Here is a 144,179-nt window from a genome sequence, read left to right on the forward strand (position 1 = left end):
TTTTTGCTCCTGACTCCACTACTGTATCCTATTTTGACTTGTGCCCAGGTTCCTGTATAAAGTACCACTATTGCCCTTAACAGCTTTCTTGGAATTCCCCATTTGTCCAGTTTTGACCCTAGGCGACCTTGATGGACTCGATCAAAGGCAGATTTGAGGTCTACGAAACACGCACACAGCTGTGATTTTTTGAGTTTAGCCTTCTCTACTAGGAGACTGAAAGCTGTTAGGTACGTTAGTGTGTCCATGCCTGCTCTAAACCCTGTTTGTATTCAGGAAATCACGCTATTTTCTTCTGCCTACGTTTATAAGCGCTGAAGTAGACACGACGCATAAATCTTAGCTTCTAAGTCGATTAATGCAATAAGCCTGTAATTTGTTGGTATCTGCTGGGTTTCCACTCTTGCAGATTGTTTGAAAGATGTTGCCCTTCCATGACTCAGGAATGCAGTTAGTATGGAGAAGATCATCCAAAAGCTCTGCAAAGTAATAGGCCCAATAACTTACATGTACTTTAAAAAGGGCATTTGGGAGACCGTTAGGGCCTGCAGCCCCTTGTGGCTTCAGTTTCTTTAATAGTTTTATTAGTTGTTCTGGGTCCATAACTAATACTTCATTGCTTTTGCTGGTGCATAGCGGGCATCTTTTTTTGTCCTGCTTCAACTGATCACCATTCCATCCTATAACTAAAAGTGTCCAGTGGTGCTCCAACAATTTTACTTTTGTGGGCTGGCTTTCGCCCTCATCCTTAATTTCTGGAGCTCCATACATCTCCTGGATATGGGATTCCCATATGTCTATGTCATAAACTATATCTGCCAATGTACAGAATGTAGTATGCTCTTTATTACCATTGTTTAGAGAGGAGAGGAACATAATGAGAGTCATGACTCAGTTGAAGTTTCTTCTTGTGTGAGTCATCAATATTCCCACACTCCAGAGTGGTAGTAAATAGTATATTAAACTTCACATATATAGGCCCTCATTCTGATCTCGGTGGGGAAACCCGACGAGATCAGCGCTGGCAGTCAACAGAAGAACGCCAGCATGACGGACCCCCGCCGGCCATGTAATGTTTTTCCCACTGGGCCGGCGGGCGGAAACAGTGTTTGCGCCCGCCGGCCCAGCGAGAAACAGGGCCTTTAACATTGACTGCAGCTCTGCACAAAGGCAGTGAACTGCGCGATGGGGCTGTACATGGGGGCCCCTGCACTGCTCATGCCAAGTGCATGGGCAGTGCTGGGACCCCCAGGTCACCCATTCCGCCAGCCTTTCACTGGCAATATAAAACGCCAGGAAAAAGCTGCCAGAATGGGTGTCATTATCTGGAGGGCAGCGCTGCTTGCAGCAGCCCCCTGTTAGACTCGATACGCCACCACCACCAGGCCACAGTCAGAATATGGCAGCCTGAACCACCATGCCGTCGGCAGTAATTACCGCTACCGCCGGCATGGCGGTCCAGACAGTCATATACAAAATGAGGATCATATTGTTTTTTTTGCAAATGATCAATAGCTCCTTGGTAGCCTGTCATGGTAAGACCACAGGAATTACTGTTCTTGATTTCAGGAATAAAATTTGAGCCTTTTGGTAGTTATTGATTTTATTTTATTTATTTATTTAACAGGAAATGTTTGTACCAGCAATGCTGTACACAACAGTGAGATACAGTACATTGATTTACCTAGACTGGGTGAGTAACTTTAAAGCTATTTTGTGTAACAGATATAGCACGTAATAAACATATGGACACAAAGTAAAGTAGAATTTTATACAAAGTGACATAAGTATACATTGACTAAATGAAACCTTTTGTGTTGTCCTTTCTAAGGGGTCATGCCCCAGCTCCCTAAAAATATACTCCTGATTACAAGATTGACTTTAGCAAAAGGTGAGGGGTAAAGGCACAATAGAAAAGATTATCACACAGCATTTTGATCAAAGGAAAATTTAGATTTTCCATATGCAATTTCGATTTCAAAATGTTACCAGCTGACAATTATGTTTATTGATAGAATAAATGTTGGTCTTTGTAAAACTGATAAAAGGAAACAAATGTATAACTGGCATCCATTCGAGATGGTGCAGTCAGTATCCAGATAATTTCCTAATTAAAAAAACCAGATAACAATAGATTTTTATCCCTGTTTTAAGATCTCCCTGATACTGAACTGGAACAGGGAGGGATTCAAACAACAGGGCACCTGATAGGCCGTAATCGAGGAGAGATTCACATTTCAGGGGTCTGAGGTGGGGTGGGGGTTCAGCAGGAAGCCATATCCTGCGCTTACTGGCGAGTGCTCCGCAAAACTCAAATACAAAGGGGATAGACCAGCTCTGCACCTCACTGCTTCTGAAAACAACCCTTCACTCCTCGTCAGTTTAGTGGAGGACTGAAAAGCAAACAGAGGCGCATATTGAAACTATACTGCTGTTCTAATGTGAATTTCTAGCAGCTTAAACAATGCATAGAAACAAATGGCTGCATGTAGTGAGGGCACTGGATACAAGTGTGCTGACTGCAGGCTATGAGCAGTAGTGAGCGCCGCTATGCATTATACCAGGCCCTGCTGAGAGCTGCCGTCACTCTTGTGTCACCGGCAGGATCCGCAGCGCCCCCGCATTCTTCCCTTCCCAGTTAAACTCTGGACTGAAGAAGGGCCGCAGGGTGGGGGGGAAGGAGGCCCCGGAGAAGGTGAAGAGCAGAGACCGGTCATCCACATTGTACAGCGAGAGCCTGCCCGCCTCATAGTCCAGGAAGAGACCCACAGCCCTGGGGGGCACCCGGGGGGTCAGGAGGGTGGGAGGGGAGGTGTTAGCTTCATATTTACCATCTCTGAGCCACACTGCCCAGTACCCATTCTCAGGTGATGGTATGAGCTCCCCCATCCTGCTCACAGCCTCGTCACACACCCCCAGGGTCATGCTCATCTTGTACCCCAGCTCCACCGCCACCTCCCAGTAATGCCTCCCCGAGGTCATCCTCTGTGTCCCCAGGACATCAGTAAATCCAGTAAATCTCTGGGGCGTGTTGGGCAGATCCTGTTCTCTGTGTCTGTGTCTGACGCTCCTTCCGTCCTCGGACAGGATGAGGCTCCGATGAGCAGTGTCAGGATCCAGGGTCACCGCAGCTGCAAGACACAGAGAAGCAGAGATGAGACCTCAGAAAATACCCGTCCCCAATAAACACATCATTGATACTCAGCCGGTCACAGCAGCAGCAATAGTGCTTTATTTAATCTTCGGCTGACATCATCCCCATGTCAGCAGCACCCCTCTTTAATCACAGTAATCATAAGAGTGTATAATAATCATCAAAGCATTTTTTTCAAAACGCACTTTGTAGTGCAGTACTGTAGTCTGTAAGTGTTGTAAGTAACATATTATGTAATAACTCAACTGAATCAAGAGGGGAGTGGGGAGCTGTCCCCTGAGCGGAGGGGTTTGGGAACAGGAGCACTGAGTTACTTGCTTTCACCAAATATTTAACACTTTAATTCGAAAACCATCTCACAGATAATATTCTGCCACGGAGATCCATACAGGGCAGAGTACTCCTCATTCTAACCTAACATTTTTAGGGTCAAGCCTGCGAGTGCATGTGCTAGCGCATGCATCTCGCTTGCGAGACTGTTGTGTACAGTAAAGGTCTTGGAGCCCGCCTGTCGCTCCTTGCGTGGCACTCTTATTTGCAGCCTCTTAATTCATCACTGCAGGTCTGGCAGTGCCAGACTGGTAACCCAAAGCAGCCCTGGAGGGATGGGTGGAAGTGCGAAGCACTGATGCATTTGTTACTGGGGGCCGAGTTCACTGTTGCAAAACCGGCCTCCAGTATCAAAACCATCCCCCACCACTGCAAAACCGGCCCCATCCTTCCAATCACCTGATTCCTGCTACACCCAGTAGCACTGAGGCCTGAGATCATTTCCATTCCTCTCTGTGGAGCAGGGACCAAGCACTGATTGATTCAACTTAATCACTGCCAGCCTGCTGCTCCCTACTTAATCGAGGTACTATTTTGTTCTTTTTAACTTCTAACACCCTGCAAACAGAAGGTTTGTGACTGGCAAAACCGTGGCCAGCTAGACAAACAAAATTGCAAAGTTTATTTTTTATAGCTCACTTTCTTTTATTTTGCCAAGTCATCTTTTCTCACTTTCCACTTATGTTTTCTTGTTTTTTCATTTGTGGGTGCTCTTCTCAAAAGATGACGAATATCTTGTTTGAAATATTGCAAAGCAACATTGTTTCTTTATTATGTGTAATTTATGAAATTATGCTTTAACACATAATCGTGCAGTACACCCCAATCCACCCACTACAATCCACCCCACCTTAACCCACACCAATCCACTCCACTCCAATACAAACCACTCACCCAAATCTAATCCAACCCAACCCACCCCACTCCAATCCTGTCAATCCACTCCAATCTAATCTGCCCCCTCCAATTTCCCTCACTCTAATCCAAAACAATCTGTACCACTCCAAAATAATCTGCCCCACTCCAATTAAAAAAAATCTGCCCCACTCCAATCTGCCACAATCCAAAACAATCTGCCCCACTGCAATCTGCTGCACTCCAATCCAAAGTAATTTACCTCACTCCAATCTGCCTCACTGCAACCCAAAACAATTTGCCCCACTCCAATCTTCCCCACTTTAATCCAAAACAATCTGCCCACTCCAATCCAAAACAACCTGGCCCGTCCAATCCAAAACAATCTGTCCCACTCCAATCCGCCCCACTCCAATCCGCCCCACTCCAATCCGCCCCCCTCCAATCCGCCCCACTCCAATCTGCCCCACTCCAATCCACCTCGCCCCACACCAACCCAACCCAATCCACCCCACTCAAATCCTATCCACTCCAATCCACCCCACTCCACTCTATACAAATACAATCTGCCTCACTCCAATCTGCCCATCCCAATCTGCCCCACCCCAATCTAATCACTTCCCACTCACATTCGCCCAAATCTGATCCAAAAAATCTGCACTACTCCAAAATAATCTGCCCCACTCCAATTTAAAAAGATCTGCCCCACTCCAAGCCAAAACAATATTTCACACTCCCAACTACCCCACCCCAATCTTCCTCAATCCACAACAATCTGCCCCACTGCAATCTGCTGCACTCCAATACAAAACAATCTGCCTCACTGCAATCCAAAACAATCTGCCTCACTGCAATCCAAAACAATCTGACCCACTGCAGTCTACCTCACACCAATCTGACCCACTTTAATTCAAAACAATCCTCCTGACTCCAATCCGTCCCAATCTCATCTGCCCCACTCCGATCCAAAACAATCTGACCCACTCCTGTCTGCCCCACTCCAACCAAAACAATCTGTCCCACTCCAATCAAAACAATACGCCCCACTCCAATCCAATCCATCTCATCCCAATTCAACCCATCCCAAACAATCAATCCCACACCAACCCAATCCATCCCACACCAACCCAATCCACCCTACTCCAATCCACCCTAATACAATCTGCCTCACTCCAATCTGCTTCAAACCAAATCCAAAACAATCTGCTCCACTCCAGCCTGCCCCACTCCAATCAAAAGCAACCTGCCCACTCCAATCTGCCCACCCCAATTTGTCCCATTTCAATCCAAAACAATCTGCCCCACTCCAATCCAAAAAAATACGCCCCACTCCAATCCAAAACAATCTGCTCCACTCCAAATCAATCTGCCCCACTCCAAATCCAAAACAATCTGCCCCACTCCAATCCAATTCATCTCATTCCAATCCAATCCACTCCAATCCACCCTAATACAATCTGCCCCAATCTGCCCCAAACCAATCCAAAACAATCTGCTCCACTCCAGCCTGCCCCACTCCAATCCAAAGCAACATGTCCAACTCCAATCCGCCCACCTCAGTCTGTCCCATTCTAATTCAAGACAATGTGCCCCACTCCAAATGCAAAACAATCTGCCCCACTCCAATCCATTTCAATCTGCCCCACTCCAACCTGCCCCACTCCACCCTGCCCTACTCCAATCCAAACCACCTCACCCCAATCCATATTCACCCCACTCTAGTCCACCACAATCCACCCCCACTACAACCCAGTCCACCCCACATCAATCCAATCCACCGCACCAATCCAATCCACCCAAATCCTGTCCAGTCCAATCTACCCCACCCTAGTCCAATACACCTCACCCCAATCCACTCCACGGCAAGCCACTATAGTCCAATCCACCCCACTTCAGTCTGATCCACCCCTCACCAGTCCGGTCTATCCCACTCCAATCCACCCACTACACCCCAACCCAATACACCCCGCTCAGTCCAATCCACCCTACCCTAATCCACCCCACTCAATCCAATCCAACCCACTCAAACGAATTAACCTCACTCCAGTCGACTCCATCCCACTCCACTGTGGTCCACCCCAATTCACCCCACGCCAATTCAATCCACCTCACCTCAATGCAATCCACTCCACTCAAATCTACCCCACCCCACTCCAATCCACCCCAGTTTGACCCACCCCAATCCACTCCACTCCAATACACCCCACCCCATCCCAGTCCATTCAACAACACTCAAATCCAATCCATCCATTCTACCCCACTACAATCCAGCCCACTCCAATATGATCAACTCCAATCCAATCCAACACACCCCACCCCAATCCAATCCACTGTATCCCACCCCACTCTGACCCAATCCATCCCACTGCGGCCCATCACACCCCAATCCACCCCACCCCATTTCAATACACCCCACTCAAACCACCCTACCCCATTCCACTCCATCCCAATCACTCCAATCCACCACACTCTACTACAATCCACCCCACTCCACTCCAATCCAAACCATCCAGGCCACCCCACTCCACACCAACCCACCCAACTCCAAACCACTCCAATCCACCGCACTCTAGTCCAATCCACCCCACTCCAGTGAATCCAATCCACCTCAGCCCTTTCACTCCAATCCAAATTAGCCACCACAATCCAATCTAATCCACCCCAATCCCATCCACCTCATCCCATTTTGATCCGTTCCACCCCACTCCAGTCAATCAACCCCTCTCCAGTGAATCCTATCCACCCCACCCCAATCCCATGCACCCCACCCCAATCACTCCAATCCAAACCACCCACCCCAATCCCATCCACCTCACCCCAATGTAATCCACCTCACTCCAATGCAATCCAATCCACTTCACTCCACTCAATCCTCCGACTCTACCCCAATTCAATCGACTCTACTCCAATCCACCACGCTACCTCAATCCACTCCAACCCACTCCACCCTATTCCTCCCCACTCTACTACACTCTGTGTCACTGAGCCACTGAATGCTACTTCCCTCTACTCAACTCTACGACACTCTACTCCTCCACTCCATGACATTCCAACAAATCCACTCTACGGGACTTTACTCCCCCACTCAACTCTGACTCTCCATGCCACTAACTTTTAGCCACACTGAACAGCAGCCACACTGGTGTACAACATGGCAAAACACATTGACAAAGCTAATAACAATAGGTGAGACCTGTTGGCTTTGCCAATGCTTGTTTTTTCTGGTGCTCTACTACTGAGCAGCTCATCTCCTGATAATAAATGACTGGCTCTTCGGCAACTGAGTTGACCCAGTGCATCAGCTAGAATTCGAGGAATTTAGGGAGAAGGGGGCACATCACCACTTATACACTGCCAGGGTGACACATGACCTGCCCGAAGAGACGATCAGGGTGTAGCGAGATGCGATGCAACATATTAGATGGTATATCACACCACTCCCCAGTAGATGCCACTATGGGTGGGAGACTGGTTGGGGGTTCCTGAGCAGGTCCTGCGATTTCAGGAAATAGGATATTATAGGGATATCCAAGCTGGGGAATGTATGGGCGGGACCCCTCATACAATCTTAGGGGAGAACAGGAGTTTCACAATTCCTAGTTTTATAGGTTTTTGCAGCTGCGTTGCATGTTAGTCCCTCAGTGGCCACACAGAGACCCTCCCTTAATTTAACCTGCTCAGGGCCTAACATGTGTTAGAGCCTATCGGAGCACATGAGGCCTCAGGCCTCTCTCTCCTTGTTGGTTAACACCCCTGATCCGGTTTCCAGCCTTGAGGGAAAAATGGCAAGCAGACCTGGGTGTCTTTGAAGACAATGGGTGAAGGTAGGCGTTTTTCCGTCTTATACAGCTGCATTATCCGCACAGGGCTTATTACACCCCAGAGCGGCCATGGAAGATGAGTGGTCGGTCGGGCCCAGGGTGCCCCGGCTACCTTTCGGACACGGGAATCTTCTGCCATTTGATCTGGAAAAGTCCCTAGGGTCACATAATATTATAATAATAATAATAATAAAAATTGGCAGGCAATGAGGACTGGCCTTGGGCAGGCAGGTGCCCCCTACCCCCTAAACTGGCACTGCTGGGACTGGTCAAACAGGGCGGTCCTTGGAGAGAACGACTGCTGTTGGGAATTGGATGTATGGTGGCGAACCACAACACAGCCAACCGGCAGAGCTCTAGGGAGACCCCAACCATTCAATACCATTCAAGACTGGGCAAGGGGAATGGACCACAGTCCTTTCAAGGAACAAGAGGGATAGCAAGCGAGAAGCTGTTCACGCAAACATCACAAACGGGAAGTGTGACAGGCATATTGGCAAGTCTGAGGTAATTCAGGCAGGAGTTTTCCAGGTAGACTCACTAGGGACAGGGACCTAGGATTACTGGGGCAAAACTTCAGTTCACACAACTCAACTGTGAGGGATATGGGTGGGACACATAGTGGAAGGCTAGAAATGTGGGAGACATCGCGCTTGGCTAATGACCCTTTGTAGAGGAGAAGGTTACATTGTAACTGAATAATGTGTATGTACTTGCTACCAAAACCAATAAAAATTCTTTGGAGAACAAAAAAACATTTTTTTTCTGTTGTCAACACAATATATGTGCATTTAGAAAGACCTCTCACTGACCTCAGTGATTACAGACCAGCCACCTTACATGGTGCCAACATGTGTCACAAGGTATCAGCATCTTTCACACAGCGAAGAGACTTTCATATACAAGGAGCACAACAATGTGTCAGTCACCTTTGTTTGGCTAGTAGAACGAGTAGGTGTGGCCTTATGTAGTGTGTGATAGCGCCAGTCTTTGTTAGATCAATCCTTCTGACTACATGTCCATCAGCAGTGCCTCTGCTAAAAGGGTTTTCCCAGCACAGGAGGTAGTGGCTCTGCCATCATGAAAACAAGCATCCCCTGGCCTAGAAGTGATGCAGGGAATGTGAAAGGTGGGAGGGGAGAATATCCAAAAGTTTTTAGTAGCTGTTCCATTATCACCCACCTATCAAGATGATAACCTTTTATCAGAAATTAGCATACATGTGATGATTTGGCATTTAAAGTTCAAGGTGGAGAGGCAGTTGGAAAGAGTAGACAAGTAAGTATACATTTGTTATGCAGAGGAACGAGGAGCTTAACGTATAATTCTGTGTCATTGGCACATTAGTGGTATGATATTCCTGCAGGATAATGCCAAAAATAAAACCTTGAGGAACATTTGTGAGAGAAACGGCCCAAGAAAGAGGCTAACGTTTAGGTTCTGTTATAGATTCATCCAAGAAGAGGAGAAAAAACTGAAGATGGTACTACATAAACATATAAAATCTATTAGTGTTCAAGTAGAGGCTTATGATTGACCATAACAAAGCTGCAGCATATCTAAGAAGAACAATAAACATGAGCCACCGCTCAAATATATAGAAGGCATCATGAACTAGTTACTTTACTGTAACCTGGTCATATGTCAGACAAACACTCGTACACAGGTTATTTTCAAATATGATTCAAATTAGTTGAGTGGCTATGAAACTCTCCCAGGCTTCAGCAAGCCCTGGCACCGTATAACACTTTTTAGATACTCTGGTTTTCAGAATTACTGTTAATAGAGATTCAATTAACCTGCTTTATAACAGTCGGGAATGTGTCTAGAAAGGGTCCAGATAATTACTTATGCCTTTGACGACTATATCTGGAAAGGGATCAGCTGATGGTTTGACAGTTTGAGATGATTATGGTATTCCATTTAAAGGCCACCAGTTGGACAAGGATGTTCTGTGAAGCTGCATAAGAAGGTGTTTGTGACAGGGGATATGGAGTGACAATTTTCTGCTGGAAAAATTTAACAATTTCTTTGCATTTCACCTCTGGTTTATATGAAGAATGGTGGGTTTTAATCAGTTCTAGACTTGACAAAACAGCATATATTCTTCATATGTTAAGACATAATTTTTGGAGGACAAACTCTGATGCAGTTTTGTTTCTATGGAAACTATGACCTTCACTCTTTTTTCTTCAGAGGGAATAAAACATTTTCTTGTTGGAGTGCAAATTTCATGAATTTATATCTTCTTTTTCAAACTATATGATTTCCAAAAACAATGCCATAAAAATATTCCAGTACATAATTTACACCATAATGCAAGACCTTAAAAAGAATAAACATAGGTCTAAATTGATTATTCGTATGTATCATATCTAGTTGGGCAACCTTCAGTGGGGTCACATGGGATCGGTGTTGCGATCTGAGTTGCTCTTTAGAAGTGCCTTACAAACTAAGTAATCAGCAATACAATAAGCTTCTTCAACTTCTTTCAGGTAGGTCACGTCTTTCAAGCAGTCGGAGAACTCAAGCATAGGGGCCCGAAGCCAGACCATAGATGTACGCCCTTTAGCATTATTCGCAGCACAGCATAAAAATCATCTTAGGAGGGAAGTTTGCACCTTAAACAACCCCACAAGCCGCACCTCCAGAATCATGGTATAATGCTCCTTAACATTCTCAGATAGGCCCTGATGGATATTACTGATTGATCACAGGACACAGCCAAGATATATCTGGGAAAGAAGTCTCCCTTATGATGCTTTTAAAAAGTTATTAGCCACACAATATGAAAATCTGTCTAATAACTGATAAGGGGTCCTTTTTCAGCCAGGTCCAAATTCATGGATAGTTATAAATGAGTATAAAATCCTTAAACCTCAGCCATACCTGAAGAACGGATGGACAAGGAAGGAAAAGGGCTTATTTATTAGACATCGTTTTGGTCTCCTACCAGGTCAGGCTCATGAGGTTCCTTGGCTATGGGACTCGAACAACATTTTGTGTAGGCTGTGTAGAATTGGAAAAGAAACTATTACCCATATGAGTTGTCTTTGTAAAGGTCTGCTAAGTGAGAGGAGGCCCTTTCATTAGAAAACAGGTGGTACCAGGCGGTCTGTTTATTGCCAATCTGTTCCTTAAGGCTGAGGTTGGCAGACGAGAAAGTCTACTGAATTCGAATTAGAGAGAACGCAGGAGCGATGTCACATCTTGTGCAGATGGATGATAAAAAATGCATCTTACTGTTACTAGAGATGGACATGAAAGAAAGAATCGAACACCACGAGGGGAATGGAGAACACTCTGACCTTCTGCAATACCCGGCGTGTATTTTGTTTAAAAGGGCTGGGACACGACTCAGTTTTGTATATCCACCTGGAGGAAACACAGTGGTCCCCATAAATAATGAACCCTTGAATGATTGTTTGGAGGTTCACACCTGATGTAAGCAGAGATGTTCCTTGAACTGTAATGGAATACTTATACCAATTAGGCAGAAGTGTACCAATGATATACAGTATTATTGACCACTGTATTATCAGTTGATTCCATAAGAGATTGTATTGGGGAGGAGATATCCATAAATTGTCTTGAAGAAGGTGGTTTTAATAAATTGTTTACAATGAAACGTGCCAATGAGAATCGAAGGCACAATCTACAGTGCACTGGTGGTCCTTATAATCAATTGATGCAATTTATGGAAACCTAGTGACAAGAATAATAGAAGCACTTTTTTATTTAAAGACTGATTTTATTGTCTCATAAATATCTCATTATTTTATTTATATGTGGTCGTTTATGTTTATAGGTCTTTTCAGTGTGTGTGTGTGTGTGTATATATATATATATATATATATGGAAAATGTCACTTACCCAGTGTACATCTGTTCGTGGCATGAGACGCTGCAGATTCACATGCTTTGCACATCCCGCCATCTAGTGTTGGGCTCGGAGTGTTACAAGTTGTTTTTCTTGGAAGAAGTCTTTTCGAGTCACGAGATCGAGGGACTCCTCCCCTTTCGGCTCCATTGCGCATGGGCGTCGACTCCATCTTAGATTGTTTTCCCCTCAGAGGGTGAGGTAGGAGTTGTGTATTATAGTAATAGTGCCCATGCAATGGAGTAAATATGTATGTACATAATGTGGTTTAAAGTGATATATTTGCAAATTTACAAATGTTCAAGATCAACTTCGAAACGGCTACAGGCTCCCGGGGAGGCGGGGGGCGCATGTGAATCTGCAGCGTCTCATGCCACGAAAAGATGTACACTGGGTAAGTGACATTTTCCATTCGATGGCATGTGTAGCTGCAGATACACATGCTTTGCATAGACTAGTAAGCAGTTATCTCCCCAAAAGCGGTGGCTCAGCCTGTAGGAGTTGAAGTTGTTTGAAATAAATTTCGTAGTACTGCTTGTCCTACTGTGTTGTTAACACATCCACGCAGTGATGTTTGGTAAACGTATGAGGCGTAGACCATGTGGCTGGCTTGCATATTTCAGTCATTGGAATGTTTCCTAGAAAGGCCATAGTAGCACCTTTCTTCCTAGTTGAATGTGCCTTTGGTGTTATAGGCAGTTCTCTTTTTGCTTTGAGATAACAGGTTTGAATACATTTAACTATCCATCTGGCAATGCCTTGTTTGGATATTGGATTCCCTGTATGAGGTTTTTGAAAAGCAACGAACAGTTGTTTTGTTCTCCATATTTGTTTTGTTCTATCAATGTAGTACATTAAAGCTCTTTTGATGTCTAATGTATGTAGTGCTCTTTCAGCTACAGAATCTGGTTCTGGAAAGAACACTGGTAGTTTTACTGTTTGATTTAAGTGAAACGGTGAAATAACTTTTGGTAAGAACTTTGGATTAGTTCGTAAAACTACTTTATACTTGTGTATCTGAATAAAGGGTTCTTGTATGGTAAATGACTGTATTTCACTTACTCTTCTTAGAGATGTGATGGCAATGAGAAACGCTACTTTCCATGTTAAGTATTGTATCTCACATGAGTGCATGGGTTCAAACGGTGGACCCATGAGCTGTGTTAAGACAATGTTGAGGTTCCACAAAGGAACTGGTGGTGTTCTTGGTGGGATAATTCTTTTTAGGCCCTCCATAAAAGCCTTTATGACTGGGATCCTAAAGAGTGAAGTTGAGTGCGTAATTTGCAGATAAGCTGAAATTGCTGTGAGATGTATTTTAATGGATGAAAAAGCTAGCTTTGACTTTTGTAAATGCAGTAAGTAGCTTACGATGTCTTTAGCAGACGCGTGTAAGGGTTGAATTTGATTACTATGGCAGTAATAAACAAATCGTTTCCATTTATTTGCATAGCAATGTCTTGTTGTAGGTTTTCTAGCTTGTTTTATGACCTCCATACATTCATGTGAAAGGTCTAGACGTCTGAATTCTAAGATTTCAGGAGCCAAATTGCTAGATTCAGTGATGCTGGATTTGGGTGTCTGATCTGTTGTTTGTGTTGAGTTAACAGATCTGGTCTGTTTGGCAGTTTGACATGAGGCACTACTGAAAGGTCTAGTAGTGTTGTATACCAGGGTTGTATTGCCCAAATTGGTGCTATTAGTATGAGTTTGAGTTTGTTTTGACTCAATTTGTTTACTAGATATGGAAGGAGTGGGAGAGGGGGAAAAGCGTATGCAAATATCCCTGACCAACTCATCCATAACGCATTGCCCTGAGACTGATCCTGTACGTACCTGGATGCGAAGTTTTGGCATTTTGCGTTTTCTTTTGTTGCAAATAGATCTATTTGTGGTGTTCCCCATCTTTGGAAGTAAGTGTTTAGTATTTGGGGTTGAATCTCCCATTCGTGGATCTGTTGGTGATCCCGAAAGAGATTGTCTGCTAACTGGTTCTGAATTCCTGGAATGAACTGCGCTATTAGGCGAATGTGGTTGTGAATCACCCAATGCCAAATTTTCTGTGCCAGGAGACACAACTGTGTTGAGTGTGTTCCTCCCTGATTGTTCAGATAATACATTGTTGTCATGTTGTCTGTTTTTACAAGAATGTGTTTGTGTGTTATTATAGGTTGAAAAGCTTTCAACGCTAGAAATACTGCCAGTAATTCTAAGTGATTTATGTGAAACTGTCTCTGTTGAGTGTCTCATTGTCCTCGGATGCTGTGTTGGTTGAGGTGTGCTCCCCACCCCATCATGGAGGCATCCGTTGTTATTACGTATTGAGGCACTGGGTCTTGGAAAGGCCACCCTTTGTTTAAATTTATAGTGTTCCACCATTGAAGCGAGGTGTATGTTTGGCGGTCTATCAACACTAGATCTTGAAGTTGACCCTGTGCCTGTGACCATTGTGATGCTAGGCACTGTTGTAAGGGCCGCATGTGCAATCTTGCATTTGGGACAATGGCTATGCATGAGGACATCATGCCTAATAGTTTCATCACTATCTTGACCTGTACCTTTTGTTTTGGGTGCATGGCCTGTATTACATTGTGAAATGCTTGTACCCTTTGTGGACTTGGAGTGGCAATCCCCTTTGTTGTGTTGATTGTTGCTCCTAAGTATTGTTGTACTTGACACAGCTGAAGGTGTGACTTGTTGTAGTTGAGTGAGAAACCTAGTTTGTGAAGGGTTTCTATGACATACTTTGGGTGTTGTGAGCACCGTTCCTGCGTGTTGGTTTTTATTAACCAATCGTCTAGGTACGGGAACACATGTATTTGCTGTCTTCTGATATGAGCAGCCACTACTGCCAGGCATTTTGTAAAAACTCTTGGCGCAGTTGTTATCCCGAATGGCAACACTTTGAATTGGTAATGTACCCCTTGGAATACAAACCTTAAGTACTTTCTGTGTGAAGGATGTATCGGTATATGGAAGTACGCATCCTTTAGGTCTAGTGTTGTCATGTAGTCTTGCTGTTTGAGCAATGGGATTACGTCCTGCAGTGTCACCATGTGAAAGTGATCTGATTTGATGTAGATATTTAATGTTCTGAGATCTAATATAGGTCTTAGAGTTTTGTCTTTTTTGGGTATGAGAAAGTACAGTGAGTAGACTCCTCTTCCTCTCTGATGAATTGGTACTAACTCTATTGCATCTTTTTGCAACAACGCTTGAACTTCTAGTTGTAGAAGATCTGTGTTGTTTTGACATGTTGTGTGTTTTCGGTGGGACATTTGGAGGGAATTCTAGAAATTCTATGCAATAACCATGCTGGATAATGGCTAGGACCCACGTGTAAGTTGTTATTTCCTCCCAGTTTTTGTAGAACTTGGTTAGTCTCCCCCCCCACTGGTGTTGTGTGTTGGGAATTTGTGACATGTAAGTCACTGTTTGTTTTGTGGAGTTTTGGGACTTTGGAACTTCCCTCTACTCTTTGGGAATTGTCCCCCTCTATATTGTCCCCGAAAAGTTCCCCGCTGGTATTGGCTCTGATAAGTAGGCCTTGTTTGTGGGGTTGTGGGGTTAGTGCTTTGTCCTCGAAACCCCCCTCGAAATTGTGATCTTCGAAATGTGCCTCTGCTCTGTGGGTAGTAGAGTGCGCCCATGGCTTTGGCCGTATCAGTGTCTTTTTTAAGTTTTTCGATAGCAGTGTCCACCTCCGGCCCAAACAACTGCTGTACGTTAAATGTCATATTCAGCACGGCTTGTTGTATTTCCGGCTTGAATCCAGATGTACTCAGCCATGCATGTCTCCTTATTGTTACTGCTGTATTGACAGTCCTAGCAGCTGTGTCTGATGTATCCATTGCTGACCGTATCTGATTGTTCGAGATACTCTGTCCTTCCTCTACCACTTGTTGCGCTCTTTTTTGGAACTCCTTGGGCAAATGTTCTATAAAATGTTGCATTTCGTCCCAATGAGCCCTGTCATATCTCGCCAACAAGGCTTGTGAATTGGCAATGCGCCATTGTTTGGCTGCTTGTGCCGCCACTCTTTTCCCAGCCGCATCGAACTTACGACTCTCTTTGTCTAGATGTGGTGCATTTCCTGAGGTGTGCAAGTTCGCCCTCTTGCGTGCTGCACCTACTACCACAGAGTCTGGTGTTAACTGTTGTGTGATGTACAGAGGGTCTGTTGGTGGCGGTTTATATTTTTTCTCCACCATTGGAGTTATTGCCCTTCCTTTGACGGGCTCTTCAAACACTTGTTTGGAGTGTTTTAGCATTCCAGGTAGCATGGGGAGGCTCTGGTACTGGCTATGTGTGGACGACAGTGTGTTAAATAGAAAGTCGTCTTCAATTGGCTCTGTATCCAGGCTAACATAATGAAACACCGCTTACCTTGACACCACCTGTGTGTAGGCGGTAGAGTCCTGAGGTGGTGACGGTCTGGCTGGATAACAGTCGGGACTGTTATCTGACGCTGGCGCATCATAAAGATCCCACGCGTCTGGATCATCCTGACTCATCCCTGTATGAGTTGGGGATTGCATCATTGGTGGAGTGGCTACCGATGATGGCTGTGGAGAGCATTGTGGAGATGGTGGCGGAGTTACTTGTTTAGCCACCTTTGCCTGTGGCTGCTTGTCTTTCTCTTGGAAGGCAAGTTTTCGTTTCAGCCGAATCGGAGGGAGAGTACTGATCTTCCCTGTTTCTTTTTAGATGTGGAGCCTTCTTTGGGTGTAATCTGGCTCCATTGACTCTAGTTCCTGTCCAAATCTATGTGTTTGCATTTGTGAGGACAGGCCTTGTTCCTCTGTGTAGGAACTTGTTTTCGGTTCTGAGGCCGGATGTTTCGGTACCAAAACCTTTTCAGCTGCTTTTTTCGGCTCTGACGCCACTTTTTTGCTCTTTGGCTCGGTCACCTATTTTTCGGGTTAAGCCATGGCCTGCCGGCGGTGGCGTCCCCTGGGCTTTTGTGGTCTATGCGTGAGTTTTGTGTATCGACGTCTTACTCACGGTTTTCGGCGTCTGTTCAGGATCGACCTCTTCCGAGTCCGAATCCTCGATGGAGAAGGCTTCCTCCTCTTCTTCCATCTGTTTTTTTGTCCTGTCGGCACCGACGCCATCTGTAGTCTTCTTGCTCTCCGGTCCCTTAAGGTCTTTCTGGACCGAAACGCTCGACAGGCCTCACAAGTATCCTCCTTGTGTTCTGGAGACAAACACAAATTACAGACCAGATGCTGATCTGTATAAGGATACTTGTTGTGACATTCGGGGCAGAAGCGGAATGGGGTCCGTTCCATTAGCCTTGAAGACGCACGTGGTCGGGCCGACCAGGCCCCGCCGGGGAATCGAAAACCCCGAAGGGCCACCGGAGCTCTTCCAAATTCGGTGTCGATCTGTTATAACTAACTCGGTACCGAACGCAAACAATACCATCGAATTTTCCGAGATTTTCACTAACTTTCCGAACCGAAACGCAGAGCGAAAAGGAACACGTCCGAACACGAAGGCGGAAAGAAAACAATCTAAGATGGACTCGACGCCCATGCGCAATGGAGCTGAAAGGGGACGAGTCCCTCGATCTCGTGACTCGAAAAGACTTCTTCGAAGAAAAACAACTTGTAACACTCCGAGCCCAACACTAGATGGCGGGATGTGCAAAGCATGTGTATCTGCAGCTACACATGCCATCGAACATATATATATATAGGTATTTATGAGTGTTGTATGTTAGTATCTATGTGAGGGTATAGACTGTGGCAAGAGTGATACCTTGTGGTTCTAATACCTTGTGGTTTTAATTCTGAGCTAGGGGAATATTTTGTTTTCTGTGCAATCTAGTGATGTCACTTCCTGTGTAGATGGTTGATGGGAAATGCAGTGGTGCCACTTCCTGTGCAAATGGATGACAAGAAACTTCCCAACCACTTGAGAGAGGTCTTATCGCTATCATGGATCAGCCCAGAAACAACATTGTGGCAGCCCCTCTAATAAGAGTGGGTCACTGCATCCTTCCGTCACCTGGTAACTGAGATGATCTCTGCTAAAAAGTCAGACCAATGTAGCCACTGACATGTTCGTTATCAACTGAGGTGACAGCAAAAATGTCTGAATCAGGTTGAAACGATGAAAATACAGCCCAGGAGCAGTTACCAGTCCCTTAACTTCAACTGCTCTGCAAAGGCGTGGGAATTAGCCACATGAGTAAAAAACGTGATCCGATTGCCTCTATTTTATTAAGATTTGCTGTTTGCGGCATGCCATATGAGGTGGTTTTGGCTCCTACTACCACTTTAACATATCCAAAGTGCCTGTGCGCAGTCTGCACAGCAATCATGAAATAATTATACTTTAAGACTGACGTAGACCAAGCCTCCAAACTCTCAAGCAGACCTCAGAATCTATCCACAGTCTCTATAGTGCCAAATCTTTGCAATGATGGGTACGAGAGTGTCTCTAGACATTGTCTTGGGACCCAGTGACCTGAGGGTTTATTCAACAGGAATATATCGGACAAAGTTCGCATCAGGTCCAAATCACCTTTGCCACGTACTATAGATATTATTCCTATGAGTTTTCCTTTCTTGATATTCCATTCTGAAATGTGTAGCTTTAAGTTCTTGAGTGAATGTCTGAACCCTTCTATCCAAAGTATGCGGACCATCCTCAGTAGAGTTCACCTGTGCTCCATTTCAGTGACTCTGTCGTAGTTTGGACTCTTGCTCTGAGCAAGACTGCTGGTCTCAGGATGACAGTACTTTCGTCTGTAGGTGACTAAGGGGGTGATTTTAACCCTGGCGGTCGGTGATAAAGCGGCGGCCAACCCGCCAACAGGCTGGCGGTCAAAAAAATGGTATTCTGACCCTGGCGGGAACCGCCAACACAGCCCGCCAACTTAACACTCCGACCGCCACGGCGGTACAGACAAACAGCGCGGCGGTCACCGCCAACAGCCAGGCGGCAGACAATGTACCGCCCACACTATCATAACTCACCAATCCGCCATCTTTTCCGGGGCGGGAGCACCGCCGATAAAAACACGGCGGAAACAGACCACGAACGGGAAAACGCTCACCTCTACGCACTCCACGAGGAAGGAGGACAGCATGGAACCCGAATTAAACATCCTACCTGCTCTCGTCTACCTGCTCATCTACCACGAGTACGAACTCCGGCGCAGACGACAACGGTGAGTACTGCACCTACGACACACGGGAGGGGGAAGGAGGAAAGGTTACGCGCACACACATATGCGAGCCCCACCCCCCCAAACTATGTACACACCAATGCAGAGCAACAAGTCACAGTGATACCACCCAAACCCCCCGGAAAAATGCAAAGACATCATTAAAATTACCAAAATATTTATGTACAATAAAGGCTTTGAAAAGTATTGGTCAACTCGGCAAAAAACAATACCAAAATAATTATATATACAGTGCAATGGATAACCGAGGCAATGAGTCCTGCACATCAAAAGAAAATCGAAGTGTCCGTGGGCCAAAGTGTAACAACACAAGGGCAAAGCCCACACAGGAGACCTGAGTCCTTTGGAGAGAACACTGCAGGGGCATCTGATGACAAAACTACAGGCACCTCAGGGGGAAGGGAAGGGGGGGCACCACAGCCACATGAGTCCACGACGCCAGATCCACGAAGGGGCCACCATGCCTACTGTGCCATCCTGGGGAGTGCAAAGCCACACTCTCAAGTCTCTACAGTGGGTGGGTTGCCCACTGTGCCATCCTGGGGAGTGCAAAGCCACAGTCTCTCAAGTCTCTACAGTGGGTGGGTTGCCCACTGTCACATCCTGGGGAGTGCAAAGCCACAGTCTCTCAAGTCTCTACAGTGGGTGGCTTGCCCACTGTGCCATCCTGGGGAGTGCAAAGCCACAGTCTCTCAAGTCTCTACAGTGGGTGGCTTGCCCACTGTCACATCCTGGGGAGTGCAAAGCCACAGTCTCTCAAGTCTCTACAGTGGGTGGCTTGCCCACCGTGCCATCCTGGGGAGTGCAAAGCCACAGTCTCTCAAGTCTCTACAGTGGGTGGCTTGCCCACCGTGCCATCCTGGGGAGTGCAAAGCCACAGTCCATCAGGTGGATTACAGTCTCCACAGGTCAAGGAGGAGGCATGGTGGGCACAGTGAACCGTTAACAGTGCTTGACAAGAAGGGCCCAGCGGAGCGGTGCTTGAGACGGCGGGGCCCAGTGGAGCGGTGCTTGAGACGGCGGTGCCCAGCGGAGCGGTGCTTGACAGGAAGGGCTCAGCGGAGCGGTGCTTGAGACGGCGGTGCCCAGCGGAGCGGTGCCTGACAGGAAGGGCCCAGCGGAGCGGTGCTTGACAGGAAGGGCCCAGCGGAGCGGTGCTTGAGACGGCGGGGCCCAGCGGAGTGGTGCTTGAGACGGCAGTGCCCAGCGGAGTGGTGCTTGACAGAAAGGGCCCAGCGGAGCGGTGCTTGAGACGGCGGTGCCCAGCGGAGCGGTGCTTGACAGGAAGGGCCCAGCGGAGCGGTGCTTGAGACGGCGGTGCCCAGCGGAGCGGTGCTTGAGACGGCGGTGCCCAGCGGAGCAGTGCTTGACAGGAAGGGCCCAGCGGAGCGGTGCTTGAGACGGCGGTGCCCAGCGGAGCGGTGCCTGACAGGAAGGGCCCAGCGGAGCGGTGCTTGACAGGAAGGGCCCAGCGGAGCGGTGCTTGAGACGGCGGGGCCCAGCGGAGTGGTGCTTGAGACGGCGGTGCCCAGCGGAGTGGTGCTTGACAGGAAGGGCCCAGCGGAGCGGTGCTTGAGACGGCGGTGCCCAGAGGAGCGGTGCTTGACAGGAAGGGCCCAGCGGAGCGGTGCTTGAGACGGCGGGGCCCAGCGGAGTGGTGCTTGAGACGGCGGGGCCCAGCGGAGTGGTGCTTGAGACGGCAGTGCCCAGCGGAGTGGTGCTTGACAGAAAGGGCCCAGCGGAGCGGTGCTTGAGACGGCGGTGCCCAGCGGAGCGGTGCTTGACAGGAAGGGCCCAGCGGAGCGGTGCTTGAGACGGCGGTGCCCAGCGGAGCGGTGCTTGAGACGGCGGTGCCCAGCGGAGCAGTGCTTGACAGGAAGGGCCCAGCGGAGCGGTGCTTGAGACGGCGGTGCCCAGCGGAGCGGTGCCTGACAGGAAGGGCCCAGCGGAGCGGTGCTTGACAGGAAGGGCCCAGCGGAGCGGTGCTTGAGACGGCGGGGCCCAGCGGAGTGGTGCTTGAGACGGCGGTGCCCAGCGGAGTGGTGCTTGACAGGAAGGGCCCAGCGGAGCGGTGCTTGAGACGGCGGTGCCCAGAGGAGCGGTGCTTGACAGGAAGGGCCCAGCGGAGCGGTGCTTGAGACGGCGGGGCCCAGCGGAGTGGTGCTTGAGACGGCGGTGCCCAGCGGAGCGATGCTTGACAGGAAGGGCCCAGCGGAGCGGTGCTTGAGGCGGCGGGGCCCAGCGGAGTGGTGCTTGAGACGGCGGTGCCCAGCGGAGTGGTGCTTGAGACGGCGGTGCCCAGCGGAGCGGTGCTTGAGACGGCAGGGCCCAGCGGAGTGGTGCTTGGGACGGCGGTGCCCAGCGGAGTGGTGCTTGAGACGGCGGTGCCCAGCGGAGCGGTGCTTGAGACGGCGGGCCCTGTTCAGCGGTGCTCTTCTGCACGGCGGGGCCCTGTTCAGCGGTGCTCTTCTGCACGGCGGGGCCCTGTTCAGCGGTGCCTATCTTCACGGCGGGGCCCTGTTCAGCGGTGCTCTTCTGCACGGCGGGGCCCTGTTCAGCGGTGCCTATCTTCACGGCGGGGCCCTGTTCAGCAGTGCTCTTCTGCACGGCGGGGCCCTGTTCAGCAGTACTCTTCTGCACGGCGGGGCCCTGTTCAGCGGTGCCTATCTTCACGGCGGGGCCCTGTTCAGCGGTGCTCTTCTGCACGGCGGGGCCCTGTTCAGCGGTGCTCTTCTGCACGGCGGGGCCCTCTTCAGCGGTGCCTATCTTCACGGCGGGGCCCTGTTCAGCGGTGCCTATCTTCACGGCGGGGCCCTGTTCAGCGGTGCTCTTCTGCACGGCGGGGCCCTGTTCAGCGGTGCCTATCTTCACGGCGGGGCCCTGTTCAGCGGTGCTCTTCTGCACGGCGGGGCCCTGTTCAGCGGTACCTATCTTCACGGCGGGGCCCTGTTCAGCGGTGCTCATCCAGTAAGTCAAGGGAGCCATGACCTGGCCTGGACTCCCTGCTCAGTCGCCCTCCGACCGTGATGTTGCTGGACCCTTCGGTGACGGAGTCCTGGGCCCTTTGGTGTCCTCCCTAACACCCGGGATGGGGCTTGTGGGGCCCACCTGCTCCGCGCTCCTGCTGGCTGACTTCTCCGCCCTGCTGCCCTTTCGCTCCTTAGATGGGGCTCTCGGGCCCTTGCCCTCCCCTAGATGTTGTGGCTGGTGAAGTGGGCGAACTTTGCTCCTTGGGGGCAGCCATGTCAGTCCTCTCATGGCGGCCCTTTACTTTCCTGGTCCTCTTGCCTGGGGGGGGGCTGGATGTGTCCTTGCTGCTGATCGAAGTGTCACTGCTGGCAAAGGGTGGACTCCAGAACCCATGCACCACAGTGACACTCGAAGCTGGGCTGGTGGTGGCTGAGGTGCTCTTGGGACTCTTTGTAGATCGAGGGGGTGGAAAGAGGTTAAGATTAGCGAGGAAAACTTTTTTAGGACCAAGGTAAAGGGTAGGAGAAGTGGTGATGGGAGTGGAGGAAGAGGATGTGGTTGTAGGAGAGTCAGGTGTGCTGTCTTTGGGTGCAGGTGCTGGTGGGTGTGCTGGTGATGGAAGGTGTGGTGAGGGTGTGCTGGTGATGGAAGCACTGGCTGATGGTGGTGTGCATGCAGGTGTCAGTGTAGACGTCACAGGGAGGGAGGAGGGAGACGAGGAGGAGGGGGACACAGAGGTGGTAGTGACTGTTGGAATGTCTGCATCTGGGTGTTGCTTGGGTGAATGCTTGTGGGTTCTGTGGTGCTTGTGTCTGGATGAGCTGCCCTTGGGTGTTGAGGTGTGTGCAGGCTGGTCTGATGGTGTGGATGGGATAGGCTGCGGAACAGGAGACAGAGACAGGCTGGAGGCAGTAAGAAGAGGGAGGCTGGAAACAGGGACAATGGCTGCCGTCAGTGCTGAGGCCAGAGCATTAAACGATCGTTGATGGGCAGCCTGACCCGAATGAATGCCCTCCAGGTAGGCATTGCTCTGATGAACCTCCCTTTCTACCCCCTGGATGGCATTCAAAAGGGTAGTCTGCCCAACAATGAGCGTCCTCAGGATGTCAATGACCTCCGCACTGAGGGCAGCAGGGGTGACAGGGGCAGGGGCAGGGGCTGAGGTGCCTGGGGCGAAGGAGACGCCCGCCTTCCTGGGCGAGCGGGCACGGAGCGTAGGCTGAGGGGCTGCTGGGAGGGCGGGGCTGGTGCGCTGGGTGGCGGCTGTACCTGTAGAGGCGGGGGGCCAGGATGTTGCCGCCACCGCTAGGGAGCTCCCATCCGAGGACGTGTCGGTGTCGCTGGTCTCACCACCGGTCCCCGTTGTGGTGCTCCCCTCGCCCTCCGGATCACTGGTGCCCTCGGTGTCTGTTCCTGGGCCCACTGGGGCCTTGTGACTTGCAGCTCCCTCATGCTCCGATGCCAAATCTCCTCCGCCTGATGATGCTAATGCACACATGCACAAGAAGATGAAGAAGACGAGTGGGGGGGGAAAAACGAAGACCAGGTTGAGTGCATGCAATGTCAACACCGTTGGCGGAGAGGACAGACACAGGAGCCTCATGCACTAAGCCGCGCATTCGGGGTACACTACTCAGTACTTCTGACTAGGACAACAGGTCTAGAGACGACAAACGCGCACATGTGTGATGCTGGACCATCGATAGCTGTACTTGTCACCCTACAGAGGTGGGGTCCGGGAGCACAGGGCCATGCCTAAAGGAGAGGACTACACTACAGAAAGCGCCCTGGCCTAATGTCACCCACAACCCTCCTCCCCCACCCAGACGCCTCCACTGCGCAGAAAGATAGCAGAATGTGCTGATACTCACCCCCTTGTGTCTGCTGTGATGTCCTCAAGCTCCCATCCAAATCAGGGTAGGCCACCGCCAGGATCCGGAACATCAGGGGGGTCAGGGTACGACTGGCACCCCTCCTACGTTGGGAGGCCATCCCCAGCAGTGACTCAGCGGTCTTCCTGGTCCCGCGGCGGATGTCCTCCCACCTCTTGCGGCAGTGGGTGCCCCGTCTGACGTGGACCCCCAGGGCCCGGACTTCCTTGGCGATGGCACGCCAAATGTCCACTTTCTGATGGGCGCTGACCTATTTGACATGTACAGGGTGGGAAGGAAACATTCATCAATGTACTGCATGTTAGATGTGATTGGCCCCCCCTACCCAACCTTGCCATATGGCACATGCTCTCATCTGTCGTGCGTTGCACTCCTCATTCGCCCCCCACCCCACCAACTTACATCCACCCCACTCCACACAGGCATCGCCCATTCCATGTGCACCCGGTGTACTTACCTGTTGGTCTGGAGGACCGTAGAGTAACGCATACTGGGGGAGGACCCCATCCACGAGCTTCTCCAACTCTTCGGAACTGAAGGCAGGGGCCCTTTCCCCAGTCGCAGCAGCCATTGTCACTTCCAGACCGAGGTCACAGCAGCACTTGCAGTATAGGTCCTCTCCTGTGGATGATCAGGTCTCGAGTGATTAAGCAGATAGAAAATGGCGGTCACGCCCGCGGCGGTGCGTACCGCGGCGGTGCGTACCGCGACCGCCGGCGCACCTCGTCATTGGCTCCTGAAACCCATAGGCTTCAATGTTAACCGATGCGGCTTCGTATAGCGGTCTTCGACCGCCTACCGCCACGGTGTGCCCCGCCAGCGCATTGACCTCACATCCCATTGTCCCACTTCACAGGTCAGGCAGCCGCCATTTCAAGGGCCCACATGGCATAATTTGTACTGCGTCACACAGGCCTAGGCCTTGCATTGCCACACATACACGCCTTTCAATACATAGATAACCGTGTGCTATGCAAGCTGTGGTGAACGTACCAGTGATTTGCTTGACTCTGTGCTCCATGTTGTCCTTCCTAGGCACCGTCCGCTGGGACTTGCGAGGAGAAGGATGAATCCTTGCGTGTACCGACCGCTGGTGGACCTGTCGACAATGGAAGAACGCCACATCATACTACGATACCGACTTGACCGTGCCACTATCCATGAACTGTGTGCCCAGCTGGAGCCAGCCCTGATGTCCCCCATCCGCCAACCCACAGGAATCCCCCCTCTAGTGCAGGTTCTGTCAGTCCTCCATTTTTTGGCAAGTGGCTCATTCCAGACAACAGTGGCCATGTCATCTGGAATGTCTCAGCCTATGTTTTCTAAAGTTTTGTCTAGAGTGTTGTCTGCCCTGACGAAACACATGCGGAGTTACATTGTATTCCCTGAGGAGGTTGATTTGGCCACTGTGAAGGGTGATTTCTATGCCCTTGGACATGTCCCCAACATCATTGGTGCCATTGATGGGACCCATGTGGCCTTAGTACCCCCAAAAGACGATGAGCAGGTGTACAGAAACAGGAAAAGTTACCATTCTATGAACGTCCAGGTGGTCTGTTTGGCTGACCAGTACATCTCCCATGTGAATGCCATGTTCCCTGGGTCAGGGCATGACGCGTATGTGATGCGTAATAGCAGCATCCCTTAAGTGATGGAACAGCTACAGAGACAACGTGTGTGGCTAATAGGTGACTCTGGTTACCCCAACCTGCCTTGGCTATTGACCCCAGTGAGGAATCCCCGGACCAGGGCAGAGGAACGGTACAATGAGGCCCATGGGCGAACTAGGAGGATCATAGAAAGAACCTTTGGCCTCCTGAAGGCCAGGTTTAGGTGCCTGCATATGACAGGGGGATCCCTGATGTACTCACCAAAGAAGGTGTGCCAGATCATCGTGGTCTGCTGTATGCTTCACAATCTGGCATTGCGACGTCAGGTGCCTTTCCTGCAGGAGGATGGTCCAGATGGTGGTGTTGAAGCAGCTGTGGAGCCTGCGGAGAGTGAAGAGGAGGAAGACGAAGAAGACGACACAGACAACAGGGACAGAGTTATCCAACAGTATTTTCAGTAGCACACAGGTAAAATTCACCCAGGCCATTTAACATATACTGAAAGCCCCCTGCATCTTTACTTTGTGTATTTCCCCCCAGTTCTTTTAAACTGATGTTTGATTTTCCCTTCCCTTTTCAGTGCTGTATGACCCACTGCGTGACTTCTGCTTGGTTAGCCCATGGACTAAGGCTTATTGACATCGGTATGTTGTCATCACAAGAATAACAGAACATTTTTGCTCAGTAATGTGTTATACATTTGTAAATAATACAGGCTGACTCCTGAATGAATTCAGTGCAATGAGTGATTTATTTTTAGTGCTAGATATTGGTACATGATATTAAAACGGTGATGGGTGAGGGTGGAGTTATGTCCATGGCAGAGTCCAGTTCTCAGTTTCACAGGTGCATTGTCCATATGCCTGTGGAAGGATGGAGCAGGGGCAGTTCAAGGTTGGACAGGGTGACAATGTGGGACAGTGGGATGACATCAGGGGGTATATTATGCTGGCGGGGGTGTTGGCATCCTACTCTGTCTTCCTGTGAGATCTCAGGTTCCTCTTGCGGGGTGGTTGGTCTTCAGCAGGAGGTGGGGTTCTGGTGGCCTGTCGTTCTGTGGGGGCCTCCTGACCACTAGCGCCGGCGGAGGTGGTAGGCTGTTCCTGGCAAGTGACAGGGGCCCTTTGTGGTGCCACATGGTCCCGCAATGTGGTTTCTATCCGGTTGAGGGCCTGGACTATGGTCCCCATAGCGGTAGCGATGGTCCTGAGTTCATTGCTGAACCCCATGTAGCGTTCCTCCTGCTGTGCCTGGATCTCGGTGAACCTGGCCAGTACCGTCGCCATCGTCTCCTGGGAGTAATGGTATGCTCCCATGATGGTGGTGAGGGCCTCTTGGAGAGTGGGTTCCCTGGGCCTGTCCTCCCCCCCCCTGTCGCACAGCAGCCCTCCCAGTTGCCCTGTTTCCCCGGGCCTCTGTCCCCTGGACGGTGTGCCCACTACCACTGCCCCCAGGTCCCTGTTGTTGTTGGGGTGTTGGGTCAGCCTGGGTGCCCTGTAGTGGCGGACACACCGCTGATTGACGCGTCCTAGAGACAGAGGCATGGGCCCGCTGGGTGGGAGCTGTGCTGGTGTTCCCAGAGGGGGTTGGGTCTGCTGTGGCCTGTGGCTGACTGAGGGTAACCGACTGTCCAGAGGTCCCCGATGGTCCGGGCTGGTCATCAGGTTCTAGGTCGACAGAGCTGCTGTCCTCGCTGGGGGCCTGTTCTGGGGGTGGGATGGACAAATCTGGACCCTCCGTGGCGGTGTGTTGGCGTTCGGGCCCTGCAGGGGTAAAGGAGTATGATTATTGCTTTTGTGTGTGCCATGGCGTGCATTTTGAGTGCCCTTGTCCCCCAGTGCTGGCATTCCCTTGTGGGAGGTGTTGTGAGGGAGGTTGGGGGGGGGTGTATGGGTATGTGCAATGGTCATGCTTTGGTGGTGGCTGTCTATGGTTTGTGTTGGCATTCAGGGGTTGGTGTGGTTTAGGGTGGGTTGTGCTGGTGAGACATTGGCAGGGAGGTTGTGTGCTGGGGGTTGAGATTGGGGGTGGGGGGGGGGTTTGGCATGCTGGTGGTTGGGGGGGGGTGAAGTAGTTGAGATTCGACTTACCAGAGTCCATTCCTTCGTGTACTCCAGCGAGGCCTTCAGGATGCATGATGTTTACTACCTCTTGCTCCCATGCTGTGAATTGGGGTGGAGTGGGTGGGGGTCCGCCGCCAGTCTTCTGCACAGCGATGTTGTGTCGCGACACCATCGAGCGCACCTTCCCCCGTAGGTCGTTCCATCGCTTTCTGATATCTTCCCGATTTCTGGGATGCTGTCCCACAGCGTTGACCCTGTCTACGATCCTTTGCCATAGCTCAGCCTTCCTTGCTATAGTGGTGTGCTGCACCTGTGTGCCGAAGAGCTGGGGCTCAACCCTTATAATTTCCACCACCATGACCCTGAGTTCTTGGTCCGAGAACCTGGGGTGTCTTTGTGGTGCCATGGGGCGGTGTGGATGAGGTGTGGTGTTTGTGGTGATGTGCGTGGTGATGTGTGCGTGTATGTGGTGTGGTTGATGAGGTTGGGTTCCTGTGTGTGTTGGGGTTTTCTATTGCTGTGCTCGCTCTCTCTATCTCTCTCTCTCTCGCCTTCTCTCCGATTTCCAACTAGTGGGGGTTTGTGGGTGATGTGGGTGTGTGTTTTATAGTTGATTGGATGTGTGGGAGTGTTGTTGGTATGTGTGTCAGGTGTGTGTATTTCAAATTGTCCAATGTGGCTGTGTTTTGTAATGGTGTGTGTATTTTGACCGCGGCGGTGTGTACCGCCAATGGAATACCGCGGTTGAAAGACCGCCGCGTGGATTCGTGGGTCAGAATGGCATGGGCGTGTTTGTGTTGGTGTGGCGGTGGAGGTTTGGTCATCTCCAGTTTTCCGCGGCCCGCTGATGAGGCAGCCTTCCTTGGATGTCGGGTTTTTGGCGGATTCACAGTTGGTGGTCAGAATGACCGTGGCGGTTTACCGCGGCTGCGGCGGTAGAATGGCGGACTTCTGACCGGCGGTAAGGGCCTTTTACCGCCGAGGTCAGAATGACCCCCTAAGTCTTTTCCCACAACTAGTTGCGACTGTTGTCCAAACCTTACCGGCTGACTAGCAGTACCTCATTAGAAACACAATAGTAAAAGGTGATTTGTGGCAGTCGCTTACGCATGGACTCAAAGTAAGATATCTCAGGGTTGTCGTGGTTAAACGGAAATTACCCTTTTCTCACAGATATATTATGTCTCATACAAACAAAAGGCAATAACACAGATGCAGTGAAGTTATAATAGTTTTTATTTAACATAACTGCAATTTGCGATAAGTTGCATGAACTGCAATGATTAGGATAATGAATATACCAAGCAACAGTATTGTGAAGAAGAGAGTCATTGTTATGAAGATCCCCACCATTTTTCAATATATGAAAAGAATATATATATGTATATATAAGATGGAATATGCCCTAATACCCTAATGAGAATATGCCTAACCTCCTACCTAAAGGAGAGCTGGGTTTGTTAAACCTAATCTGCCAAAGCCGTGTCCATGAGAGGAGCCCCCAACCCTTGTTACCTTGGAATGAGGTCTCTATCTCAGACTCCGCAGGGACACGAAGACTGGGTCAGCGTCAAGATGACTGCAGCATCGGTATCAGCGATGGTGGCGATGCCCTCTGGTCGGAATCCCTCTGATTATCTGTTTAAAGTGTGATGTATTTATACAGATCTACAAGGTCTCCTGACGTAGGTGGATTCTAAAACAATAGATAACAGGCATGCTTGGGACGGCAATTAATATCAACAATCCCTCAAAAGTATAGAGAGGGAAAATCCCTAAGTGTGAACACCTACTGTTTGTTTGTCTTTCGCGCTTGATCTTGACGCCTTGGCGCAGTGACACTGATAATAAACCCATAACAAGTGGCTTAACTATAAACAAGGCAGCCATCTTAGAGGAACTAAATAATTAAAGGAGCTAAGACAGAGCAAGCTAAGTAGGTTAAAAGTCACTAGGTGACAGGGGCACGAGTTTACAAGCCTACGGCTAAGCTAACTCCTGCTATCCCATTAAAACAAACTAGGATTCACTACAACTCTGTCACCAAGTTCAAATGCTTCTGCATTAGTTCCAATTTAATGCCAACTGAGTCCACTCTGTGAGCTCTGGTGGTTTTCATGCCTGTCACTTGCCAAGTGAGAAACATATTTAGTGGGATGACTGGATCCAGGAGAGTGAAACAAGCAGAAGGTAACCTGTGAGTGGTCTAAACAGCCTACTGGTATGGAGTAATTCACTCATAAGAGACCCCTTTAATGATAAAGCGATTCAATAAAAGCAATTTAATGTGGAACCCTTCTCATGTGGGGGTTTGGTACAGTAACACATCAGATTACTCTTATAAATGTTAAATAGGATATAACTGAAACCTTGTCACCACCCCAATTTAAATTTTGATCCTCAAGGAAGACATTAGGTGGCAAAATTATTTAAGCAGGAATGTCATCAATGCATTGAAGCACAAAGGAGGAGTGTCTGCACAGAGGATGGAAAATGACATTCAATCCTGTGGCTGTAGAGAGATCAACACTAAAATATCGAACGTTGGAGAAAAATTCTGGTACTATGCGTTCACATTGTAGGGAGTGTTATAATCCCCTTCACCTGATTTTCCATTATGATCTAGATAAATATAATGGAATAATCATGTGGCAAGAGAGAATCTATCTTGGTTTGAGAGGAATCATTTATCCAAGTTTCAATCAATGAAGAGATCTATGCTATGATCATTGATTACACCAGCAATAATTATTTTGAGACATGGAAGAGAACAGTAGTTGTATTTTTAGTGTTGGTTTAGGAACAGGGAGAGAGTGATCCCTAGTAGGTTACAGTGATCAACCTATAGGACGCAAGGTCTGCAAAGTCTTTGCATTGAAAGTGTAGTGATAAAAATACTGCCATTGCATTCTAGTGTTGTTAGAAATGGGGTCTTTGATTGACAGTCAGTTTGCACTCTGTCCAAGTAGGGACCCTCATTCTAGTCAGGGTAATAGAGATACACACTTATGATAGCCCCTGCTGACCCCTTTGGTAGCTTGGCCTAACCACTCAGGCTTATCTCAAAGGCAATGTGTAAAGTATGTGTACCAAAACACACAGCAATATAGTGAAAACACTACAAAATAGAAACGACACCAGTTTACAGAAATAGTCAACATTTATCTAAATCAAACAAGACCAAAACAACAAAAATCCAACATACACAAGTAAAGTTATGAATTTTTAAATTAAAAAGAGTCTTATGCCATAGAAAACAATGGATGCATTGATGTTACACAAATTACCTGGTTTGAGTAGAAAATAAACCCACACGGGCGAGAGTGCGTTGGAAAAGTCAGCGATGCGTGGATTCCTTACTCACAAGTGAGGCCATGCGTAGTTTCCTCTCCAGTCGGGTAGGCGATGCGTTGTTTTTCTCTCCCGCAAGAGAGCAATGCGTCTATTCGCGTACGGGCACCTCGGATCTGGGCAGGTTCACATCGATTTTGATGCACAGCGAAGCTACATGCACAATTCGGCCGCACGGTGATGAGGAACCACGCTGCGTGGGGCTTGTGTCCATTTCAGCAGCCGCAAGTGAGTGTTGCGCCATTTCTCCAGCCATGATGCAGGTGATGCATCGATTTCCCACCTGCAATGCAGGTGGTGCGTCGATTTCTCAGCCACAATGCAGGTGGGACGTCGTTTTTACAGTCGTGTTGCAGGTGGCGTGCCAATTTATTCCTCCTGTCCATGGATTTCCACCTTGGTTCCCCAGGGTTCATCTTTCAAGGGCCCAGGGACTGGAGTGGGCACCACTTAGCAGGGTAGGAGTCTGAGCAGAGAGTCCAGGTGCTGGCAAAGGAAGTCTCTGATGGCCCTGAGACTTCAAAACAGTAGGGAAGCTCAGTCCAAGCCCTTGAAGACACTTCCCAAGTTGGAATATACCACAAAATCCAGTCTTTGTCCTCTTTCAGGCGGAAACAGCGCCTGCAGGCCAACCCAGCAAAGCACAGTCACGAGCAAAGGGGCAGTACTCCTCCTCCAGCTCTTCAGCTCTTCTCCTTGGCAGACCTTCCTCTTGGTTCCAGAAGTAATCTAAAAATCTGAGGTTTTGGGTCCACTACGTATACTCCTTTCTGCCTTTGAAGTAGGCAAATTTCAAAGGAAAGTCTCTGTTGTTCACAAGATCCTGCCTTGCCCAGGCCTCGCCCCAGACACACACCAGGGGAGTGGAAACTGCATTATGTGAGGGCAGGCTACACCCCAGCTCCCTTTGGGTCACTGTCTAGTGGAGATTCACAAACAGCCCAGCTGTCAGTCTGAGCCAGACAGGGAATACACAAGCAGGCAGAGTCACAGAATGGTTTAAGCAAGAAAATGTCTACATTCTAAAAGTGGCATTTTCAAACTGACAATCTAAAAACCAACTTTACCAAAAGTTGTATTCTTAAATTGTGAGTTTAGAGACCATACTTCATATATCTATCTGTTCCCAAAGGGACACTGCACTTAAGAGTTATTTAAAGGCAGCCCCCATGTTAACTTATGAGAGAGATAGGCCTTGCAACAGTGAAACCTGAATTTGGCAGTATTTCATTGTTAGGACATGAAAAAACACACAAGCACATGTCCTACCTTTAACATACACTGCACCCTGCCCATGGGGCTACCTAGGGCCTACCTTAGGAGTGCCTTACATCGATTAAAAGGGAAGGTTAGGGCCTGGCAAGTGGGTACACTTGCCAGGTCGAATTGGCAGTTTAAAACTGCACACACAGACACTGCAGAGGCAGGTCTGACCCATGTTTACAGGGATACTAATGCAGGTGGCACAACCAGTGCAGCAGGCCCACTAGTAGCATCTGATTTACAGGCCGTGGAAACATCTAGTGCACTTTACTAGGGACTTACTAGTAAATCAAATACGCCAATTATGGAAAAGCCAATTATACATACAATTCACACAGGGAGCACTTGCACTTTAGCACTAGTCAGCAGTGGTAAAGTGCTCAGAGTACCAAAACCAGCAAAAACAAAGTCCATCACACAGTCAAAACATAGAAAGCAGAGGCTAAAAAGACAGGGGCGATCACGCCATGGATGCCAGGTCTAACAAGTGTCTATGCATTTCATTTTGATCAGATTGCGAAGCAAATACAAAACGCATCTGAAGGGTGCCTCTAGCCTTGAGTAACTCCAGGAATAACATGTATGGTCAATGATAATCATTTGAATGAGAGCAAGTGTGTTTTTATACAAGTGTCATTCAAAGGTTTTTCTAATTAAACGTATGTCATTTGCATCCTGCTTCAATTCCTAGAAGAGAATATCAGTATTCTAAGACTGAAGACTGGACTCTGTTGAGTTTATTGTGTCACATAAAAGCACAGGCCACTTGGAAAGCTTGAAAAGTGTTGAAATAATTGTCAACCCTACTGATTTGGGACAATCAATCAATCAATCAAGGCATTTATATAGCGCGCTACTCACCCAGAGGGTCTCAAGCCTAACTCTTTTTTAGCAGCCTTACTGGTTTACATTGGCAATCCGACAGCTGCTCATGGGCCAGATGAGGCCTCGGCGCTGCAGTTCACCGCATTGTGCAGTGAAAAGATAATAACAATACCGACCACAGGAAGCCAGAGGTGTAATTCATGAAGTGTCACTTGAAAGTGAGCCTAGAAGTGTCTTCCTGAGTGAGGAGAAAACAGGGCAGTGAAGCAAGGGGCAGTTAAGTGAGAGGCATCTCTAGAATGACAGCTTACCCTAAAGATGCTGACTGAAGAACAGTAAAACGTGAAGCCACTAAAGGCCTGCCCCCCACATCTAAAGTGTCCTCAGCTTTGGGGCATCATTAAACTTTGATTTCAACAATCCTACTAAACCTGGTGGGTCTGCAAGACAGAGGGCCTGATTTAGATATTGGCGTATGAGTTACTGTGGTCCGCCAAAATCTAAATCCCACAGAACGTAATGGGATTTAGCTTTCGGTAGAGGGGATATCTGTCATTGTTGTGATGGAGTAACCTGTCAGCCAATATCTAAATGAGGCCCAGAGTTTGGTCCTCCGCATAGGAGGGTTGACAAAGGACAATAATGCACAGTTTCACACTATGCATTACTTATGTCCTAGAAATTCTCATTATCTGTGAAAAATCACATTTTGATGTGGGAAAAGTATGTATTCTTACCCCTAGACACATATATTATCTTTTCGGCATAAATAAAATGTTTACGTTTAAAAAATATTTTAAAACATTTTACTCTCCTGGGTTAACCGGGGTTGGTACGTAACACAACTGAGCTAACTCTGGTTTCAAGAAACAGAGTGGGAAGTGCATGAGTGAGAAGTGCATGCCTGACATCTGTCTGCCAAGTTCTTGCCACATGGGACAGTGTGGGGGCTGAATTTTGTATTTTCAATAGTGATTGCCATTGAAAGATCCATTTCCAGCAGCCACTACTTTATTCACTTTGCAGGCGGCATCACACCCACATTTCAAATGCAGGACAGAAATCCTAATTCAGGCAGATGCAGTGACTGACAGAGCACGCCAACAGAAGACCCATGCAGGGATTGCCCTCGGGGACAGGGGCGCACTGACTGTATGTCGCCTCTTTGTTGCAGAGAATCAGTGCACCTTCTTACAGCCTCAGTGCTTCTATTCAAGCATCCATAATCTGGTGCAGGTGCAGAGGCAAACTGTTTCCCTCATTTGAAAGAGGCCTCACCCCAATGCAAATGAGGGCATCCCCCCTTAAGATATCTCTGATTCTATATGTGTACTAACCTTATTCGTATTACAGAAGTGGCAGCACAAGTGTATATGGCCACCTCTGTAATCTCAAAATACCCTACGTGCACAGAAAGCAGACACACACACACATCTTTTGCACCCCTGCGCCACCTAAGGTAAACCTTCCCATATTAGTTAGGCCACCTCTCCAGGACAGTGTGGATTCAAACAAGACTTATATACTGTCATATGTCTGCACTGTCATTGCCCATCCCTTGGACTCTCAACTTCTGGAAGGTTCCATCCAGGGTTAAGAGTTTGCAACTGTCAATAAGAAAGATTTTTACTCACTTGCCCAGGATTTAATGTACGCCCATTCTGAAAGTTAGAAGAAAATTGAGGACAAGTAAAATCAAACCGTACAGTGATAATTAAGTTACACAAAAACATTTATTACTACTAATTAAACTTACCCCATGCTGTAGGAAAAGTGGCTTCATTAAAAAAAAAAATTGCTAAATTACATTCCAAATCATATCTGGTCATTCTTACCTTTCTTCCTGTTAACTGAAACACTCTTTCTACCGCCTCCTAATCCCAGCCTTCCCTCCACCTGGTACTCCTCCTATTATTCTTTCTACACTTCATTCCTACCTTCTCTCCCCCTAGCTGTCCAGTGAGCATCCAGGGGTGATGTTCCAGATTCCCAAGGAGAAGATGAACCCATGAAGTTAATGCAACTTCAAATCTCACAGTATAGGGTGAGGAGTAGGTACCACAGTTATCAGATACTGCATTCTGGAAATAAGCACTGCATCCTGGGGAAGGGTCAAGATTCAATCACAATATTTATTTATAAATGATGGAATTTCTTGGTGGTGACTAATCATAAAATCTCTCATTGCTGACGAGTAGAAATTCCATACTAAGCTATCAGTTTCACTCCTCTTGTTACTAATCAGGTAACATGATAGAAGTTTGCCTCATTAATAGATCAGAACCATGGCTACAATATCAGAAGACAAAATACCTCAAATCAAGGCCCTTTGTCCCACTGGCATCTCTTTTCTGGCCAGTTTGCTGGCCACATTTCCAGATACCTTATCCCCCCTCACATTGCTTTAGAGTTCAAGCTCCTCTTTGTCCACTGATTCCTCCACATATGTTACAATGGACCTCACTGCACTATTCCATATAACCTTCTTGGGTTGTGACAAGTGAAACTAAGATCTCAACCAAAAGCAGAACATCTTCAGCTAAGCAGATGCATCTATTTATTTAGCTGACAATAGTTATCTATGTGATGGTAGCTATGAAACTTGAGTTTATGCTATTATTGCTACATTTCTTTTTTTGTTTTTGTTTTTATAAAGGTGTATAATTTGTAGCATATAATTATGATATATGAACTTTTTAATAAATAGATCTCTCAGTTTTAAGATATATATTGACATTCCATCTGTATTCATCCATAATTATTTTTTATTGGATGTACTAACATTCATATATTTCTCCTATAAAAAAAGGATGCATCAACCACAATTTTCCACACTTGTAAAAGAAAAGGAACATTCATGTTTGATAACAATAGGATTCAGACGTTTATGAAATGGCCGTACACAATATAAGATAAAAGTCATTAAGGTTTAACTAAACACAAATTGTGATATTTACTAAATTTTTACTACTAAATAGCACTTAACAGTGAAGATATCAAAACGCTGTTCAGATATTAAAAGGTAGTGGAAGCGGAAATAGTGGAGTGACAGTGATTGCTTTCATTTAAAAGTCTTTGGGCCTCATTTCAACCCTGGCGGTCACCTAAAGTGTAGGAAGTACCGCCAACAGGCTGGCGGTACTTCCAACCATATCATGACCGTGGCGGAAGCGCCACGGCCATACCACTGGGACCGTCGGTTTACTGCCATGGTGGTCCCGGCGGTTGCAATCCGCCAGGGCAGTGCTGCAAGCAGCGCTGCCCTTTGGATTTCGACTCCCCTTACTGCCAGCCTGTCCGTGATGGTAAACACTGCCATGGAAAGGCTAACGGTAAGGGGACTCTGGGGGCCCCTTGGGCCCCCTGCACTGCCCATGCACTTGGCATGGGCAGTGCAGGGGCCCCCATGCACAGCCCCATTGCGATTTTCACTGTCTGCTGCACCCGCCTTCTTTAGGAGCCGGCTGCAATGTTACGGCCCTGATCCCCACTGGGCTGGTGGGCGGAATCTCTGTTTTCGAAATGCGGCCGGACGTTTTCAGGCTGCATAGGTGGCCTGGGTTGAAATGAGGCCCTTAGTAATCTAAGTACCTGCTCCAACTTCTCTACGTTTACAAACAAATGGAGAGAGGGTAACATTCATGTTTTTCTCTGCATGTGTATAAAAGGAAAGCAGGGAGTTTCCAGGGGACAGCGGTGGGGGTTATTTAGCATACAGAAGACCTTCCACCATGCAGTTAGGTTGGTGCCAGTACAACAACCACTGAATCAGTCACCGTACTGGGGAAAGGAAAGTGTTGTGGGTTTTATCCACACTATGGAAGCGTGAAGTGAAAGGTCAGCAGTGGCAAGTGGACACTCGTCCCCTCCACAGAATAATCCCAAAGAGGGGTCCTTCTTCATAAAAAATAACACTAAGGTACCCGATGAAATGAAAGGCATTATTCTTTTTTTGGGACCATCATGGTGCACCTGGGTGAACTGTAGAGTGGATATGGCTTTGAAAACCTGCCTTAAACCTGGTAAATTCCAGATGCCATGTCCACTAGCATGTGCTGATGAAGCAGGCTTTCCCAGCAATGGAGCCATTGGCGGCGCTGACCCCACGTCTAAAAGCTGCTGTTAGTAATTAAACAGCCTTGAGATATTGTTTCATTTCTTTCAATAAAACATTGGAAACTTTTTGCATACCTTATCTTGGGATGTGTCTTGTATCCATCACTACCACATCATTTGTCTTTGTCAAGGACTCTCATGGCCTCTGCGGACAACTGCCTGGTGAAGGCTGTGCAAGCACGGTCAAGCCATGGAGTGTGCAGGACATGGTGTGCTGTTATCAAATGGTGGAGGATTATACCAACCAAAAAATTCAAAGTGTTTTCTCTTAAGTTTGGCTGTGGCCATTCTTAAACCAATATTTATTTATAAGATGTTTTTTCTTTGCACTAGTGTCTGAGCTGCAGAACAAACATTAACAAAGGGCTGGAGACTGCTGGCTGAGCTGCCAATCTTAAAATCCCAAACCATATTCGTGTAATTAAATGATCCACAGGGCAGCTCTCTCTGATTATGTGAGAGACTGTAAATAATCTCTATTCTTTTTTCCTTTTTCGTATACCAATCTGCAGTCTGATTTATCCCATATTTAATGACAAAGACACACAAAGTTATCCACTTCTCGCACTGGTTTTAATTTATTTGACATTATTATAATTTTGTGGATTCCTTGAGAGGTCACATCAAAGGTTAGATTTAAAAACTAAAACAGCAGCATCGCCTTTGGTAGTTCATCGACAAAAATAGATCCAAATTTAAATACTATTGAAGAGACAACATCAAACCTTAGACCAGATAACTAAACAATTCTGCCAACAAGCGTGTGACTTTACTAACTCTAACAATTCTTGAAAACCACAAAAGAGACGTAGAGCACAAGGTATTAAGTGCCTAGTAATAACAGCACATAATTCATTTAAAACCCCACCCTGCACCTCTACATCCCTGTAACCCGTGGCTTCACAGGTGCTACAGCATCACCCAGTCCATGGATATTATTCACATTCAAAAGGTTTGATGTATATGCTCTTTAAATGTAAGAAAAGAAGAGAGAGTATGTGAAATTAGATAAAGAAAAAAGAATACATGAAAATATTTCGTATAGTTTATCAAACTTACCCAGTTTTGCCGGAAATGTTTCTGTATTAAAAAGAAAAAGGAGAAAGGTTAGATTAGATCCCAAATTATCTTTTGAGGTAAGGCTACTTTTAATTTACTCTTTTAGATGTTCAATTTATCATTCTCCCTAAAGAGGGCACAGTTAAGTGTTTAAGCAGTAGGTGATCTCATGAAGTCAATCAAAGGTGTCCCGCTAGAGTATAGCTAGTATGTGATTTGGAAAAATCTCCAGATTGCTACTTCTGTAAAAATTCATTTGATAATTACAAAGCCCACAGAAAAGTAAAAAAAAATTAAACTGCCATTTCTTTCATTAGCCCTGCGCTACTGCTCAGTCAATAATATGAGGGAGGAGCAGGAGGCGAACAAGGTGTTTAATTCCTCTACTGGTTATGGGATGCTGCCCACTTTAAAGTGCAAGTTGTACCAGTTTGGTTAGCTGTTTCCACACAATAGCACAACATTGCTATGTGTCTCGATATTTCATTGTTTCTTATATCAACCTACTGTTTATAGCTATTGCTGTGATCTAAATAGCTTAGTAATCCCCCTTGTAGGAAAATGCCACTGTTGACATGGTTACCCCTCCCCCACCACACACACTTTTTGCCTAGTTTGATTGCAAGTGTGCTGGGTCCCTGCTAACCAGGCCCCATCACCAGTGTTCTTTCCTTAAAACTGTACCTTTGTTCCACAATTGGCACACTCCTGGCACACAGATAAGACACTTGTAAAAGGTACCCCTAGTACCAAGGGCCCTCTAGCAAGGGAAGGTCTCTAAGGGCTGCAGCATGTATTATGCCACCCTAGGGGACCCCTCACTCAGCACATGCACACTGCCTTGCAGCCTGTGTGTGCTAGTGGGGAGAAAAGACAAAGTTGACATGGCACTCCCCTCAGGGTGCCATGCCCACAAACCACTGCCTGTGGCGTAGGTCAGTCACCCCTATAGTAGGCCTTACAGCCCTATGGCAGTGTCGCGTGGGCTCTCATTATCCTAAATGAGACTACTGGATTTCTAGGCAGCAGGATCGATAACGGTGAGGGGGACTGAGTCTGACCCACGTGTAAGGAACCCTGTCACCCTAAATCCGGTTTTTGCTCCGGCTAACTAGCAGTGCCTCATTTCTCCCACGGGGAAGAGATGATTGGGCAGCCGAGCGCATGACATCTTTGGAACTTCTCAGGGAAGTCGTGGTCACTCAGATCCAAACCAACTCTCTCATTTACAATATGATCTCATATACAAATGACAAAGACAGTGGTACTTACACCCTTTGCCAGGTCCAGTTATCTCTTATTAGTAGATTAGAAGTGTTCTAGCAGCTTAGGCTGATAGAGGTAGCTATAGCGGAGCAGACCAGCTTAGGTTGAACTAGGAGACATGCAAAGCTCCTACTATACCACTTATATCATATAGCACTTATATCATAAGAAACACACTACTCAGAGTTACTAAAAATAAAGGTACTTTATTTTAGTGACAATATGCCAAAAGTATCTCAGAGGATATACTCCCTTAGGAGCTAAGTAAAATACACAAAATATACACAAAGACCAAACACCAGGTAAGTAAACAGGAAAATAGTGCAAACACTATAGAACATACTAGTATGCAATAGGCCTAGGGGCAGCACAAACCATATACTCTAAAGTGGAATGCGAACTACGAAGAGTCCCCAGGCCTAGTGTAGTGTGTAGAGGGTCGCTGGGAGTGTAAGAAAACACTAAGGGTGGCCAAGATACCCCACCCCAAGACCCTGAAAAGTAGGAGTAAAGTTACCCTGCTACCCCAGAAAGACAGTAAAGTTCAGACAGGGGATTCTGCAAAGACAACAGCTGACTGCAAAGCACTGAAGACGGATTCCTGGACCTGAGTACCTGTAAAGGAAGGGGACCAAGTCCAAGAGTCACAAAAGTGTCCGGGGGGCAGGAGCCCACTAAACCCCAGATGAAGGTGCAGAAGGGTTGCCTCTGGGTGGAAGAAGCCGAAGATTCTGCCTTAGAGTAAGGTGCCAGGAACTTCTCCTTTGGTCAGAAGATGTCCCACGACGTGCTAGAGGATGCAGAGTTGTTTCCACGCAGAAAGACCGCAAACAAGCCTTGCTAGCTGCAAGAGTCGCGGTTGAAGATAAAGGGTGCTGCCCGGGCCCAGGAAGGACCAGGAGGTCGCCACTTGGATGAGGAGACAGAGGGGGTGCCCAGCAACACAGGGGGCCCCCGTAGAAGCAGGCAGCACCCGCAGAAGCACTTGAACAGGTGTTCAAGAAATCTGAGCATGGCGGTCAACTCAGCAACACAAAAGAGGGTCCCACGAAGCCGGAGGTCAACTCAGCAAGTTGAGCAATGCAGGACGGAGTGCTGGGGACCAGGGCTGTGCTGTGCACGAAGGAATCCTTGCAAGAGTGCACAGAAGCCCTAGCAGCTGCAGTTCACGCAGTACACAGGATTACTGTCTGGCGTGGGGAGGCAGGGACTTACCTCCACCAAATTTGGACAGATGGACCACTGGACTGTGGGGGTCACTTGGATCCTGCTCCGGTGTTTCAGGGACCACGCACGTCGAGATGTGAGGGGACCTAGAGGACCGGTGAAGCAGAAGTTTTGTGCCTGCGGTAGCAGGGGGAAGACTCCGTCAACCTACAGGAGATTTCTCTGGATTTCCAGTGCAGGGTGAAGGCAGACAGCCCTCAGAGCATGCACCACCAGGAAGCAGTCAAGAAAGCTGGCAGGATTAGGCGCTACAATGTCGCTGGTGGTCTTCTTGCTACTTTGTTGCAGTTTTGCAGGCGTCCTGGAGCAGTCAGCGGTCGATTCTTGGCAGAAGTCGAAGAAGGAGATGCAGAGGAACTCTGGTGAGCTCTTGCATTCGTTATCTGAAGAGAAACCCACAGGAGAGACCCTAAATAGCCCTCAGAGGAGGATTGGCTACAGAGAGAGGTAATCACCTATCAGGAGGGGTCTCTGATGTCACCTGCTGGCAATGGCCACTCAGAGGTCTCCATTGTGCCCTCACACCTCTGCATTCAAGATGGCAGAGGTCTGGGACACACTGGAGGAGCTCTGGGCACCTTCCCTGGGGAGGTGCTGGTCAGGGGAGTGGTAACTCCCTGTTCCTTTGTCCAGTTTCGCGCCAGAGCAGGACTGGGGGGGAATCCCTGAACCAGTGTAGACTGGCTTATGCAAGAAGGGCACCATCTGTGCCCTTCAAAGCATTTCCAGAGGCCAGAAGAGGCTACTCCTCTCAGGCCCTTAACACCTATTTCCAAAGGTAAAGGGTGTAACACCCTCTCTCAGAGGAAATCCTTTGTTCTGCCCTCCTGGGCCTGGGCTGTCTAAGAAACCTGTCTGAGGGTTAGCAGCAGCGTTAGCTGCAGAGAACACCCCAGAGAGCTGGTTTGGCAGTACCCGGGCTCTATGCTGGAGCCCCGGGGATGCAGGGGATTGCCCCCCCAATACCAGAATGGTATTGGGGGGACAATTCCATGACCCTAGACATGTTACATGGCCATGTTTGGAGTTACCATTGTGACGCTACACATAGGTATTGACCTATATGTAGTGCATACGTGTAATGGTGTCCCCGCACTCAGTAAGTTCGGGGAAATTGCCCTGAATGATGTGGGGGCATCTTGGCTAGTACCAGGGTGCCCTCACACTTAGTAACTTTGCACCTAACCTTCACCAAGTGAGGGTTAGACATATAGGTGACTTATAAGTAACTAAAGTGCAGTGTAAAATGGCTGTGAAATAACGTGGACATTATTTCACTCAGGCTGCAGTGGCAGTCATGTGTAAGATTTGTCTGAGCTCCCTATGGGTGGCAAAAGAAATGCTGCAGCCCATAGGGATCTCCTGGATCCCCAATACCCTGGTTACCTAGGTACCATATACCAGGGAATTAATAGGGTGTTCCAGTGTGCCAATCAGAAATGGTAAAATGAGTCACTAGCCTGCAGTGACAATTTTGAAAGCAGAGAGAGCATAAACACTGAGGTTCTGGTTAGCAGAGCCTCAGTGATACAGTTAGGCACCACACAGGGAACACATACAGGCCACAAACTTATGAGCACTAGGGTCCTGGCTAGCAGGATCCCAGTGACACATATCAAACACACTGACAACATAGGCTTTCCACTATGAGCACTGGGGTCCTGGCTAGCAGGATCCCAGTGAGGCAGTAAAAACACCCTGACATATACTCACAAACAGACAAAAAGTGGGGGTAACAAGGCTAGAAAGAGGCTACCTTCCCACAGTGGCCCACCGGGAGGGAGGACCGCATCACATTATATGCAGACGATGTACTCTTGTTCCTGGCCACCCCGGCCCGTAGTAGACCCAGGGTGCTGCAGCTGTTGGGACTGTTCGCGGAAGCATCAGGCTTGATAGTTAACTCGAGTAAATCCCTGTTTATTCCACTCTGCCACTCTAGGGACTGCTACGATTTGCAAAATGCCATTCCAATCCGATGTAATAGCTATCGGTACCTGGGAGTGAATATAGCATTGCTACCCGAGTTGGCATGGTCTCTTAATGTCGCGCCCCTTGCCCGACGCGTCTGAGAGGACCTCCAGAAATGGAGGTCTTTGCCCCTTAATATCCTGGGTTGGATAGTGCATAGTGCTTTACAAAATGATGGTGGTTCCTTTACCTACTCCAGAACTTCCCTTTCACATCCCTAGGGGTTGGTTGAAAGATTTGGAGGCTGTCGGGTGGCAGTTCCTATGGCATAACCCCTGCCCCCGACTGGCTTTTCGCGTTTGTCAGGGCGATGTGTATGAGGGTAGCCTGCGGATGTCCAACCTCCATCATTACCACCTTGCGATGCACCTGTTGGTGGTCAATGACTGGTTGGGGGGGTGGGTTGGTCGTATCCCGCCTACCAGCTAGAACTCTTGACCATGGGCTTTCCCAGTTTGTTTGGGATGTTGTATGGTGACCCCCTGCCGCGTAGAATCCCGTAGGTGACAAGGGTGGTGCTGATGGGGTGGAGAGCTGAGCAGCGGGCATCGGGGTGGTGGCGCCATCTCACTCAACAGACCCCACTGTGGCAGGGATCGTGGCTGGGAGAGGTTTCGGCACTTGAGGGGTTTCACAAATGGTACCTCATTGGTATATCGATGCTCAGTGACATCTGGGTGAGCGAGCGTTGCGGTCCTTCCAGGAACTCCAACAGCAGTTTTCGCTTGCCCGGACCCAGTTTCACAAATATCTGCCACTCTGCCATGCACTCCACGTACAGGTTCAAGCGGGGATGACCGAGGCCAAGACACTGATGGGACACCTGGGTGGGGGTGGGGGGAGTATCATGCATTGACTGCATGTTGGTTACTAACACAGCACAGAAAATTGATAGGCTCTGAGAGCGGTGGGAGCAGTGGGTGGGCCCTATGGAAGACGAGGACTGGAGGGATGCCCTGATGGTCCCAGGAATGCTGACCATGACCTCCCGTCTCTGTGTGGTGCAAACCTATTTTCTCCACACGTCATATCTCACCCCTGACAGATTACATAGAGCGGACCTTTGGTCTCAGGTGGACTGTCCCTGATGTGCAGGCCCTAGCGCAGACTTTTATCATATGGTTTGGACATGCCCCCACATCGCGACCTACTGGCTAGCATTGGTGACAGAAGTTTCTAGAGTCCTACAGGTGGAGATCGAACTCGCCCCGTTGCCAATCCTATTGGGAGTCCTTGACAGGGTGGGGTCCAGCAGAGAAGATCGAGCTTTTGTGGGAATGACTTGTTTGGCGGCCAAGAGGGACATCGCATTGAATTGGAAGGCAGAGACAGCTCCAGCGATGGCGAAGTGGCGTCGAGGGGTTGACTGGCGCACCCAGCAGGAGAAACTTGTTTATGAAGCAAGGGGCTTCCCCGCTAAACATGAGAGAGTGTGAGGGGGGTGGATGGAGTCCTGGGGGGATGGAGCCACAAGCAGGTCCTAGACAAGGGGATGTCGGGTGCCTTGCCCTTGAGTACCATGGCGATTGTTGACTGTATGCCTTTGTTATATGCTTTAAACCAGTACAGTGCTCAGTCCGTGGAGCGCAACTGTGACCTGTTGGGTACTATGTTGTTAAAAAAAAAAAAAAAAATGTTTATAAAAAAAAATACCATGTTTAATTTACAATTTCATTTGATATTTATTACTTCTTCATGATGGTGTTAGCACCATTGTTGTTTAATAACATTAATAGCTTCCCCAGGTCCCTCATCTAACCAGGGATTCCCTTTTTCTTTGAAACATTAAAAATATTATGAATGTCACCTCTACAAGTCTTCTATAATTTATTGCTTTAACAGGTCCAATACACTATGTGCTGGCCATCTGTTCTTTCTGGGAGGCTGACAACCATGTATTTTATCTGTTTGGTCACCACCATTGTGGGCACTTCTCTTGAAGTATCTGTTCTTGATCATGGTAGAGGGTGATTGGATTTCGCTGCTAATTTCACATTTTTGCAGCATTACATGAATCACTGTGACTGACATTTTGAGTGCAGCCACTGTCACTAGAATATCACAGCACACTTGATCTACCTCTACTCTTTAAGGAATAAGCCTATTCAACCACTAAAATTCTGGTAAATGACTTGTGCTTTAAGTAGAGCTAAAGGCCAAAAAGATGCACACTCTTTTCATTGGTTTGGGGAGTAGTCTTATGTCCTCTTCCACAGATTGTGAGCATCCTGCTCTTCAGTTAAAGATGGTAGCCATTTCAGTGCAAAGCTGTGAAAGAACATTTTGTAAAACTATGCTGGTGTCCTATCAGGACTCGGGAATTTGTGCAGATCTGTTTGTTTAAGGACCAAATTGATATCAGCAACCATGATAGAAGTCTCTAACACTTCGATGCAGTCCTTTATCTGTGTCTGCAATGCACTCGCGTGTTTTCAAGCGCCAATATCTTTCAGTTTTCCTGGCATTTCGTTTAAAGGAATTGAAAGAAGGATCTGAAATCCGATCTCTTCTCATGCTTCCATTGCCCTTCGTCGTCCTGGTACTTTAGGGATTCCAAAATGTTCTTTTGTCCACTGGTGCCCAACTTTCTGAGCAAACATGGGGCCAATTTATTTGTAACCTTTATAATAAACCATTTGTCCTAGCTTTATTAGTACTTTTGAGCTCTATTTGAGCCGATTAAAGAAATGAACTTCTGAAGACCAGCTGCCTCTTCTGTGCATGCAACAATGCCTGTTTATCTACCATGCATAACATCATTATTTCTGTTGTAAGCTTATCCATGGCTAACGTCTTCTACTTAGCAGCCTGGGCCAACATAACTTTGCCTTGCCCCTAAATGCAGCTTTGAGTGCATCCCAGCTAGATACCAGCAATGTGCCCTTATGATTATTTTCCTTAAAACAAATCTGGCCTCCACACAGCCTTGTACACCAGGTTTCTAAATAACCCTATATCAAATTTGCAATGCTCTCCCAGTCTGCGAGTATCCCTCCTATTAAACATGACATCTGAGTGTCTTCTGAAATGGTAATATGGGATATGTTTGCGTCTTCCAGCCCTCTGAATAAGCCATGGGACATGAACACAATATCTATATGCGAGCATGGTATGTGGACATGAGAGCAAAACAAATATTCCCTCTTTTCTCGGTGAAGCGTTTACCACATGTTCTCCAGTTCTACCTCTCTGAATCACCCTTATAACCCTTTGGACACTGCTTCAGCTATGCTTTGCCCCTGCTGTCTAAGTGTGGATTCAACACCATATATAAATCTCCATAATTACCTCAACTGACTGTGGGCCAACTAGGACATATAAGACATTTTCAGGAAGAGAGAAGAGATTTTGCCTTGCATTCAAAGCATGTGTGTTATTCAGTGTTAGGTTTTGATTTCCACATCATAAGTGGACTTGTATGAATCTGTCTTCAGGATTCCTTTTTAGGTCGCAACCCACCAGACAATGCAGCAGTCTGGTTTGCTAATGATATCTTGGAGAAATTCAAAAAGCTGACCTAGGAATGCATTTCACCTGTTTCTTTCCATTGGCTTTGTGGTGTGCAACTCACATTTTCTGGCTTTCCATTTGCTTATTTGCTTTACGCTGTCCAGCTCAAGGTCGTCCCTCTTGTTACCCACACCTTGTTTACTGTATTCTTCCAAGAACTCACTTTCTTTAAACAGGACTTTAAATCTTTTTTTATCTTGTCACATTTGCTGTGCATTCATGCTTGGTGCTTATTTTTTTTCTCTGACTTCAAAGTGAGAGGATGTCTGAAAATCGTTCTGGTTAATGGAGATCTGCTTAAGAAAGGCTGTATGATATTTTTTGTCCAGCACACAACAAAATTCAAATATCTGTACAAAAAACTGTGCTGACGATCAAATCAATAATTTGGGTGATGACACTTTCACACATTATCCTTTGTGGCTATATACGTTTATCAGCAAAACTATATGAGTGCAAATGTAATGGTAATTTCAATTGAATAAGTGTTGTCTGTAATGGCAATACGCTACCATACCATGTATACTCCACATTAGCCCAATCCACTCTATTCTGCACCACTCCATGTCTCTGCACTGTACCACAATACGCCACTCTACTTAACACTCAGTCACTGCACTCTTATCTGCACCACTCCACTCTACTCTATTCCAATGAACTCTAACCCAACTACTCTACTATGCACCTTTGCACTCTACGCCAATACACTCTACTCTGCACCACTCCACTGTACGTCGACGTACTCTATGGCAATCCCATTTATGCCCCTCTGATCTACTCAGCACCACTGCACTTTATTCTGAAACAGTCTGCCCTATAGCACTGCACTCTATGAAACTCTACTCTGCAGCACTGCACTCTCTGCCACTGACCTCTATGCCACTCTACTCTATGCCAGTCTAATCTGCACCACTTTACACTATGACACTCTACTCTGCACCACTCTAGTGCACTATACCCCAATGCACACTACGCCAATCTAATCTACTATGCACAACTGCACTCTATGCCACTTCACATCTCTCTACTCTGCACCACTCTACTTTATGCCAGAGCTCTATCCCCCTCTCTAACATGCGCCACTGCACTCTTCGACTCAGTTTATACCAAACCAGCGAAGGCCACTCCACAACACTGCACTCTACGCCAATGTATTCTATGCCACTACTCTATACCACTCCACTCTATCCTGCACCACTCCGCTCTATGCCACTTCAATCAATGGTGCACCACTCTACGCCACTGCGCTCTATGCTGCACCACTGTACTGTACCCTGCACCACTTCACTCTACTCTGAAACACTCTTCTCTACGCCAGTGCACTCTATGCCATTGCACTCTATGCCAATGCACCCTAGACCACTTTACTCGAAATAAGTGCACTCAATGCCACTGCACCTATGTCAACTACTTTGTACCTCTGCACTTTATGCCACTATACTCTACAACATTCTACTCAATGCCACTGCATGCTACGTCACTATACACCCTTGCACTCTACTTCACTGCACTATACATCACTGCACTCTATGCCACTCTATTCTAGTATGCACCACTGTTCTATATGTCACTGCTCTCTGCACCACTCTATGACACTACACGCTATGACCCTGCACTATGACACTGTGACTGACAATTTGAGTGCAGTCACTGTTAATAGGATATCATCTGAGATGAGGTAGACTTTCTATTGCTCTACCCAAAAAGATATTCCCACTATCCCAGGGTTTGTTTGTATTGGAATAGCACAAATAGCAAGAGTGACAATGAGCACACTTGATTCACCTCTACCTGTAAAGAATCAGCCCATTTAACCGCTAGAACTCTGGTAGATAACTCAAGCTTTAAGTAGAGCTATGGGGCAAATAGATGCACACTCTGAGGCTTTTGATTGGTTTTGGGATTAGTGTTATGTCCTCTTGTACTAATGTTGTGCCTTCTGCTATTCAGTAAAACAGTTAAAGAGGGTAACCATTTCAGTGCCTAGCTGTTAAAAGAACATTGTGTAATACTATGATGGTGCCCTATTCGGACTCAGGCATTTGTGAAGATCTGTTTGTTTAAGGACCACATTCATATCAGAAACCATGACCACTGCACTGCATGACTGCACTCGATGCTACTACGCTCCACTCTGCACCACTCAACTCCATGGCACTTTACTGCACTCTATGCACTGCACTCTGTGTGCCATTCTACTATACACCTCTGCACTCTAGCCTGCACTACTCCACTCTACCCTGCACCAATCCACTCTATGCCACTTCACTCCATGCAATTGCACTCTACGCCAATCTACCCTGCAACACTCTTCTTTACACCTCTTCGCTCTAAGCCACTCTACAACACTCCACTATATGATTCTCCATAACATTAAACTCTGCTCCAGACACTCTACTCCACTTTATGCCACTCCACTCTACAGCACTCTACTCCTCTTCCATTCTTCAGCACTGCTCCACTCTACAACGCTCTACACATCTCCCTCAACTCCCGCCACTCGATGGCACATTACTCACTCTATTCTATGACACACTACTCCACTCTGTGCCACCCACTCTATGAAAATCCAACCTACAACACTCTACTCCAAGCAACACCCTCTACACCATTCCACAACACTTTATGCCAATCCACTCTGACACTCACATCAAAACTGACACTGTACTCCACTCTATGCTACTAAACTCTATACCCTTCAACTCTAACATTCTACTTCCTCCACGACACTCCACAACACTGTATGCTACTGCATGACACTCCTTCTCTCCTCTCCATGGCACTCAACTCTACTGTATGCCACTCCCTAACACTCCACTTTATAACACTCCACTCTCTATGTAGGAAAGTACCATCTTGCCTGGCATGTTACCCCCATATTTCACTGTATATATGTTGTTTTAGTCTATGTGTCACTGGGACCCTACCAGGCAGGGCCCCAGTGCTCATAAGTATGTCACCTGTATGTGTTCCCTGTGTGATGCCTAACTGTCTCACTGAGGCTCTGCTAACCAGAACCTCAGTGGTTATGCTCTCTCTGCTTTCCAATTTGTCACTAACAGGCTAGTGACTAAATTTACCAATTCACATTGGCATACTGGTACACCCATATAATTCCCTAGTATATGGTACTGAGGTACCCACGGTATTGGGGTTCCGGGAGATCCCTATGGGCTGCAGCATTTCTTTTGCCACCCATAGAGAGCTCTGAAAATTCTTACACAGGCCTGCCAGTGCAGCCTAAGTGAAATAACGTCCACGTTATTTCACAGCCATTTACCACTGCACTTAAGTAACTTATAAGTGACCTATATGTCTAACCTTCACCTGGTGAAGGTTGGGTGCAAAGTTACTTAGTGTGTAGGCCCCCTGGCACAAGCCAAGGTGCACCCACATCGTTCAGGGCCAATTCCCCGGACTTTGTGAGTGCGGGGACACCATTACACGCGTGCACTACACATAGGTCACTATCTATGTGTAGCGTCACAATGGTAACTCCGAACATGGCCATGTAACTTGTCTAAGATCATGGAATTGTCACCCAATACCATTCTGGTATTGGGGGGACAATTCCATGATCCCCTGGTCTCTAGCACAGAACCCGGGTACTGCCAAACTGCCTTTCCGGGGTTTCCACTGTAGCTGCTGCCAAGCCCTCAGACCGGTTTCTGCCCTCCTGGGGTCCAGGCAGCCCTGGCCCCGGAAGGCAGAACAAAGGATTTCCTCTGAGAGAGGGTGTTACACCCACTCCCTTTGGAAATAGGTGTGAAGGGCTGGGGAGGAGTAGCCTCCCCCAGCCTCTGGAAATGCTTTGATGGGCACAGATGGTGCCCATCTCTGCATAAGCCAGTCTACACCGGTTCAGGGATCCCCCAGCCCTGCTCTGGCGTGCAACTGGACAAAGGAAAGGGGAGTGACCACTCCCCTGACCAGTACCTCCCAGGGGAGGTGCCCAGAGCTCCTCCAGTGTGTCCCAGACCTCTGCCATCTTGGAAACAGAGGTGTTGGGGTGACACTGGACTGCTCTGAGTGGCCAGTGCCAGCAGGTGACGTCAGAGGCTCCTTCTGATAGGCTCTTACCTCTCTTGGTAGCCAATCCTCCTAACCTGGTAGCCAAACCTCCTTTTCTGGCTATTTAGGGTCTCTGCTTTGGGGAATTCTTCAGATAACGAATGCAAGAGCTCACCAGAGTTCCTCTGCATATCCCTCTTCACCTTCTACCAAAGGATCGACCGCTGACTGCTCAGGACGCCTGCAAAACCACAACAAAGTAGCGAGACGACTACCAGCAACATTGTAGCGCCTAATCCTGCCGGCTTTCTCGACTGTTTCCTGGTGGTGCATGCTCTGGGGGCAGCCTGCCTTCACCATGCACCAGAAGCTCAGAAAAAATCTCCCGTGGGTCGAGGGAATCTTCCCCCTGCTAACGCAGGCACCAAAAGACTGCAACACTGGTCCTCTGGGTCCCCTCTCATCCTGACGAGCGTGGTCCCTAGAACTCAGCAACTCTGTCTAAGTGACTCCCACAGTCCAGTGACTCTTCAGTCCAAGTTTGGTGGAGGTAAGTCCTTGCCGCCCCATGCTAGACTGCATTGCTGGGTACTGCGTGATTTGCAGCTGCTCCGGCTCCTGGGCACTCTTCCAGGATTTCCTTCGCGCACAGCCAAGCCTGGGTTCCCGGCACTCCTTCCTGCAGTGCACAACCTTCTGAGTTGTCCTCCAGTGTCATGGGACTCCCTTTTGTGACTTTGCATGGACTCCGGTTCACTTTTCTTCCAAGTGCCTGCTAGGGTACTTTTGCGGGTGCTGCCTGCTTCTGTGAGGGCTCCCTGAGTTGCTGGGCGCCCCCTCTGTTTCCTCCTCCAATTGGCTACATCCTGGTCCCTCCTGGGCCACAGCAGCACCCAAAAACCTCTACCGCGACCCTTGCAGCTAGCAAGGCTTGTTTGCAGTCTTTCTGCGAGGGAACACCTCTGCAAACTTCATCGCAACGTGGGACATCAGTCTTCCAAAGGAGAAGTCCCTAGTCCTCTTCTTTCTTGCAGAACTCCAAGCTTCTTCCAACAGGTGGCAGCTTCCTTGCACCGTCAGCTGGCATTTCCTGGGCTCCTGCCCACTCTCAACACTGTTGCGACTATTGGACTTGGTCCCCTTGTCTTACAGGTACTCAGGTCCGGAAATCCACTGTTGTTGCATTGCTGGTGTTTGTTCTTCCTGCAGAATCCCCCTATCACGACTTCTGTGCTCTCCGGGGGTAGTAGGTGCACTTTACACCTACTTTTCAGGGTCTTTGGGTGGGCTATTTTTCTAACCCTCACTGTTTTCTTACAGTCCCAGCGACCCTCTACAAGCTCACATAGGTCTGGGGTCCATTTGTGGTTCGCATTCCACTTTTTGAGTATATGGTTTGTGTTGCCCCTATACCTATGCGCTCCTATTGCAATCTATTGTAATTCTACACGGTTTGCATTACTTTTCTTGCTATTACTTACCTATTTTTGGTTTGTGTACATATATCTTGTGTACATATCTTATCCTCATACTGAGGGTACTCACTGAAATACTTTTGGCATATTGTCATAAAAATAAAGTACCTTTATTTTTAGTAACTCTGTGTATTGTGTTTTCTTATGATATTGTGCATATGACACCAGTGGTATAGTAGGAGCTTTACATGTCTCCTAGTTCAGCCTAAGCTGCTTTGCCATAGCTACCTTCTATCAGCCTAAGCTGCTAGAAACACCTCTTCTACACTAATAAGGGATTACTGGACCTGGCACACGGTGTAAGTACCTCTGGTACCCACTACAAGCCAGGCCAGCCTCCTACACTCCTTTACCCCACTAATTTTTTAGCCATCCTGAACAGCTTCCACTCTGGTGTTCAACATTATTGAAAAATACTGGCACAGCCAATAGCTCTTGCATTGGTGAGAGCTATTGGGTTTGCCAATGCTCATTTCACCTGCGGCCTTCCCAACAGCACAGTGAAAATCAAAGGCCCCCGCAGCCCCTTCGGTGTGGGGGTGGGCCCGGAGGTTCAGGGGGTCCTTCCAGCACAGTACATTGTGCACAGGCTGCAGGCCCCTGACTGGGTCCAGGAGAGAGGTGGCTCCCCCAGGTACTTTCCAGGGAAGCCCCGTCAAGTTTTGTTATGCCAAGCCAATCAGCATTAAACAAAATGGCTGCTTCCACTGTTATTGAAGGAGCTGCAGACAAAAAGTTCACAAGTTATTGCTTGTGTTTTAAGAGATGTTAGTTTTCCTGCACCAAGAGTGTTTCTTATATGAATAGTCTGTCTGAGTCTTGTTTAAAATATAACCTTTGCACATGTAATCCATGTTCGTTGTGATAAACTACCAGTTCCTCACTCCGCAGAGTTCTATGGTTCAGCCTTTCTGTATAATCCAGCACTATCGGACTCTGCTATGGTTTCCTCTATGGATAGTAGGATGAAACATTACAGTTAGGCAGCGCTTCGCTACAGGCTCAGGAGTCGGGAAACCATCTGCACTATAGCAATAAGTCTGGTACAGGACTTCTACTCTCTTACCATTCTTCCCTAGGCAGATTAGGACAGCAAAAGATCAGCCGAGGCAGGGCTTAGTGCATGGACTGTTGGAAAAAGGGGCAGTTATCAGATGCCTGGCAATGGTCCACATTTCAATAAAGCGCTGAGGTGAATCTATGTGGAAGATCCAGATATGGTGAGCCAGATCTTTTATTTTACAACCGGAGAAGGCTTACTGCTAGGTTCCACTAAAAGGCACAATAGTCCACCTAGCGGCGAGGCTGGCGATGCCAACTATGAACATGAGGAAAGACATCAGCTGGAGATGAAAATTCCCTCCTTATAATTTCTCATTCCACTGTAGGTTCCTGATGCAGGGACAATTGTCTCGGAAAATAGGCGACATGTCTCTTCAGCAGGATTGAGAAATAACGGGCCAATAAAAAACTGAAGCTCTGATCAGAGCGTCGGAAAAATATTTTGATTGTACATCTGTCAAACTCTGTGAATAAAGAGATTAATTGAGAAAAGCCTTGATTCTTTGCTGTGCTCCTTCACGTAAATCCCATATCCTTTCCCTTTTATTCAGGGGAATTGAGGCCTCATACATTAAGTAATATGAGTTTTGAATGTGCATGGAAAAAAATGCCCATGGAGCACCTATCTACCAGGCTGCCCTTGTCACACTGCATTCCCCCACACACCCCACCCTATCCTTGAAGGGTAACATAACTAGAAAGTGGCCCAACTGGGCTCCCTCTAAACCCTTTCTTGCAGTCCAGTCTTATACCTACCAAGGTGAGGGAGAATATTCATCCTACCTGGAGTACCAAAGGTTGTGTTTCCCATAATGTCTGCAGTCCATAGTTATGCTTACCTCCTTATTACCAATTAATTCCCAAAATCATTGTGATGAGGGCTCCATACTCCATTCATCCCTTTAGGTTGTCCCATATTTTACCTACCCTGCCCATCACATTTTTGTAAAGTACTGCCGTACCACACATAGAAAGTCCTTGCGCAGTTACCACTGGGGTTGTAGACCAGCGGTCTTCTCTATTTCTCAGCCACTCTTTTGATGTCCTTCTGCACTGATGGATTCCTGTGATGGCAACTGCTACCTTCTTCCCTATGTATCTCTCCTCCATTCCCTTCAAGCTCTGTGCATGTAACCGCATCATGTGTGTGGCCACCTTCGTCCTCTAAATGCAACAGCTTTCTTCCCATGTCCTCTGATGTGATGACAGGTTCTTAGTCCCGTCATAAGGAATATAGCCCAAATGGGTGCAGCAACCTACAACTTGTCTATTAATGTGACAGTCCCTGTGTCACTGGTTTCATTTCGCATCTGCATGCTTTATTGCAGCCAGATCATGAAAGAGGAAAATTTGACTGTCTTTGCAGCTGAACCTTGGCTGCTGTCGAGCTACTTGGATAAGTTTTTCTTTGATGCACACCATTTTGGCTATTATGTCCGTAGGGCGCGTGTTACAGTCCTTGAATTTTCTGATAACCCTGTGTTATTATTCCCATTCAGGTTGCAAGGTCCACTTTCAGGATGGCTTCAACTATTTTGTCATGTATATATCTTGTTCTCCTATGCATCTTCTTTGAGATTTCTTGCCCTGACATTACACCTTTCAGGATATTTTTTTGTGTGTCTTTACATATATTGAGAAGGAACTTCAACTGAGTTTCTAGATCTGCCTCTATCTTGTATAGACTCACGGCAGCCGCTTCTTGTGAACTTATCGGATTTCCAGTTGTTGGCTGATTGCTTGCATGTCCGCCTTTACCATGTTGATCTCTCTGGTGATGTCTTCTGCCAACATGTTTAAGTTGGCTTAAGAGGGCCACTTCAGGTCTTGTATCAACTACAAGAGAATTGCCTTTAAGTCATCGTTTGGCAGGGGTTGGCTTACTTTCATTGCCATATCACTAGGCATTTGCAGAGGTTTCTGTTGATGAAAAAAATGGCCAGTCTTCAAGTCCTTTGTTTTTTCTGTGGTTGTGCCTTTACTATTGTTCCCTTGTCCACCCTGCTCATCATGTCCTTTCAGTTGGCCATGTCTCCCAGTTGCCCTAGAAGCCTGCATTATACAAATCTCTTTCTCCTGCCCATCCATCTACTCCTCAAAGTCTGGAACTCTGCACTGTTTTGTCTCCTTGCAAGGTCCTATTGTGGTTGGTATGTGTGCCTTGTCTAACTTTGCACCCCCTGATGTTTTCCTTTCTCCTACTTTCACTGCTGGTTCATTTCTTAAAAATACCCTCAACTACTTATTCCCCTCCGCCATTCCTCAGTCAAACATTATGGTATAAAGTCTTAATCAGGCTCTCATACTATACACACAGCTGATGTGCACTCACCAGTCACTCTTTCAGAATAGGCAAAAGCTTCATGGTTTCCTTATTGCACTATTTGTGTCCCTTTCTGGTTTAGCCGGTTCCTAACATGGTGGCAGTTCAGCATGTGGTGCTCCATTGGCCCCCAGTAAACCCCACTGTGGGCTGTCACTATCTTCTTAACTGTTGTATCCGTTCATGTGGTGGAAGAGGCTTTGCTCTGAGTTCGCTTCTCAAATGTTGCTCCAGCACTGTTCGCCTGCCCCCAACGCTAAAGTATATCTCACCTCTGTTTTCCAGCTGGTGGTAGAGATGGCAACCATGCCTGGACCAGCAACACTCACAAATTCCCACAATATAGCCTGAAGATGTAGGCTGGACTGTGTTTTCATATCTGAAAGTGCCTTTATCAAAATAAGATTTTATGTGGTAAATCCCAGATAGGGAAGCCTATTGAAATGATTATGAATTCACGTAAGAATAATTTCCTTCCTGGATCTCTCTAGAGGCCGACCTTAATTTGGAAATGCAGTCAATATTCCCAAGTGTCGTTGACCCATCGAGTTGAGCAACAGAAGTCTTTTACAAAGAAAGATATGCAGAATTGTATTACAGACGTCTCAGCAATGGTCTTCCTCATCTAGAGGATTCCCCATCTAGAGGATTCCCCAAATACAGTCTGGAGAACACATTTGTTGCCGCCCCTGCAGCCTACATAAATCTCAGCATATGGCAGCACATGACAGATCTTCATTTCGAGTGTGACCTCTGATGGGTCTCCTTCTCATTGCAAGCAGTGCAGTGTCACAATGTTGCCTTCCCCATCATACGTTCACTGCCACCACTGATTGTTCCCCCATTCCTGCTAATCTCATTCTCACAACTTTCTGTTCTCTCGCTCTGTATCATTTCTTAAAACAATCATAGATCTATATACACTACCTTCCTACCCAACTGTCACAGAACAAGGACAGCAACTGCCATCACATTTCCTTCAGTCTGTAGTCTTTGCAGGCTGAAGGAGTGCACATGTTTCTCCACCATGAACAATTCTCCCGTATCTGGCCTTTGTCTCACATTGATGTCTGTTTACCTCTTAACTCCAAGAGTTTATCCTGCAAGGACGCATGTTGCCCAATGCTCTTCAGAGTCTGCTCCACGACCACATCATCTGGAGTTTTCTGGGCCTTTGCATTATTACACCTGTGGATTAGAGAGCAATGCCATGAATGATCCTGAGCCTCCTTGAAATACTCGCCTTCACAGAATACTCACCCCACTGCATCTTTTCATGTACACCAAGGTATAGCAAAGTCTGCATGATCTCACTGCTACATTTTGTGTGGGGTTCTACTACCGATCTCACTGCACTCACAACACATTTTTCCCTGGGTACAGGAGCAATCAGTTGTTTCCAGACAATGGGGGTCATTCTGACCCTGGTGGCCGGTGGCCGCCAGGGCCACCGACCACGGGAGCACCGCCAACAGGCTGGCGGTGCTCCCACGAGCATTCTGACCGCGGCGGTTCAGCCGCGGTCAGAAGCGGCAAGTCGGCGGTCTCCCGCCGACTTACCACTGCTTGGGGGAATCCTCCATGGCGGCGGAGCGCGCTCCGCCACCATGAGGATTCTGACACCCCCTACCGCCATCCTGTTCATGGCGGGAAACCCGCCATGAACAGGATGGCGGTAGGGGGTGCCGCGGGGCCCCCGTAAGAGAGCCCCGCAAAGTATTTCAGTGTCTGCCTTGCAGACACTGAAATACGCGACGGGTGCAACAGCACCCGTCGCACCTTCCCACTCCGCCGGCTCGATTACGAGCCGGCATCCTCGTGGGAATGGAGTTTTTCCCTGGGCTGGCGGGCGGTCTTTTGGAGGCTGCCCGCCAGCCCAGGGAAAAACTCATAATACCCTCCGCGGTCTTCTGACCGCGGAGCGGTATAATGGAGGGCGGAATTCTGGCGGGCGGCCTCCGCCGCCCGCCAGAATCATAATGAGGGCCAATGTCTGAGATGGGGAATGTCATTTGCACTTCAACAGGATATGTGTTTTGTTCTCCAAAGGAGGTTATGTCAAACTTTCAAGACCTGCTGTTCAAGGTAGTAGTGAGTGTTCAGCTCAGATAAAGACTGCTACTGCAATACCAAACTCACGTTCCTGTCAGGACTACTTATGTTAAAAAATAGTAAATTCTGTACAGTCAGAGGTTGACCAACAAAACAACCCAAGTACCAGCACTTTCTGGGGCACTCCCTAAAAGAGGGGCTTCCAGTGGGCCAATTTCTGCACCTTAGACGAAATTGCACTGAGAAACTTAAACCACTCCATAAGGCTATGACGAACTCTCTGCAATGTTGGGTTTACCAAGCTCTGTACTCTGTACTATTTTAATCCTCAACCATTCCTGGGGCTTAAAACCTCTTATTATCGCTATCCTCTGCTGATCCCTAAGGCCTAACATTGTGTTACTACCCTTGCCACTCCTTTTACTTACCTATACTTACTAGGATCGTTATATTCATAATCCTTTTATTCAGCTTATAAAACATAAACCATGCAGGCACAATAAACATATATTGACACCAAGATTACAGTTCGTCAAAAGAAGCCCAAACTAATGATTTAAAGCATCTAATTAAAAACACAACTAATATTAAAACATGCTAAAATAATTAGCCAACGTGGTTACAAACACAAGGGGGGCCTGCAGGAACCTAGGGACCTGGGGTAAACTATTTTCTAATCAACAGTGGCCCCTGAGGAAAAGAAGCTTTTGTAATACAGTAACCATAGACTTACAATAAAATCTATGATAACATTTCAAATATCAATTTAGAAATTAGTACACATGTATTGAATCAAAAATAACAAAAGAGTGTAGTGGGAAACCAAGCATTTAAAGGACCATCGGAATCAGTGTCCTCATGCATATTCAATGTGACATGGAAGCAACATATAGATCAAGTCACAAATGTATTGTACTCATGCTCATATCGCACATAAAGTTAGTTACAACATGTACATTTCTCTGCCCTTTGTGTGACTTGACCCCTGTATTCAATAGTGAATATCTCTTTCACCCAACGGCAGATGCTCGAATAATTAAAGACTGTTGCACAACACAGCTGCTAGAAACCCTCCCTTAAACAGCTGAATGTGGTAAATGATCACCCGCTTTTGCATTTGCCCTTGATGCCTAAGCTCCTTTCAGAAGCAGTGGTCAGTCAAAACCTAGTTATAAAGTCAAATGACATCCTGATCCTCTTCAAGTTGTTTTACCTGTGAGTTGTCCATATATAAAACACCTGTCCACCATCCTCTGGTCCTTTTTCTTTCCTCGATGATCAGATCACTCCCAAATCACTTGAGGATTTGAGGCACTAGGCAACAAAAGTAACACAAACTACCAGCTGACTATTAGCCCTAGATGGATGGATGAGTTTGTTACAAAACCGTCCTGCCCCATCCAGGATTGCTGGGGGCGAACATTTGTGTTGCCCCACTTCCAGTTGAAAGGGCTTGCCTCCTGCAGATCAAAGGAACCTGACACGCCTTTGGTCACTTTAGACAGTTTGGAGACTTGACAGGGGAAAAACCCACACATACGCTGGCACAAGGTATAAAATCTGGACCCTCAGAACCACTCTTCAGTACACTCCTGGACCAGTGGAAGATTCAGAAGGACTGCCCAGCTGCCAGTCAGACCGCTTAGCTGCTGAAAGGACTGCCTTACTGTCTGAAGAAAGACCTGACCTGCTCCTTGAACCCAGGACTACCAGAGTGGCTCCAAGGGCCACTAGAGTGACTACAAGGGCCAGCTTGCTGGTCTCTTGTGTGAGCTACAGAGACTAAACAAGTTCATGATGCCTTGAACCCTGCTGCTGGTCTCTTCTTGGTCGAGTACGAACCCCCTAAGTGGTGCCTCTCCGGTCCTGGACCCTTGAAGTGCTGTTGGTGAAACTGCTCCTGCTTAACGCTAAAAGCTGGGACTATATAGAGAATTAACAAGAGACCGGGGTCTACCTGCAAGCCAATCTGACGAAGGTGTATCGCCAGTGGAATAAACTTCAGTGCAGCTCCCGCTATGTTCTTCTCAGCAGCAGCAAATCCCTTTCAGCTGGACCTGTTGGTGAAGGTATCTCCCAGACGAAGGCAAACCCTCCTTAGATAGAGACGGCTGCCTCGCCTTATTAAAGACTCCACCTTCTTGTAGAACTTTTGAATTTTTTTTTTCTTTTTCGAGACCAGGCCTAATCCAACCTTTTATCCGACCTACGCTCCATCGTGATTGGCTTTAACATTTGACTAACTCAGTCTCATGCCACCAGTACCCAAGATTGGTGCTTTGATCCTTTAGGCACTAGATTTCATAAAAAAAGATTACAAATTCATAACTCAAGTTTTACTGATTGGACTGAATTCGTATTAGTGACATTTTATTTATTGAAATTTGCTATTTTTCTAAATTGGTTTAGGATTTTTATTGTGATGTGTTTTCAATTTACTACTGTTTGTGCTGCAGAAATACTTTACACATTGCTTCCACGTTAAGCCTGGCAGCATTTGTACAAAGCTACCAGACAGTTAAGTGAAGGTTACTTTAGTGATTTTGTTTGTGGTTCACCCTGACAAGTACTGATGTTGTTGCCTGAGTGGGTGTTAGAACTGGGGTTTCCTGTTGTCAGAGTATGAACCCTGAACAGGCAGAACCCACCACTTCTAGTCAGGGTAAGCTAGATCACATTTAGAAATAACCTGTGCTCACTCTCTGGTAGCTTGGCACAGAGCAGTCAGGCTTATCTAAAGAGGCAATCTGTAGAGGATTTGTGCAACACACACACAGCAACACAATGAGAACACTACAAAACGAACTCCCCACAGTGTTATATTATACTTTATGAGTAAAATAAGACAAAGAACAACAACAGCAAAAAATAAGTAAAAGCGGAGTTATGAATGAAAAAAAAATAGCACTTAGAAGTAAAATGCGCTAGGTTCCTTGAGGTTGCACTAGATGGGGATAAATCCAAAGTTCAGGCCGACTGCTATGGAGTGCAGGCCGGCTAAAGGACCCACTGAGAGAGTTCCTTGAATGGTAGAAGCATTGACGTTGGGGACTTGATGCATGGAGCTGAGGAGATGCACCACATTGATTGAGGAGATCTATGCGAAGTGTTGGTTCCGAGCTGTGCAGCATCAGGAATGCATCAAAGATAAGGTACTGGTTGGGGCCGAGGTGATGCGTTGCACTCGAACCGCTGGGCTGGAGAGATGTATCAGGCCACGCAAGGTTGGAGATGCGTCGGAATCTGGGGATGATGCATCGCACAGTCGGCAATGCGATGTCCGCAGCTCAGGCAGTGGCACAGATGAGAATGAGACAGTTTCTGCTCTGGGCAACATCGTTGATGCATTGGTTTTCTTGAGTTGCAGCACAAATACTCACTTCCAAGGGCCCAGGACTGGAATGGTACCACTTAGCAGAGCAGGACTCACAGCCAAAAGAGGCCAGGTGCTGGATGCAGGTTGCAGATAATCTTTGATTTCCTTGAGCCAGCAGGAGAACAAGGGGCAAGCCAACAAGCCCTTGGAGTCACTCTGGGTTCAGATGAGAGGGACCCACTCCTTCCTTAGCAGGGCAGAGTTTGGCTGACAGCATGGTAACTCAAAGTAGAGAGCAGTCCTTCTTGGAAATCAGTCCAGCAGCGTGGCACTCCTTGAGGCAAAGCAGTCCTTACTCCAGACAGAGTTTTTCACAGGTCCCGTAGTGCACTGATTTGGTGGGGTCAGAGACCCAGTTCTTATACCCAAATGTGCCTTTGAAGTGGGGGTGACTTCAAAGAATGGCCTATAAAATGCACAGAGATCCTTTCTTCCTAGCCCTGGCTCCAGACTATCAGTAGGGGGTATTCAGCCACTTGTGTGGGAACAGGTACTCCCTATTCGAGTGTGTCAGCTCCCCCTCCACCCTTACTGCCCAGGAAGAGCCTTCAGAATGCAGATGAGTGCTCAGACACACCTAACCTTCTTGTGTTTGTGGATGTCTAGAAGGAATGCACAAATAGCAGCTGTCACCCACCCCAGACGTGTATTGGAGAGAGGCTGCAGGCACACAGAGCTATAAGGGCAGAGAAATGCCCACTTTCTAAAAGTGTCATTTCTAAAATAGTAATATTAAATCGGACTTTATCAGTAAAGAGGATTTATCATTATCATTCCAATGATATGAAACATGATGCAGCTACTCCTTCCTGATCAGGAATTACAGCTTAAAAGTATGTTAAGGAATTTCCAACACTGGCCTATGAGAGGAGTAGACCTCACAGCAGTGAAAAACGACTTTGGGAGTTTTTCACTTCCAGGACATGTAAAACTTAAAAGCACATGTCCTACCTTTTAGTTACATAGCACCCTGCCCTATAAGCTGCCTAGGACCTAATTTAGGGGTGACATATGTAATAAAAGGGGAGTTTAAGGCTTGGCATGGGGTTATAAAGGCCAAGTCAAAGTGACCATAAACTACACACACAAGCCCTGCAATGGCTGGCCATGTTTGAAAGGCTACTTGTGTGGGTGGCACAATCAGTGCTGCAAGACCACAAGTAGCATTTAATTTACAGGCCCTGGGTATATGGTAGACCACTTTACAAAGGATCTACAAGTAAGTTAAATGTGCCAATTGTGTATAAACCAAATTTACCATGTTTTAGGGAGAGAGCACATGCACTTTAGCACTGGTTAGCGGAGGTGAAGTCCTCAGAGTCCTACAGCCAACAAAAACGAGGTCAGAAAAAGAGGAGGAAGGGAAAAAGTTTGGGGTGACCCTTCAGGTACGTCAATTTTTTAACAGTGGGGCTTCCACCCCATTCAACCAATAACCCGATTTCGTACAGGATGTATCAAAGGCAACCACCTGGGAATCTGGTAACTTGATTACGCGGCACAAGTGACCACAAAATAAAGTACCAGTACTTAGACCAATGTGCTTGCTCCCTGTGGAGAAGCATATGACAAGTAACACTCTGTAGATCATTTACAGGTCTATCCATGGTTATGCCCACATTTTCATTTTCAAATGGTTTAGGTGCAACCACGCAAACATATGAAATTACCATGCCTGCTTACATGTGGAGTACTTCTATACTGTGAATTTCTTAAAGATCTGGAAACCTAACTTATAAGTAAACTTCAGTTGCAACTTCATATTATGAAAGAAAAGTGGCAAGAATCCATGTTTTGGTGAACATTATCCATTACAAAAACATAAACCGTTAGGTAGACGATTATTAAAATTAAGCAGGGACAAAGGAAAATCTCAAATCTAAAAGAGAGGAAGAGAACGTACCTTCTCAAGATGATCTGCACATCCTAGGGAGGACAAGAAATAAAGAAGATAAATATTCATCCTCTACGATTTCCTTTCCGAAGAGACAATGAAACGCTATTGTTTTTTTTTCCTGACTAATGGGAAGATACTTTCACCATATCGAGCCACCAGCCAACGATGTGGATTGTGACTGAATCAACAATTACAGCACATAACACTCTTTGAATTGTTAGGCTATTCTATTAATCACTTATAAAAGATCATCTTGGCACCACATTTACAAAAGAGAATTTAAGAAGATGCCGAGAGCAAGGTCTTAATCTGCTTCATGGAGCCTGAATAAAGAAGATACTTTTAATGGTTACATGACGCCTTTCAGAGCGAGAACCCATACATTCATGAAACCTTTAGTGATAACTTCATTAATACCATATGTCAAACAGTACCAAAATAAATACATTTATTAAGAAATAATGTTCTAATCATGAATATTGATTATTGTCAAGGGAGTGGAGGACAGCCTTTTCTCATTGTCTGTAACCCCGGATTTAAAGATCCCCGGAGTCTCAACCCAACTGCCCCTGCTGAGCCACTGAAAAAAATCCTCACAATGTCCATCTGAGCTGCCCAAGGATTAACAAGCATTGGCAAAGCTAATAGGTCTCGGCTATACAAGAACTATTGGAATTGACAATGTGTTTTGCCACGTTGTACACCAGTGTGGCTGCTATTCATCATGGCTAAACGTTGGTGGTGTGGAGTGTCATAGAGTGGATTGGGGGAGTAGTGTGTTGGAGAACAGATTTGTTGCAGTGGAGTGGAGTAAAGTGTCAAAGAGTTGAGTAGAGGGGAATAGAGTTCTGTGGTTTAGTGGCAGAGACTGTCTAAGAGTGTAGTGAATCCTAGTTTGTTTTAATGAGATAACAGGAGTTAGCTTAGCCTACGGCTTGCAGACTCGTGCCCCGTCACCTAGTGACTTTTAACCTACTTAGCTTGCTCTGTCTTAGCCCATTTAATTATTTAACTCTTCTAAGATGGCTGCCTTGTTTATAGTTAGGCCACTTGTTATGCTTTGCATTATCAATGCCACTGCGCTAATGCGTCAGTATCAAGCAAAAGAGACAAACAAACAGTAGGTGTTCACACTTAGGGATTTTCCCTTTCTATACTTTCGAGGGATTGTTTATATTAATTGCCGTCCCAAGCATGTCTGTTATCTATTGTTTGGGAACACACCTACGTCAGGGGCCTCGGTAGATCTGTATAAATACATCACACTTTTAGACAGATAATCAGAGGGATTCCGACCAGAGGGCATCGCCACCATCGCTGATATCGATGCTGCATGTCATCTTGACGCTGACCCAGTCTCCGTGTCCCTGCGGAGTCTGAGATAGAGACCTCATTCCAAGGTAAAGAGGGTTGGGGGCTCCTCTCATGGACATGGCATTGGCAGATTAGGTTTAGCAAACCCAGCTCTCCTTTAGGTAGGAGGTTAGGCCTATTACAGTAGGGTATTAGGGCATATTACATCTCGTATGTCTTTTATATGCATTGCAAGATGGTGGGGGGTCTTCGTAACAATGACTCTCGTCTTCACAATTCTGTTTCTTGCATTATTCATTACCCTAATCATTGCAGCCCATGCAACGTATCGCAAATTGCAGTTGTGTTAAATAAAAACTATTGAAACTTTACTGGATCTGTGTCATTGCCTGTGTAAGTATGAGACATGATATATCTGTGAGAAAGGGGTAATCTCCATTTAACCACGACACTCCCTGAGATGTCTTATTCTCGAGTCCATGCGTAAAGGATGCCACAAATCACCTTTTACTATCGTGTTTCTGGTGAGGTGCTGCTAGTGAGCCGGTAAGGGTGGGACAACAGTTGCGACTTGTTGTAGGATAGGCATATTAGCTTACAAACAAAAGTACTGTCATCCTTTAACCAGTAGTCTTGCCCAGAGCAGGAGTCCAAACTACGACAAGAGTGTAGTGTCATGGGGTGGAATAGGGTGGAGTGGTCTGGAGTGGATTGAGGTGGGTGGTGGATTGGATTGGAGTAGACTGGGAAGGACCGGATTAGGGTAGAGTGGGGTGGATTGAGAGGAGTGGGGTGGATTGGATGGTCTGGATGGAGTGGATTGAAGTGTTGTGGGGTGAAATGGGGTGAGGTGGATTGGAGTGTGGTACATCAGATTGGATTGGGGTGGGTGGACTGAACTGGAGTGACAGGACTGGAGTGGGATGGATTGTGTTGAGGTGTGTTAGGGTGGGTGGTTTGGAGTGGGTTGGTTTGATGTGGGGTGAATTGGAGTGGAGTGGTGTGGATTAGATTGGCATGGAGTGGGGTGGTTTGAATTTATTGGAGTGTGGTGGATGCCCTGGAGTGGGGTGAGCTGGATTTGAGTGGGGTGGGGTGGGCTAGACCAATTGGATTGGAGTGGGTTGACTGAACTTGGGTGGGATGGATTGGGATAGAGTCGGGTGGATTGAAGTACAGTGAATTAAAGTGGGGTGGATTGGCTTGGAGTGGGTGGACTGAAATGGGATGGGGTGAATTGGACTGGAGTGGGGTGGATTGGATTGGGATGGGTTGAATTGGATTGGGGTGAAGTAGGTTGGATTGGATTGGGGTGGGGTGGGGTGGGGTGGGGGCTGTAGTTGGGCAATAAGAGCAGGTCAGAATTGTTTTGGATTGGGGTGGGGTGGACTGTGGTGTATTGGAGCAAGGTGGACTGGGTTGCAGTGGATTGGAGTGGAGTGGATTGGACTGCAGTGTTCTGGGTTGGACTGGAATGGGATGGTGTAAATTGGACTGGACTGGGTTTGATTGGAATGGAGTGGGTTGGATTGGATTGGATTGGTGTGGCGTGGATTGGATTGGAGTGGATTGGGGTGAGGTGGATTGGAGTGTGGTAGATTGGATTGGGGTCGACTGGATTGGTGTGGGGTGAACTGGATTGGAGTTGGGCAGATTGTCGTGGATTGGCCTGGATAATTTAGATTGTGTTGTGACTTACCCTGACTAGGATTGTGGTCCCTACTTGGACAAGGGTGTATACCTCTGCCAACTAATATGCCTCTGAGCAAGCTTAGCCATAAGATTTTTAGAGCGTTGGGTGATGTGCGTTGCGCATGGGGCTGTCCATGGGGGGCCCCTGCACTGCCCATGTACTTGGCCTCTGCCGTCCACCAAACTCAAAATGAGGGCCTGGGTCTCTAGTTGTCAGAGGTATGCACCCTGTTCGAGTAGGTATCACAATCCTAGGGTAAGTCAGATACACAACCTAAATTAACCTGTGCTCACCATCTGGTAGCTTGGCATACAGCAGTCAGGCGAAACTTAAGAGGCAATGTGTAAATACTTTGTGCAACACTTAATTACAGTAACACAATGAAAGACACCACAAAAAGACTCCACACCAGTGTAGAACAATAGAGAATATTTTTTTGAGTGAAACAACACCAAAATGTCAACAATTTAATGAGTAGAAGTCGAAATATGAATTTTTAAAGATTAAGGGCCAGATGTATCATCACAGCCCTTTGCGAGTCGGAAATAGCGATTTTTAAGAAATCGCTATTTCCGACTCGCAAAGTGCCATGTATCACATTTGCGATTCGGTAATAGCGATTTCTTAAAAATCGCAAATGCTATTACCGAATCGCAAATTGTGATACCGGCCCCATTCGCAGCTATAGGCCTGTTGGCCCATATCTGTGAATTTTTTGTATTTCCAAAATTGCGATTTCTGAACCAGAAATCGCAATTTTGGAAATGCAAAAGCCCAGGGTGCTAGGGGCCTAAGGCCCCCTCTGCTGCACCCCAAAAAAAATTTGGGGGACATGTAAGGTGCACACATGCCAAAAGGGCATGTGTGCTTTACATGTTCAATTTAAAAATGCATTTTAAATACATTTTTAAATTTTGCACCAGGTTACCACCTGGTTTCTTTTCATGGTATTTTGCATGTGCAAAATGCCATTCTGCGAAAAATCGCAATTTGCGATTTTTTGCTGCATCTCCTTGCGATGTGGATTTTGCGAATCGCAAATTGCGACTCACAAAACCAGATCGCAATGCGAAAAATCGCAATTTTTGCGATTTCTTACTTTTGGTCTGCAAATGCCTTTCATGCATCGCAGACCACTTTTTTGCACTCGCAAACGGCCGAATTTTGCGATTCGGACCGTTTGCGAGTGCAAAAAAATGTCATACATCTGACCCTAAACGTAAAATAGTACTTAGAAGTCACTAGAGGTCAAAACATTACTTGGGGTCGAGAGGGACCGGTGCAAATCCAAAATCCATGCCTACCGATGGAGGGTAGGCGGGCTACAGAACCCACACAAGGACAGACAGTCTGAGAGGGACCTGAGACTACATCTGACCCAGCTGGCTGGAGAGGGGAGGAGAGCTGAGGATGATAGAGCTCTAGCTGAGGAGAGGATTGCAGAGGTAGGGAGGGCCTTCCCCAGGGAAAAACTTGCTCTTGAGGAACGGAAATTGGATCATGAGTGCAGCTTTGAAAGTTCTGGACTTATAAGCACAGCAAGTAGAGCCCAGTGGCAGCAGCAAAGGTATTGCGTCCAGCGTAAAGATACAATTCACATACGCAGAGACGTTGTGCCTAGCTTCAAGGAGGTGGATGACATACATCAGTCGTTTCAGGAGCATGAGGCAGCTCTAGAGGTGCACAAGATCCCTGAGGAGGATTGGGGAACTGTCATGTGGAATCATATTTTGGTGATGGGAGGGATGCCCTACTGTCCCGAGAAGGGAAGCAAAAGGAGTGACAGGCAGAGGTACACCCCCATGAAGGAAGCCCTGGTCAAGAGGTATTTTTACCTATGCCGAAGACACACAGCTCAGCCTCTCACTGTCGGACCATACCTCCACCACTAAAGCTAATTTCCATAGATGCATGATGGACGTCACGGACTGGATGAAGGACAATTGTCTCAAACTCAACATTGAAAAAACTAAAGTCCTCAGCTCTGGGAAAACACCTTACCATGGACCGACACATGGTGGCCCACACAGCTCGCACAACCCCCGCCCCAACAGACCACGCCTGCAACCTCAGATTCATCCTGGATAGCAAGCTACCCATGTAGAAGCAAGCCAACGCAGACTCATCCGCCTGCTTCCACTCCTGTCAAATGCTACGCAAGATCTTCAGGTGGCTCCCGGCAAACACCAGAAGGACCGTCACGCAGGCCCTGATCACCAGCAGACTGGACTACTGAAACACGCTCTACACAGTAATCAATTGGTTTGTTCAACATATAATGTCGCTTAGGATGGAATTAGTAATTTTATGAGCAATGCACATGGGTTTTATGTACTCAATGCCGAATAATGGGCTGTAATAAATGAGGACTCTTAGTCACAAATTGGCGAGTGAAGCTCTCAGGGTTGCACAAGTACCATGTTGATTGACTTGTGCACTAAGCTATCATCTTTAAACACAAGGAACGATAAAGATCTTCACTAAGTCTATTACCCATCAGAGTGAAAATGGCATAATAGTACATTCCCAATATAGGCATATCCACAATATTACAATAAGAATGCATTCCTGATTCTGTCAACTTTGAACATTATAAGATGGCCGCTGCAATTTCAGTACAGGATACTTTTAAAAAAGATGGATACCGCACCCGCCTCGAGTTCCCATGATGCTTTCTCCTTGCGGGATGGCCTCCGTCTGACACAATATAGAAGACCATCAGAGATACATGCCAAGTATACGGTGATTTGGTACATCAGGGCCCACACATTTGTTTCCCTGCTTATGAGCCAAGCTAGTATTTACAAGGCAGAGGGAGGCTGCCGCAAGATGAAGATGTTTCCCTCCCCCAGAGGCACACACTAAGTGAGTAAGTGGAATGGCTGTAGAGGGAGAAAATGTTCTTTGATTATAAGTTAGAAGGATTTACATGGGTGTCTTGTCTTATAGAACAAGCCAGACTTGGGCCCAGCACAAATAGTTCTGATCTTGCCGTGGCCTACTTCTCTGCGTAAGCCCGTGCCATGCAGGAGGTAAGACACGCTGGCCTTGAGTGGCCTTTATGATGTCTTGTTGACACTTCCTCTTTATAGCATGACTACACAAAGGTGGCTCTACCATGCATGCTTGTCAGGTTCCACAAGAATTGCAGCGCAAGAGGTGTTCTTTTTGTTGGGATTTCTTGAAGGTTCCTCTAACCCGCCTTCAGCATGGAGCACATTAAAGACCAACTGCACACTATATCGAGTGGTGCCAACCGACTTATTAGCACAAACAATCACTATATGAATTAGAACTTGTAGTAATCATTGTGCATTTATCATTGTAGTATAAAGGGAGGTACATTATCCTCGTCTTTGTCCTGAGAAGGCCATAAATGTAAGGCCGAAACACACTGACAGTTGATTACCAAGGAGCCCAAAAAAAGATAAAAGAGAAATGAAGACAAACAAAGGAGATACCAGATTGAAATATTATGACCAGATTAAGGATTGCCGATTTAACATCTGGTATTGTTTCTGGAGGACCCTGGGGTGGATGTAGATAATAAAAGAGGGACTAGAGTATCCAAAACAAAAGAAAAATACTTTGAGGAGTGTACACCCTATTATTATTTTGTTGTTGTTTTAAATTAGTCGAAAGGGTGACTTTGTTTTAGTTATTAAGTAGTTATGAGTATGTATGTATATATATGTTCCATGTAATGTAATCAACATACAATGAATCACAAACTGTGATAATGTACCAACTTGTTCTCATTATCTGTAAGATAGAATTGGAATATAATTTATCATAAATTACATAAGACAATAATAAAAAAAAAATCTTGCATCTAATGATAACTCAGGTATTATTGTTGAGGGATTGAGTCTATATATCTGTCCCTGACAGCCCACCCAGCAGTTATTGTTCTATTTGATGACCCTAGGCTTGGAGGATTATTAGGCAGACCCGCTATTGGTTTTATATATCTATGTAGGAATCATTGCACGCCTCCTGAAGAGACTTCAGACAATACAGAACTCAGCAGCAAATACTCAACCTCCCCAGAAGGACCCACATCACGCAGCATTTCAAGAAACTACACTGGCTCCCGATTCAGAAGAGATGGCAGTTCAAGATGCTCACCCACACCTACAACATTCTACACAAAGAAGGACCAGCATACATCAACAAACGCCTGACCCTCCACCAACGGACCAGACACCTTCAATCAGCTTCATTCTCCCTCGCAGACACCCCCCTGATCTGTCGAGCCAACAGTGGAGGACGCCTCTTCTTGCACCTGGCAGCCAAGGTTTGGAACAACCTGCCACTGCACTCAGGACCACACTGTTACTCCAGCAATTCAGGAGAGAATTAAAGACCTGGATATCTAAATGATCAAACCTCGAAGCAGCAGAAAACAGACCCAGCGCTTCGAGGCCCACAAGGGAGATTTGCTGCGCTCTATAAATATCTGATTGATTGACTGAAAGAGGTATGGATTCACCCCAGAAGAGTATTGGTTGAGGTTCAGGGGCAGCCAGAAACTGTCTCACCAGCTTTGGAGGATTTTGTGCAGGATTTTTGCAGAGATGGGTGAAGGGAAGCACAGTTAACACTTTTGAAGGGCTGTACAATATGATTGCCAGAGAGCACATGTTCCGTTGTTGTTTTCTAGGGCTACGCCACCAACTATTGGACTGTGAGCTCTTTCACACCAGAGAACTTGCAAATATGGCAGACTTCTGGGTGTACTAGAGGGTCTAGGAAGGCATTTGGGAGTGATCCTAAAGGGAATGGCTCAGGTTCCACCCAACTGAGGATGGGGGGGGGTTCACAATAGCCCAGACAGTTCCAAGTGCAGTGTGTGTGTGGGGGGAAGGGATGGGGGAAGGTTAAGGGTTCTATGTCCCTTCTCAGAGTAGGAGGAGTGATGGGGGCGGGCAGAGGCCCAGGGTGTCCTATACCCAGTCTCATAGCCTGGATAGTTCCTAGAGGGAACAACACAAGAGGAGTCTAGTCTGTACCAGCAGACCATCCACTGAGGGGGACCCAACAGTATCAGAACTTGGGGGGTCGATGTGGGCAGCTGACACAAGCGCCCAACCAGTTCTGGTTTCTGGCAGTACCACTCCTCAAAGGAGGGTGCAGAAGTCCAGATGGGGCATAAGAGGGGAAGACAGTCCCCAGTGGGTGAATCAGTGGGTCAGGTGTTGCCAGTTCTGGGATCAAAACACTCCAGACTGACCCTCGTGAGGCCAATTCTGGCCTGGAGGGGATCCATGCCCTGCCACGTAAACAGGAGCCTGGCAACCTGCACGAGACAGTCTCTTGCACAACACATGCACAATGTGCTTTCCTGGGGGTGGGAGAGGGTTTGGGGGGGGGGGTGTAGTGGTACTCTCCTGAAAGTCCTGGTTTGCCAGGCACCTGTTCAATCTCAGGATACAGTCCCTGGGTTGGAAGATCAGTTGCAGGATCAGTTGCGGGTGCTTCCTGCTTGTGTGTTGGCTCTCTACGTTGCAGAGGGCCCTCTTTGTCTCCTCTCCCAAGTGGCGACATCCTGGTCCTTCCTGGGCCCGCGCAGCACCTTTTTTCTACAACCGGGACTCTTGCAGCTAGCAAGGCTTGTTTGCAGTATTTTGCCAAAGAAACACTTCTGCATCCTCCAGCACACCGTGGGACATCTTCTGCACGAAGAAGAACTTCTTACCTTCTTTCGTTGTTGCAGAATCTTCAGCTTCTTCCAACCGGAGGCAGCAATTTTGCACCTTCACCCGGGGTTTGGTGGTCTCCTGCCCCCCTGGACACTTTCGCGACCATGGACTTGGTCCCCTTCCTTTGCAGGTCCTCAGGTCCACAAATCCGTCTTCAGTGCTTTGCAGTCTGCTGTGGTCTTTGCAAAATCCTTTATCACAACTTTAGTGTGTTTCTGGGGAAATAGTAGTACTTTTTTCCTACTTTCCAGGGTATTGGGGCGGGGTATCTTTGACACCCTTAGTGTTTTCTTACACTCTCAGCGACCCTCTACACACTACACTAGCCTAGGTGTCCATTTGTGGTTGGCATTCCACTTTCTTAGTATATGGTTTGTGTTGCCCCTAGGCCTATTGCATCCTATTGTATCCTACAGTGTTTGCACTACTTTCTGACTGTTTTACTTACCTGATTTGGTTTGTTGTGTACATTTTGTGTATTTTACTTACCTCCTAAGGGAGTATATCCTCTGAGATATTTTTGGCACATTGTCACTAAAATAAAGTACCTTTATTTTTAGTAACACTGAGTATTGTCTTTCTTATGATATAGTACCTATATGATACAAGTGGTATTGCATGAGCTTTGCATGTCTCCTAGTTCAGCCTTGGCTGCTCTGCTATAGCTACCTCTATCAGCCCAAGCTGCTAGAACACTACTAATCTACTAATAAGGGATAACGGGACCTGGCACAAGGTGTAAGTACCATTGGTACCCACTACAAGCCAGGCCAGCCTCCTACAGGCAACACAACATGAAAAAGCCCTTCTACTTTTCATATTAAATGTAAGTCAATCACAATTTTTGCTGACTGAAAATAGCCTGTCGAATGCAAGCTGACTCCCATTGTGATGGTGCTTTGGGCTCAGCTTTTAATGGGAGTATGCAGCTTTTTTTTAAACGACAAAGGGAACTCAAACAGTAATAGGGAATGGAAATAACAGCAACTTACGTTATTAAAAGTGAAATAAATCAATGGATCCGTTTATATAGATAATGGTTCTCCTTCAGCTGAAACAGATAATCTGTGCACTCTCCCAATCACGTTTATTACTTCTGTAAAAGTAAGAAGTGAACTATAAAAAACAGCAAAAGTTTTGTAAATGTTGTTCATAAATAATATGTAAATGATATAAACAGATATTTAATTTTATGGCAAGACCAGAGGCTCCTATTATGCTTTTAGTGTTTTCTTTATTTTAATAGCAGCTGCAGTCAAGAACAAAACTACTGATCTCATAAGGCCAACAAAAAACAGCCAATGAGGACCAAAGGGTAGTTCTAAAAATGCACCAATCACTAACAATCTATGCTGATAATACCTATCTTGACTGGGAACAGCCCTCTTTTCTTGCTGCTCGCAGTCAAGATAAGTACAGCTACTCCTTACATTCATTTGTTACAGTATGCTTATATATCTTTTTTACTTATATGCATTGTTGTAAAGTGATATGTTTCTCTATTACAGGTTTTTTGCTTTTATTTAGGTGCCTTAGTCGGCTTGTAGCTGCAGTATATGTTCCCTAAGGCGCGCCGCGTTCGCTAGAAATAATTGTTTTCTCTCAGTGCGCGCCGTTATCTCAGACGCTCGCTGAGGAGAAAGACTTTCCCAGCTTGAACGCTTCATTGAGCGCGTCAGCAGCATTTAACATTTCCTCCGCTGTGCTCCTTCTCTGACAGACGCTTTGGTGTTTATCCCTGTCACGCTTCAGGGATTTTATTGTTAAACATCATCAACGCGGTGTTAAGTATCTGTGGCGCTTCAGCTGTCAGCTGCTCCAGGGTAAACATTCCTGTCAGGGTTCACCGCCTGGGCTCATTTCGTTTCTATTTTTCTGCCTGCCAGCGCAGGTCTCGGAGTTGAGTGGAGGTTTCGGTTTTGATATTATTTTTAGCAACTGTCTGTTCCGCCCAGAATCAGGCTTTCTTCACTTTTTCACTTGGGAAAAAACTTTTTAACCATTTCTTGGGCAATTATTCTAGTTTCCTGCTCATTCATTTTTGTTAATTCCATGGACAGCTCTAGCCAACCAATGCTGTCTCAGGAGGAGGAGGAAAACGTCCTCAAAGAAAATCTGAATTACTTTATTCAGTCCTCAGTTGAACAGGCTATGGCCGTTTCATGGCAGAAGTTATCAAAAAATCTTGAAAATTCGGTAGTCTCTCTGGTGTCAAAAACCATGCTGGCCCAATCTGCGGGGGAAGGCAGAAAGCGTCACAATCCTTCTAAAAACATTGAAGCAACGCTAAAGACAAGTGACAAGAGTTCACATGTGGCAGAGGACGTGGTTCCTCAAAGGCCTCCAATAAATTGAATAAAACACCTAAAAAAATGCATGGTTAAAACTAAACATATTACTTCGCCAATTTGTATATCAAAAATTTTAGACACCGATGACGAAGTGCAAGACCCTGATTTGGATTCGGATACTTCCGACAAGGACGTTGGAGATGTTTTCTCCCCTCCTCCTCCCAAAAAAGCCAAAATTGGGTCACAAGATTTTGCGGGCTCTTGCACTATTCTAGATGCTGAAGGAGTGCCTATGTTCGATCCTTCTAACATACAACATCCTAACTCGATGGAATGGTTCCCTACGGACCATGTGGCAGAGTATGTTACGGCCAGCTTGCGTACTCCACTCGATCAACAGGTGCGGGCGAAACTCAGATCGGAATGTCCTCGTCCCGCCCTTTCTTAAAAAATTACCGCCACTCCATCTATTGGCAATTCTCTGATCACCTTTTTTACTAAATATGGCAAGGACCCCCGCAAGGGAGTTGATAAAGCGTGGTCTTCTTGCCAAGACAAGCTGTTAGATGTGGTGGGTCCACTAACACAGATTTTCGACTTGGCAGAAACTGCTCGATTAGAACAGGCTTCAGTCGACCCAGCGGAACTCTCCTTGTGGGCCCAACAGGCCGTTTGCTTACTTGGGAATGCCAACTCTTCCATCACTCACGATCGTAGGAAGGGCCTCCTTCTTAAACTTGATCCGAAGCTAGTCAACCTGGCAGGTACAGACCCCTGGGTCAAAGCAGAAGGCATACTTTTTGGTGACTCCTTCATCAAGGAGTTGAGTAAATATGTGGCAACTTTTTCGTCCCTTGATAAAGCGCAACGATCTTTAAAGAAGATGTTTTCGGCACGTGTTTTTGCCAGGGCCGGCAGAGGCAGGAACCGCTTTGCCGGCCGTACATATGCCAACCAAGGTTCCCGAGGCTACTACGACAACACAACATCTCAAGACTACAGGCCACAATTCTATCCCCAAAGGAATAGGGGTTTCAGGAAAAAAGGGAACCGAAACTCCAGGTTCTCCTCACAAGCCGGTAAGTCAAACAATTGTTTCTCAGGCTCTGGGGGATCGTATTTCAACATGCATGTCAAAATGGAAAGATCTCACATCAGATCCTTGGGTGTTAAATACCGTTCAGGGATATGTTATAGAACTATTTTCAGCGCCTTTTCAAACTGTTTTTCCTCCTCCCCCTCATTTTCTCTCCAAATGATAAACCTAATCGCCTTAGAAATTCAAGCTCTGCTTCAGAAACAGGCGATAATCCCTTGTTCCCTAGATATTTCAGGGTTTCTCAGTTCAGTTTTTCTGGTCCAGAAGAAGAACAAGAAGATGAGACCAGTTATCAACCTACGGCAATTCAATCAGTTTGTTCTTTATCGACATTTCAAAATGGAAGCCATCCTACATCTCAGGGATACCCTTCTCCAAGGAGATTGGATGGTAAGGCTAGATCTAAAAGATGCATATCAAACCGTGCCCATACACCCCGACTCCCAAAAATTCCTTCAATTCCAATGGGCCGGTCAGACTTTCCGTTTTACTTCTCTCCCTTTCGGTCTCTCTTCCGCTCCGTGGTGTTTCACAAAGCTAATGAGACCAGTAGCAGCCTTTCTCAGGGCTCGAGGCGTCAGATTAATTATCTACCTGGATGATATTCTCATCATGAATCAGAACCGTTCGTCCCTTCTTGCTCAGGTGGGTCTTTCTTGCACGCAACCTAGGTTTTATCACAAACTACGAGAAATCTTCCTTAGAGCCGATCCAAAAGATCGAATTTCTAGGTTTCCCCGTGGATTCCGTTTCGGCTTCTCTTCTTCTTCCCTCCTCAAAGATAAAATCTATCAAGTCAGAAATTCTTCAAATCCTTCGCAACTCTCGACTTTCTCTCCGATCCCTAGCAAGAGTTGTAGGACTTCTCTCTTCCTCAATTCAAGCTATTTTTTCAGGTTCTCTCCATTATTGAGCCTTACAAAGATTAAAAATATGCCACCTTCAAAGAGGGTTGACCTATTCAGATTCCATAGCACTAGATCAGGACTCTCGAGCGGAACTTCAATGGTGGATAGACCATTTAGACGCCTGGAACGGTAGGACTATCTTCGCATCAGCCCCAGATCTTGTATTAGAATCAGATGCAAGTCTTCTGGGCTGGGGAGCCCGTTGTGGTACGATCTCGACTGGAGGCTTATGGTCTCGAGAGGAGTCAAAACTGCACATAAATTGTTTAGAGATGCTTGCCGGCTCCTTTGCAATCAGAAGCCTTGCAAGAGACAAAGGGCCTGATTCTAACTTTGGAGGACGGTGTTAAACCGTCCCAAAAGTGGCGGATATACCACCTACCGTATTACGAGTCCATTATATCCTATGGAACTCGTAATACGTTCGGTGGTATATCCGCCACTTTTGGGACGGTTTAACACCGTCCTCCAAAGTTAGAATCAGGCCCAAAGTATCCTGTTCGGTTCTACTCAGGATGGACAAAATTTCCGTGGTCCGCTACATCAATCACTTGGGGGGCACAAAGTCTAAGCCTTTAGCGGAATTGGTGAAAGGGTTCTGGGAATTTTGTCTCCAAAACAGAATCTCAGTTCAAGCGGGGTACCTACCGGGCAACCTCAACATTGTAGCAGACTGTACTCTCGACATTTTCAGGATTCCAGCGACTGGATGCTGTGAGAAGGTAGCCTCTTTCTAGCCTTGTTACCCCCACTTTTGGCCTGTTTGTGAGTGTATGTCAGGGTGTTTGTCACTGTTTTCACTGTCTCACTGGGATCCTGATAGCCAGGCCTCAGTGCTCATAGTGAAAACACTATGTTTTCAGTATGTTTGTTATGTGTCACTGGGATCCTGCTGGTCAGGACCCCAGTGCTCATAGGTTTGTGGCCTATATGTATGTGTCACTGGGACCCTGTCACACAGGGCCCCAGTGCTCATAGGTGTGCATGTATATGTTCCCTGTGTGGTGCCTAACTGTCTCACTGAGGCTCTGCTAACCAGAACCTCAGTGGTTATGCTCTCTCATTACTTTCAAATTGTCACTGACAGGCTAGTGACCATTTTTACCAATTTACATTGGCTTACTGGAACACCCTTATAATTCCCTAGTATATGGTACTGAGGTACCCAGGGTATTGGGGTTCCAGGAGATCCCTATGGGCTGCAGCATTTCTTTTGCCACCCATAGGGAGCTCTGACAATTCTTACACAGGCCTGCCACTGCAGCCTGAGTGAAATAACGTCCACGTTATTTCACAGCCATTTTACACTGCACTTAAGTAACTTATAAGTCACCTATATGTCTAACCTTTACCTGGTAAAGGTTAGGTGCAAAGTTACTTAGTGTGAGGGCACCCTGGCACTAGCCAAGGTGCCCCCACATTGTTCAGAGCCAATTCACTGAACTTTGTGAGTGCGGGGACACCATTACACGCGTGCACTACATATAGGTCACTACCTATATGTAGCTTCACCATGGTAACTCCCAATATGGCCATGTAACATGTCTATGATCATGGAATTGCCCCCTCTATGCCATCCTGGCATTGTTCGTACAATTCCATGATCCCAGTGGTCTGTAGCACAGACCCTGGTACTGCCAGACTGCCCTTAATGGGGTTTCACTGCAGCTGCTGCTGCTGCCAACCCCTCAGACAGGCAGCTGCCCTCCTGGGGTCCAGCCAGGCCTGGCCCAGGATGGCAGAACAAAGAACTTCCTCTGAGAGAGGGTGTGACACCCTCTCCCTTTGGAAAATGGTGTGAAGGCAGGGGAGGAGTAGCCTCCCCCAGCCTCTGAAAAAGGTTTGTTGGGCACAGATGTGCCCAATTCTGCATAAGCCAGTCTACACCGGTTCAGGGACCCCTTAGCCCCTGCTCTGGCGCGAAACTGGACAAAGGAAAGGGGAGTGACCACTCCCCTGACCTGCACCTCCCCTGGGAGGTGTCCAGAGCTCCTCCAGTGTGCTCCAGACCTCTGCCATCTTGGAAACAGAGGTGCTGCTGGCACACTGGACTGCTCTGAGTGGCCAGTGCCACCAGGTGACGTCAGAGACTCCTGCTGATAGGCTCCTTCAGGTGTTAGTAGCCTTTCCTCTCTCCTAGGTAGCCAAACCCTCTTTTCTGGCTATTTAGGGTCTCTGTCTCTGGGGAAACTTTAGATAACGAATGCATGAGCTCAGCCGAGTTCCTCTGCATCTCCCTCTTCACCTTCTGATAAGGAATCGACCGCTGACCGCGCTGGAAGCCTGCAAACCTGCAACATAGTAGCAAAGACGACTACTGCAACTCTGTAACGCTGATCCTGCCGCCTTCTCGACTGTTTTCCTGCTTGTGCATGCTGTGGGGGTAGTCTGCCTCCTCTCTGCACCAGAAGCTCCGAAGAAATCTCCCGTGGGTCGACGGAATCTTCCCCCTGCAACCGCAGGCACCAAAAAGCTGCATTACCAGTCCCTTGGGTCTCCTCTCAGCACGACGAGCGAGGTCCCTCAAATCCAGCGACACCGTCCAAGTGACCCCCACAGTCCAGTGACTCTTCAGCCCAAGTTTGGTGGAGGTAAGTCCTTGCCTCACCTCGCTGGGCTGCATTGCTGGGAACCGCGACTTTGCAAGCTACTCCGGCCCCTGTGCACTTCCGGCGGAAATCCTTCGTGCACAGCCAAGCCTGGGTCCACGGCACTCTAACCTGCATTGCACGACTTTCTAAGTTGGTCTCCGGCGACGTGGGACTCCTTTGTGCAACTTCGGCGAGCACCGTTTCACGCATCCTCGTAGTGCCTGTTTCTGGCACTTCTCCGGGTGCTACCTGCTTCAGTGAGGGCTCTTTGTCTTGCTCGACGTCCCGTCTCTCTGCAGGTCCAATTTGCGACCTGCTGGTCCCTCCTGGGCCCCAGCAGCGTCCAAAAACGCCAAACGCACGATTTGCGTGTAGCAAGGCTTGTTGGCGTCCATCCGGCGGGAAAACACTTCTGCACGACTCTCCAAGGCGTGGGGGATCCATCCTCCAAAGGGGAAGTCTCTAGCCCTTGTCGTTCCTGCAGTATTCACAGTTCTTCAGCCTAGTAAGAGCTTCTTTGCACCAACCGCTGGCATTTCTTGGGCATCTGCCCATCTCCGAGTGGCTTGTGACTTTTGGACTTGGTCCCCTTGTTCCACAGGTACCCTCAGTCAGGAATCCATCGTTGTTGCATTGCTGATTTGTGTTTTCCTTGCATTTTCCCTCTAACACGACTATTTTGTCCTTAGGGGAACTTTGGTGCACTTTGCACTCACTTTTCAGGGTCTTGGGGAGGGTTATTTTTCTAACTCTCACTATTTTCTAATAGTCCCAGCGACCCTCTACAAGGTCACATAGGTTTGGGGTCCATTCGTGGTTCGCATTCCACTTCTAGAGTATATGGTTTGTGTTGCCCCTATCCCTATGTTTCCCCATTGCATCCTATTGTAACTATACATTGTTTGCACTGTTTTCTAAGACTATACTGCATATTTTTGCTATTGTGTATATATATCTTGTGTATATTTCCTATCCTCTCACTGAGGGTACACTCTAAGATACTTTGGCATATTGTCATAAAAATAAAGTACCTTTATTTTTAGTATAACTGTGTATTGTGTTTTCTTATGATATTGTGCATATGACACTAAGTGGTACTGTAGTAGCTTCACACGTCTCCTAGTTCAGCCTGAGCTGCCTTGCTAAGCTACCATTATCTATCAGCCTAAGCTGCTAGACACCCTATACACTAATAAGGGATAACTGGGCCTGGTGCAAGGTGCAAGTACCCCTTGGTACTCACTACAAGCCAGTCCAGCCTCCTACAGATGCTCAATGTGCAGGTCTTCAACAACATTCTCCAAAAATGGGGTCCTTTAGACATAGATCTCTTTGCTTCGCGTCTCAACGCGCAACTACCGAAGTTCTTCAGTTGGCATCCAGATCCACTAGCTCTAGAATTCGATGCTTTCTCTCAGGACTGGTCCTCTTCCCTCAATTACGCCTTTCCTCCCTTCATTTTGATTTCCAGGGTTCTAGCTCATGTCAGACGCCAACAGGCTTCAATAGTACTCATAGTCCCCTTTTGGCACTCCCAAGTGTGGTTTCCATCTCTCCTAGAACTAATCGATAGAACCTCCATTCTTGCTTCCTCCGATCCCGAACCTTCTAACCAATCCTCAAGGTCTATTTCACAACCTAATTCTTCAGAATGCTCTCTCTCTCTCAGCCTGGAAAATCTCAGGGAATCCCAGCCTAGCGCTTCTTTTTCGACAGAAGCTTCAAATTTCTTGGACCTGGCAAGAGCTCCAGGAACAAGGAAAGCATATAGATCAGCTTGGGATCTCTGGCATAGCTGGTGTGTGGGAAAACAGGCTGATCCCGTTACAGCAGATGTAACAATGATTATTAATTTTCTGGCAGCAGAAGCTTCCAAAGGTAAATCATTCCGTACCATTAACTTGTATAGGTCGGCTATTTCTTCTTCACACGTTTTTTTCCAGGGAAAACCGATTGGAGAGCACCCCTTAGTATGTCGCCTTTTAAAGGGAGTAAAATTTTCGAATCCTCCAAAACCAAAATATAGTTCATTATGGGATGTTAATACTGTACTAAAATTGTTTGTGTCATGGCCGGATAATACCTTTTTATCATTGAAGCAACTTTCAGCTAAATTAACCATGCTTTTATGTCTAGTGTCTTTCAAACGTTTATCTGATGTTAAAGCTTTAGAAATTACAGCTCGTCAATTCACTCCTTCTGGTGTTATTTTGAATGTGTTCAGACGTACAAAAAATAACCTTTCTTCAATTTTCTACCCCTTTTTTCCAGATCACACTAAACTTTGCGTAGGTCAACGTTTAAAAGTTTATGAACAACAGACAGCCGGTCTGAGGAATTCCTCTTCTACCCAGCTCCTGATATCTTTCAGGAAACCTTTCAAACCTGTGTCCTCTCCAACCTTAGCTCGTTGGGTCAGTTGGATTATGTCTTTAGCTGGCATTGATGTCTCCGCCTTTGGGGCCCATTCGGCTAGGGGGGCCATGGCGTCCAAAGCTTTTTGGGCCAGCTCCCGCTTGGAGGATATTCTCAGGTCGGCTGACTGGTCCAATGACAATGTTTTTAAGGTTTTCTATTGTGAACCGATTGAACATGCCTCTTTCAATGTAATTAATATACTTTAAAATAGCATAATAGGAGCCTACGGTCTTGCCATAAAATGTAGATTTTCCTAGTAATTTATGAAGGAAAGTCTTAATTTTATTAAAGACACAGAAGCGAATATTATCCCGCCGCTTCAAAATTACCTCTGTTATTTTGTCTCCCTCCCTTTCAGCTTCTACATCGGGACAACAGTCAGCTATATAAGGTTCCTGCCTTCGATTCTTCAGCTACTTCGTTCTTTGCCACTTCTGCCTCCACGATCTTCCAACCGTCCACTCAAAACACCCTTCCGGAGTTGGCACAAAGACTGATTTACTCTTTACAAGAACTTTTAGGACTAGGCTTAGCTATTTGTATTTGTAGTTTCATTGTTCCTTTGTTTTCTACGGTTTAAGCTTGCACATGAAAAGAGGGCTCTTCCCAGTCAAGATAGGTATTACCAGCATAGATTGTTAGTGATTGGTGCATTTTTAGAACTACCCTTTGATCCTCATTGGATGTTTTTTGTTGGCCTTATGGGATCAGTAGTTTTGTTCTTGACTGCAGCTGCTATTAAAATAAAGAAAAGACTAAAAGCATAATACTCGCCTTCGTGTCTTTAATAAAATTAAGACTTTCCTTCATAAATTACTAGTAAAATCTACATTAATGCATTGATACGATGATGTAAATAAGGAAACACAAAACTAATGCAGTAGGTTCCATTAAATAGTGCAACCTAAGGTAGAGAAACTCAAATGAACTCCACTTCTCACTTCATCTCTATGGAACTGTCCTACCTCTTCACCCAAAACAGGATTTCAGGTATTGGTTTTCATCCCTACAGCTGAATAACTTCACTTCCATCTACTTGTCCACTACTTCTAGAAACATGCCCCTAAGTAGTGAATGGCATTCTCTTTACTTTGAGTAACGCTCTTCCCCTCCCAATGCAATTTTATGTGAATCTCAAGCAATACGGAGTGGTGCATGAAAAAATGAAGTTTAAATAATATATTTCAGTTCAGTTCCATCTGTTGCTGTTTCCTCCCTTTATTTCTATAGTTAACTCAACTTCAGAAGCTTTAGATCTTGCTGTGGACGCTTCCCCCTCATAGGAACTCTACAGTTCTATTTCTTTAGATGTTTAATTCTTACCTTCAGAAGGTCCACATCCTGCTGCTGACACTTTCCCTCTATCTCTGTGATCAGGTCCTGGTGGGTGGATTGCTGCTTCTCCAGTTCACTCAGTTTCTCTTGAATCTTCTTCATATTGTCTTTATGTTCACTTTCCAGCTTGCAGAAAAGTTGTTGCTCGTCCTTGTCCAGAAACTTCTTCAGAAGGTCAAATGTACTATGGAGCGCCTTCACCTGGTTGTTGAAGTTTCCCTTCATTAAAATCATCCAAACAAAGCTCATCAGTTTTGTGTGTCTATCATGCAATCGGATTTTCTGCATTTGACACAAACGGTGGTCTACTTCACAAACATACACATAAAATAATAAACCTAACCATCTCTTTACAATGCAGGACACAGTCAATGCTACATAAAATCAACTTGCAAAACAACTCAACAACGACGCAACTCTCTGTCACTCATTATTTTCCCCACCTAAAAGCTTAAAACAGGGCTGAATAACCCAAAGATTTACTAGTAATATGCGCTGCAGGCTTTTAAAACCCATCAGTAATGGATTTACTTACAAACATAAATAAAAAAAGTACAAAATGAAAAAAGTAGAAACAGTAAACTAAAGTCAATACAATTACACACATGCACAGGAGGCTCTTAACTACTTCAATGACGTACTTTGCCAATAACGGAAACATGCATTAATCCTTTATTGCTGGATGGCTTTAGTCGGCAAGTGCACTGAACGTGGGCTATCGTGGTAAACCTTTGTTTAGCCTCACTAATCTTCATTCACAGAAGGTTAAAGAGACCAACAACCGATTTATGGACATAATACCTCTCCAAAGAGGTACTGCACGCACCTTTCTAGGGGTTCTGAGGGTAGGTGCCAGCAACATGTCTTGTAAATTGTGGCTCGTTAAGAATGGCGACCGAGACACCAGTATCCATGTTTTCTGTCTAGCAGTACCTTGAAGTGCACTCTGTGGCACACGTGTCCTCAGTTACTGTTAGAAGTCCTAGCAGTTCCCAGCTGACTCCAGCAATCTTTGCTGTTTTTAAAATTGAGGCTGCAGGCAACGCACATGTGCTCCTGCTATGGCCACAATCTACTACGTCTAAAAAACTCTAAAAAGGGTGTAGAAATGTACTGAAATATATTTTTTATGTTTATGTCAGAACGTTAGGGTATAATGTTGAATAGAAGGTAGAGATGAGGCTCATGGCAAGTGAGGTGAGATAAGGGCTGCAGAAGAAGAGAGTCTTTTGATGTATGTACAGTGACTGGGGCTGAAATAAATATATCCTGGATACAAATCGGAATCCCTGAGTTCATTCTTAGGGAATTGGCAACAAGGAGAAAATATAACCAGCCCCGTAGCATTATCAAGCGTATGGTACTGAAAAAGCCTATCGAACTGTGGAAACTTGCGAAATAAACAAAACTATTCACATAAGCGGCACCTGTCTAAGAGGACAGAAAGGATTCTGTGGAAAAGCAGGTGAGCGACTGCAATTTTTACAAGTTCAGTAATTATTAGAAGCAGTGACTGTTACAGTTACAATCCAACGGTCATCAACTTGATGTAACTGTTACAATCCACCGGTCATCAACTTGATGTAGACTTCATGAATGGGGGTCAGTGACATCAGCAAGTATGTGAAGTAATGTGACTTTTTGGGTCACGCAACATGCCGCCATCTTTACAGGGAAAGATATTCAATTTGACGACAGTAACAGACTGTCTATCTGACGCAGTGCACAGTCATGGCTTAGATTTAATAGAACCCCTTTGGAAGCAAGCTGAAACTGACGGGATTGTCTAGGGAGCTCTAATATAGTTACCCAAACTGAGATACAATTTACTATAGAAAATACTTAAAGGAGGAACATCTTTACGTGTGTTGATGCATATATTGGTACAAATATCTGTCACATAGAATGTGTGCCTTAAATTCACTGAACCTATTGGCTCCACAAGCATTTTTGCCTGCTAGAGGGTAACCTTCTATGAGATAACAAGAGTGGAAGTAATATTTCTGCAACTATACCTTAAAGTTTGATGAGGTTGACTTTATGCCAGAGATGAAAAAGTAAATCTTGTTCTAATACTTAGGACCGGGGGTTTAAAAACATATAATCAAATTGAAAAGAAGGTTAGACAAAATGGAGTCGGCAATATTTTTACATATATAATTAGGCAGAAACCCCCTAGACACCATGGATAAATTGTTTTGTGTTTATTTATTTTTTTGTATGTGGGGAGCGACCCCTTAGGCAAGGGTTGCTCCCCGGGGAGCAAAATTACTTTTAGCCCATTTCTGCCCCGAAGGGGGGCAGAAACCACTAGACACCAGGGATTTTGGGCCAGATGTAGCAAAAAACCAAATTGCGAGTTGCAATTTGGTATGCAGAACGGTGTCTCAGACACCGTCTGCAGGTCGCTATGGGGTCGCAAAGACCCACCTCATTAATATTAATGAGGTGGGTCGCAAATTGCGGCCCCATAGCGACTATGGGCACTCGCTAACATGGAGGCCTGCTGTAGTCAGCAGACCTCCATGTTCGTGACTGCTTATCAATAAAGCAGTTTTTTTTTTTTTAAGTGTAGCCCGTTTTCCTTAAAGGAAAACGAGCTGCGCTTAAAAAAAAATCCGAAACCTTTAGTTTCGGAATTTTTTCAGGGCAGGTAGTGGTCCCTTGGACCACTACCTGCCCTGAAAAAATATTTTGTGGTCCATTCACAAAGGGGAAGGGGTCCCATGGGGACCCCTTCCAATTTGCGAGTGGGTTACCATCCACTTCAAGTGGATGGTAACTGCGACTCCATTGAATTGCATACCACTGCGAATCGCAAATAGGAAGGGAACACCCCTTCCTATTTGCGATTCGGAAATGCATTTTGCGAGTCGGTCCCGACTCGCAAAATGCATTTCTGCATCAGAAACTCCGATTTGCGACTCGCAAACGGCAAAAAAATCCGGCAAAAAAATCCGAAACCTTTCGTTTCGGAATTTGTTCAGGGCAGGTAGTGGTCCCTTGGACCACTACCTGCCCTGAAAAAATATTTTGTGGTCCATTCACAAAGGGGAAGGGGTCCCATGGAGACCCCTTCCAATTTGCGAGTGGGTTACCATCCACTTCAAGTGGATGGTAACTGCGACTCCATTTGCGACCGCATACGCGGCCGCAAATGGAATTGCATACCACTGCGAATCGCAAATAGGAAAGGAACACCCCTTCCTATTTGCGATTCGGAAATGCATTTTGCGAGTCGGTCCCGACTCGCAAAATGCATTTCTGCATCAGAAACTCCGGTTTGCGACTCGCAAACAGCAATTTTTGCCGTTTGCAAGTCGCAAACAGTTTCCTACATCTGGCCCTTTGTTTTTAATATTATTCAAGGAGGGGAGCGGTCCCTTGGGCAAAATATTTTTAGGCCCATCTGCCCCCCTTGGGGCAAAAACCCCTAGACACCAGGGATATATATTTTTTTATGTTTACTTTTGTTTTTTATATATGGGGAGCGACCCCTTAGGCGAGGGTTTTTGTATTTAGGCCCCTTGGGGGCAGATCGGCCTATTTTTATAAGGCCAATAAACCACTAGATACCAGGGATTTTTTTTTGTCTGTTTCATGTGAGCGGAGCGACCCCTTAGGCAAGAGTCGCTCCCCTGGGGGGCAAATTGTCTTTAGCTCCTTTCTGCCCAGATCAGCCTATTAATGTTAGACCAAGCATTTTTATTTTTCTGTGTCAATTTCACCCAAAGCACGTGACCCCTTAGGCAAGGGTCGCTCCCCTAAGGGGCAAATTTATTTTAGGCCATTTCTGCCCCCTTTGGGGGCAGATCGGCCTATTTTTATTAGGCTGATCTGCCCCCAAGGGGGGCAGAAACCACTAGGCAACAGGGATTTTTTTTTTTGCACCAATTTCACGCATGGGGAGCAACCCCTTAGGCAAGGGTTGCTCCCCTGGGGCAAATTTACTTTAGGACATTCCTGCTCCCCTTGGGGGCAGTTCGGACTATTTCTATTAGGCCGATCTGCCCCCGGGGAGGGCAGAAACCACTTAAGCACCAGGGACTCGTGTGTGTGCATGTGTGTGTTTTGTTTGGGGGTGGGGGGCAGCCCCTTGGGCAAGGGTCGCTCCCCATTGGGGCACATTACTGTTGGCTATATATGCCCCCCTTGGGGGCAGATCAGCCTATTTTTGGAAGGCCCATCTGCCCTAAAGGGGGGCAGAAAGCCCACCAAAGAAGAATTTTTTTCCAAAATAAGAGGGTGGGTGTATGGCCATACCCCCACCCCAAATAAATGGAGCCAAAGTTGTTCTGCCCACTAGTGGGCAGATGGAACAATTACCCCCGATCCACACCGGGGGGAGGGGGGGTGGCAGAAAGTCTACTAGATGCCAGGGAATTAAAAAAAAAAAAAAACTAGTGGTGTGGTGGCTACCAACCAGTATCGGCCTGGTTATGCCCCCACCCCAACTGAAGGAGGTAACAGTCTTTCAGCTCTCCCCCACACACTAGAACATCTTATCCCACGGCAAGCAAGAGGACATTTGATTATTTTGGGTTTTGGTTTTACATTTGGACCATGAGAGCTTGGCTAACTCAAAATCGTCCCACTTGAAATGGTGAGGGTTGCACTTTTTGGACTTTGGGACGCTGCCATGTAGAAAAATCCACAAGACCTAGACACATCTGAAAACTAAACATCTGGGTGATTCCAGCGTGGTGTGCTTCACATGCAACCCGCACCATTTTCTTACCCACAATGCCCTGCAAACCTCCAACTTTGCTGGAAATCACACATTGTTCCCACATTTTTGTGATTGAACCTTCCGGAATATGCAAGAATCTACAAAATTCCTACCACCCAGCATTGTCTAATCTATACCAATAAAAATTCTGCTGCACTTGTCAGCCTAAATTGTTTTTTTTTCAAACTGCCGCTTTTGTTCCCCCTCAATTTCGACATGTTTTTGGCTCTTCCCTGTCACAGGCACTTGGCCCACCAACACAAGCGAGGTATCATTTTTACCTGGAGACTAAGGGGAACATTGGGTGGTAGGAAATTTGTCCTGGTGCAGTGATCCCACACAGAAATGTGAGAAGAAATTGATTTTTTTAGCTAAATTTGAGGTTTGCTGAGGATTCTGCGTAAGAAATCATTGTGGGATGCACGCACCTCACACCTCCCTTGTCTCCCTCGGGAGTCTAGCTTTCAGAAATGTCTGGGTTTGGTAGGTTTCCCTAGATGGCTGCTGATCCCAGGACCAAAAACGCAGGTGCCCACCCCCTGCAAAAACAGGTAGTTTTGTATTTGATAATTTTGATGTGTCCAGATAGTGTTTTGGGACAATTCCTGTTGCGGGCACTAGGCCTACCCACACAATGAGGTACTATTTTATCAGGAGACTTGGGCGAACGCTGGGTAGAAGGAAATTTGTGGCTCCTCTCAGATTCCAGAAATTTCTGTCACCGAAATGTGAGGAAAAAGTGTTTTTTTGGCCACATTTTGAGGTTTGCAAAGGATTCTGGATAACAGAACCTGGTGAGAGTCCCACAAGTCACCCCATCTTGGATTCTCCTAGGTGTCTAGTTTTCAAAAATGCGCAGGTTTGGTAGGTTTCCCTAGGTGCCAGCTGAGCTAGAGGTCAAAATCCACAGCTAGGCACTTTGCAAAAAACACGATTCAGATTTCAATGTAAAAATGTGATGTGTCCATGTTGCGTTTCCTGTCGCAAGCATTAGGTCTACCCACGCAAGTGAGGTACCATTTTTATCGGGAGACTTGGGGGATCACAGAATATCAAAACAAGTGTTATTGCCCCTTGTCTTTCTCTACATTTTTTCCTTCCAAATGTAAGACAGTGTGTAAAAAAGACGTCTATTTGAGAAATGCCCTGTAATTCACATGCTAGTATGGGCACCCCGGAATTCAGAGATATGCAAATAAACTGCTTCTCAACACCTTATCTTGTTCCCATTTTGGAAATACAAAGGTTTTCTTGATACCTATTTTTCACTCTTTATATTTCAGCAAATGAATTGCTGTATACCCAGTATAGAATGAAAACCCATTGGAAGGTGCAGCCCATTTATTGGCACTGGGTACCTAGGGATCTTGATGAACCTACAAGCCCTATATATCCCCGCAACCAGAAGAGTCCAGCAGATGCAACAGTATATTTCTCTAACAAATCTGACGTCGCAGGAAAAAGTTACAGAGTAAAACATTGAGAAAAATGGCTGTTTTTTTCACCTCAATTTCAATATTTGTTTATTTCATCTGTTATTTTCTGTAGGAAACCCTTGTAGGATCTACACAAATTACCCCTTGCTGAATTCTGTATTTTGTCTGCTTTTCAGAAATGTTTAGCTTTCTGGGATCCAGCATTGGTTTCACAACCATTTCTGTCACTAACTGGAAGGAGGCTGAAAGCGCAAAAAATAGTAAAAATGGGATATGTCCCAGTAAAATGCCAAAATTGTGTTGAAAAATGTGGTTTTCTGATTCAGGTCTGCCTGTTCCTGAAAGCTGGGAAGATGGTGATTTTAGCACCACAAACCCTTTGTTGATGGCATTTTCAGGGAAAAAACTACAAGCCTTCTTCTGCAGCCTTTTTCCCCCATTTTTTTTTAATGACATTTTTGCTGTATTTTGGTTAATTTCTCAGTCTCCTTCAGGGGAACCCACAAAGTCTGGGTACCTCTAGAATCCCTAGGATGTTGTAAAAAAAGAACGCAAATTTGGCGCGGGTAGCTTATGTGGACAGAAAGTTATGAGGGCCTAAGTGCGAACTGCCTAAAACAACCAAAAAAAGGCTTGGCACCTGAGGGGGAAAAGGCCTGGCAGCGAAGGGGTTAACAATATGAGGCTACGTGTAATGCCCCCATAATGCTCTCTGATTAGATGCAAATGCTTGCGGAAGCTTGTAAGCAAGATTGATGATTCTTTGCTTTCAAAATAAGATGATCAAAAAATGCAAGTAGGGAAAAAACCTTTTGCTAAATAATTGTGGAAGTTTAGGTACTATTTCTTTGAAGAATAATTTAATAAAATGTGTTGATGCATGCTAGTAGTTCCAAAACATATTCATAATAATAGAAAATCTGCGTAACCAGTTTAAACAAGATTATGGGAAACACAAAAAGAAACAAACATTGGCAAAGCCAACCGATCAGACATTGGCGGTCATTCTTTTGATTTTGTCAATGCGTGTCTTGTTTTGACATGGCTTTTGTAAAACTTTATTGTTGTGGGAGCTGCCAGGCCCTCACCATTGTAACAACATTGGCAAAAAGCAAAAAAAAAATGGTCTCAAAAAGCACACATTGCCACAGTAGTTCCTGCCACTGAACAAAACTACTTTGTGTGCCTATAGGCTCCTTGTGGAAGAGCAAAACGCTATCACTCACAGTAAAGCCAACCGATAAATGGATTTAGAGAGAAATAGAAGGAGGTATTGGTTAGCGCCAGACCTAATCAGGGGCCCAATTCTTGAAGAAAGTGAGAAATGTGCACCCATGGTACTTTGTCTTTGCATTAGTGCAGAATTATGGCTTTCATGAATTCACAAGAACTTACAGACGTAGACCAGAAAATTATACTCCTAGAAAATATTTGTGAATTGTATTTTAGTAGAAGCAAATATGCATGTGTAGGTTTGCTCATGCGAAAATCTATTGAGCGTTTACAAGTTCACTTTCCTTCTAACCACTTTTTTCCCAATCCTGCAAGAACTTCCAATTTTACCCTTGTCATGAGTATACTTCTAACCTTTCTCAGTATGGGAAAAGGTTGGAGAAAAGCTGGTGAAAATTCTTAAAACATGCAAGTTAGTAGGTTTGCACAGACTCAAAGGCATTCCAACACTGAAACTATTGCTTATTGCATCCTCCATCCCCAGTATGTAGATCTGTGGAAAGGTGGCAAAATAAGGAAATTGCTAGTATTCAAGCCCTGCTATAGTATTAGCCCAGAGAGGCTATTATCAGAGATATTATATAATGAGACTGCTGTCATAATTTGTCACCGCAGTACATGGTACTAAAGGAACAAGTAGATTTTTTTACAGGACAAGTAGATTTATGAAGCAACCTGTCCCAAGTACAAGCAGATATTCTATTAAATTCCAAACACCTGAAACTATATTTAAAAACATTAACAACAATTACACAAACAATATAAAACATAGAAAATTTAAATATAATGTAAACACATAAAGGAACTTAAAAAACAAGATTTCTTACCTTAAAAAAACAATATTCCTGTCAACTATATTTTTGCTATCCCATCCACCAAACTCAAAATGAGGCCCTATGTTACTGCACTCTACGCCGCTTCACGCTACGTCTCTCTACTCTTCCCTGTACCACTCTATGCCAATGCACTCTTCACTTCTTTACTGTACACCACTGCACTCTTCTCTACTGCACTCTACACCACTCCAGCCTGGACCACACCAATCTACTCTGCACAACTCCACTCAATGCCACTGTACTCTACGCCACTGCACTCTATGCCAATTCACTCTCCACCAATGCACTTTACTCTGTAACACTCAACCTTATGCCCCAGCACTCTACTCCAGTCTGCTGTACACCACTCTAATCTACTCTGCACCACTGCACTATATGCCACTGCACTCTATGCAACTGCACTCTACCCTGCACCATTCCACTTCATACCACTTCACTGTACTCTGAAACAATCTATTCTACACCACTGCACTCTACGCCACTCCCCATTCTGCGTTACTCAACTCTATGCCACTGCACTCTACGCCACCCCACTCTTAACCACTGCACTCTATGCCAATGCCCTCTACACAACTGCACTCTATGCCACTGCACTCTACTCTGTATTACTGTACTCTACACAACTACTCTCTACGCCACTGCACTCTGACATTCTACTCTGCAACACTGCATTCTCCGCCACTGAAGTCTATGCCACTCTACTCTACACTACTCCACTTTACACCACTGCACTCTATGCCACTGCACTCTACAACACTGCACTCTACAACACTGTACTCTACTCTGCACCACTCTATGCTACTCTACACCACTCTATGCCACTTCACTCTATGCCATTCGACTTTACTCTGCACTCTACACCACTGCACTCTACGCTACTCACCTCTACACCACTGCCCTCTGCATCACTCAACTCTACACCACTTTGTACCACCCTATGCCACTGCACTCTACATCCTCATACGCCACTCCATTCTGCGCCACTCCACTGTACTATGCGCCACTCTAATATATGGCACTGCATTCTAGACTGCATTGTACACTGCTAAATTCAATGCCATTGCACTCTACACCTCTATATGCTGCAACACTCTATGCCAAAGCACTCTACACCAATCCACTCTATTCGGCACCACTCCACTGTATGCCACTCTACGCAACTCCAGACTATGCCACTCCAATACTAGCACTCTCTGCCACTCCACTCTACTTCACTCTTCGCCATTCTACTCTATGACATTCCATGCCACTCTCCTCTACGCCATTAACATCTAGCCATGCTGAACTGCTGCCACGCTGGTGTACAACATGGCTAAAACACATTGGCAAAGCCAATAGCTTTTGCATAGGCTTTGCCAACGTTCATTCTATTAAGAAAGAGGTTTCACAGGAATTTTAAAAAACTTAGTTTAAAATGATATAATTGAACAAACTGAATCTGCAGAGTGGTTGTTCCATTGGTGGTGGTGAGACTTTCTAAAGAATAAGAACATACTTGTTGATCAGTATGCATTACCTAGAATTAACCATATGTTTGCCAACATAAAGGATGTCAACTTGGATTTCCACATTGGGTTTAAAATCCGCCTATCATCAGGTGCCATTACACCCTGACTGTAATAAGTTGCCAACATTCTTTATACCCATGGGATGTTTCCAAATTTTAAGAGTATCCTTTGGTCAGGCGTCGATCGCTGCGATGTTTCAGAGACTCATGAGTAACTTGTTTGAGAGTTTCAACAGTGTGATGTTTTTTCAGGATTGCATACTTATTATGAGAAACACCAGAGAGGAGCACGATGATAGACTGAGACAGGTGTTGAGAAATTTGGAGGATGAAGGTCTCCCAGTGGAGAATGATAAATGGAAATTTTCCAGGAAGGAAGTCACTGAAAGAAAGACTCTTGGGTGTGTGAGGTCTCACTCATTTTGTCCAATATGTTTGGGACTATCATTGCTCCTAAGAACTGATCATAAATCATTAAAAAAAAAGTACTCACTACTCCTGATTTGCAGAAAGCATTTCCTAGGTTAGCAAGAAAGTCTAGGAAGCTTTAGGACTTCAATTATGAAATACTCTATACACCAGGCCTCTCATTACGAGTCTGGCGGTCTTAGGACCACTTGACTCGCCGTGGTGGTCTGGCCTCCACATTATGACCGTGGCAATGCGCCACAGTTGGACCGCTGGCACCACCACTTTTCGCCTCCTGGCGTTCTCAATCCACCAGGGCAGCGCTGCCCTGGGGATTATGAGTCCCCTCTGCACTGGCTTTTACATGGCAGTTGCACCGCCATGTAAAAGTTGGCAGAGATGGGGGGCCCCTCTGCTGCCCATGCAGTTAGCATGGGCAGCGCAGGGGCCCCCATGGCCAGCTCCATCGTGCTTTTCACTGTCTGCTTGGCACAGTCTTCCACTCCATGACACCAGCATCCGTGGCAAAGCAATGGAATGGATTTGATCCTCACTCACTGGAAGAACCCAGAGTGTCAGACTCCCACCGTTCACCTTGAAAACCTGCTGTGGAGTACCCCAGGGATCCTCATTAAGCCTGACCCTCTTCAACATCTACATTGCCCCGCTCGCTCAAATCGCTAGACAGCACGGCCTTAACATAGTCTCCTATACCAATGATACCCAACTGATCCTCTGCCTGACCGACGACCCATCAACAGCCAAGAGACATTTCCACAACAGAATGAGAGCAGTCGCCACGTGGATGGAAACCAGCTGCCTCAAACTCAACTCAGACAAGACTGAGATCCTCGTAGTCAGCTCCACCCCCTCCACCTGGGACTATTCCTGGTGGCCAACCGCCCTAGGAAACGCCCCCACCAACCACACACGCAACCTGGGCATCATTCTGGACTCCATGCTTTCCATGACTCGCCAAGTCAACGCTGTCTCATCATCATGCTTCCACACTATGCACCTCCTTCGGAAGATCTTTAAGTGAATCCCCACCGAGACAAGAAGGACGGTCACCCATACTCTTGTCAGCAGCAAATTGGACTACGGCAACACACTCTACGCCAGTATCACAAAGAAACTACAAGTAAGACTACAGAGAATCCAAAACGCAGCAGCCAGACTCATCCTGGACATCCCCGCTACAGCCACATCTCCACCAACTTGAGAGACCTTCACTAGCTCCTGGTCGACAAACGCATCACTTTCAAACTACTGACACACACCTACAAGGCACTGCACAACATTGGACAGAACTACCTCAACCACGCCTGAGCTTCTACACCTCTGCCAGGCAACTCCGATCCTCCCAACTCACCCTCGCCACCATCCCAAGAATCAGGAAGAGCACAGCGGGAGGCAGATCCTTCTTTTACCTCGTAGCCCGAACATGGAACACACTCCTGCTTAACCTCAGACATGCCGCCTCGCTGGAGCTGTTCAGGAAGGATCTCAAGACCTGGCTTTTCGAGTGATCAGCACGCCCATGACAGCACCTTGAGACCCCATGGGTGATGAGCCACACTTTACAAGTATCTGACTGATTGATTTAGAGTTATAAATAAAACTCAGGGGTTTAACAACTATACATGCACATAACCAGGAATAAAAGCTACATATGTATTCGAAGTTATGTGCTCAGGTAACATGGGGCAGGATAGATATTAGTGCTTGTTTGTTTGATTATCTTTGTGAACATCACATTTATTTGCACTCCTCATGTATTTGCAAGTTTTCTATAGCGCAACCACGACCTGACCCGAAGGTATTAGAGCACCTTTCAAGAGCACAGCTCACATTATTTTTTTTTTAGGCATGAGAGATTATGTGATTTGCCCAGGATCACAGGATGTTGAGTCGAGACTCAAACCTGGTTCTTTCTTTTCCGATGTTCAGTGTTGTTTTGGGGTACCAAAAAACGGTGTTCCAGTTTTTGCACTGTTATTAGGGCTGCACATTTCTCCCACTTTTACAGAATGTTTCTGAAGGGTGTTGAACACAATTCAGTCACGTGGTGCTACTGCCCCCTCTCTCATAAATAAACTGTAAACACTGCTCTATTTTTTCCCTTTGGTGCTTGCTCATGCTCCTGTATTTCAGCCAGGGCCTTTCAGTGCTTTGTAATGTTGACACTATAGACCGTTAAGATGGTAAGAGGATGACAAAATGACATCATGTTACTATGAAATATCAGAGAATCGAGAAACTGCAGCCATATTAAATTGTTACTAGTAGCTCCTTTTTGTATATAAAAGCTGCATGGAAACAGATTTACTTGTAGTGATTGCCTTTAATGGAAGGCCTGCTTGCTTCCTAGGCCAATGTTGCTGCTTTCCCAATTATTGCTCCATTGAATCTTAGGAAGGAATGGTTCTTGCTTTGCTCCCCGCAGTTAAGTACAACCAAAGGCTTTATATAACATGCAGCTGGTGAAGGAGGGGTGCAGATGTACATCTGGAGGAGAAGCAAGTGCTGACAATAAGCATTGTACTGTGGTGCCATTACATTGTATTGTTGCTCTTTATTCCAGATTTCCACTTTACTCTACGACACTCTAGTCTACACCACTCTATGCCACACTAGTCTACACCATTTTACTCCACTCTCATCTACAATACTCTACTGTACATAATATTACTCTACGCTACTCTACTATATGCATCAGGACTATACTACACAACACTCTATGCCACTCTATTCTCAATGCCACTCTAGTCAATGTTACTCCACTCATATCTACTGTACACCACTCTGTATGCCACTCCACAATGCTCTATGCCACTCCACTCAACTCTAATCCCTCTATCCTCCACCACTCCACTCTACACCATTCCACTCCATTCTATGCCTTTCCTCTCTACACTATTCTACTTCACTCTCCTCTACGCCACACCACTAACTTTTAGCCATGCAGAACAGCAGCAACACTGTTGTAAATAATGACTAAAAGACATTGGCAAAGTCAACAGCTCTCATATAGGCGCAACGTATTGACTTTGCCATTGCTTGTTTACTTCTCCATTCTGTTGGCCCTCCTCCTGGACTGACTCAGGGGTTCTGTTGGCTGACCTACCAGACTTCTTTTACTGGCAGCTTCAGAGACTAGTTGAAGGTCAGTTACCTATACCAGGTTGGTAGGATTGTGGCACTGAACAGCAATCTTTTTCACACCACAGAAATGGTCATTTCTATACCCTGCTAAATGAAACTGCAGGTTTCCTTGTGCTTTTGGCATTTTCGGGTCTTTCTCTATCCCTGTCTGGTGGGCACTTCTCACCCAGCATATCATCTATCTCCAATTCTGACTCTCAGAAGTATCCCCTTGTCTTTCAGTTTCATTTAAGTCAGCTTCATTCTATATCTCTCATTTCTCATCAAATACCGTCAGGTAACCTCTCACCTCCACCTTTGATGCAGTTCTGCTTTCTTCTGCTGCCCATTTCTGCAGGCTCTCCAGCTCCCTTTTCAGTCGTTTCACGTGGCCATGAAGTGTTTTCTGAAATACAGTCCATGTGTTAATCTTATCCAGCAGCTTTTCCGCATCAATGTTGACCAAATTATTTCAAGCAACCATGAACATTTCATCTGTACAGCTGCCCCCTATAATGCCACAGACACAGATAGGTCATTTTGTCAAGTTTCCGCCTAGACACGCTCTTCATTAGGATTCAAAGCTGAACATCACCTATTATATGAATGTGAAGTCACATAGACACTTCGTGTTGTTCCACCCCACCGTGAGTTTGTTTCCATTTGTCCATCTTAGAAGCCTTCCTCAATATATACAGAAGGGGGAACACAGCCAACGCTTAAAACAATGGCCTGCACCTCACCCATACCAGCATCTACCTGAAACTCAACTCTACCAAGACAAAGATTCTGTTATATGCAGAGAGTAGCAAGCAAGAACCAATACAAACCCAGCTCAATGACACAGACTTACAGGGATTCTAACCCCAAAATGTTCACCAATGGCAAGCCACTCAGATTCGCACTTAGCACAGACCGCATCCCAAAGGAACACATCACCAAGAAAACCTAGACTGTCTGGTACCAGCTCTCTATAGGGTAAAGTGAAACCATTCCTCCTAGACAGGGACTGCATGACTGCTCTTCAAGCCCTCTTATTTGCTCAAATGGACAGTGGCAATGTCCTAATACAGGACCTCTGTTAGACTTGGCATCCTTGGCGTGGTCTCCCCTAACTTTTTGCCTCTGTTTCCCTGGTTGTTGATGTGTGCTGGACTCTGTTTTTGCGATTTTTGTTACTCTGGGCACTTTACCACTGCTATCCAGTGCTAAAGTGCAAGTGCTCCTATACAAAATGTGTATGTAATTGGTTCATCCATGATTGCCATATTTGATTTACTGGTAAGTCCCTATTTTTCTAAACCAGTGCACTAGAGGTGCCCAGGGCCTGTAAATCAAATGCTACTAGTGGGCCTGCAGCACTGCTTGTGCTATCCACCTTACTAGCTCTGTAAACATAGCTCAGACCTGCCGCTGCAGTGTCTGTGTGTGCAGTTTTAAACTGCCAATTCGACTTGGCAAGTGTACCCACTTGCCAGGCCTAAACCTTCCCTCTTCTTACATGAAAGACACCCCGAAGGTAGGCCCTAGGTAGCCCCATGGGCAGAGTGCAGTGTATGTTTAAGGTAGGACATATACTAATGTGTTTTATATGTTCTAACAGTGAAATACTGTTAAATTCGCTTTTCACTGTTGCAAGTCCTATCCCTCTCATAGGTTAACATGGGGGCTGCCTTTAAATATGATTAAAGCGTAGATTCCCTTTGGGAGCGGATAGACATATGGAGTTTGGGGTCCGTGAGCTCACAATTTAAAAATACATCTTTTAGTAAAGTTGATTTTGAGATCGTGTGTTTGAAAATGCCACTTTTAGAAAGTGGGCATTTTCTTGCTTGAACCATTTCTGTGACTCTGCCTGTTTGTGGATTCCCTGTCTGGGTCAGTTTGACAGTTGGTCTGGTTGCACCTCACACTAGACAGTGACACAAAGGGAGCTGGGGTGTAGCCTGCATTTCCTGATGAGCCATCTGTGCTAGGAGGGAGGAGGGGAGTGGTCACTCACACCTGAAAGGGCTGTGCCTGCCCTCACACAATGCCGTCTCCCACACCCTGGTGTGTGTCTGGTGCCTGGCTTGGGCAAGGCAGGATTTCACAAACAAGAGAAACTTTCCTTTGAAGTAAGCCTACTTCAAAAGGCAAAATGGGTATAAGAAGGGCACCCAAAACCACAGACTTTAGATCACTTCTGGAAATCAAGAGGAACCTATGCCTGGAGAAGAGCTGAAGAGCTGAGGAAAAAGAGGTGCCCTGCCTGTGACTGTGCTTTGTGGAGCTATCCTGCAGTTGCTGCTTCTGCCTGTGCAAGAGGACAAAGACTGGACTGTGTGTGCCTTCCTGCTTGTGAAGAACTCGCCAAGGGCTTGTCCTGAGCTTGCCTCCTGTTGTTGAAGTCTCAGGGCGATCAAAGACTTCCCCTGCCAGCACCTGGACTTTCTCCTGAGACTCCTGCCCTGCCAAGTGGTGCCCTATCCAGGTCTTGGGGCCTTGACAGGTGAAGCTGGCAGACCAAGCCTGAAAATCCACGTGCGGGGAAATTTCCGACGCAACCTCCGAAAGAGGCTGAAGAAACAAAGCGCTGCCGGCTCCGCGGCTGAAATAGACGCAGCGCGGTTGGGAGATCGAAGCACACAGCTGGAGAAACGACGCGCTGCATCGCTAACGGAGGCTGGTATCGTAGCAACCCACACAGCGCAGTTTTGCTATCACCGTGCGGCAGGATTTTCGACGCAAACCTTGCTGGCCATGGAAAAACGACACAACGAGTGCCCGGACTCGAGTGCTGCCTGGATTGAAGCATCGTTCCCCTGCGGGGAGGAAAAACGACACACGCCAGTCCGACCAGAGAAGGAGAAACGACACACGAGCTTGCTTGCTGGTGAGAAATCGACCCACCGCTTACCTTTTTCGACGCACACTCGCCTGTGCGTGTTATTTTAACGCGATCCAGGTACTTTTCAACGATAACAGTGTTTTACCTGTTTACCAAAGGATTTAATACTCTTTTTGCTTTTTAATTAATAACTTGGCTTGTGTATGGTGGAGTTTTGTCATTTTGGTCTTGTTTTGTTTAGATAAATATTTCCTATTTTTCTAAACCTGTGTTGTGTCATTTTGTAGTGTTTTCATTACGTAACTGTGTTTTTGGTACAAATACTTTACAGCTAGCACTCTGAAGTTAAGCCTGCCTGCTCGTGCCAAGCTACCAATGGGGGTCAGCGGGGGTTAGCTAAGGGTGATTCTCTTTTACCCTGACTAGGGTGAGGGTCCTTGCTTGGACAAGGGGTAACCTAGCTGCCAGCCAAAGACCCCATTTCTAACATTGGTGATCAGCGGCTGGGATTGGACTTATATTTGTACTTGACATACAGTGATTAAGTGTATACTACTGTTTTCAGTGCAGACCACTATGTGACCACATACTACATGTCTTGTGATTTTTGCTTTTCTCTTTGGGACTTCTTTTTGTTCTACTTCTTGCTGATCCCTTGATTGACTTTTTTTGAACTTCATTTGGGGACTTGTTTTTCTGCCTTTGGAACTTTGCACTTTTTAACTCTTCATCATGCCTCAATCTGGAGATGCATCAGTTGGAGCTGCTTTTGACCTGATGAAATTAGAGAGCTATACAGTGGCTCAGTTGAAGCAGTTCTGTAAAGATTTTGCCTGTCCCATTAAGAGCTCATCCAAGAAAGAGGAGCTGCAAAAGGCACAGAGGGCCTGGGTGCCAGCCAAAGAAGCTAAGGGTTACACAGAGGAGAAGCAAGAAGGAGAGGAGGGGGTGCAAGTCACTCACAATGATGTAGTGGGTGGGCCTGTTATGTCCAAGGAGAGAGTCTCCAGGGCGGGTAGCAGTGTGTCCTCCAAGGGTCTGACACCTGAAGAGTTACAGGACAGATAGGCAGAGAGAGAATACCAACTGGAGCTGAAGAAGCTCAGTCTAGAGATGGAAGAGAGAAGAATGGCCATTGAGGAAAGGAAGATGCTGCTGGCTCATGAGCTTAGCTTGAAGGAGTTAGATCATAGGAGCCAGTCTAGTAGAGATGGTGGCAGCAACATCACAGTGCAGCCTGAGAGAAGGGTACACATTCCAAAAGACCTAGTGAAGGGTTGCAAGAGGGAGGATGACATATATTGTGGTTCAAGGGGTATGAGTCTGCTCTCCATATGAATCTGGTCCCTAAAGCTCATTGGGGGGTGGGTCTGTGGAATCACTTTGAGGTAAAGGGGAGGGATACTCTGAAACCCTTAGGGGATTCTCTGGAGCTCACTTACTCTATCATGAAGGATGCCCTACTCACAAGATATGGTCTCACCCCTGAGCAGTATAAGGACAAGTTTAGGTCCTATAAGACGAAGGAATCCCAAACATGGTTGGAGTGTGTTGATTCATTCTGCAGGTCACTGGATGGTTGGGTGAAGGGCAGTAAGGTAATAACGTATGAGGGGCTTAACAATTTGATTGCTTGGGAGCACTTGTACAGTTTATGTTTTCCAGAGCAGAGCCAGCACCTACCAGAAGAAAGGGGGGGTAAGGGTAAACAGGGGATGTTCTCTAAAGGGCCCCAAACTGATTCTCAGGGTAAAAGATTCCCAGCCCCCGGTGAAAAGAAGCCATGGTTCTCCACAGGGAAGCCAGTGGTATGGGGCCCCCCACGTAAGTGTTATGCATGTGACCAAGTGGGTTTTATGAGGGGGGATCCCAAATGCCCTAAGAGAACACTGGCACCCACTGGTGCGCAGTCCCAGGGTCTGGCTAGTGTAGCGCTTGGGGAGGAGTTGGTTCCCGGGGGTGGGAGCCAGCTGAGGTGACCCTCGTCTCACTAGGGGACAGTGAGATGGTCCAGAGAACCCTCGTGCCTGACAACACTAAGAAGTACAGGCAGTGGGTGACCATCAATGGACAGAGGGTGGAGGCTCTGAGAGACACAGGAGCCAGTGTGACTACAGTGAGCAGTCACCTGCTGTCTGAAGAGCAGATCCATCCCTGTGTACTTCACCAATTAGTTGCAGTGGACAACTCGGAGCGCCTGTGCAGAGTGACGCAGGTTCCCTTTGAATGGGGTGGGGTCTCAGGTTCCTTGAATGTAGCTGTGAGTCCAACCATGCCTGTAGATTGTTTGCTTGGCAATGGCCTGGAGGATTCCCCTTGGAAGGAGGTGGAACACAGGTCACACTAGGAGATGTTGGGTGTACCTGGGTGGGTATGCGTATCTACCAGGTCAATGGCAGCCCGTCAGGGTGGTCAAGAGCCCCTGGAGCCTGAAACAGTGGCCCAGGGGACCGCCAAGAAGAGGAAGAGCAGGGATCATGGTAAACCAGCCCCAGAAGTTCCCACGGTCCGGGAGGAGGCGGAGCCTGAGGGTGACGCCCCAACGCCTTCAGGGGAACAGGTGGCTGAACTGGGGGAGGTCCCTGGGCTGTCGCAGTGGCAGCAGGAAGGGGGGCCCACCAGGGAAGCATTCTGTGCAGCACAGAAGACATGCCCCACTTAAGAGGGTTTGCGGCAGCAGGCTGCAGACCAAGCGGCTGGCAAGGAGCCAGGATCTCACCTGATCTACTGGGAGGATGACCTCCTGTATAGTCAGCCTAAGGTTCCTGAGCTTGGGTCAGCCTGTGTGCTAGTGGTACCCCAGTGCTTCAGGGCCTTCCTACTGAGGTTGGCTCATGATGTGCCTTTAGCTGGACATTTGGGGCGGGACAAGACCTTTGAGAGGCTTGTCAGCCACTTTCACTGGCCCCTAATGCGCAGGCACTCAGATGCACATTGCAGGTCTTGCCAAACTTGTCAGGCAAGTGGCAAGAGTAGGGGGAAATGTAAGGCTCCCCTCCAACCTTTTCCTGTTAGTATCCCCTTTGAAAGGGTTGGTATTGACATTGTGGGGCCTCCGGTTACCAAGACAGCCATGGGCAACAGGTTCATCCTGGTCTAGGTGGACCATGCCACCCGGTACCCAGAAGCCATTCCTCCGAGGTCAATCACTTCCCCTGTGGTGGGTCGTGCTTTGATGGGGATTTTTACCTGCATGGAGTTCCCCAAGGAAGTGGTATCTGATTGGGGTACCAACTTCCTATCTATGTATATGAAGTCTCTGTGGAAGGAGTGTGGGCTAACCTACAAGTTCACCACCCCTTACCACCCCCAAAGCAATGGTCTGGTTCAGAGATTTAACCGCACCTTTGAAGGCATGATTATGGGCCTGTCAGAGCCCTTGAGGCGGAAGTGGGACGTCCTCTTGCCATGCCTTATGTTCGCTTACATGGAGGTGCCTCAAAAGGGACTTGGGTTTAGTCCCTTTGAGCTGATCTATGTCCACCCTGTGAGGAGACCTTTAATTTTGGTGAAGGAGGCTTTGGAAAAAGCTCCTAGTAACCCCCCCCAGGATGTATTTAGCTACATGCTGGCTCTGAGAAACCAGACTGCCCGCTTCAGGAGTCTCGCACAGGAGAACCTGGAAGCAAGCCAGGAAGATATGAAACAGTGGTTTTACCGGAATGCCACTCTGGTTGAGCTTCAACCTGGTCAAAAAGTGTGAGTGATGGCACCAGTGGAGCCTAGGGTGCTCCAGGACAAGTGGACTGGGCCTTTTGAGGTGGTGGAGCGCAAGAGTAAAGTCACCTATCTGGTAGACTTGCAGACTCCCAGGAACCCTTTATGGGTCCTACATGTTAACCGCCTCAAACCACACTTTGAGCGGATTGAACTGTCCATGCTCCTTGCAACAGATGATGGGGTGGAGGAGGGGAGTGAGCCTTTCCTGACCTCCTGTCTGCAGGAGAAAAATATGGGGCTGTGGAGGGAGTGATCCTCTCCCCCTCCATGACTGCAGAGCAGCAGAGGGACTGTCGCCAAGTGTTGGGACAGTTCGCCTCACTGTTATCCCTGATCCCAGGGGTCACACTGTGCACACATGATGTGGACACTGTGGACAGTCCACCCATTAAACAGAGTTTACAGGGTGACTGACAGGGTCAGGGCTAGCATTAAGGATGAGGTATCCAAGATGTTAACCCTAGGAGTTATTGAGCATTCCAGCAGTCCTTGGGCCAGCCCAGTGGTATTGGTCCCAAAGGCTGCTGCACCTGGTGCCACTCCAGGTTCTGTGTGGACTACAGGGGACTCAATGCGGTCAGCAAGACTGACGCACACCCCATCCTCCGAGCTGATGAGCTCATTGATCGGCTGGGAGCTGCCACCTACCTCAGCACGTTTGACTTAACGTTCGGGTACTGGCAGATTGCCTTGACTCAGGGGACAAGGAGAGGTCTGCATTTTCTACCCCGGATGGGCACTTTCAATTTAAAGTGATGCCATTTGGGATGAAGAATGCTCCTGCCACCTTTCAGAGGTTGGTCAATCAGGTGTTGGCTGGGCTGGATGAGTTCAGTGCTGCCTACCTGGATGACATTGCTGTTTTAAGTTCCACATGGTAGGAACATCTGCAACACCTCTGCAGAGTATTGGAGGTCCTGCAGAAGGGAGGCAGCACTATTAAGGCAAGCAAGTGCCAAATAGGGCAGGGTTCTGTGATGTACTTGGGACACCAGGTAGGGAGTGGCTAGGTGGCACCCCCTACAGCCAAAAATTGGCACCATTCTGTCCTGAGAGCCTCCCAAAACCCAGACTGAGGTAAGAGCTTTTTTAGGCCTCACTGGCTACTACAGGAGGTTTGTCAAGAGGTATGGTACCATTGTTACCCCCTTGACTGAGTTGACTTCTAAGACGCAACCCAAAAAGGTGATCTGGACAGAGGCTTGCCAGACCCCTTTTGATGCCCTGAAGGCTGCCATGTGCACAGCACCTGTGCTGAAGGCACCTTACTACTCCAAGGAGTTTGTTGTGCAAACAGACGCCTCAGAGCATGGTATTGGAGCAGTACTCTCACAGCTTAATGAAGAGGGCCTAGATCAACCTGTAGCCTTCATTAGCAGGAGGTTATTTCCCAGGGAACGTAGGTGGAGTGCCATAGAACGTGAAGCTTTTGCTGTGGTCTGGGCGCTGAAGAAGCTAAGACCCTACTTGTTTGGGACTCACTTCCGGTTTCAGACCGACCACAGGCCCCTCAGATGGTTAATGCAGATGAGGGGTGAGAATCCAAAACTGTTGAGGTGGTCCATTTCCCTACAGGGGATGGACTTTACGGTGGAACACTGCCCTGGTACAAAACACGCCAATGCTGATGGTCTGTCCAGATTCTTCCGCCTTAGTGATGAGAACTCCCATGAGGTTGGGTAGTTGCTCCCCACTTTCAGCTGGGGAGGACACGTGTTAAGACTTGGCATCCTTGGGGTGGTCTCCCCTAACTTTTTGCCTCTGTTTCCCAGGTTGTTGATGTGTGCTGGACTCTGTTTTTACTGTTTTTGTTACTCTGGGCACTTCACCACTGCTATCCAGTGCTAAAGTGCACGTGCTCCTATACAAAACGTGTATATAATTGGTTCATCCGTGACTGGCATATTTGATTTACTGGTAAGTCCCTAGTACAGTGCACGAGAGGTGCCCAGGGCCTGTAAATCAAATGCTACTAGTGGGCCTGCAGCACTACTTGTGCTATCCACCTTAGTAGCTCTGTAAACATAGCTCAGACCTGCCACTGCAGTGTCTGTGTGTGCAGTTTTAAACTGCCAATTCGACTTGGCAAGTGTACCCACTTGCCAGGCAAAACCTTCCCTTTTCTTACATGTAAGACACCCCTAAGGTAGGCCCTAGGTAGCCCCAGGGGCAGGGTGCAGTGTATGTTTAAGGTAGGACATATACTAATGTGTTTTATATGTCCTAACAGTGTACTACTGCTAAATTCGGTTTTCACTGTTGCAAGGCCTATTCCTCTCATAGGTTAACATGGGGGCTGCCTTTAAATATGATGAAAACATAGATTCCCTTTGGGAGTGGATAGGCGTGGAGTTTGGGGTGTCTGAGCTCACAATTTAAAAATACATCTTTTAGTAAAGTTGATTTTGAGATTGTGTGTTTGAAAATGCCACTTTTAGAAAGTGAGCCTTTTCTTCCTTAAACCATTCTGTGACTCTTTCTGTTTGTGGATTCCCTGTCTGGGTCAGTTTGACATTTGGGCTGTTTGCACCTCTCTCTAGACAGTGACACAAAGGGAGCTGGGGTGTGGCCTGCATATCCTGATGATCCATCTGTGCTAGGAGGGAGGGGCGGAGTGGTCACTCACACCTGAAAGGGCTGTGCCTGCCCACACACAATGCAGTCTCCAACCCCCTGGTGTGTGTCTGGGGCCTGGCCTGGGCAAGGCAGGATTTCACAAACAAGAGAGACTTTCCTTTGAAGTAAGCCTACTTCAAAGGGCAAAATGAGTATAAGAAGGGCACCCAAAACCACAGACTTTAGATCACTTCTGGAAATCAAGAGGAACCGCTGCCTGGAGAAGAGCTGAAGAACAGAGAAAGAAGAGCTGCCTTGCCTGTGACTGTGCTTTGTGGGGCTATTCTGCAGTTGCTGCTTCTGCCTGTGCAAGAGGACAAAGACTGGACTTTGTGTGCCTTCCTGCTTGTGAAGAACTCTCCAAGGGCTTGTCCTGAGTGAGTGGGGGTTACCTGAGGGTGATTCTCTTTTACCCTGACTAGAGTGAGGGTCCTTGCTTGGACAGGGGGTAACCTAACTGCCAACCAAAGACCCCTTTTCTAACAACCTCCAAGATCCACAATGGACCCCCCTTAAAGGCACCCAGAACACTGCAACACACCTAATTGAGAATAAATAGGACCACATTATTAGGCTCCCCTTGCCAGGCCACACCAGGTTTAAAACTAGTGCATCTGTAAAGCTGTCTTGGCATGCATCCCCGCACGTGGCTGACAAGCTCTGTATCTCTAGTCGTTCTTGGCACAACCCTAGCCATAACACAATCGGAAGGGAGATGCAGAAATGCAAAAAAAAAAAGAAATTAATTAGCAACCAACCTTCGTTATTTCAGCACCCATGACCTGCAATAAACAACCAAGACCGCCCAAACCCTGCTCCAATCTAGAGAACACATGAAGACACACCTCTTTATAAAACACTGCATCATGATGCTGCAGTGAGACACCAGCTTCCTATGCAATAACATTGATAGCATTAACACTTTTCGCACTGTACATTGTGCTTTTAGTCCGGTTTCTGCTGTACAACAAACAAGAAGCACCCACCCAAGAAACATACTTACCAAAAATCTCCTACGTATATTTATTCATCACACAGTCTGCATGTTTCTTAGTTTTCTGTATCTCTCCTCTTCCTCAGTATTTGTTATTCCTTAAGCTATATCTTTGCATAGTTTCTGATTTTTGTCACTCACTTTAACTAATCCACTCAAAATCTAAGCACATGAATCCTTTGTTGTAACTGCATTAAGGGAACAACTTTATTACTTTTTATGGGTTACAGAACTTAGACGTCTTCTCAATTCCCACCAATGCTTATCTTCCTTACATTCGCTACCTTCATTTTTTGTAATCCCTGCCGATTAGTCAAAATGTTCCTTCCCTTTCAATATCAAGTCATCCTTTCGCTTTACCAGCTTTCCCTCTTTGGTGTCATTTTTCAGCATTCTTCACTGGATTGGTTCTCTCTGGACTCACAAATGTGTTTAGTATCCTCCTTTGAATAGTGAAAAAGGTACTCTTCTTAGGACAGCATGCAGGGAACTCTATTTGCATCCATTCTCTACTGTAACTCTTCCCCTTCCATTGCTTTTTGCCAATTGAAGTTTCTCTTTTACCACTTTGTTCAGTCTTTCGACACTTCCATTTGCTTCTGGGTAGTTCAATGTTATTTTCATATGTATGTATGCATGCATGTATAAATGCATCTGTGTGTATGTGATATTTCAATGTTGCAAACCTAGCAAAAAAGAGAGAGCTGTACAGGGTCACAGGCAACAATTGAGTCAGCGAGTGATAGGAGAGGACACTAGGCTGTGGACGGGTAATGCAGTAAGTTGGAGTGTCCTTTAAAGAAGTGTCTCTTCAAATGATTCCTAAATTGAGCAGTGTGGAAGTGGCCGTGATAGATATGGGGATAGTGTTCCAAATACTGAGAACATAAATGGATTATTTAAAATCTTTTTTACACTTCTTAGTTTGATGGTATACTGGCTGCAGGAATGCAATATACCACCAGAGATGGTGAGCTTGTCTGCAAGATCAGCAGGGAGGCTTGTCATGAAGGTTTTGTAGCTGATGAAGAAAAGCCAATGGGGTTTCATCATGATGAGGTAGATGTGATCATGTTACTTCTGTCCCTGGATGGATGTGTTACAGGACGTAAATTGGGTCCAGTGGGCAGTCTGGGAGGTCATGGAACAGCGCGTTACCACAATCTAGATGCATGACTATGAAGGCTTGGATATCAGTTCTTAAGTTGCTTTCTGGAAGAAATGGCTTTACTTTCTCTAGAAGCAAGAGCTATTACCAGGCCTCTTTTGTGTTTTTTTTTTTTGCAATGTTTTTGTTAAGGGTGAGGCTGGCGCCGAGAGTGCATCCAAGAGGCTTTGCATTCAGTGAAAGCTGGGGTTCAAAGGCAATTCATTAAGTCAGGTTTGTAATGTTTCTTATTTGTTATTTTTGGAAAATAAAAAGAATTCGGTCTTGACTGGGGTGAGCTTCAGGGAGGAGCTGGACACCCGGATCTGCATAAACGACAGGCAGTGTTTGACGCATTGGGTGTCTGAAGCAGAGGTATCTTTAAACTACAGTTGTGGATTATTAGCATATTGGTGAATCTTGATGCTGTCATCTGTGGGTAGAGCATCAAACAGCTCCAAGTAGAGGCTGAGGATGACAAGAGACATTATGGAACCTCTGGGGATCCTGCAGCTTTTATCTATGGGTAAAGCACCAAACAGCTCCATATAGAGGCTGAAGAAAAAGCACCCAAATCCAGGATATCTATGAAGGATTCGAGAGCCAAGTCCCCTCCGCCTACCAGCACCGCCACAAACCCCAACCCCCAGCCGACCCTGAGCCACTAGGCCCTCATCACCACGGAAGACACCTGAAAACTTATAAGCTCTGTCTACTCAGGGGTACCCTCTGATCCACACCACATCTTTAACTGTGCCAGCACCACCATCGCCCCTGAACTGTGCCAGACAATCAACTGCTCCATCGAGACCGCCACTTTCCCAGATGACTGGAAACACGCAGCGATCAACCCTCTACTGAAGAAACCCTCCACTGACCCAAGGGATATGAAGAACTACAGACTAATCTCATTGCTCCCCTTCCCGGTCAAGGTAATCAAAAAAGCTATCAACACTCAGCTCACTGAGTTCTTTGCCACAAACCACATAATAGATCCCTCCGAATCCGGATTCAGGAGCAACCATAGCACTGAAACTGCTCTCCTCGCAGCCACAGATGACATCCGCACCCTACTGGACCACGGAGAAACAGCTGCCCTTATCCTCCTCGACCTCTCCGCCGCCTTCAACACTGTTTCCCGCACCACCTTATGCAGTAGACTATACGGCGCAGGAATCTGTGGCAAGGCCTTGGGGTTGATCCGCTCCTTCCTCACCAGAAGAACCCAGAGAGTCAGACTCCCACTATTCATCACGGAACCAACTTAAACCAGCTGTGGAGTCCCCCAGGCTTCCTCCTTGAGCCCCACCCTCTTTAATATCTACATTGCCCTGCTCGCCAAGATCATAAGACACCAGAGCCTCTACATCCTCTCCTACACCAACGACACACAGCTAATTATATCCCTTACTGACGAACCATCAACAGCCAAGAGCAACTTCCACAACGGAATGAGAGCAGTCGCTGACTGGATGAAAGACAGCTGCCTCAAGCTCAATTCGGAGATGACAGAGATCCTCATCCTGGAACCCACACCCACCGCCTAGGACGACTCCTGGTGACCATCTGCCCTTGGAACCACCCGGCCCCACGACCAGGCACGCAACCTTGGCATCATTCTTGACTCCTCGCTGACCATGGCTCACCAAGTCAACGCCGTCTTATCATTGTGCTTCTACACACTTCACTCCGGAAGATCTTCAAGTGGATCCCCATCGAAACAACAAGGACGGTCACCCACGCACTCGTCAGGGGCAATGCACTCTATGCCAGCATCACAAAGAAACTTCAAACAAGACTCCAGAGAATACAGAATGCAGCGACCAGACTCATCCTACACATCCCCCGCCACAGCCACATCTCTGCCCACCTGAGAAATCTGCACTGGCTCCCCCTCAACAAACGCATCATCTTCATACTCCTGATACACGCTTACAAGATCCTGCACAACATTAGACCAGCTTACCTCAACCACCACCTATTCTTCTATGCCCTCTCCAGACAACTCCACTCTGCTCAACTGGCCCTCGCCGCCACCCCTAGAATCAGGAAGAACACAGCAGGAGGTAGATGCTTCTCCTATTTCGCGGCTGAGACCTGGAACACGCTTCCACTCCACCTCAGGCAGTCCCCCTTGCTGAATCAGTTCAAGAAGGACCTCAAGACGACGTGGCTGTTCGACTGATCAGCGTCACCTCACCAGCGGCCTGAAACCCCACAGGTGAGAAGTTGGGCTATACCAATAATTGATTGATTGAAGATGACAGGAGACGTTATGGAACCTAGGGTACCCTGCAGGTGAAAGGGATCTTTTGGGATCTGGAGGTGCTCATGTGAACAAACAAGTTTTGGTTGATAACGTGAGAGGAGAACCAGTGGACGACAGTCAGCAAATCAGATTCAGAACTCCAGGGTGCGTATGAAGATAGAATGGTCAACTGTGTCGAAGGCAGCTGAGAGGTCTAACAATATCAAACTGCAAGCTCATCTTCATCCATGGTCAGGAGGGTAACATCTAAGATGTGTCATGTAGCGGTCTCATTGCTGCAGTGTCACCTGAAGCCAGATTGGTAGTTATGCAGGAGATAGTTGGCGTTAATGTGATCCTGAAATTAACCATAAACCTCTTTTGCAATGATCTTGCTGATGAATAGTAGGTGGGTGATAGGCAAGTAGTTGGCACAGTCATCAGAATCTAAGTGGTCAGGAATGGAAAGATCTGCCCTATTTTGAGAGCTTCTGGGAAGATGCCTTCAGTAGGGGAGGGACTGACAATCGAGAGTAAGGATGAGATAGCATCCCCAGAGAGAACTTTTGTAAAGGGCCAGGGTAATGTATCTTCTTCATGAGACAAGGCTGTATTGGAGAAGTTGGTGAGATCTGAAAGAGATGGGCTTTGAAAGATGACCATTTTAGGATTGTAAAGGACGGGGCGGGCGTTAGAGATGAAGCAAGCAGAGTTTTGTCGCTATGCGTTTGGATCTTTTGTATTTTTCCATTGACGAAGAGGTTGCACTTTTACCTGTAGTGAGGTTGACTCAGCAAGAGATTAATGCAGTGGTTCAAAGTATTGAGAAGTACTACGCTTCATTAGCGGGTTTATTGATAGTGTTGTTATAGTACTTTGTTTTGATTGATGTGATGAGCTCTCTAAGTGCTATGTGGGGGAACTTCAGTGTCATGAGGTGATCAGGAGTTCTGTTTTCCTTCCATTATCTTTCCTGCCTGCAGATGGATCATTTACTGTCAGCAAGGTCTTTAGAGTACCAGGGTGTTGAATACTTTGACTTTCACTTGCATGTTTTATTTGGAGTATGGAGTTCACAGTTTTCTAAAAAAGGGTTAAAGCTGTTTAGAAATGTATTGTGTCAGTCATAAGATTTACAGGGTGAAACATGGGTTCAATCATTAAGCTGTTTACGGAAAAGTCTTTGACCTTGGTTTGTTGGTAGGATGCCGGGGAAGGTGATTTGGTTGGCTAAGTGGTTGCTCCAGGGGTTTGTATTAGATTGTAGTGATGTTTAGAAGAGGGTTGACTATGCAGCCTTTGGAGGGCGTTGGCTGCGGAACCTGCTTTACCACGTTGGGTGTGATGAGGTTGAACAGACTGTGGTTCCCTAGTTCCAAAGTCGAAAGCTGTGGTCACTATGCCATCTAGGACCACAAATTTCCCAGTTTCTGAATACGAACCCATGGTGAACACAGTCAGTGTGGGTGGAGCTGAAGGTGGCCCAAGAACAGTGACAAATTATGAACAAATAATTTGCTAGACACGTTCCTCCTTTACAGGCCCCAGCATAAAGCTACTGCTTACTTTCACCTACTAACAAACATCAACATTGCTGTGCAACTTTCCTTTCAGAGGTGAAGAGTGCATCAACAGAGGCACAGACTTCGAGCTCAGAGCCATGGTGAAAATTCATATTTTACCTTTGCTTTTGGGACGTGTAACCCTGTTTTTATAATAGGAAGATAAAACTACAAGCCCCACAATGAAAAGATAAAACCTAATATTAATTGGTTCTGTGCCAGGGACGTAATGGTTACGTCCCGCGGCACAGTGCTCCTGTGCCGAGGACGTAACCATTACGTCCCAGCACCGGAGCTCGGAGGGGCTGGAAGGGGAATCGCTTCCCCTTCCACCCTCGACCCCCCCAGTGGCATCTGATGACGTCAGCACCCGATTCACCTCCCATGCTTCCAGCGCAATGCGGAAGAGAAATGCTCTGCATTTCTCTTCCGCTCGGGAGGAGGGGGCAGGCAGAGGCATGAAAGGAAAGGCGATCGGGCAGCAGAAATGCCCACTAGACACCAGGGAATTTTTTTTGCAGACGTACTCATAAGGGGAGCAGCCGCTTGGGCAAGGGCTGCTCCCCAGGGGGCCAAATTATTTTTAGGTCATTTCTGGCCCCCCAGGGGCAGATCGGCATAATATAATTAGGCCACTCTGCCCCGGGGGGGGGGGGCAGAATCCCCCTAGACACCTGGGATCACTTTTTTTTTTTTTTTTTTAATATGTGGTAAGCGACCCCTTAGGCAAGGGTCGCTCCCAGGGGCAAAATTACTTTTAGGCCATTTCTGCCCCCCCACCCCCCGGGGCAGATCGGCTTATTTTTATTAGGCCAATCTGCCCCCAAGGGGAGCAGAAACCACTAGACACAAGGGATTTTTTTTTATATACTTGTGCATAAGGGGAGCTGCCACTTGGGCAATATTTTTAGGCCTTTTCTGCCCCCCACAAGGGGCAGAAACCCCTAGACCAGGGATATTTTACTTTATGTTTTTATGTATGGGGAGCGACCCCTTAAGCAAGGTCGGGGGCAGATCAGCTTATTTCTATTAGTCCGATCTGCCCCCGGGTGGGGGGGGGCAGAAACCACTTAGGCACCAGGGATTGGTGTGTGTGTATGTGTGTGTTTTGTTTTGGGGGGCAGCCCCTTGGGCAAGGGTCACTCCCCATGGTGGCACGTTACTGTTGGCTATATCTGCCCCCCTTGGGGGGAAGATCGGCCTATATTTTTGGAAGGCCCATCTGCCCCCAAGGGGGGCAGAAAGCCCACCAGATACCAGGGAAGATTTGTTTTTTTCCAAAATAAGAGGGTGGGGGTATGGCCACCCAAATAAATGGGGCCAAAGTTGTTCTGCCCACCAGTGGGCAGATGGGGCAATTACCCCCGATCCACACCGCAGGGGGCAGAAAGTCTACTAGATGCCAGGGAATTTAAAAATAAAATTAAAAATAATGGGGTGGTTGCTACCAACCAGTATGGGCATGGTTATGTCCCCACCCCAACTGAAGGGGGTAACAGTCTTTCAGCTCTCCCCCCGCACACTAAAACATCTTATCCCACAGCAAGCAAGAGGACATTTGATTATTTTGAGTTTTGGTTTTACATTTGAACCATGAGAGGTTGGCTAACTATCAAAATTGTCCCACTTGGAATGGTGAGGGTTGCACTTTTTGGACTTTGGGACGCTGCCATGTAGAAAAATCCACAAGACCTAGACACATCTGAAAACTAAACATGTGTGTGAGTCCAGGGTGGTGTGCTTCACATGCACCCCGCACCATTTTCTTACCCACAATGCCCTGCACACCTCCCACTTTGCTGGAAATCACACATTTTTCCCACATTTTGTAGATGGAACCTTCCGGAATCTGCAGGAATCCACAAAATTCCTACCACCCAGCATTATCTCATCTATACCGATAAAAATTCTGCCGCACGTGTCAGCCTAAAAATTGTTTTTTCCAAACTGCCCTTCGTGACCCGCTTTGGTTCCCCCTCAATTTCGACATGTTTTTGGCTCTTCCCTGTCACAGGCATTTGGCCTACCTACACAAGTGAGGTATCATTTTTACCGGGAGACTGAGGGGAACGTTGGGTGGTAAGAAATGTGTCCCGGTGCGGTGATCCCACACAGAAATGAGGGAAAAATGCAAATTTATAGCTAAATTTGAGGTTTGCTGAAGATTCTGGGTAGTAAAACATTGGGGGAGTCCACGCAAGTCACACCTCCCTGGATTCCCTCGGGTGTCTAGTTTTCAGAAATGTTTGGGTTTGGTAGGTTTCGCTATATGGCTGCTGAGCCCAGGACCAAAAACGCATAGTGTTTTAGAGCATTTCCTTTTGTGGGCACTAGGCCTACCCACACAAGTGAGGTACCATTTTTATCGGGAGACTTGGGGGAGCGCTGGGTGGAAGGAAATTTGTGGCTCCTCTCAGATTCCAGAACTTTCTGTCAGCAAAATGTGAAGAAAAAGTGTTTTTTTAGCCGGATTTTGAGGTTTGCAAAGGATTCTGGGTAAGAGAACCTGGTGACATCCCCACAAGTCACACCATCTTGGATTCCCCTAGGTGTCTAGTTTTCAAAAATGTGCAGGTTTGGTAGGTTTCCCTAGGAGCCGGCTGAGCTAGAGGCCAAAATCCACAGCTTGGCACTTTGCAAAAAACAGCTCTGTTTTCTTTGTGAAAATGTGATGTATCCACGTTGTGTTTTGGGGCATTTCCTGTCAGGGGCGCTAGGCCTACCCACACAAGTGAGGTACCATTGTTATCGGGAGACTTGGGGGAACGCTGGATGGAAGGAAATTTGTGGCTCCTCTCAGATTCCAGAAATTTCTGTCACCGAAATGTGAGGAAAAAGTGTGTTTTGGGCCACATTTTGATGTTTGCAAAGGATTCTGGGTAGCAGAACCTGGTGAGAGCCCCACAGGTCACCCCATCTTGGATTCCCCTAGGTGTCTAGTTTTCAAAAATGTGCAGGTTTGCTAGGTTTCCCTAGGTGCCGGCTGAGCTAGAGGCCAAAATCCACAGCTAGGCACTTTGCAAAAAACACGTCAGATTTCAATGTAAAAATGTGATGTGTCCATGTTTCGTTTTATGTCGCGAGCATTAGGTCTACCCACGCAAGTGAGGTACCATTTTTATCGGGAGACTTGGGGGAACATAGAATAGCAAAACAAGTGTTATTGCCCCTTGTCTTTCCCTACATTTTTTCCTTCCAAATGTAAGACAGTGTGTAAAAAAGACGTCTAGTGGAGAAATGCCCTGTAATTCACATGCTAGTATGGGCACCCCGGAATTATGAGATGTGCAAACAACCACTGCTGCTCAACACCTTATCTTGTGCCCATTTTGGAAATACAAAGGTTTTCTTGATACCTATTTTTCTTTCTTTATATTTCAGCAAATGAATTGCTGTATACCCGGTATAGAATGAAAACCCATTGCAAGGTGCAACTCCTTTATTGGCTCTGGGTACCTAGGGTTCTTGATTAACCTATAAGCCCTATATATCCCCACAACCAGAAGAGACAAGCAGACAAAAGCGGTACATTGCTTTCAAAAATCTGACATTGCAGGAAAAAGTTACAGAGTATAACGTGGAAAAAATTGCTGTTTTTGTTCACCTCAATTTCAATATTTTTTATTTCAGCTGTTATTTTCTGTAGGAAAACCTTGTGGGATCTATACAAATGACCCCTTGCTGAATTCAGAATTTTGTATATTTTTCAAAAATGTTTAGCTTTCTGAGATCCAGCATTGGTTTCACACCCATTTCTGTCACTAACTGGAAGGAGGCTGAAAGCACAAAAAATAGTAAAAATGGGTTATGTCCCAGTAAAATGCCAAAATTGTGTTGAAAAATGTGGTTTTCTGATTCAAGTCTGCCTGTTCCTGAAAGCTGGGAAGGTGGTGATTTTACCACCGCAAACCCTTTGTTGATGTCATTTTCAGGGAAAATACCACAAGCCTTCTTCTTCAGCCCGTTTTTCCCCATTTTTTTTTTTTTTTTAAACGAAATATTGCTGTATTTTGGCTAATTTCTTGGTCTCCTCCAGAGGAACCCACAAACTCGGGGTACCCCTGGAATCCCTAGGATGTTGAAAAAAAGGAAACACATTTGGCGTGGATAGCTTATGTGGACAAAAAGTTATGAAGGCCTAAGCGCGAACTGCCCCAAATAGCCAATAAAAGGCCTGGTACCTGAGGGGGGAAAAGGCCTGCCAGCAAAGCGGTTAAGAACCTATGAATATACAGGTGCAAAAATAAAATGTTTCAGAACTTGAACCTATATAAGTGCAAATCTGTGGCATACATACACAAGGTTGTAATCCTGGGTACCCTTTGGAATTAGAGGAGTTTGGTGAGGCCCCACCCATGTCACATATTTGGATTTTACTCACCTTGTGCACTTGGGCAGCCTCATGCATGGGAAACACAGAGTGAGCTTTGTGGACTTTGGACTCTCGGTAGACCACACAGATGGGCACCTGGTCATCTTCACAGAACAGCTTCAGCTTCTCTTCATGTTCTCTGCACAGATCCTCCCCCTCGGTGGCCGCACTCGGGGTCTGAAGCTGTCTCAACAGCTCCACTACGTTCCCCAGCTGTCTGATGGGCCTTAGTATTTTATTCTTAGAGGTGTCTCGGCACTGAGGACAAGGGAAGTCTGTCTCCAACCCTTCCCAGCACCGAGTGATACAGGACAGACAGAAGGCATGTCCACACTCCGCAGCCACGGGGTCTGTGAAATATTCCAGGCATATGGAGCAGGTGACCTCCTCACCGAGCTGTTTGCTTGTCGCCATTTTCATATATAAAAGTTTGGTTTGTCGTAGGTCTGTAAAGTGGGCGCTTCTTTGTCTATCCTTCCCTTCACCGCTCAACTGAAGACTCCGCGATGATCCAGCTCAGGTGGGCGTGTCCGCAGTGAGATGGGCGCGGCTTTATCTGGAGGGGTGTGGCCACATCTGTAACTGGGAGCGCTTGCAGCAGACATCTGTAGACGGGAATGCGTACAGCTGTAGAGGCGTGGCTCCTGATGTGAGTGGGCGTGGCTCGGGTGCGAGTGGGCGTGGCCCCAGTTTACCTCGGCCTCTCGGTAATGGGTCTCTGACTGATTTGACTGAACCACGCCCCATGGTTAGTTTCGGCTTTTCTGCTTTGCTCTGGACCCCGAGAGGAAGGGCGGAAGAGGCACAATGTCGGTTCCTGATCAGAGGTCATCGCTTTCTTTCTGGCTGTGTGTATTCTAGCACACGTCATGCTGCAATTATAATACAAATAAATGTGAAGTACAAGTTCCAGCCCTGAACTGTCGGGATGCAGTTCATCTATAAGTTTTATGTAGCGCGAAGTGGCCTCAAGGGGATGGAAGCGCTTTACATGAGTTTCCCGTTACATTACATAAAGTCGGATTCTTATCTTTTATGTTTTTTTGGGTACAGGAAGTGAAGTGATTGCCCAGAAAAACAGGATGTTGAGCCAACGCTGGGAGTCAACCCTGAATCCCCACTTCCTAAAACTACAGTTACGACCGTATGGCCTTATCCTGCTAACCCGCATCCTTTCCACACACGAGCGAGGTCTCTTCAGAATAGATTTATATATTTTAAGAGAACAATGAAGATATATTACTGTATAATGTCCCAGTGCCCAGCTTACATAAACAGTTTGAAATGAGTGTGTCTGAATATTTGATTAGGCTGTACTTTTGGACAGTGGCCAAAGTGCATTAAAAAAAAGTATGGGAACTGTGCTGCTGGATGCAGTGGGGGCGGGGTCAAATGTGTGGCTATGGAAAATATAATATTCTGTAAATGTTTTGATCTTTCACTGTCAGGTAGCTACATTTAACATGCAGCTTAAAGGAAACATAAAGTTGTTATTCATTGGGAAATGCACTATAGTACTTTATGAAACCTCTTTTAGTTAATGCACTGCAGAGGTCTGTGTGTAACCAAAAAGCCACAGAATTAAGTCTTGGCTGGTGCAGTGGAGAAAAGTTATTTGTGTATTTTTAGTGTTATGAGGTCACAGCCAGTGATAGAAAGGACTGTGAATATGTAATTCATTATTTTAAACTTGCATTACTGTACCTTCAGGTGTAGTAAGCGCAATATAAATACAATCACAATTAAAAGCACACACTTCACAGCCTAGTTGTTAACTCTTTGCACTACCACTAAAAAATAATACATTTTTGTCATCACAAAGCTTTGAGCAATTAGGGAAATTAAAGCCAGTACTGCTCCCAAGCATCCTTTACATTTGCAGATTAGCTCCTTGTGCACATTTACATTTCTTTCAGACAGCTTACACCCTGACAGGAAGGCGTTTAGCTGTCACCCCGGCTTCTCTTTCACCGCACAGGAGGCTCACTGAATGACACTTCAGCTGAAGCATTTAAACTGTTAGAATCAACTGACCTGAAACGGTTGTAATTTTTACAAAAAGTACGGGAACAGTGTTTCATAAATCATAAAATTATGGGCATGTTGTGCCCCTCTGATCCGCCCTCTTTGGCGACTGCTTTTGGGTCAGTAACAATCAGGACACAAGTCCTAAGAAACAGAAGTGGGGAAACTAAGCAAGACAGGCAGTATGCAAGTGACATCTTGGCGCGTGACATCACAGCATGTGGCATCACAGGAAGTGACAGCAAAGGAAGTAGTATCACAACCCAGGACCTCAGAGGAAGTGACATATACAAGAAGTAAGATCAGACCTTAACACCGCACACATATGTTTAGCAGGTCTATCATGAGTACCTATGAGCTCATTACAAGACTTAACAAAAGAGATTTTACATCAGGGGTGTGACAAAAAAGCTACTCAACCCGACACAAAATCGTGGCCTTAACTTATATATTCATTTTTTAAAAACAGTGCCACAAAGAAATTGGCAACAAGGAGAAACGTGGCAGTAAATCTGTTCTACCTAATTGGTTGCAAAATCACAATTTTAAACATCTTATGAAGTGAAGGCCCCTAATGCAGAGATCTTTGTGTGCACAGTAGATCTCAGGGAATAATGATAATGTTAAAATAACTCTGGAGGTTAATGCATTTGCGGGAGAGACTGGTGTTTCGTATAGTCCCAGTTTTGAATCAAAGGAACAAAGTGTTAATGTGCCTCCTGCAAAGCACATTATGTAACATGCAGATGACTCATTTTTAGGGTCGAGCGCAAAGCGCTCTGTCCTTGGTGTAATATCTCTGTGGGCTTTTAACCACGCCCATGTCAAGCCCATCCGTTTGGTTGGTTCGTGGGCTTGCCTTTTAAAATTAGCTTGAGTTCATTAGTGGAAGGCATACATATGTCATGCCTCTTCCAGTGTTTAGCCTGCCTCGAGCGCACCAGCCAACTACTGAAAACATACGAGGCTCCATTTTTTCCATATGGTTTTTGCACTATTTTTTCTCTTCATTTCGTAGGCAGCGCAATCTTTCTGGGCAGAAGTCGAGCGCTTTGCATAACATCGACCTTGTTACATGGATATTTGCACTTTTGCCGGGTACATTAGTAATGGTACTTTTGCGGTTACATGGATAATTGGACTTTTGCCGATAAGTTTCACTGCGAGCGAACTTCTGTTTCCTTTTGTGTGTTTGCTTTGCACTCCTGGCGACCGTTGGCTCGCTTATGTGAAACTGTTTTCCTTTTCAGTTTATGTGGCAAGAAAAGTCGTGTTAGGAGTTTACAAGCTAGTAGTTTTAACTAGAGTAAACGGGAGACCCATTGCATTGCAAATGCTTGTGAAATAGATTCTATCTGAGTCCCATTGTTTCATAAGGCCCTAGTCTGCTGAGTAAAAACTGAATGAATGAAGATGTTTACCTTTAGATGAGGATGGTGCCCCTCAGGAAGGCGCTATGCTGTACTCAGTTCAGAGGTCCTTTCTCTCGCTGAGGAGGTGGTGGTTTAAAACATGTTCTTCAGGGAAGTGTGTTATAAACAGAACATGTTTGAGAGTTATTCACACGCAAATGCAATGAACATATCAGACCGAGGACCCAGTACGAAGGGTTGTATGTCACCACCTAAAATACAATGGAGTCCATATACCGCTACATAGAATCTACTACATTGAAATGAGCCCCTCTCAGATTACCACTGCAGGGATTACCACTCCTGAAGTTACCACTACTGTGATTACTACTTCTGAGATTACCAGTGCAAAGATTACCTCTGAGATTACCACCTTTGAAATTACCACTGCAGCGATTACCACTGCTGAGATTACCACTACTGTGATTACTATCTCTGAGATTACCACTGCAGTGATTACCACTGCTGAGATTACCACTACTGTGATTACTATCTCTGAGATTACCATTGCATGGATTACCACTGCTGAATTACCACTATTGTGATTACTACCTCTGAGAGTACCACTGCATGGATTCCCACTGCTGAGATTAACACTGCTGTGATTACTTCCTCTGAGATTACCCCTGCAGGGATTACCACTGCTGAAATTACCTCTACTGTGATTGCTACTTCTGAGATTACCACTGCAGGGATTACCACTGATGGGATTACTACCACTGATGTGATTGCTACCACTGAGATTACCACTACTGATATCACCACTACTGTGATGATTACCTCTGAGATTACCACTGCAGGGATTACCACTGCTGAGATTACCACTACTGTGATTACTATCTCTGAGATTACCACTGCAGGGATTACCACTGCTGTGATTACTACCTCTGAGATTACCGGTGCAAAGATTACCTGTGCTGAATTACAACTACTGTGATTACTACCTCTGAGAGTACCACTGCAGGGATTACCACTGCTGGGATTACCATGGCTGTGTTTACCACCTCTGAAATTACCCCTGCAGGGATTACCACTGCCTCTACTGTGATTACTACCTCTGAGATCACCACTGTAGGGATTACCACTGCTGAATTAGCACTACTGTGATTACTAACTCTGAGATTACCAGTGCAAAGATTATCTCTGCTGAATTACCTCTGCTGTGATTACTACCTCTGAGATTACCACTGCACAGATTACCACTGCTGAATTACCACTACTGTGATGACTACTACTGAGATTACCACTACTGATATTAATACTACTGTGATTATCACCTCTGAGAGTACCACTGCAGGGATAACCACTGCAGGGATTACCAATATTGTGATTATTACCTCTGAGATTACCCCTGCAGGGATTACCACTGCTGAGATTACCTCTATTGTGATTACTACCTCTGAAATTATCATTGCAGGTATTACCACTGCTGAATTACCACCACTGTGATTACTATCTCCGAGATTACCACTGCAGGGATTACCACTGCTGAGATTACCACTACTGTGTTTATTAACTCTGAGATTGCCACTGCTGACATTACCACTACTGTGATTACTACCTCTGAGTTTACCCCTACAGGGATTACCACAGCTGAGATTACCTCTACTGTTATTACTACCTCTGAGATTACCACTGCAGGGATTACCACTGCTGAATTACCACTACTGTGATTACTACCTCTGAGAGTACCACTGCACGGATTACCACTGCTGAGATTACCACTACCACTCTCACTACTGTGATTACTAACTCTGAGATTACCACTGCTATTACCACTACTGTGATTGCTACCTCTTAGATTACCCCTGCAGGGGTTACCACTGCTGAGATTAGCACTATTGTGATTACTACCTCAGAGATTACCAGTGTAGGGATTATCTCTGATGAAATTACCACCATTGAAATTAATCACTGCAGGGATTACCACTGCTGAGATTACCACTGCAGGGATTACCACTGCTGAGATTACCATTGATGTGATTATTACCATTGAGATTACCACTGCTGATATTACCACTACTGTGATTACTACCTCTGAGATTACCACTGCAGGGATTACCACAGTTAAGATTACCACTACTGTGATTACCACTACTGTGATTTCTACTGCTGATATTACCACTGCAGGGATTACCACTGTTGAGATTACCACTTCTGAGATTACCACTACATTGAGTAAAATAGATTCAAGAGTAAGTGTACTGACCCTATGCTAACCTACACCTTAAAATGAAACCTTACTTTATAACTACCCACCACCCTATCTTTATGGCCATACAGTGCCCTTTCCTTAACCAGTGGTTACATTGCGCGCAGGGTGCTAGTGGGCCCACCAGTACATATTTTGGAGGACCAGGACTCTTCTAATCTGCCCCATGGTGGTCCTATTGGTCTTTACCATGCATGGGCCTACCCTGTCCAGTAGTCTCACCCAGGCCCAGGCATAGACATGAATGTAGCATTCTCAAGTGGCAGGAACACCAAGCACTTCATTTTCCTGCATCCATTCGTATGTTAAACCATTCTGTGCCCAGGCAAAGACACACTTTTATTTTCATAAAATAATATTTTGTACCCTGTAACAAGTCCAGCATTTCAGGATTTTTATTGAGTATTTCCCAGTTCGTTGTCCATGTACACAGGCATGGTATGAGTTTTAGGTGGACCAGCCCCTTTGATATTTTAGTAGATGCTGCTTTCTTTCACTCTTTGCCTTTTTTTTCGGTAGAACACTAAAAATGTGTCCCGCATGTTCTAGACCAGCTTCTGCTTCACGAAGGGTGTTTGGGAAAAGGCAGCTGCGTTTACTACTTCACTTCCTGTCTCTCTGCAGTTCTAAATTGGCAGGAACCTCACTCACTCTAACTCACATTCTCTCACTTACTCATCCTCACTCTCACTCAGGGGCGTAGCTTCGGGGGGAGGGTATTTGGGGTGTTGCACCCCCACTAATAAATGTATATTCTGATGAATTGTTGGATACAGGTGCTTTCAGTTGGGTATGGTGAGTTGTCTGTCGGGTTTCACCTGGGATCTATGCACGCACACACTGACAAAGCACACACACTCTCTCTCATCTCTGTTTTGAAAGGCCACAAAATGTTCATTATTTTACAAAATATTATGTTCCTCTCACTTATTAATCATACCAATCTGCACTGCTCTCCCTTTCCACTGCCGCTTAACCCACTCTCATACGATCTGCTTGTCGTATGATGTATTTTAACAATACATGCCAGCCAGAGGAGGCTCCTGTAGGGGCAAAGCTGCAGGGCATTGGCACAACAACATTCAGTGATTCTTGGAATTTGCATGAATGGGAAGGATGGAAAATGAAATGCATACATATATTTGATAAACGATCGGCCATGTCAAACTGCATAATGGCATTATGTTATTATCTGTCTGAACAACATATTGCCCTTTAGTGGATTTTTATGGACATTTTACCGCAAAACCTGCTGTGTTGCCACTATATTTTAAAGACCTCTTGGGGAGGGATAGTCATGCTTAGCACACAACATCAAATTATTAGAATGTTTCAATAGCGCACATACATAAACTCTGGATTTTCAGTCAATCAATGTAAAAAAATATGTAAAAATACTATGATGTCAAATTCTCCATTTTTAGGGTCCAGCGCAAAGCGCTCCGTCCCTGGTGTAATCTCTCTGTGAGCTTTTAACCACACCCATGTCAAGCCCATCAGTTTGATTGGTTCGTGGGCTTGCCTTTTAACATTAGCTTGATTTCATTAGTGGAAGGCATGCACAATTCATGCCTTTTCCGGTGTTTAGCCCGCCTCAAGCGCGCCAGCCAACTAATGAAAACATACGAATCTCCATGTTTTCCGTATGGTTTCTGCACTATTTTTTCTCTTTATTTCGTAGGAAGTAGTAGAACACTTTCCATAACATCGACCCTGTTACATGGATATTTGCACTTTTGCCTGATACATGGATAATTGCACTTATGTCGATACATTTCACTGCGAGTAAACTTCTGTTTCCTTTTGTGTGTTTGCTTTGCGCTCATGTTGGCCGTCGGCTTGCTTATGTAAAACTGTTTTATTTTTCAGTTTATGTGGCAAGAAAAATTCAGTTAGTTCACAACCCTAATAGCTTTAACTTGAATAAACGCAAGACCCATTGCATTGCACATGCTTGTTATTTTATGTAGCTAGGTAAGTGGGTTACTACTTTTACACTAGAGATCCCTTTCTTACTTGCAGTTCATAGATTGTATTCCTTCTAACATAGCACAGTGAGCTATGAAGGACATGTAACTCCTACACCCTGTAATCCTCACTATCCTATGTAACACATCCTGTACATTGATCTACACACTAATATTATTTATTGTCAATGTGTAATGTGTACATGTGATGTAAAATGCTCTGACGCTGCATTGGGATGACAAGTGTTATTAAAAAAAAAGTGTCATTTGAATTATTAATTGTGTAAATGCTGGGCCCGACTAACGCATCTGACATTCTTACAGTGCATGCATATCTTTTATATACAGGGACTGAACAAATTCAAAACCATGCCTCTGCAAAGTACCTGTGAAGTGATAAACAACCTGTGAAATGATAACAAGCTGTGTGTCTTTGTTTAACCCCCATTGCATTTGCAACTAGGTGGGAGGCTCCATATAGCTCCCAGTCAGGATACTCAAGCAAAAGGAGGCCTGATGGCCTCTTAACTTCGACCTCTGTTTTGGGTCCATCAAATTGAAACCAACAAAGCCCTCTCGCCGACTGCATGTTGCTGCTGGGAATGAAAGCACACAACATGCAGGTGCTGCTGAATGTGTCCGGTGTCTAACAATTACACCCGGATGAGTTCAGTATGTTTTCAGTGGGGCCAAACTGATTGGCAGGTTGGATGGCATCCACCCTGTGAAAATAGTGTATAGACACTGTCAACCCACGTGTACCCCTGACTTGTGTGCTGGAACAATATACTGAAGATCTGCCATGATTTGAAAACCATTAACAGTGGCTTGTAAAATAGTCATATTCATTCACGAAGCCCCTTGATTGGGACCCCTTGCCGTCAGAGAGGCCTGGACTATCTGCACTGTTGGCTCAAATGAGCAAATAGGCACACAGATAGGATTTAGTATATCCTTCCGCAGTGGATGGTAGTTACTGGCTCAGAAACACCCAGTGCAATAAATGCTTCAATTCAGTGTAATTGTGCCAACTCCTAATGAACACAATAACACAACTCAGTGTGTCACAGCCCTAATGCAAAGAAGGAAATGGGCCCTATGGCTGCTGTTGGAACTGTAAAATACAGCAAAACTCAGTATTTGGTGGCTCTGGTGCCACTGCACCTGCTGCACTAATGGAGGCCATGTCCCTGCTCTTACTCCAAGAGTGTGAGTTATGAGTGTGCTGTTAGTAGTGAGAGATGGCTAACCCTTGACTGCTAGTCTGTTTTGGATGTGAGAGTTTTGTACAAGACTTTTGTAGAAGAGTTTTGTAGAGACGTTTGTAGAAAGTGACTGCCCATCTGTGAGGAGTGTGAGAGTGATGTAATTGGTGTGTGTGAGACAAGCCATCTTTTTGACATGGTTAACCCCCACTTTTTGCCTGGTGTGTGATGTAGCCCAGAAATTATTAGTGCCCAGGGCCCCTGCTAACCAGGTTCCCTGGGTAAGAGCTCTTTCCCTCAACTGTTGTGATACATTGGCACAATCGGCAACTGTTGGAAAGTACCCTCTTTTTTGGCATGGTTACCCCCATTTTCTGCCTGTCGTCAGTATGCTTGACTATGTCTACTGGGATCCTGCTAACCAGGACCCCAGTAGTTAGGCTCTTGCCGCTAAATTGTACCATTTTCTTCCCGCAATTGGCATTCTGGTCCCCCATGTAATTCCCTAGTATATGGTACCTAGGTATCCAGGGCATTGGGGTTCCAGGGGATCCCTATGGGCTTCAGCAGTTATTCTGCCACCCATAGGGAGCCCATGCAAAGGGTTCTGCAGGCCTGCCAAAGGAGCCTGCGTGAAACGGGTGCATGCACCCCTATGGTAGGCCCTCTCAGCCCAGAGGGCAGGGTGCAGGTACCTGTGTGGGAGGGCACCCCTGCACTAGCAGAGGTGCCCCCACAAACTCCAGATCCATTTTCCTGGACTTTGTGATTGCGGGGATGCCATTTTACATGTGTACTGGACATAGGTCCAGCTATATAGTGGTAAATCCGAACCTGGGCATGTTTGGTATCAAACATGTCGGAATCATACCCCAATACTGTTGCAAGTATTGGAAGTATGATTCCATGCACTCTGGGGGCTCTTTAGATGACCCCCAGCATTGGTACCACCAGTCTTACAGGGTTTTCTGGGCTGCCCAGCTGCTGCCACCCATCAGACAGGTTTATGCCCTCCTACTGCTTAATCTCATCAAGTCCAGGAAGGCAGAACAGAGGATTTCCTTTGGGAGAGGGAGGAAACACCTTTTCCCTTTGAAAATAAGCGTGATTAGTTTGGGAGGGGTAGCCTTCCCAAGCCACTGGTTTGCTTTGAAGGGCACATTTGGTGCCCTCAGTGCATAAACCAGTCCACACCGGTTCAGGGACACCCAGTCCCTGCTCTGGCATGAAACTGGACAATGGAAAGGGGAGTGACCACTCCCCTGTCCATCACCACCCCAGGGGTGGTGCCCAGAATTCCTCCAGAGGGTCCTTGGGTTCTGCCATCTTGTTTCCAAGGTTGGCAGGGAACTCTAGGAGCATCTGAAAGGTCAGGTCAGGCAGATGATGTCAGAGCCCCCTCCTGATAGGTGCTTCCCTGGTTAGGTGACCAATCCTCATTTCAGGGCTATTCAGGGTCCCTCTCTTGGGTGGGTCCTCAGATTCAGCTTGCAAGATTCCAGCAGGACTCCTCTGCAACCTCCACTTTGACTTCTGGCCACTGGAATCGCGACTGGAGCCTCCAGGAACCGCCAGACGCTGCTACAATGAAGAAGACTCTTCTGCAACTTTGTTTCTACATCTCTAGCCAGCTTTGCAACATTTCCCCAGCCATGCATCCTCCGAAGACTGCAACTCTTTAGCCTGCACTAGAAGAAGAAGGAATCTCCCTTGGAGTGAAGGAGTCACTCCCCTGCAACCATTGGCACCTACAACAAGCGATGACTGGCTGTGTAGATCTCCCCTCATCTTGAGCTGCATGGATCCTGCATCACAGGTGGTGGTCTGGAGTAGACCTCTTGTTCCTCTCCGCCAGGTGTCCAACTTTGGTGAAGCTAAGCCCTTGCCTTCCCACGCAGGACAGTACCTCTGTGCACTGCGTCTCTTGCAGCTGCCAAGGATTGCTTGCATCTCCAAGGGATCTTCAGGCGACGTGTAGCTCCAGCCCCCAGCACTCCATCCTGCAAAGCACAGCATCCTGCATGGTTCTGCTGTGGCGTGGGATCCTCTTTTGTAGTGCTGCGTGAGCTTCTTCTTTGATTCCTGTGTCCCCATCCTTTGGGACTCATGTGGGTGCTGCCTTTGCTCCTGTGGACTCTTTGCGATGCTGAATGTCCCTTGTGACTCCCCCTCTTGGGTTGAGTCCTCCTGGGCCTTACTGGTCCCTGGCAGCACCACTTTTCCCCTAACCGCGAGTTTGCCTTTGCCCAGGCTTGTTGGTGGAATTCCTGCACTGACACCTGTCTGCAATCTTCCTTCCAGCGTGGGACTTCATCTGCATCAATCAGGAACTCTTCTCCAGCTCCAGGGTAGCAGTGCTGACCTGTTCTTCATCACGGTCGACCAACTCCTGCATCCACAGCTGGGTGGGTAGTAGCTCCTACTCCTCCTGGACTCCACTGTGACTCTTGGACTTGGTCCCTTCTCTCCACAGGTCTTCTTTCTTCAGGAATCCACTGCTGATTTTCTTGCAGTCTTGTCTGGGTGTCTTCTTTTTCTTCTTTTCCTCCTTTTGGGTGGTTTGGAGAAAATCCAGTGATTTACTCCTGCATTCCTGGTCGCTGGGGGTACTGTGTTACTCACCTCTGTGGTTTTCTAGTACTTACAGCTCACCTCTACAGATTTTAATTACTTAGGTGGGGGTACCTTGTTCGCATTCCATTTTTTAGGATATGGTTTGTGGTCCCCCTGGGTCACTGTTGGTTATTGCTATTTGTACTGTTTTCAAACCTTTTCTTTGCCTATTTCTGATTGCTGCATGTATATATTAAGTGTATTACTTACCTCCTAATGGTGGGTTACCTTTCTAGTATTTGTTCCAAAAATAAAGTACCTTTATTTTTGTACAACTGAGTGTTTTCTTTCATGTGTGTAAGTGCTGTGTGACTACAATAGAATTGCATGAGCTTTGCATGTCTCCTAGATAGGCCTTGGCTACTTAACCACAGCTACTTCTAGAATGCCTGGCTTCTAGACACTGCCTACACTTCACTAAGAGGGGATACCTGGACCTGGTATAAGGTGTAAGTACTTCAGGTACCCAGCACATACCAGGCCAGCTTCCTACATTGGTGGTGCAGCGGTGGGATAAGCACTTGCAATTGCCTTACCACTCTGTCACTTGGTACTTCCCACAGGAAAGACCACTGATATGCCATTAATTGTGTTTGACCACTGACTTTGTGTTTCACCACTGCGCATATTAGTTGTTCAATGTTCACAAGTAGCACATTACATGTTGTATTCAGTTTAGCTGCCTATTGGCTTTAACATGGCATTAGACATTACATTCTGTATTCAGATTAGATGCCTATTGGCTTTAACGTGGCATTAGACATTACATTTGCTATTTAGGTTAGCTGCCTGTTGGCTTTAACGTGTATTAGACATTACATTCTGTATTTAGCTTAGCTGCCTATTGGCTTTATCGTGGAGTTCGACATTGCAGCTGAGACATTGCAGATGAGCTGTGTTTTTCCACGTGGTAGACCAATCTGTGTTTTTCGTATTGTGTTCACACCAAACCCTAGCGTGATAAGAGAGAGTATATTTTGTGTTTTCCCTCTGCTCAGCCCTGGGAACGAGTGAGCTTTGGAGACTTGGCCACTCTCCAACTCTTGTTCTGTTCCCACTCTGATGTACAGTAGCCAGCATGTTTTCACTATTAGAGGAAAGGGGCCTGTTAGCAGGCTTTTTCATTATAAGACGGTGTCCCTAGGAAGCAGCAAGGGGGACTTCAGTCAGGAGCGGACGTCAGCTGCCTGACCTGTTTGGGTGGAAAATCTCTTTCTCACAGTTGAACAGGAGTCATCAACTTGCAGGCATGAGAAACATGACGAGCAGTGATAGGCCCTACGGTGATGAATTTGGACTTTTATTCTTTGCTTTGAAGTTATGCTATAATATAATCACATATTTTTGCTGTGTACCTTGCAATTGAGAAGTACTTTGATATATTTTCCTTTCATTGCTGTGACTACTTTTAAACGTGTGCTTCCAACCTACTAATCTCGTCTCTCAGGAACCTCGTGGGGAAGTAATAATAAATGTCTTCTTTAAACTAAGAAGTGCATTCCAGAGAAGTTATGTCAGCTCGGTCATAAGATAAGGAAAGCAAAACAACCACCTACTAGCTAGGGATATACACATTCACCTAGTGTCAGGACATAGGCCTTCATTATGACATTAGCAATCTTTTCAGAAGACTGCCGGGGTGACAGCTGCCAACAGACCGCTGCAGAGGTGGCAATCCGCCTGCCAGATAATGACACACAAACACAAACCCGCCAGAAAACAGCCAACACAGCAATTCCGCCAGACCAAACGACGGCGTAAAACAGTCGGTCCCAACACCCTCCCCACCCCACCTGCAACACATCGCCCTACAAATAATGACCCACAAATCACCACAGTGGTCACTCAACGGCAGTTACACATTGGCGGTGCGTACCACCACAGTCAAATTAGCCACTCCACACCAACAGAAGCCAACATTGGGCAGATTGAAAAACCCACAACTGACACATATACACACACACCGTACACACCCACCAACAGCACTATAAAACACCCCCCCACACAACCCACAAGCCTTTGCAAACGCGAAAACCTAGCGACACGTTGCCAGCCCAAACATTTACAGAACTGCACACACAAACCACAACCACCCATACACCCGTCATACATCACACACCACACATCATACCTCAACACTTAACACACAACAACACTAGACACAGTCACAACTCCACAGTATTCCACATACACACACACCCTGCATCCCGACAAAACATTCCACCCTCTGCACAACACATACACTACACCCACTACACAAAATGCATGTCCCCACAAAAGAACCCCTGTTTCACTGATGAAAAGTTGCGGGTCATGGTAGATGAAATTGTAAGGGTTGAGCCACAGCTGTTCGGTGCACAGGTCCAGCAGATCTCCATTGCCAGGAATATGGAGCTATAGTGAACTCCGTGGGAACCAATCCACGCACAAGGGATGACATAAGAAAGAGGTGGAATGACCTACGGGGGAAGGTGTGTACAATGGCATCCAGGCACCACATTGCCGTCATGAAGACTGGCGGTGGACCCCTACCTTCTCCCCCACCGTCTCCCCCACAGTTGTCAACATGGGAGGAGAAAGTCTTGGCTATACTGCATCCAGAGGGCCTTACTGGAATCACTGGAGGACTGGACACTGGTAAGTCACCTTTACTACCCCACCACTACCTAAACCTGCATGCCATGTCACCCCGTCACCCTGACTCCCTTCACCCCAATCCATCTCAAACACAGAATTACCCTCATAACCACCCTCAACTGTGTACTTCTGCATGCCATACTCACTGCAAGCACACCCCTCCAAGCTCAGCATGCACACACATCAGTAATGCATGGGCAGCATGTAGCACTTCCACTCCCACAATCCATCACCATGCACAAACCAAAGGTGGAAGAACAACACACATCCCATAGGGAAAGCCAGAAATGCTGAATATGTAACTGGCAATGACTGTAACAAATCTCATACATGTCCACAGGTTCCCCAGCCAATGTCAGCGGCCAGCATGTGCCACGTCAACCCAGTCCTCCACCAGAAGAAGGCTTCAGTGATGCAGCAACTCTGGATGTCTGGATCTCGATGATCTTCATGGCCCATCTGGGACCATTGGTCAGTCGGACACGACAGCCAACACTGAGTCCACCATAGGGCACCCCACATCGGAATCCAATGCCACAGCAGCCACCCAATGTCCCCAAACCTCTGTCCCCAGCACATGTCAATCAATAGTGTGCCTACCTGTATAGGGACCTGAGTCGACACCAGACAGGCAAGATGATGAAGGTCCTGGTGTCAGTGGGAGTGGGCACACAGTTCAGGGGACACAGGCACAGGGGGCCAGGGCCAGTGGGAGGATAGCTGTGTACCACAGGGTTGCCCAACCCAGGGAACCAACTGCCCAGGAGGCACTCACACATGTCCTGGGAGCATACCAGAAATCCCAGGACAGGATGGGCCAGGTACTTACCACCTTGCAGGAGAACCAGAGGCTGCAGGGGGAACCCCACCAGGAGGTCATGCAGCAGTTGCAGGCCTTAAAAACCAACTGGCCTCCATTGCAGGGGTGAGGAGAGACATGGCTACCATCATGTTTGAGTACACAACACACCAGCGGGCACCTTCCATTAGCCAGTGTAGTGACCAGCCCTCTACATCTGCTGCAGCTAGTGCACAGGAGGACCTGCCACAGGATTCACAGGCTGCCAGCACCCCTCCCTCTGCAGCAGAAGAACCATTCCCTGCAACCCAGACAGACACCAGAGACTGTAGCCAATACCAAAACCACTGCCAGGAAGTGAGCCCCTCCTAAATGTCTCCCATGTGTGCCACTGATACACCTTGTTTACTTTGGATTGGCATTGCTCCTTTCCTCAATTCAATAAACACACTTTAACACAACTGAATGTCTTGTGCTTTAATTACAACAATATGCAATGTCTTGACCTGTAATATACTGTGCATATGTAACATAAAGTGTGAATCCATCCAATGGACAGTCAGTTTGGGGTACACATAACCAGTGTGAGAGCGTACCACAAGTCACCATCCACCAAACTGTGTGAAAGCAGTCTGTAGGCATCAAATGAGTTCACAGTAGTGCCCACACCAACATCTACAAAAAGGGAAACCGTCAGTGACATTCAAATGAGAAGTAAAGGAAGTAGAGCAACATGAGCCCCTGTAACATAACAGTCTACATTTAGCTGGTCATTTCAACTTAGAAATTTGCACAGCAATTGACTCCAAACACCATAAGTGAGGAGAAACAACTAATCTCAGGCCCTCACACAAGATACCACAGTATTAGCTATGCCATGTAGTCAGTATGCCAATCCCTCCTCTGGACCACCTAGTCTATGCCACACTGTCAGGGAAAATGAAGTCACAGAGTGGTTGTGTAGGCACTTTGTAACTCACATAACATTCCCAGCAATAAATGCTAAATACTGTATGGAATAAGGACACAGTTTGCAGGGGGCATGTATTTGAAGATGCTGAACTACTGATACATTGCATGGGCTGAATAAGCTTCATCACTATCACCATGCCACTGGCATGACTGACTACAGATGGAACAGTAAAAGGTCAAATAATGCACACATTTGTGCTTGGCACAGCACAGCAGCCACACAGCACTATGTTGTAATGGAAGAATGAACAGAAGTACAGTCTTAACTGAGTGTCATTGGAAGAACTGCGGTATCAGATGTGTCCTGTTGCCCACATCCTCCTCCTCCTCATCACTGTCTTCAGTGTCCTCTGCTGCCACAGGTGCATTGTCTCCCCCCTCCTCCTGCAGGAATAGCACATGGTGTCTGAGCGCCAAATTGTGCAGCATGCAGCAGGCCACCACTATCTGGCAGACCTTCTGAGGGGCGTTGAGTAAGGATCCACCAGAAATATGGAGGCACTTAAACCTGGTTTTCAGTAGGCCAAAAGTCCTTTCAATTACTCTTGTGGTCCAACCATGTGCTTCATTTTGATGATTCTCTGGCCCTGTCCTCGGATTTCTCACTGGTGTCAACAGGCAGTATAGGTTTGGGTAGCCAGAGTCACATGGAAGTAGTGGGAGACACACATTATTCATGTACAGGAGCACAGAGGAAAACTCATACATTGACATACATCGGGTGAAACCTCAAGCTCACCTATGAGCCATTCTCTCTCTCTCTGTAGTTGTGCCATCATCTGTGGTACGCTGATATTCCTCAATACATAGACATCATGCACAGATCCTGGAAACTTGGCAGTAATATGGGAAATGTACTGATCAGCAAGGCACACCATCTGGACATTTATTGAATTTTAATTCTTCCTATTTCTATAGACCTGCTTATTTGTCCTGAGAGGGACCAAGTCAATATGGGTCCCGTCAATGGCCCCAATCACATGTGGTATGTGTCCTATGGTGTATAATGCAGCTGCACAGTGGGCAAATCATCACTGTGGGGGAATGAGATATAGCTGCTCATGTGTTTCAACAAGGCAGCCAAAACTCTATTCAGCACATTTGAAAACATTGGCTGTGACATACCTGCAGCCAAGCCCACAATCATCTGGAAAGAACCACTGGCCAGGAAGTGGAGCAATGACATCAGCTATACTGCAGGGGGTATTGCTGTCGTACTACGGATAGCAGGAATTAGATCAGGCTCAAATTGTTGGCACAGTTCAGTGATTGTGGCCCTGTCCAGATGATAGGTGAGTATAATGTGGCGTTCCTCCAGTGTAGCCAAGTAGACTAGGGATCTGTACATGGGTGCATGTCTCCTCCTCCTCCTCCTCCGCAGTGGTTGGTATTGTTGGAGTGTAACTTTTATAATTCATATTAACATGAAATGCTTGCAAAATAATGTATAATGAAGCTGCATAGAAAATGTATTAACCTGAAGATTAATGTACGCAGTTGAAAATGTGCCCACAGGGAGTGGCCACCAATGTATACGTTGATTAATGAAATTGACTAATGATGAATTAATAATGTACTAATGTGTGATTTTATATTAGCGCTAAGAATCATGTACTATGGGTTTTGCTGAATTAATCACTAGGCCTTAGTTAGCAAGGGTCTGGGCCTAGCTGCCTGGTCTCATATTAAATGTGTTTTTCTAACGAGCAATGTGCTGTCTTCCTGAAGGACATGAAGTTGTACTTTTCCAGGAGTTAGAGATGTGTGTAGCCGTAGTAAATTCTTTCTCATGAGAATTGACTTGCTCAAGGAGACATTCTTGCTGAATGCTAAGTGTAATTCGCAACAGTTGCAAGGTCGCTTAGCCGAAGAGAAGACAATGGAACTACTGACTGGAGCGACAAGTGTAACTTTTTGTACCTGACATTCTACCCGTTGAAGACGTCAATCACAGGAGCCAATAAACTATGTGAGAACTGTCTTAGGTGAAAATTCTAGTAAGGAGTGCGACGGATTATTGGACAGAGATAACAATGCACCAAATATTGCCCAATTTGAAATTAGAGACTTGTTAGACAGGTTCAATATAACGACGTGAACCGAGGAGAAATCAGCTATTATTAGCCTTTTCCAAGCCATTACCTTCTTGCCGTTATTCTGACATCCTGCCTTAAGCTATACTTTGAAATGTTGCTGTTCTGATACTTAAACCATCCTTACCTTCTTCCTTGTCCGATACTTACTTCTCCTCCTTAAGAGGGAAGTGTCTTGTTCTTGCTATACCTTGCTGAAACTTTGCTGTTATACCCTGGCTGATAGCGAATCGACTGATGTCCTGAGGACGAAGACTGACGCTGAATGCTGACCCATTACGGAGGGTAACTATATGATGATATATTGTAATTGTCTGTTTGCCTTTTCTTTCTAGGTACCAACTGCTCTTTTGATAGAGTCCTTAGTTAGATGTTTTCCAAATTTATGTTGCTAACTTGTTTTGCAGGAAGCCCAACATGCTGATGCTAGTTTGAGTTTAGTTAAGGAGTTCACTAATACTGAATGCAAATAGACAAATGACGGAGAATTCTTGCTTTGTTGAATAACGTGTTGATGATACTCTGCTAAAGTTGATTCATGTTAACCTCGTGCTTTGTTCTAATGTTCATGATCTATGCTTTGATAAAGTCTTATTCAAGTTGCCATATTGTAGTGGTTTTGGTGTGTTTACTGATGTTGCGAATAATAAATATGCTTCTAGATTGTAACTAATAGGGAATAAATATAATAACCCTTACTAGATTTGTGTGGTTAGTCATGACTGAAAGGTCACGGTGTGTTTAATTCTTAATAAAGGTTATTGATTAGTTTGATTGATTAGTTGTTGTGAATATTAATGAGGTTATTGATCTATTGATTGCAATGTTAAATAGATATCTTGTCCTAAAGAGTCTCCAATCAGGGTCAAAAGGTTCATTGACCTAAAACGAGTCCCCGTGTAAGTTAAATTATCAAAGTTGGGACGCGTTAACAGTATCAAATTAAACCAAACATCAGAAGTGTGTCACAACAGGAAGGATAGACACACAACACCACAGTACACAAAGCAGTCACATCCAATTCACACAACTAATGATTGTAATTTGCACTGGTGTCCTCTACATGCAAACGGACTACATTCTTGATACATATTATTTATTTGTCATTGTGTCTCACATGTGTAGTCGGAATTGTGTGTCATGATTTGTAGCATCCCTTTGTACATGTTCAGTCAAATACTTATCTGAAAGCAGTGCACTGGTATGAGTTCTAATGTGAGTGCCAGAGTCTACAACCAAACCAAAGTATGTATCGGATTTGAATTGCCTTGGTTTGTACCATTGGTACCGATGACGCACATTGAATTGACTGCCATGAGTACTAGCATCAGGAAATGGTAACCACCTGTCCTGCATGCAGTGACAGGGGAAGTGACCTCACTCCACCGGCATTTGGCGTCATGGCGGGGGGCGGTCTGCAACGCTGTGCAACTTCTCATTGGTTGACATGGAAGTCTGTGAAGCACAGGGGCCAATGACGATCACAGCCAGCAGTGACTGTGTTTACCGGTGCGGCGTGACCGCCATTTCAGTATCCCACTTCACTTGATTCCTGACTCTCACCATAAGAACACCTCCACTGCGTGTGCTGCTGTGTCCTGTGTCTGGAACCCGCAATGGCCCATGCTACAGAGGATAAGGCCTCAGCCTTCATATCTGAGGAACTTGCGCAGCTTGTAGATGGGGTCCTACCCTTGTATGGGCAGTTGCATGGGCCTCCAGATCATTTTGGGTACTTTGAATGCGACATGGCTGTATGTAGATGTATGTGTGTGCAGGCTGCGTGTTTTTTGGGGAGTGTATTTATGCTGCATGCAATTTGTACACAGAGGTACGAATAGTGTGTAAGGGTAATGTGGGAGCTATGCAGTATGGAAGCCATTGCTGTAACAAAATGTGGTGTGGAGTTTATGGTTTCCTTCTTTCTGTGTTCCGTATGCAGGTCAGCACCCATCAGAAGAAAGGGCTATGGTGTGCCATCGCCAAGGACGTGCGGACCGTGGTGGTACATATCCGGCGGAGCACTAACTGCAGAAACAGGTGGGAGGACCTGCGACGCTGGGCCCGGAAGACCGCGGAGGCCCAGCTGGAGATGTCCTCCCAACGAGGGAAGGGTGCACATTGGACCCTGACCCCCCTAAATAGCCCGCATACTGGCGGTGGCAAATCCAGAGTACACACTGTGTTGAATTCTTTCGGTGTTTGGGTGCAAGGTTGTAGTCAGTGTATGGCCCTAAATGCCAGAGTAGCTAATCTTGTAGAGTCCTGCTTGGCAATGGTGAGTGGTATGTACATTTGGTATTGGCAATTAGCTGGTATTCTATCTTCATCTGAGCTCTACATCCTGACTCACTGGCGTTGTTGTGATGCTCTGATGTCCACTGATTAAGTGGTGTGACCTGGCGATTGCACGTTGTGCAGTCACTTGGTCGGAATTGTGTAGCTGTGCCTTTGTCAACAGGCAGACATGGCTTAGTGAGTCCCAGTAGGTGTGCAGATAGTAGTGTTTGAGTACATTTCATCTGTTGTTCCCAGGCAATGGTTTGGTATTGTGGTTGTTACTGCACAGTGTTATTTCCAGTGAGTCATTGTGATGTGTATGCCATATGTGCTGTTATTGCTGTGATTGACCCTGTGCTCCCTTTCTTTCTCCCTTACCCTCTCTCCTTTTCTTCTCTTGTCCTTGTGTGCATTAGCATAATCTGGCGAAGGAGCATGGGCACAGGCGAGTTGGGGAGCTGCAGCCCATGGGACCCAGGAGGCAGTGTCAACCGACGCCGAGGGGACCAATGGGTTGGAGGGTGAGGGGAGTACCACAGGGGAGACAGGAGTGACAACTACTGACTCAGATACCTCCTCTGATGGAAGCTACCTTGTGGTTGCGGGCCCCCGGACCACCCCAGCTAGATCATCTTCCGCCAACCCGTACCACCACCGCCCTCCAAGTAGTCCCCTCACACAGTTGCCCATGCCCGCTCACCCAGGAGGGTGGGCGTCTCCTTCACCACAGGCACCTCTGCCCCTGCCTTAGTCAGGCCTGCTGCCCTCACTGAGGAGGCTATTGACCTTCTGAGATCAATCTCTGTGGGGCAGTCAACCATAGTGAATGCTATCCAGGGGCTGGCATCCCAGATGCAGCAATGCAATGCCTACCTGGAGGGCATTCACGGTGACTTGGCTGCCCTACAGAGATCTTTGACTGCAGCCAGTGTCCCTGGTTCTTCCGTACCCCCTCCAGCTACCTGTTCCCTGTCCAAGAGCCCTCTCACCCCACCCATCCCAAGAACACATTCAGACCAGCATGCACCCAGGACAACAGAGAGGAATCGCAAAGACAAGCACAAACACCACAGATCACACCACAAGCATACACACAACCTACACATAGAAGCACACAACAACAGCCACTGCTTCTACTGTCTCCTCCTCCACCTCCTCCCTCACAGTCACATCAGCACTCACACCTGCAAGCACTGCATCCTCAGTCCCATATCCTCCAACCTGTACAGCCTTGCTCACAGTCACCACAACAGCAGACACGCAGACTAGCACCCCATTCACCACATGCGCAGTCACCACCACCACCATCCAACCACATGCAGCACACCCACCTCACTTGCAGACACCACCACAACATACATGCACACAACCTGTTTGTCCTCTCCCACCCTGTCTGCCCCTCCAGAGAAACATAAACGCTCCTACTCAGACACTCAACAGCCATCCACCTAACGCATACACACAGTGTCCATGCACCTGCAACCCAGTCTAGCACACCTACTCCTCCTACAATCACTCTCTCTACCTCTACTCCCAAACCTCCTCTCACACTCCGCCCCACTGTACCTAAGAAACATTTCCTTGCCGGCCTTGACCTCTTCCCACCTCCTGAGCCACCCCATCTTGTCTGAAAAAGGAAGGTCCCTCTCCCCCAGCCCAGTACCTCCCGCTCCCAATCCCCTCATGGCCCCCCTGGTGTAACACATGACACCTCCCACCACGGGCCACAGGACAGCCACTCCGACCTCCGCTCCAAGCACACTCCTCCGGCCCCTAAACAGAGGAGCAAAGGCCCGCCCCCTCTCAAACCCAAATCCAAGGACCCCCCTTCCAAGAAAAGCCCACCCACCCCATGAGGTGCCTGACTTCCATGTTGATGTCCCTGCCCAGTGGAGTCACTTGGACTGTCAGGAGTCAAGTTGGGCCTCTCATATTGACATGTGTAGTGGCATGGACACTTTGGGACTGGCCAATGGCCCTTTCTGTATACAGTTTGATTTAGTTATTATGATCGCTGTTCCCACCAGATTACAATGGTTGGACCAAAGGTATTTGTCCTAGCAGCTTCTTTACTTCTGGCTTCTATTGTTGTTGTACTTTTCAGCGGATTGTTCTCCGTGTACGGTATGTGTGTGTGGTATGTATTGTGCCTGTGGGTGTGTCACTCTCCCCTCCCTCCCTTGTGTGCTAGGCAGCTGTACTCACCGTCATTGTCTTCGTCGGCGTTGCTGCTCCTGAACTCCTATTGCGTGGTACAGCATCGGCAGGGATTCCAGTTTGGGTTCCATGGTGGCCGCTGACTCCTCTGTGTCCCCTTTTATATGGTTCGGTTCCTCCAGGCTTTTTGTGGCAGTGTCCTGCCCCAGAAATTCTGGCGGTCTGGTATGTTGTAGTATGGTGGGGAGTGAATGGTGATCCGCCAGCCTGTGGGTGGCAACCGCTGTGGTCAGTGGCCGGACCGCACTGGCGGTTTAGGCGTTGCATTGGCTGCATATGGGAGGGATCACCGTAGTGGTCTTTACCGCCAGCCTGGTGGCTACTACCACCACTGCCGGCGTGGCGGTCAGCTCACCATCAATGTCATAATGAGAGCCAAAGTCTCTAGGGTTTGGATAAGAGAGGGGTCTAGGCATAGCCCTTGCGCCAAACTTCGCTAAGAGAGACTACTGTAGAAGTTAGGGAGGTTAGACACACCCTACACCACTCTAACATGTCTTCAGTACCTAGCACATCTCAGACAATGGGTTCTCACTATGAGGACCTCACCTTTCAGGAACTGAGGGAAGTGTGTAAGAGTAGGAAACTGAAGACTAGGAGGAACCTTAATAAGAATCTGCTCCTACGACTTCTCCTCCAGGATGACCAGGATCAAGCTGGTAGCCAGGAGGAGAGGGAGGAGGATGTAAATTCTAACCCCCCAGTGTTAGAAAGAGAGGATCTGGACACTGAGAAGGGTCAGGATGGTCCCTCAGAGGATCACAGGGTCTCTAGTAAACCCCCTGGTGTAGCTTGGAGCACTACAGGTAGTGCCAAAGATGGCCATGTTAGTAGGCCTCCCTTTGTACCCAGGGGACTAGTTCAGAGGGTTAGTAAGCCTAGGAACAGATCCTCATCCTGCCACTCTCATGTCACCTTAGTATCTGAGTAGACAAACTGCTCAACTCCAGCAGAAGATTCTCTAGACAGGGAGCTTAGGAAACTGAGGCTGGCGAAGGCCAAGCTGAGGCTGCAACAGCAACAGCTAGCCCTACATAGGGAGGCCTTGGCAGTACAGAGAGAGAGGCAGGGATTGGGGTTAGCACCCCATGGTGGCAGCGGCTTTGGTTTCAGGGAACCTAGGTTCAGGGAGGACTCTTTTGATTCTAGAAATCTTAACAAGGTTGTTCCCCCATACAAGGTGGGGGGTGACATCCAGAACTGGTTTGCTGCTCTGGAGCAGGCCAGTAAAGTTCAGAAGGTCTCCCAGAGACAGTGGGCTGCTACATCTTTGGCTCTCCTTCTCTGACAAGGGGAGAGATAGGCTCCTTACTGTCAGAGAAGAGGATGCTGATAACTACACAGTTTTGAAATCTGCTCTGCTAGAAGGATTTGGTCTCACTACTGAACAGTATAGGATCAACTTGAGAGAGACCAAGAAAGAGTCCTCCCAAGATTGGCTTGATTTTGTGGACTGCTCTGTAAAAGCTTTGGAGGGCTGGTTACATGGTAGCAAAGTCAGTGACTTTGAGGGCTTGTATAATCTAATTCTGAGGGAGCATATTCTCAATAATTGTGTGTCTGATTTGTTGCACCAGTACCTCTCCCCAAGAACTGGGAAAGAAGGCAGACGAATGGGTCAGAACAAGGGTGAGCAGAAACGCTCACACAGTGGGTGACAAAGACAAGAAAAAGGAAGCAGGTAAATCTCAGGACAAGGGTGGGGACAAAAACAAACCAAAAAAGTCTTCATTAGGCCCACAAAAATCCTCAGGGGGTGGGTCCAAATCCTCTTCCTCTTCCCATAACAAAATGCCTTGGTGCTATGTCTGTAGAAACAAGGTCCATAGGCCAGGTGACAGCTCCAAACCACCCACCACTACAACTCCTACCTCTACCACTGGTGCCCCAAGTAACAGCAGTAGTGGTGGGTCAGGCAGCAATAGCCATTCCAAGGGTGTAGCTGGGATCACTTTAGGAAGTGTGGGGGGGGGGGGCTGGCTTAGTTAGGGAAACTACTGAGGTTGTTTTAGTCTCAGATGGGGGCATTGATTTTGCCGCCTTTGCTACCTGTCCCCTTAAGATGGATAAGTGCAGGCAGCTGCCCTTGATACATGGTGTTCAGGCAGAGGCCTACAGGGACACAAGTACCAGTGTCACTATAGTGACAGAAAAACCGGTGTCTCCTGAGCAACACCTACTTGGTCATCAGTATCAAGTGACTGATGCCAACAACAACACTGTATGCCACCCCATGGCAGTTGTAGATTTCAGCTGGGGGAGTTACTGACCCAAAGAAGGCTGTAATGTCCACAGACTTACCTGTAGAGTGTTTCTTGGGAAATGACTTGGAGACTTCAGCTTGGGCTGAAGTGGAGTTGGAGGCCCATACAGCAATGCTGGGCATCCAAGGGCATATTTTTGCTTTGACCAGGGCTCAGGCCAAGAAACAAAAAGAAAAAGGAATCTTGGGGCCTGGACCAATGGCCCAAGAGTCTCCCAAGGTCAAGGATAGAAAGGGCAAAAAGTTGCCCCCTACCCCACCCTCCAATGAGGATTCCCCATTTGAGGATAAGGAATCCACTCCCTTGGTAGCACCTACACCTGAAGAGTTGAAGGATGACACAGCTGAACCTGAAGGTGTAGGGGGGCCTGCCAGGGTGGAGTTCAGTAGGGCACAGCAATCCTGTCCCACACTGACTGGAAGGGTTAAGACAGCAAGCTGTCCTCCAGGAAGCAGGGGATGTCAGTGGCACCCACAAGGTGTATTGGAAAGACAACCTCTTATACTCAGAAGCAAGGGATCCCAAACCTGGTGCTACCAGGAGGTTGGTAGTACCTTTGCAGTACAGAGGATTTTTGTTGACCCTTGCACATGACATACCCCTGGCAGGTCACCTGACGCAAAGCAAGACTTGGAACAGATTTGTCCCACATTTTCACTGGCCCCATATGTTTGAAGAAATAAAGGAGTTTTGTCACTCGTGTGTCACCTGTCCAGCCAGTGACAAGACAGGTGGCATTGAAAAAGGCCCTCCCCTAATTCTACTACTAGTGGTTTGGGTTCCCTTTGAGAGGGTTGGGGTGGACATTATTGGCCCCCTAAACCCGCCCACTGCCTCTGGAAACAGATTTATACTGGTGGTGGTGGATCATGCCACCAGTATCCAGAGGCAATACCCCAAAGGACCACTACAGGTCCTGCAGTGGCAAAGGCCCTCCTGGGAATCTTCTCCAGGGCGGGCTTCCCAAAAGAGGTGGTATCAGACAGAGGTACAAACTTCATGTCAGCATACCCTAATTCCATGTGAAAGGAATGTGGTGTAATCTACAAGTTCACCACCCCTTACCACCCCCAAACCAATGGTTTGGTTGGGAGATTCAATAAAACTCTCAAAGGCATGATTATGGGACTCTCGGAAAAACTCAGGAGATGGGATGTCCTACTGCCATGCCTTCTGCTTGCCTACGGAGAGGTTCCTCTAAGGGAGTGGGACACAGCCCCTTTGAACTTCTGTTTGGACACCCTGTTAGGGGTCTACTTGCACTTGTAAGGGAGAGCTGGGAGCAACCTCTCAAGCCCCCTAAACAAGACATTGTAGATTATGTATTTGGCCTCAGATCTAGGATGGCTGAGCATATGAAAAAGGCCACTAAAAACCTTCAGGCCAGCCAAGAACTGCAGAAGCAGTGGCATGACCAGAAGGCCGTCCTAACTGTGTACCAGCCAGGGCAGAAAGTGTGGGTCCTGGAGCCTGTGGCTCCCAGGGGACTCGAAGACAAGTGGAGTGGTCCCCATGCTATAGTGGAGAAAAAGGGTGAGGTCACCTATTTGGTGGACCTTGGTACTCCCAGAAGCTCCCTAAAGGTGCTTCATGTGAACCGCCTAAAGCCCTATTATGATAGGTCTGACCTGACTCTGCTCATGGTTAGTGATGAGGGACAGGAAGAAGAGAGTGACCCTCTCCTTGACCTCTTCTCCACCACTGCAGCTGAAGGCTCAGTGGATGGAGTTGTACTAGCAGACTGCCTTTCTGACTCACGGAAAGAGGACTGCAGGAACCTTCTGGTCCAGTTCTCTAAACTGTTTTCTCTGACACCTGGTCAGACAACATGGTGTGAACACACCATTGACACAGGGGAAAGTTTGCCTGTTAAAAGTAAAATTTACAGGCAACCTGATCATGTTAGAGACTGCATCAAAGCTGAAGTGCAAAAGATGCTAGACCTAGGCGTGATTGAGCACTCTGACAGCCCCTGGGCTAGCCCAGTGGTGCTGGTACCAAAACCTCATTCCCAAAATGGGAAAACAGAGATGATGTTCTGTGCTTATTACAGAGGGCTCAACACAGTCACAAAGACTGATGCTCACCCTATTCCTAGGGCAGATGAGCTCATAGATACACTGGCATCTGCCAAGTATCTAATCAACTTTGACTTGACTGCAGGATATTGGCAGATCAAACTGTTAGAAAATGCAAAACCAAAGACTGCATTCTCAACCATTGGAGGGCATTATCAATTCACTGTTATGCCCTTTGGTTTGAAGAATGCACCTGCCACGTTTTAGAGGCTGGTGAATACAGTCCTCCAAGGTTGGAAGCCTATCTGGATATGATGGCTGTCTTTAGATCCACCTGGGATGACCACCTGGTCCACCTCTGGAATGTCTTGGAGGCGCTTCAAAAGCAGGCCTCACTATCAAGGTCTCTTAGTGCCAGATAGGGCAGGGCAAGTTTGTATATATGGGCCACCTGGTAGGTGGAGGCCAGATTCAACCATTGCAGGGGACGATCCAGACTGTTTTATAGTGGACTCCCCCTACCACAGAGACCCAGGTGAGAGCCTTCCTAGGCCTCACTGGGTACTACAGGAGGCTCATCAAGAATTTTGGCTCCATTGTAGCCCCTCTTAATGAACTCACATCTAAAAAGATGCCAAAAAACGTTTTATGGACAGCCAGCTGACAAAAAGCTTTTGAAGACCTCAAACATGCCATGTGTTCTGCACCAGTGTTAAAAAGCCCTGATTTCTACAAAGAATTAATTTTCCAAACTGATGCTTCAGAGGTAGGGGTGGGGGCAGTTATTTCTCAGCTCAACACTGAGGGCCAGGATCAACCAGTTGCTTTTATAAGCTGAAGGTTGACCCCTAGAGAGAAGCGTTGGTCAGCTATAGAAACTGAGCCCTTTGCTGTGGTCTGAGCCTGGGTTCCCTGATGCTTTGGGGGGGGCTTCACCTGTGGCTTTCCTGCAGTGCTTGGGAGGGACCCTTCTCAACGGGGAGCCAGGGCTGAGGTGAGTATCTGTCACTTCTTCGGTCGCCTCTCATTTTGCCTTTCTCTGGCACACGTTTCTTGGTTTCTTTTTGTGTGTAGTGCCTTGAAAGGGGTGGAGATGGGGCACCGTATATATTTCATTATGGAGTTTGGGGTTCTTTTGATATTGACGGTGTCTGTTCCTCTGAGCCTGCTCTTCTTTCTAGCTATGTTTCTTTTTTGCCTTCGTTGGCATGCCAATAGTTCTGCCCCCACTGCAGTGGTTGCTCTGGATTTATTTGTTGGTGGCCATCCGCCACTCGTCGGATTCTGGGATTCTGTATTAATATTATTATTTTTTTCTCACTAGAGCATTTCCTCCCCCCTTTCCTTTTCAGTGCTTAGTTCCTTTTTCTTTGTGATCTTGTATTTGGTATGGACGTCCTTTGCGTTTAATACCAGCCAGTGGGGCTGCGTGTTGTAGACAGCTGGAGGAGCTGTCTCGGATCACAACCAGAGGATCTGTGACACCAGTGCCTCCAACCGGGAGGGGGTGGGGTGCAAGGCACTGGCATCCCCAGCTGGAAGGGCTGGGGAGGAATACTCTGGCCAGAAGGGGTGGTAGTTCTCCACCCCAGTATAAAGGGCAGGAGGTGCCCAGGTGTTGTTGAGTGGTAGTTCTCCACTCCAGGGTAGCGGGCAGGAGGTGCCCGGTTTGTTGATGATTTTTGGTTTATCAACTGCATTGAAGTTTTGTGATTATTGTTTGTTTTATACAGATTTGTCTTTATTTGCGTGCCACCAGTGGATTGTGTGTTATTTTGAATTGTATGTGATACTGTGTTGTGAGCTCTATTGGTACCATTGGTCTGTGTTAATTATTGAGCCTCTGTTAAATGGAATGGATGGCATAAAATGCATACCTGAGGTTTGAATGTGGATGGGCTTCTGGTAGACGCGAGGCCTAAAAATAAGTATGGTATATTGACATACCACAGAACATGACAGCTCTAGACTAGACTGCTATCCTACCGGGACCACATATAGGCCCTCATTTCAAACTTGGCGGTAAATGCTTCTTACCGCCATGCTGTCGGCTGCCAACATACTGCCGCAGCGGCGGTATATCATGACACACACACATCATTCCGACACAAAACAGACACATACACAAATCCGACAGCCCGAAGGTCAGTGATAAACTGTCGGTACCAAAACCAACACTGTTACGACAACAGAAGAACACTCACCATATCACGACCCACAAATCACCACGGCGGACATTCAATGGCGCTAAACCATTGGCGGTACATACCGCCGCGCTCAAAATACACACCCATATACAAGACAACACCACATTGGCTATTTCAAAATCCACACACCTGAAGCCCATACACCCACCACACCCCACTATAAAACACATATCCACATTACCCACAACCCCTTACAAACAACGATTGATACCATGACACAGAGAACAACATCACAGAGAGAACCAGACACACACACTACTCACACCTATACACCACTCACGCACTCCACATCACACACCCAAACCTATCACCCCACACACCCTCACCTACACAACTCACACCACACCCATGAGCCCCTCAAAGACACCCCAGATTTGCTGAGGAGGAGCTGAGGGTCATGATGGAGGAAATCATCCAGGTAGAGCCACAGCTATTTGGATCACAGGTGCAGCAGATTTCCATTGCTAGGAAGATGGCGCTATGGCAGAGGATAGTGGACAGGGTCAACTCCATGGGACAGCACCCCAGGACGAGGGATGACATCAGGAAGAGGTGGCACGACCTACGGG

At 46.8% G+C, this 144,179-nt stretch overlaps 1 protein-coding gene across 1 annotated transcript; it reads right to left on the reverse strand.

Annotated features, from left to right (window-relative positions):
• Positions 1-1,585: 1,585 nt before the first annotated feature.
• LOC138299184 (E3 ubiquitin-protein ligase TRIM39-like) lies at positions 1,586-115,202 on the reverse strand. The gene is made up of 8 exons (XM_069237279.1): positions 114,699-115,202; positions 95,511-95,606; positions 81,896-82,126; positions 62,563-62,585; positions 56,310-56,419; positions 38,387-38,407; positions 34,846-34,872; positions 1,586-3,131 (listed from the first exon to the last, which is right to left on the reverse strand). The coding sequence occupies exons 1-8, from the start codon at positions 115,107-115,109 to the stop codon at positions 2,584-2,586; spliced, it is 1,467 nt and encodes a 488-aa protein (XP_069093380.1). The 5' UTR covers positions 115,110-115,202; the 3' UTR covers positions 1,586-2,583.
• Positions 115,203-144,179: the final 28,977 nt, after the last annotated feature.

Source organism: Pleurodeles waltl, chromosome 6 (assembly GCF_031143425.1).
Source record: "Pleurodeles waltl isolate 20211129_DDA chromosome 6, aPleWal1.hap1.20221129, whole genome shotgun sequence".
Classification (NCBI taxonomy): Eukaryota; Metazoa; Chordata; class Amphibia; order Caudata; family Salamandridae; genus Pleurodeles; species Pleurodeles waltl.

What these genes read in the sequence shown, in the direction of transcription:
- LOC138299184 (XM_069237279.1), bottom strand. Translation starts at nt 115,109, where the DNA reads ATGAAAATGGCGACAAGCAAACAGCTCGGTGAGGAGGTCACCTGCTCC. An exon ending in AGGATGTGGACCTTCTGAAG is followed by an intron (nt 62,586 to 81,895) that starts GTAAGAATTAAA and finishes TGTCCTCCCTAG; the next exon opens with GATGTGCAGATCATCTTGAG. An exon ending in TAAACTCTTGGAGTTAAGAG is followed by an intron (nt 38,408 to 56,309) that starts GTAAACAGACAT and finishes TTTTTAATACAG; the next exon opens with AAACATTTCCGGCAAAACTG.